This window comes from Euwallacea similis, chromosome 12 (genome assembly GCF_039881205.1).
Source record: "Euwallacea similis isolate ESF13 chromosome 12, ESF131.1, whole genome shotgun sequence".
Taxonomy (NCBI): Eukaryota; Metazoa; Arthropoda; class Insecta; order Coleoptera; family Curculionidae; genus Euwallacea; species Euwallacea similis.
This window is the reverse complement of record NC_089620.1, coordinates 1720202-1842097: the sequence shown is the minus strand read 5'-3', so window position 1 is coordinate 1842097 and position 121896 is coordinate 1720202. Positions and strand designations below refer to the sequence as shown.

The following is a 121896-nucleotide window of genomic DNA, read 5'->3' as shown; positions in this document are numbered from 1 at the left end:
TATAAATGTGTCTCTCTGTTTCTGATGGTATTTATTTGATATAGCGCAATTCCCATCCCAAAGGCTTTCAATTGTTTCTGACTACGCTATTTCCAAGGCACTCTTTGCGGAAACTTTTTCAAAAGAGCAAAAGTGTTTTTAAATTACAGTTTTAAAATAGAGTAAAACCCGTAACGCTGCCAGTTTCCGATATCCCTTCACTTACCGCAGGAAACAACTCACCCTGTGTTAACAAAACAATGCACTTTCCCTTTTCTTCTTCATTAATTTATTCCCATCAATATGTACAAAAAATAAAATGGTATGCACTTATCTTACTAATTTGTGATATGTTGAATCAGCTATAAATAGAATAGCGATTGAAAGGAAGTTTCTCATAGTCCATTTTAAAATAGCAGTTGGGTCGATTTTAAATAAATCAATGTTATGAATACCGATCCATTGAAAACTTCTCAAAAAGTTGATATGTTTTCAATGTACCAATACAAAAAAAGTTATATCACAGGTGTTTAGTGATTTTCCGTATACTGCCTGTTTTCATGGGCAGCATGATGGTGTCGGTCGTGTTCGTGGTGGCCGGTTTGGTGGTGATCTCTATTTTGTTGATGTTCGTGTCCATGTGCCCTATTTTCGTGAGCTGAGTGCACGTTCGAGGCATGTTTACCTTGTTCTAAAAGTATTTAAGTTATATCTCCATTTATTTAAAGAAAATTAAACATACGCACCGCTGAACCGTTGATTAAGGTGTTTTCCTTGGACTACATGGTGATGGGCAGAACGGGAACCTGACAATTATAAGAACATGTTTACCGCAAATTTACGTAAATGTGGGTTGGGGTATTTATACTCCAGCCCATGTTTGTACGTATTTATAGACGTACATATTTAAAATAACCACACAGATTTGAAGATGGGCAACGTTGCTGCTATTTTAATAACATTTAAGTAAAAATGAGCAGTCATGATCAAATTAAGTGAATAGAGCCTAAGTGCAGTTGTGTGTAATCTTATTTGTCCTCTTACTCTTGACGATTTTAATGGGGGAGTTTGACTTTACTAAGTTATTTGGATGGAAGTCGTATATCGAATATAGGAAAAGAAACATTTATGAATTGCAAAAAGTGCTGTGTAAGCAGGTAGTTGTGAAATTAAATCTAAATAAATTAAACAAACAACGTATAGGTACCTACTTAAGAGTTTCAATAAGAAATACGGATTTTATTTTTGTTCAAGAAACTTATGGTGAGAAACTGAGAAGGAAAAGTCTGTGATGGCAAAAAGACAACTGGTTTTTTCCAGATACCCTCTAGATATATTTTTATGTTTAAAGGGAAAATACTTACTGCTTGGTGGTCCTCCTGTATACTTTTGACCTCCTGACCAACAATAACATGGGCATTCAGGTCCTGTTCAATAAATATAACAATCAATATTTTTATTTTATAGCTCGGCTCATATTTTACACTGACTTCGATATACCAAAATAATGAACACCTACCTGATGGTTCAGTTGGACCAGGAGTATCTCCGGGGCCAGCTGGAGAGGGAGTAGGTGCAGAAGTATCTCCGGGACCAGCTGGAGAGGGAGTAGGTACAGGAGTATCTCCGGGGCCAGCTGGAGAGGGAGTAGGTGCAGGAGTATCTCCGGGGCCAGCTGGAGAGGGAGTAGGTGCAGGAGTATCTCCGGGGCCAGCTGGAGAGGGAGTAGGTGCAGGAGTATCTCCGGGACCAGCTGGAGAGGGAGTAGGTGCAGGAGTATCTCCGGGGCCAGCTGGAGAGGGAGTAGGTGCAGGAGTATCTCCGGGGCCAGCTGGAGAGGGAGTAGGTGCAGGAGTATCTCCGGGGCCAGATGGAGTAGGAGTAGATACGGTGTCAGGAATTGTAATTTCAGTACCAGGTCCTTCTGGGTTGGTCGATGGCGTGCTAGAAATGAAAAGATGTTTTCAGTTTTCAGGCTCTTTTTTAGTTAGCTATACCTGCAGGGTGATTCATTTTGAAAAACACCATTTGAATAACAAATGGTTTAATCAACGCGTTACGTTAATTGTTCACTATCTATTGCAAGTTTTTTTTAATGAACACTGGTTTATTAAGATCAGTTGGCCCTAAAAGGGTGAAATGAAGGGCTATCAAAATGAACCAGATTGGTAACTCTTTCAAAGCTACCGGAAGCAACGTTGATGCCGAGAGGAATCTAGGATGTAGGTAATGGAAATTGATTGGCATATGCATTGGTTTTTAATTATCGTTAAAACTGATATTTCAAAGGCCATGCAGTCTTTCAAACACCCGTAATGGTCAAATTACTCTACTGAACTCTAGTTCGATTAGTATCAAACTTGCTCAAAAAACTATACCTGCAAAGTAGGTGTGGTTGGGGAAGAGAAGGGTGACAGCAAAACTTGCAGAAGGTTTTGTGTCAATTTTGTTCTGTTGTGGGTACCAACGGGGAAATGATCATTACTTACCCGGTTGTTGGAGTTGGACTTGGGGTCCCAGTCGCTGGTGTGCCTAATGATATAATTAGATATGTAGTTATAATGATACACTTGTAAATGCATTCTTTTGCAAACAATCTTATGGCATTATTAAAACCACATTTCTAATAAAAGGGTACTTACATACAATACTGCAAGTGTCTCCCGCCGCCCTCGAACTTATGGTATTGTGGAGTTTCGCATCTAAAAGAAATTACCATTAGTGAAGTTATTAGGTATTCTTCAAAAATCTTTTTATTGCAATAAATAAAATTTTGAAAATGCGTGTCGGTTTGTTCCATGAAAGTTTCAGGGAGATATGAGCCCTGCGGCCCTGCGACAATTCATCGCACAGTACACAGCACAGAAAAAATAACATATTATGCTAGCCTTTCTCGCATAAGATCCTATCTATATCCTTTTTTTTAATTATTATTAAGAAGCTGTGGGAGGAAATTTTTACTTTAGCTGCGTTTTGCTGAGATGTGCGAAAGGCGGATGGTGCGGGCGAGGCGAACATTTCACGGAGCACCGCTTTGCAAATAAAAACTAAATAAATTGATTAAGACCAAAAGTCCAAATATTTATCATACTTACCAGAAATAGCAACAAGCACCAAAACACTAAAAATGGCAAGTTTGAACCCCATTTTAAATGATTTTTAGCTAACACCGGTATTGTTAGCTATTGGTGACACGACTGATCTACAATCCTCCATTTCACTTTTATAAGCGAAATTACAAACGAAGAATGCCACAAATATTTCAAGTTTACCATTGGCATCTCTAGAAACACGCCGTTTTTTGCGATAAATCTGGAATTCTCCATGGAAAACTGTAGATAAGAGGGTGTAATTAAAATTCATAAACTTTTGTAATGAATGCAAATAGCTGATACCCAAGCTACAGTGGATGAAGCGAAAAGCTCATGTGGAGGATAAGTTTTCGATTTATGCGTATTGACTGGATCGAGCCGTTAAATATTCGCTTAAAGGGCGTATTAGAAAGTAGATGAAAATTTCGACGAGTGTGAGAAAACTGGCGCCTAAGAAAAGTGCTATAGCGCTTCCAATTGAAACTGAAAGTAAAAAAAAGAAAATTAGTCAAGCCTTTGCGTATTTTTGAACTAATGCTTAAATATTTATTATTTTCTGTCGTTTCTAAGATAATCGTTTGTCAAACCTGAAGAGTATCTGGAGAGTACTCAATATCTAAAAAATAATCCAATTCATATGCACGCGTCATGTCATCCAAACCTAACAGGAAATAATAAGTCTGGGTATATGGGGAAAAAATATAAACGTGGCAACAATGCCTCCATTGCGATTGCTTAGCCAAGATACTCTCGACATCATGATTAACACATATCTACACATTTGATTAATCCTGAGTCTTACCTACAACATCCAGACCACCCTTAATTACAATCCTTTTGAATCTCTCTGTGGGCAGTCTTTCCAATGATATATCTACAATACTGGATGCGTTAGAAAGGCTGTAAAAGTTGGTCCAATTTGATATAACATTTAGGTGTCTGCGTGCACCAACTCACGGTTTCAGATCCTCATTTACAACATCCAACTGAATTTCATTGCAACTGACCAAGCAGTCGCACTCGAGACCCACCTTGGTGGATCCTGGGGGTTTCTGCACAGTGATTTGCCTGAAGTTTGTTTGAATACAGATCAGTCCAGTGATGTTACATTGGTCATCTTTGGCTTCAAAAAGAAATTCTTATTGGGGAATTGTAGCAGTAGAGTATCGCGAAAAAGAGCGCAATGTGCTGTAAGCATAAGTTTTTTGGGTCTAAAGAAGTGTAAGGACTGCAAATTATGGTTATATTTTTCAGGGCTTTAACTCTTAACTACTGACGTTCTTTTTCGGAACCTCATGCCGATGCGGCGTCTCTATTAGTCAGCCTAAATTAATGATAAATAACTGAACAAGTTTCTGAAATTGTCCAAAAAATTGCTTAGCTCTATTGTTGCTATAAGTGCAAGAGAAACTATAAAGAATTTTTGGATAGTTCGCATCAATTTTAATTAGTTTGAGTTGCATCAGCGTCGTTATACATTAGCATGCAGCATGTCTAAAAAGAGAATTTCATGAACTAGAAACTTGAAGAGTCCGGTTTCAAGATTGGAACATTTCGGTTTATTATAACATAAATTTGTAATCTATACCAGTGCAAATTATCACCATAATTCGCCAGTAAATGTTTCAGCTTAACAATGAGGTACGAGTACATTGTTGAGATGTCATATTCGACAAGTAAATTAAATTGTCGAAATTATTCAGATATCCCTCATCAACTGATCCACTTTTCCACCCTCTCAAGCCCCTCTACAGTTTTACATTTGCACCGGAACCTCCTGAAAGTGTCATAGATATCGTTTTAAAATAAAATAAATTAGGTATGTCTATTTCAATAAACTGTCTCTTTAATATGGTTGACGGTACATCGAGTCATCGACGCTGTAATCGATCGAATATGCAGTAAAATTAGGCGTTCATATGTGCCATTTGTGGAGCTCAAATTACTATTCTCACCTCTAAAATTTCAATATTTTAATTTTTTTTAAACAGAAGAAATCGTTCGGCTAGTAATTCCTGTGTTATCCGGTTATTATCCCACGGGCGAAAAGGCTTATTTGAAAAAAAAGATTTAAAAAAAATAGTAAATCCATTATTTTTGCACAAGTGACATGTTTTTTTTTTAAATATAAAATTCCTTGTATATCATTGAATATTACAAAAGAGCATATTTCTGATTCTTCCTATATACAAAGTGTCTCAGAAACACTGGTATAAATGAGTAAAAAATAAAGCCATTTTACTATATGTATATGTTTAACTGTACCTGTATTTGGCATGAGATGGTGTGCACAAGCGCACTTGCTTAACTGTGCGGTTTTGCGGCACTGCAACAGACATGCGCTGTAGCTATAGTAAGGGTAAACTTCCAAATAATTTTCTTCTGGGTAACGGCATTTTCTTTGTTGTATGCTCAAATCCCTTACCTGATATCAACAATTCATTACGTAAATCGTTTAAACGGTAGCTAAGCTGAAGTTTTAAGTATAATAAGGTAGATACAGAAATAGAGTAAGTTTTTATGTTTTCTTTAGACTGATTTCCGGAATTTTATTTCAAATAGTGTATTTGCATTCTAGAGAAGCATATTTTATTTAGTTGATTAATAATAGATTTAGTGATTCCATGTAAAGAAATCTATCGTTTGATGGGAAAAATCCAATATCCTGCATACACAAAAATAGGGAACAACTACCAGCTTATTTAAGATTAAAAACTCTCTAATGAGTGTTCTTATGTGGGCCACCCTGTACCTACCTGTATAGGCATAGTTTGCGTTTTAAAATTTATTGGGATGACTATCTTAAATTATGGTAAAAATATACTAACCTCCGGTTGATTTTCAATCTCTTTCACATTAAAGCTTCTCCTAATATGCATGCCATTCTCTACAACTATATAATCCTTCTTTGAGGTCACTGAAGCTGGAATTTCTAGTCTACCTAAGATATACACCTATAGGAACAGTTTTTTGGGAGGGCTTGTTGCATTTGACCTAAATTTCTTACACGAGTCTGGCCATTTAATTCTAAATGCAAAGACCCAGGCCCCGAGCCACTGTTTGATGTCATGGATAATTTAGTGGGGTGTCCTATTTGCGGTCTTAAAAATGTACAGTAAAATAACATTTACGTTAGCCTCTAACTTAAGATGGCTTATAACCTCACGTGATTTGCATGGTGTTTATCGCAAAACAAACTCCTAGATCAGATTGTATTGCCACGAATAAGTTGCAGCATTCAAATTCCTGGTTATTCCATTCGCATCGCCTAAAGAGCTCAGTACAAGTACTTCTGGCCTAAATAATTTTTTTTTTTTGGCTGGAATAAGTTCTTTCGATGTACACAGATCGCTATATCACCTGAGATATATTAGATAGATAGTTTATAGTGCAAAAGTCACTGTGTTTGCTTCCATTAGGGCCACAAGTTCTTAATGTGTAAAAATTGTGAAAAGTATAAAAAGCCATTTCCTTCACCATTTCGTCAAGATTGTAGTCGTGAGGAACTCTAAAAATCCTTAAATGCAAAAGTGCTATTATGATAAGCACATTAATTAGTAGTTTTTAAACGAGGTGGGTGTGAATATAATTACGCATTAATAGTGGAAAATAACGTCCCTAGATATGTCGAGTATCGCCTTTTTTTTACTAATAAGCGGTAGATAATTCGAAAACAGGAACTGCAAAAATATGGCAAGAAACGTAATTTTTGGATGGAGATTTTATTAACATCGATCGATCTCGTCAAGTTCTTATCCCCGTCAGCTCAAACAGGAACTGTATACCTTTATTACTAAGATTATTAATAAGATTGTTTTAAATCACGGTAAAAGTTACCTGTCGGACAAGGAGGCAACTTTATCTTCATTCTCAATTTCGCAAACATAAACTGCTGGAAATTCGGTATTCCATTCTCTGTAATTAGTGTCCACTACGAAACTGACTGCATGGTTCTGATAAGCCGTCCAAGTTGACGTTATTACCAGACTTGTGATCCACCAGCATACAGTACAGCATATGATCCAAAATAGTCTAAATTCAAAATTTATACACTATAAAGTAGGTGTACAGGGTGTTTTTTCATATTTAAGTTGCTTTGGGTGAGTTTATTATATGTATGTGTATAATTTTGTCCTTTTATTTAAGAATAGCCTGAGGCACATCAGCTCTCACACAAGGAGACTCTTTGGTGAATGTCTCGCTAGTGCTATTTTCTACACTCGTTGCACAACGAACTATTATTGCATACCTCTCAGTCCAGTGTCTTCCAACCTCAACCAAATATATTAAGCCATGAAGAGATGAATTTAAAATATATTTCATGAGGAGGGATTCTTTATTCACGGACATGCTTTGTACAGAAAACTAGTAGTCTAAGAAGTTCTAGTTTAGAGCTTATCAAATTTACGTTAGCCATGGGTATGAAAAATTCAAAACTTGCTGCTTTGTGTTCCTGTTGATTGAAATTCGGACTCAGATTTCACTGATTTGTACGGGAATTACTATTGTCCGTCAATCGGTAATAAATGACTACAATAAAAATGGAAAACTAATTTGCGCCCAAGTACGATTTGAATATTATCGTAGCAGGGACAATCTTATGAATATTCTATGAGTAGGCACTTGAAAATGTTTGTTTATCCTTTACCAAGTTTTTGTTCAAGTGAAAACGTTAGCATGCCTCAAATATTTTCGGATAAACTGTTTAGCCATTGTCACGACTTTGTAAGTTCCATTTGAAATTATAAAGTGCTTCAAGCCTGAGTAATACCGTAAAAATGGGTAATATCGAACGTTTAAAGAGATCCACATTGAGTTGTTGCTTCTTAGTTGCCGCTGTTGCTATTATTGCATCAGGTAGGTATTCCTTCAAAAGCAAATCAATTTTATTTGACTCGCAATGAATTCTAGGTTCACCTAAAAATAAGCACACAAAAAAGTTACAATCGCGACAAGGAGCAGAACAAAAATGCGATCTAATATGTCCAGGTCAACCTGTTTACCCTTTACCCCCCAATTTTATTCAAAATTGCACCTCTAACAATAACACCATTTCCAAGCCCCCCGTGGTGGTCACAACGTTAAAGCCTTCCACAACGACTGAAGATAGTGAAGAGATCATTGAAAATAATAGTACTATTTATCAGAATGAAACTGCAAGGGCAGCAAAACAGATACATAGTAAGTGTTGAGGTGTGGTCATCGGCCGACGCGAAATGCAGTTTAAATTAAAAAAAAAAAAAAGTTAAAAAGTTAGAAGAAATTAAAAAAAGTTAAAGTTAGAAAAAAATAATTAAGAAAAGTTCAGAGGATCGAAAAAAAAATAAAAATCTAGATTTTAATGCAGGAAAATTTCAAAATTAAGATTTACAATCGAGCTTGAGGAACAATTAGGTCATTAGACGAAGTTGCACCCACTTTCTTTGTTAGAAAGATAAATTTCCTGTGACCAATCAATAAGTTTCTCCACTCCTAGATTCGCAATTATCGCCTAATAGCATAATATTCAAATAGAAAAATCGGACCTAAGGCAAACTAGCCTTAGGCTCTGTTGTATACCTTGATTTTAAACACGAATTGCAGTTTTAGTTTTCAATTGGACGTATATTCCATTCTCTGTATGTCAAAATCTAGATTTCAACTGCAGGTGGATTTAGAAATTAAAATATACAGCTGGGCCTTAGATAGACACGCCCACCAAAAGGACACACGACAAAAAACCCAACTAAAAGAAAAAGCACATGAACACCGGAGACATGCATTAAGGAAGCAAACAATTATGCTAAAAAAGGGGGTCAAACCTCGTCTCTTCGGTCATCACACTGGTTTCAATGAAAGAATGAGGCTGGACGGGTGTTACGTCATTTGTGAGGAATCATCAGTAGCTGGTCCAGAAGTGGAACCAGAGGGTGGATCAGAATCTGAAGGTATAAACTATTTTTTAAAATATTTTGGAATAACAAATTACTTCAACTTATGCGAAGTTGTGGTTACTTTTTGTGTGTTATGAACGAAGGCATTGACAGAATTTCCACGAGAATTTTGCAAGTTTTTTGCAGGAGGGTGATTTTGAAACCTTGTTATTTTGGGACCTCCTCATAAATTGATTGTCTTTTCAGACCACAAAATAGTCTAAACGATATTTGATAGATTTTCTCACGTAGAATCCAGTGGGGTAATTGATATTTTCTGCCACATACGGTTTTACTGTGATTAACTGAACTTATGGTTTTTTTAATGTGATCCCTATACGTCATTAGATATTTTGAATTATTTCGTTCACAGCTTTGGAAACTTTTTTAAAAATATTTATCAATTTTTATTTATTTTCGTTTATTATTATTTTTTTACACCCCATCAAAACTATAAAAATTAAATGACTTAACGTGAATTAAATATAAATAAAATGTATGTCATAAAATCTTTTTACTTTTCTGAAAACTGAATAGAAAGCGTAAATCATCCTGTATGGCAAATGCGGAGATTAATGTGAAAAGTTTGTTTATACCATCACTTGCTTCACAAAAACAGTAACCGAACTCCGTAAAAACGGCATTCTTTTATTTCCATTAATAAGAGAAATACCTGGGAGAGGCATAGGAAATCTGGACACTTTGTAAGTAGGGACCCTATCAAGTTTCCAGATTTTTCTTTATTGCATATAAGTTTTCCATAAACGATCAATGCAATTTTGGAAGAACCGCACAGCATTTACGTATAGGTTCAGACGAAGAGACAGATGGCGACAATTACGTTGAAGGAGAAGATCAACCACTGGAAATAATTTACGTACCATCGCAGCGTGAGGAGTCTAGAAGACCCTATGATATTTATCAACAAAATTACCAAGAATTGCCGCAATTTCCTTTAGCATCTCAGTTTGAAGTAGAACCTGGACCAGAACTATGGGAAGGTAAGAATTTTATCGGTTCTCTTACCCTTCTACAAGGTGATCACTTTTATAATGAGGACCATTGGGATCTTGATAGTTTGGCAGTACCTAAGACTGTTAAATTAAGAAAAATGTGTACATTCAAATGCTCATTAAGAGCTCTCTTTGAAGATCAATTTATGTGTCATGTTTTCGGATATATAAAAAAAAGAGAAGACAACCCGAGATTTTTATTAAATTGGAATAATATGTAGGTACAGCGTGTTTTCTTATAGTATTCTTATAACGATTAAAGATGCTTTCAGCTTGGACTCCCATGGAGTATTAAAAATGTTCTATTTCCATATATATTTTTAGGGACCGGCCCTGCTTGGTTATAGACCTTCAAAGACTTTCAGATTCAGATGTTTTCAAAACAGTATACTGTACATCTAGTAGGAATAGAAATATATTTCTAGCCGATAATGTAAATTGATAGCCCAGGTTAACAAGCATCAGCAGTCGAGAATATGATCTTTCTGTACAAGATACACATACTATTTTTCTGCGGTTCAAGATTAAATTATGTACGTTAATTTGAAGTTAAACACTTACCCGGGATCCGCCAGTTATAGCGTTGGTTCCGGGGTGATGGATATTCTTAGTCACATTCATGAGAAACCTGGACCTACCTACAACAAAGACTTTTGCGACGTCAAAATAGACCAGAAACTTGTCACTTCTAGAGGTTGCAAAAAATGGTATATTGTGTATCTAGAAGGAAAAGTAATATATTCTGGGCTGAAGATGTAAATTATAATTGTTTGTCGCGTAAAACTGATGAAAAATGGACAACAAGTATAACGCTAAAAGTCCTTAGAACAAAAAGTTTTTTTTTCGGAAACATGAGTTATCATTGAGCGTAGCTCTTCTAGCTATGTCTCTTTATAACAGCTCATTTTAGGGCACTGCTATTCTCAAAGGCCAAGTTGAAAGATCTCACTGTGCTACCTCACCACTGACGTCCATCTCTCTATGTAACCTGATCCTCTTCAAAGCAATTTTCTCATAACAGAAACTTAGAAAGTGTATCGCCTTGTCATTCTCTTCACTTTCTAGTAGCTCTTATTGAAATTTTGTCAGGTCGTAGAGGGCTCTATAACCTTCCTTTTTTCAGACAAGAGTAAACGAATAAAGAAGAGAAAACAACACACGGCTGCAAAATCAAAAGAAGGCAACCTTCCTCTAAACCATCATACTTAGCCACAGTTGAGGGGAGGATAACTACAAAAGCATTGCACTTACATTATTTATTAGTGGGGATGGTAATAAAAGTCATTAGTACTACTATTGAATTAGATACATAGTATATTGTCTCTTATGAAACTAAGCACAATAATCATGTAAAAAACTTTACTCTTAATACTAGACACGGGTTTTCCAGCTTAGGACATCAAAAATATCTAAAAATTTCATGCCGATTATGGCACTTCTTTGCATTCATCGTTGGCGTCACTTATTTGCTGAATGTAATTTAAGGCATTCTCATATGCCTTTTTAACAGCCTTTCTGTCGGATTGTTTACGAGGTTCATTTGCCTGTGAAAATGGAAAATGCTTGACTTTTGAGGAAAAGAATATCAATTGCAGTCAAAAGCAGTCTAAATTGGCAGGTCCACCTTCAATATCAAATTTCTAACTTCAATTTCATTATTATGGCTAATTACTGTGTAGTTCTGGTTAGTTAAATTTGAACATGCCAGATAAGACTACTTTCGACTATAGGTACTCTAATATAAATATTAAATATAAAATTAAGGGGAATGAGAATACAAAACTTACTTTTGCTTCATCTTTTTCTGTGTTAATACCCATTAATTCCAATTTTTCGGCGGGAAGCCACTGCCAGGTTCTTTTGGCATCAAAAAATAGAACCAGGTAAACGTGTTCGGTTGCTTTAGCAGATAAATCTAATACTTCGCGGGGAGGAGTTGGGAGCGGAACGCCTTTGTAAACAAAGTCTGAAGACCAACAAAATTATTATTTCAGGCTTTTTTCTTTCAGTATTTTCTATACTTTTTGCGTAAGTAAAATCTTATTTTTAACCATATTTTAACCTACAATAACGAAACATGTGGTATCAGTGTTTAAAACTTTTTAGTATTTACTCGTATCAAAATATCTTTAAGATTAGGTAAAATTTGGCCCATTTCGGGCACCCAGTCGCCATTTTGAAACTAACTTTTGTCAAAACTTAGTTATTTTATGCCTTATAATATACCCTTAATTTTAAATCGATATTACAATTTGTACCGAAATTCCAAGGGCGGAGACGTACTTTAGACGCGCACTGTGTATTTTACAATGTCCAAATTTTGTATAAAGCCCATTTACTTTTTATTTGCAACTCAGTAAGCCATTGATTTTTTTAGTTGACTGTCATTTATCTTAAAACAAAGATATATCAAAAATTATTAACAGCTTTTGACATGTTCTTTTTTAAAAAATATCAACGCCACACATGCGGAAAAACAGGCGAGTACAGGAGTTTCAATTAAGGCTTAACTTACGATCTTATAAATAATAGCGTAAACCACAACCATTGCAAATTACAAAATAATGTGATAATCTCACCTTCAACGATAATTAAATTTCAAATTAGTCGAAGCCGTCAAATTTTACAAGGGATCGTAAAACACAAAAATGATAATGTTTGTGATAACTAGTGACGAAATTTTTGTTTCACTCAATCATTATTGATAAGACAATCCCATTGTCTTCCTAGTAATAAGGAGTAAAATATTGCAAATAGGATTGCAGTGAGTTTATATAGTACTAGTGCGACTTAATGTAGTTTTACTAACGGCAAGTTTTATCATCGTGAAATCTCGAATTTCTGAAAATATTATTTACTACTAATTTTCGATATCTAAGTCAAGCAGTTGCTTGTAGATAAGTCTTCAAAATGATTGAAGGGCGTGTAGAAAATATCCTATCCGCAAGACAAATAGAACTGATAAAATATGAAGTGGAGAAACAGACCTGCAGGATCTTTAAGAGACTCCCAACGTCAAACTACTCCTTGAAAGATTGTGAAACGAAATCACGTAAGTTAACATTTAGTTAACAAGAATTTTTTCAGAAAAAGTAAACATTTCTGCGTACTTTACAAAACCACTTTTTTTCATTCAGGTGTTTAAATAGTCCAGAAAAAATGCTATAAATTGCACATACAATCACAAAAATAAATCAGAAAAACCCGTTACTCCTTATCCCCACTGTTTTCATGTTGTATGCTCACCTATCTAAATGAATAAACGTGATTTTACTTTCCTAGAAAATCAATCGTTAACAAAGGATCTCGATGGGCTGTGCATTCATAACATTGAAGAAGCTACAGTTTTTTTAAAAGAAAATTGTGGACAGTATGAGTTTGGAGATATCAGTCCTTTAGTAAGTAGAACCATTTCCATGGAAGACACCTCTCTCCACAAACCTAAGAAAAACGCTATCCTCTCCACGTCTTTGAATGACGATAACAAATGTGAGCAATATACTTGGTACGTAATTTATTTCGGAATTGTAATCGGAGCTTTTTGGTTCGCAATTTTCTATGTTTGGTTACCGATGATTAAAGCTATTATGGCTTAGAAGCTTTAAGACTATTTAGCCGACAGCAGTGGTTAAAATTCACTATACTATAATAGCAGTTATTAATTTGATTATATTGGAAGTTCGTACTTCACAACATAAATTTTTAATAATTTTTTTTCTAGTAAATACCATTTCTGTATTGAGATTATTTAGACAGAGCATAGGCTCACCTTTGGGTATTTCTGGATCGATAATGAGTGCGGGATACCACGGGTATCCACGACATTTAGCCCAAACTAACTGTAGAGGTTGCAGGACTTTTTCTATTCCGCTCTCTACTGCTGTGTCGCTGTCCTCGTCACTCGAGATCTCGCTTGGGTCGTGCGAGTAGCAGGTGGATAAGGAGTTGTCGCTGTCACTTCTTTCGTCGTCAGTGGTTTGCTTTCCCGCCCTGTAAATCTGGATATGGGATTTAGAGAAATGTTACTTAAACATTGATGCTTTTGTCAGCATTTATGTAACAGTAATCCAACTAACATTATGACTGTTATTTAATTTTGATTGTTTGGATAATAACGCTTCACACGCCAGGAGGGATAAACTTCAGCCCCCTTCTCCTTTTGCGCTTCCATGTATTTTTAAATGTATTAGCTTACCTAAGATTGTTAACTTTGCTTCTTTAAATCAACACCAGCATCCTGAACTTTTTATTTTATAAAAATACCACTATATAGTAGAAAAATGCAATGACCCGATTACAAGAAACAACCCGTATACACCGTTTAGTTTTACCGTACTGATCCTCTAAATAGCACAATTATTCAATAAGCAGTTTACCTTAAAACTATCGGGGATTTCTGAATCTTTGGTCAAGTTAGTAAGATCCATTGTTGTATGAACTGTTCCAGCAGTACGAGAGCGTTTTCCTGCCTTGCTCTTCTTTCTATAATCAACAATTGATAGTTTTTTGTATAATATACACATACAAATATATATGTAATAAATCAAATGAACAGTTTTTTTCTACACAAAAGAGTCGCATCGCCAATATCTAATACGGTGACGGTAATTTTAACTAGTTGATTTGTATTCTTAGACAACTAGCTTTGAAATTATCGTCAATGACTTACCTATAGGGCGACGTTCCTGCAGAAATTTCAGAATCGATTTTTTCTTTGCCTTCTTCTTTCACAGCTGAAACCTGACTTTTCTTGGCAAAGAGGAATGTTGATCTTCTACTTACGCCGGCTGGTGCTTCAGCTAGCCAATGGATATAATGACATAATCACAACTTATCAATAACTAAGTATTTTGTTTTTAATTTTAAATTTTTTTCTAAAAAGACTTTAAAATAAAATACTATTCACATAATTTTTACAATGATCACAACTGGGATCTTCGAAAGGTCGGTTAAATTCGGAAGAAGTTAGGCATTTCCTGTTTCGTTTAAATAAAGTCAGGAAAAAACATACAGCTTTCACGAAAATTTAATTTTTTAATAAATTCGTAACTTACGATTTAAACTAGAAAGAGTTGTATTCCCATCAGGGTCCTCTGCTTCACTGTTTGTCTGTGATAATGCATCAGTAGTATGCTCCACTTCTGATTCTTGGCTTTCAGTTGGTTGGGATTCCGTTTCGGTCTTATCTTGAAGCACCAATAAATCGTAAAACATGACAAGTGACTTGTAGAAAAAGTAATTATTCTTAGCTTAACATGACAAATGATTATACCTTGACCAACGTCAGGAGACGATTTGGCATTTCTCTTGGCTTTATTAAGTTCGCTGCGCACCGCTTTGACACGTTTGGCACGGGCAAGACCATGTTTTAACGATTGACTTCTCACTAACAAATCCTCCAGTTTAGCTATTACTTCCGATCCGGATTTCCCCTAAAATATTAAATTTATTTTTTTAATGTAACATATCTTTTATATATTTAACTATTACTACTTGTAAATTTTCCAGCTCTTTGTCAATATCTGAAACTAGAGCTTCTTCTGATCCGACAAGTTGAGGTTTTTTCGCCTCCTTTTCAACTTTCAATAATCCGGCCGATTCCAGTTCTTTTTTGGCTTGCCGAAAAATAGTCCCGCACTGGTCACGCATCTAATTATCGACAAATTATAAAAATGCTTTATTTTATTTCATTATTAAATTAATTTTACCTTAATGCCGGCTTTGTAGAACACTGTATCTTTGTTATTATATGCTAAACAATTAGTGATCATGAGATTGAAATCTTTCTCCATCGATGCTAAGTCTGGATATAATCCATCGGTTAGTTTTTGTCTCATTGTGCTCAAGTCCATAGGATCGGTAACTACTGTGGTATAATCTGGTACCTGAATTTAATGACTATGAAATTTGATTTTCTCTTTAATTGTTTAAGGGTCCTTGCCTCTTCTAAGTCAACGGGTTCTGTAAAAATTTCGTTGGTATCTTTGGCTCCTATCAAATCGAGAACTTTCCTTAAACTAGCTTCTAATGGTTTTAGTTTAACGAGAAGTATCTTTTCACATACTCTGGTATATTCGAGTTTCATTTTTTCACGTTTTCTCACCAACTCACACAATAACCTATAAGATGTTGCGAGTTAAGTTTTCTTGCTTACAGGTTAATAATGATTTTTATTATGGCTTATTATTTATCTAATGAGCTAATGAAAATGGTTGATGGAGAAATGAATGTCAAATGAAACATCATGTTGATATTATGGTTTAAGACGCTGTGCACCTTTGGGTTTCTCATATAATTTATTCTTAATTTTGGCAAATTTATTATAATCTCAGCAAATCTAATAGTGGAAAAATAGTATATATACTCCAGTGTGAAATGCTTATAACCCTCACATCTTAGATCCTTCGGCGTTGCACGCTTCGTAATTTAAACTGGACGTTCGAGTCATAAGGATGCATTTCACAACCTTGGTGTGCAGCATGCTATTATTACTTAAATTTTGTTATTTACCTAGCTCTTTCCAAATCCTGTCGTAAACATTGCCAATATTTCAATTGCCTACACAGCTCAATTGTGTCGACGTTACTGGTGTTGGAATCTCGAGTACCACCCTGAACAAAATATGTATTAATGATAACGTGTAAATGACGTCTATAGTTGAAATCTGTACACCAACATTGATAACATATGAAAAATCTGTGGTGACAGTCATTTTTTTGCGAAAATGGGCTTATATTATGTATTACATTAAAAATAAATTTTGATTGAGAAAAACTGACTATTTCTTATTTGGTTTGATCTAAACTAATTTTATGCTGGCCTATATTTTAATTCAACGCTTTATGACATAAGTACTTTTACCCTGTTACCACAGAAATATTGTACATAAGCGTACGATTGTATTTCGTATCATAGTTCGAAAATACCTGAGCACTCTGCAATCGTCGAAGCAAAGGTACCCCATTTCGAAACTGTCGCTTCAATGTCCAGTATGCTATAAGCCGCTGAATAAATTGCGATTTTTTGGTAATGGTTACCAAGGAGGCAATTTCTTGTATTCTTTCAGGGGGAATCGTAGGAATCAATATAATTGGAGCCGACGTTCGCTTTTTGGCTAAAACTTTCCTAGCTTGAATCATTTTTTTCCTAGCGTCTTCTTTTTTCTGGTCGCCTTTTTCAGTATGAGACTCGCTCGGGGCATGAACATCGCAAAACGCTATTTTCTGGATTAACACTGGTTGCCCCGCGACCTCGCCTCCCTACACAAAATTCATAAACCAATAAGAATAGAGCAACAGTTATTTATATATACGAAAAAGTTTTAGAAATAAAAAAAAAAAATTATCTTTTTGATTATAGTTAAAAAATAGCTATTAGAAACAATAATATATTTCGCAATTTCAGTCTTTTCTGACGATTTGATAAATGACAATTTTAGCTATATTAAACAGTGATACCATCTATTAACTTGTGCAAAATTTAGCAGGATTTTGTAGGAATTTTTTGACAAACTGACGAATAATTTCTTTCCGACAAGTTCTGACAAGTTACAAGCCGTTTTTAAATTTAAATATGTTTTGATTCAAATATTACGAGCTCTGGCTGACTGAGAACTTATAAAGCTAGACTTTTCTTCCCTGTAATAACGTAAATGAAATTCACCTTAACCGCATCCATTCTCATATATAATCCAGCTTGCTGCGCACATGTAACGTGAAATGCTGCATAACATGAATTCCTGTGACATTGGATGCAAGCACCAACAGCCTTTTGTTTGCAGACGTAGCATGTAAGGCGCCAACGGGCCGCAGGAATTGTTTCAATAGAATCTAGCGAATGATGAATGTGAAATCGTGATGGCTTTGATACTAGACGAGTTTACCTATGGGCTCTAAAAATACAGTATTGGCAAAACGCACTTCAGGTATCCATAGGGCGCATACTACGTGAGCCCATGTTCCTCTGTCAGTTTGTTTAAAAGCTCCGCCTTGGTTGGGACATAAAACACAATCTACTGATCTGCTGGGAGATTGCAAGCATCTAGAAAATAAATGTGATATGATGATAAATAATGCAAAAATCCTTCAACTGTGTCTTCTTTAGTCAATTATATATATCCTTGCAATTATATACATAGAACTAAAAAATATATATAAATATATAGAACTAAAATAGGATTTTAATTATTGACAAATGATGGTAGATGAGAGTAGAAAATACTGAAAATATATACTGTGATAAAAAAAAACTATAATTTCAAATGTTTGTTTTTGACTATAATGGGTATTTTACTTGAAACATTAAAAACATCGTACCTTCTACATAGCCATTGTCCTTCGGGTATGTACGGTACTCCATAACAGTCCTGGTGAACAGCCAAATTACACATATCACAGAATAAAATTACGTTAGTGTTTTGGCATTCACCGTCCATGCAAATACAACAAACTGCATCTTCATCAACAACTGCTCCACTAGAATGACCATTTACAGCCGCCTGTAAAACATGAAACAAAAAATTAAAAAATATCTGTTATATTTATTATTAATAATAATCAGTTATAACCTTACTTGAAAATATGATTCTTTCTCCAATCGATCCATAAGCAGTTCCAAGGAATCTACGCTTACAGGTGCTAAACCCTGGGTCTCCCTATAAAGAAAAGATTATTTTTACTGGATAAATTCGACGAGGGTTGCAAAATCTTGGATAACCGAAGGAAAATTGGTTCCTGGCTTATATGGTGATTCTCAATAATGTAAAATTTTTTAATCAGATTTATCTTGAATCAAACCATACCTCCTATCATTCATTATAGCCAACCAAGCAGTATCTTCTTCATCAACATCATACTCAACCTCTCCATCCAACTCCTCGGTGCTCTTCTCAATGAATCGTATATAGGCATTGGGCCTTGGTGGTGCATCACATATGTTGTAATCCTCAAGCTCTTTATAATTTGCTTTTGGTAATTCAACTACTGGTTCAAGAGGTTGAAGTGTTGATTCGTCTACTTTGATCTTACTTTCATCTTCACCAAAAAAAAAACATTTTGTATTTTTAAAGGAAAACAGGTTTGGTAATACAAACCTTCAGTTTTTGATACTTCAGGAGTCTTTTCTTTCGAAGTTACCTCTAAAAGTTCGTTGATGCTCCACCTAAATCAATATATATGTATAAATAGAGGTATTTAATCGTAAAGGATGATATATTATATGAATATTCTAAGAATTAGAAGAAAAGATCTATAAAAAATTATTTGTGTTTCAGTAGAATAGTAATTTGAAACATAAAAAGATACAGACAAGAAGCTAAATTCATTTTTTCAAATCTTTAACTGGTTAGTAAGCTCATTTAAATTATTTGGGCGAATTTAGCAGCGTCGAGTTAACAATTGCCAAGATGTACAGTTTTAACTCTAGTAAAATAAAGTGTTTTTTTCCTGATAGCTGTATTATTATTTATTCTAGTCTTGCAACTCTTGGAAATTGCCCTTCAAGATGCATTCTTGCACCCTCAATAAGGCTGAACAAATCTATGGATAAGACTGGACAATGGAAGTGAGAAAAATCCCAGACAATTTTCTTAAAAACCCTCAGAATCATAGTTTGAAATATTGTGGTCTGAAATCAAGTTTGGTATTAAGCTCTAAGAATTCAGAACTAACTTTTGTCTTCCTTGTTATTAGCATTTTTGGCACGTGGTTGTGCTGCTTTTCAGAATGCTTGGAATGCATATACTAAACTAAGTATGTACAGTCAAAAACTCACCTACAAACAACACCATTGACCTCAAACTGAACCATTTTCTGTGCTTCTTCAAATGTCAGTGGTTCGGGGTCTTGTGCTATGGCAGGTGTAGCTAGAGACTTTGGATTCTTGCGTCCCTTTTTAGTTTTTGGAGTCACGGGAGTGGACGGGGTTTGCGGTGTGGGATTGTCATGGTTGTAGCTCTATTTATGCATAACAGTTTTGTAACGTGGAAGCTCTGCAGATTACTCTAAACATCACCTTCAAATGATACTGAAGTCCACAAACAGTTTTATAGCTTCTATCACATTTATCAAGGGGGCATCTATATGGGGGTCCATGGTCAGTCCTCGCTTTCTTACAATGTTCCAGAATGTCGAAACCAACACCCATTTCGTTGGTTATCGGCTATGATTGTATTGTTATTATTATTTTGTTATCGTATTTTGCGTTTGGGGGCATTGAAATTTATCTTCAAAACCAAACAAAACAAAACCCATGGCGTTTTCCTCTGGCAAGGTTACGACTGACAGATGACTAATTAAGGCAATATGGCCGACTTTTTACCTATCCTTGTTTTATTACGAGGTTTGATAACATGTTAGACAGACGCAGACAGCCTTCGCTGGCCATATTGCTGCTTTAGTGTAGGCCGACAGACTCGCCATCTGTCAGCAGTAATCAAAACCAAGATACAAGAATAATATTTTGGACAAGGTTGATCCCTACCAGGTAATTTTCAAGGAACCCGCCTGGCTATCATCAGGATTCAATTAGATTGATCACTGATAAAAAAATTAACAGAGATCATTTTGATCCATATCACTGTTGTCTATTCAATCCGGCAATCAACTGGCATCCTCAAACCTCAAGCAGGGATGGGATGGTGATTGCAGCGGGCACAACGTGCCTAATTTTGCTTATGAAACCACGCGTACACCTGAACGTGATACTGTGGTGCGCATTGTTGTATTAGTTAAAAGCACGCTACTTAATTGCTTTTTTGTTAATCTCTTGTAAAAATTTACGGTTCTACCTACAACTTTTGTATCTTGAGTAAGTAATAAAATGGCTACTTTGCCGCACTGCTAGCAGTTTGATTATGGGTATTTTTTCATGGTTATATTGGCTACGATTGATATGGTCGCAATGCTCTCAACTTGACAAATAATTATGTTCATCGTATACATCAAAATTTTTCTAATAGAAAGTTAATTCTGCTAGAAAGTAGAGTAATTTACAACACAAGACAGATATTCACGGACAAAACCGAAAAGAGAATTTAATGTGGAACCGCTCCTTCGGCCACTTGCACGCATCTGATTATACAACATACATATATTATATTATCTCCCAATAGCACTCATTAACTTATGATACAACAGGGTTACAGGCACTAAATAAACATCACCAACAAAATGAAAGCAAAGAAGTACCCCACGCTTTCGTATACGATGCGTATTCAGTACGACCGCAGCTGTCGCTTAAAGCGCAGTTAAGTAAAAGAACTTTATCGCGTTTTCGGGTTTTATCGTCTCATTACTGGTGGACAATTTCCGAGCAACAATACATTCCCTGAATCATTTTCGTTTAAGTGGCAAAATTTCTTTATCGGAAGAAAAAAAGTGACTTTTAAGTAACGTCTTAAACATTACTTAAGTCGTTTAGGCCATTGATCTCCAAAACCGGTGCGCATTGTTGACGGGTAGGCGCAAGCATGGCGCTTTCGATTTTTCGAAATGGTGTAAAGTTAGGAAAGAACCTTCAAAAACTGAGCGTTTTGAGATGCTCAGTCGAAAATTTGAGGAGCGATACTGGGAAGAACGCTGCTTCGGTAAGTGTATTTACTTACCCTCATATGGGCTTAAATATTTTGATGATTTTTTGTCCATCTCTCTTTTGCATATGTTTAGAAGGCAGATCAAAAATATTGAAGTCAGATGTCCAAGGTTAATGAGCGTTTCAGTTTCTGAGATATCGAGTGCTAAAGTTTAATTTCTTTTGTCGTTTTTCTGCCAGTTTCCGAGTTATCAGTTACCGACTTGAGGTATTAGGTGTAGAATTCGGATTAGTGGCAAGTTTTAAAGATCAGGTCTAAACCGAAGATTACGACATCTTAAGGAAATCAATTAATTGAAGATCCTTTTTTGAAGATTCGTCAGTTTTGCCCGCAGACCCCTTTTACCGGGAATTAATAAACTGGCCATAAGTAGGTCAACTGATTGTCAATTTAACCCTTACGGCGTGAAACAATTAATAAAACGTTTTTGTCCAAATAATCAGCGTTAAATCAGTACCAATTAGTACTCATCAGCATTAAAGTAAGTACATATCTCGGAAACTGAAATAAAGAGACCAACCTGTTCGGCCCGGCGTGAAAGTCGTCGAGGCGATTAACACAGTTTTTAATGAATTGGTTCTTCGGGTTTCGACCAGTCAAAGATCAGCGCTTACAATTTGAAAAGCGGTTTAAATTGGGCACTTCCCGCTCCTCACGAAATTTTCAGGAACATTTTTAACCTTTCGGGGGGAGGTTCATTGCTCTAATCGACAGATGTGGGTCCTAGGCCGATCCTAGGTATTTCCATTGAGGCTCTCAAATTTAATTTGAAGAACCTTCACATCGAGAGACTTTCGAAATCGCGAAAATCAGTATAAAAGTCAGTCCATGTATTTTGAGAGCTAGATGAGATAGAGCAACGCGGCCAGAACAGGATGATAGAGCTCGTCGAGGCGATCATTCTGATCTGTATTCTGAATACAGTTGCTCCTTGGAGTCTCAAAATCTCAGCGCTTAAAATCTGAAAACTGGTTAAGAGTACCTCCACTCTTTTGGGTACTTTTAGGGAAATTTCTAATTTTTTGAGGCACCATTTTTCGCCCCAATCGCCGGATATGGACCCTATATTGACTCTGGATACCTCTGGAGTTGAGGCTCTGGATCCTTAAGCATTCAATTTGACGCACTCTCTGAGTGTTTCCAGAACATAACAACGATCCTTTTCGCGTTAAAATAAACATATATCAGAAGATATCGGAAACGATAATACCAAATTAAATAATAACATAAAGAGATGGGTGCATAGGTGCAAGTCCTTAATGTGCCTAATAGATTAAAAATATGATAAAGAAGAGTCGAATAAATATTGATTTATATTCTTAGGCTTCGAAGAAAAATTTATGAGCACGTACAACCACCTAAATGGCTCACTAAGTGGTTCACGTAAACTAGAAAGATAAGAACCTAATTCGTAGCTAACGGAACAAATCGGGTTCTTATTGTTTCATATCAAGGGGCAACAGGTAGATATTAAGAGTCAGTACTCCCAGTGCTGTGCTCTGGGTCACGTAAACAAGAATGTTTTGCAACCTTAAGGCCCGCATATGAATAACACCGAACAGAACATCGAGGCATCTGAAAGTTCAAATAAGCGTAAATAATAAATTATGTAGGTTATCGCGTAAACAAACAAACAAATAAACCTCTAAATTATTCATATTATTTAGATCTACGTGATGTACCCCTTGTTCACACGAAGATATTATGTCTCTCCATTCACGTAGACCCAGTAGGTGCAGCAGTTAATAGATACAGAGAGAAGTACTTAGTCGGTCAATTGACCCAATTGCTTTGTTGCGTGGATAGTAAATTATCGTGCGAGACGATAATGAAATTCATTTTTGATATTTTCAGATGTTATTTACCATTTTTAATAAAATTAATACGGATTCTCGTTGGAAAAAAAAACTCAATGCCGGAACGAAGTGATTTGCAAATGAATTTAATGCGATTTGAAAGTATGTCATGCATTTTTGTAATTTTCCATTTCAGGGTCAATAAACCCTACTTATTAATTCTGCTTCAAGGTTCAATATTATTGATAAACAATGTTGTTTACAGGGTGTTTCTGAATAGATGGTATACATTTTAATGGGTGAATCCTGAGCTAAATTTAAGACCAAAAGTTCATATAAAGATATGTCCTGCGTCTTCGATCTACACAAAAGTGTTAAAAAACACTTTATTTTTTTAGTTTTTTTTAATTACTTGTTTACTTTTTTTATCGCAATTTGCTGAAAATGTTTATATATCATACGCCGAGTGTTTCCTACAAACGGAAATTTTTTGACTTAGATGTCATATACGGGGTGATGCGGAATGATGGGTCTTGAGCTCTCATTTATCACATTTTATTTTCTGTTAATATTTTGATTCTTTTAGACAAATTTCTGAAATCCGCATTGAGTTTTCTCACTTTTCAGTCTCTTGCAACATTTCGCAAAATCTCATGGTTTGAGCTAGTTCAGGTTAGTTCGGGTTAACATAATTGGACATAGGATTTTATGATAGGATCTGTTTTACTAGAGTTGAAGGTGAAAGTTGGCGCATAGTAATGTAAAATTAGTAAATTCAGGCTAATAAATCAATTGAGTGAAAATCTCACTAAACATCTTAAAAAACCCATTTTCCTTCAAGTTTCTGTATCTTTAAACGCCTTATATTCAAATGTTCACGAATTTTACATGCCACTTAAAGCTGTCGTATCAATTTTCGACCTCCGAACGGCGCAAAAAGACGCAAATTTCTAAAAGATAAATGCATTTTTAAAAAATTCAAGCTTTTTTTAACTTGATTGATGTTTAGTTCTGCCAAATTATAATAACATTTGTTAAATCTCACAGATTTAATTCTAGTAGAACAGAGGCTGACATGGAATTAAAATTTCAACAAATGAAGTCCTATATTTTACGTTGAAAAAACAAATAATCCGAAAATGGGCCCCGGAGCTACAGGTCTCGGAAAGGAATTTTGGTGGTCCTGGTCAGAAAGGGGATCCTCAGTTCTATTTAACACGACTTCGACTCAATTCAACACAACTCGACTCGACTCGACTTGACATAAGTTTGACTTGACTCAACTCGACACGACTCGCTTTAGGCACCTACATGATTCCAAGAAATACTCCTTTTACAGGCTCTGACATGCACTCAGTATTCCTGTCTGTTAGCTCCCAAACTTCCCAATAATTACATCGCTTCAAGAGGGTTTAGTAGCAGACATCCTAAGAGGAACCTAGAGCGAAAGTACCAATCCTGCTCAGAGTCTGACAGTGATTTGGAAGAATGGCTAGGAAGAAGGGTAAGCTTACGCATAATATACAGGGTGTTAGAACATTCTTGGCTGCTACTTCAGGACTAAATTGTACAAGTTAAATTAAGGTAGTTTTTATGCATAAAGCACTGCCGTTTTGCTGGAAGATAAGCACGCGCTCCTTCCACCCAAATTCACGTCACTGGTTATTTGAAAGTTTCTTTTCAGCACAATTATGCCTGATCTAATTTTGCTGTCGCTTACCAAAATTCTTAAGTTTTTGACTTCGAACGATATAGAAAAAGAAATCTGAAACTTTATTTGAGATTAACATGTAGAATACGTTCCTGAAGTAACGCCATGGACTTCAGTAGCGTCACGGATCTATGTAGCATTACGGACTTTTTAACGCCCTGTATATTTTATTGCAGGGAAATTCCGATTTTTGGCGAAGAAAAATGCGAACTTTCCACGCTATCCTGGATTTGAATAAGGACGGAGTGATCTCGTTTGAAGACTTTAAATTGTTGGCTGATGGATTTGTCGATTTGGGGCACCTCAGTGACAAGCATACTAATGAATTCTACCAAGTAATTCAGGTAACATGTTATTGATGTTTCCATTTTCATGTGATATTTTTGGACGAAAATTATTCTTTCCTAGGATTTGTGGGAAAAGCAGTTTGGAGAAGTTTCGGCTTACAATTTGGTGCCGGTTGAAAAGTTCTTAGACAATATGCATCATGTACTTAACGATAAAATGTTGGTGAGACGGGCTCACTCTTTTCTACCTTATTTATTCAAGGCGAGTACCTGTTGTGTTCTTAAGCACGTCAAAACATAGTTCGTATTTATACAGGGTCCCGAAATGGCGGGCAAATATGTTGTGGCATACAGGGGACGTAAAACATTGCCATTGCTTCATATAATTTTTTTTTAACTCTAGAGAAGTAGCGAAGATAATCCGGACGTATTTTTTAGGCGGTAGACAAAGACAAATCCGGAGAAATAACCGTGCAGGAGTTCAAGATATTTTTTAACATTTTGGGACTGAAAGAAGAGGATGCCATATTGGCTTTCAGAGCTATAGATTCCAATGGAGATGGCAAGATTAGCAGCAAAGAATTTGTCAAACACGGTCGGGACTTCTTCTTGACAGAAGACCAGGATAAGATTTCCAAGTACTTTTGGGGACCCCTTGTGGATCACTAAGTAGGCTAAAAAAGCTAAGATATTACTGAACATTATTTGCTAGCGATTTAAGCGATATTACTTATGCATTTAACTAGGTATTCCAATAAGTATATTAATTTCCAAATTTGCGAATAAACTCATAGGAGTATTTAATACTAAGTTGTATTTGAATCATTGAATGATCAACAAACTTACCTGTAAGCACCGTGGCCGTCAGATATCACTGCTCGATTTATCCTAGGTACTGCAGTCTCGTTGTGGTCATTCTATAACATTTAAAAAGAAATCTGTTATTTGAACTATAATGATCAAATTAATCACTGGAGGAAGTGATTTCTTCGGACGAGGCGCTAGTATAATTCTGATGATTCGTTTGATCATTCAATTTTACTACATGCTTTTCCCTATAGAGATCACTGCTCGATTTACAGTAGGTACACTTTGAAACTAGTGAAATTCAAAACATTGTTAAAATAAAGGACATGCAGAAGAATACAGGGGATAAATCAGAAGAGTATATTGTAAATTAAACTGTACTAATTCCTATTCTTTTTCGGGGAATGGTGCAAAACTCGTGCTATACTAGTTTTCCCAATAGAAAACATACTAAGTTTAAGAGTTTAAACCTAACAGGAATGAATTTTTAGGTCCTGTTTTATGTTAAGACAAGTTGTGTTACAGTAATTTTGCTACTAATTTTTAAATATGCAAAATACTTAGCTCTTTAAGCGTAAAAGTTGAACACTGAAAAATTGTTTATATCTAAACGATTTTAGTGGTGATACTAAGGCAGTAGGATATAGTATTATACATAGATATTAATTTTTAATAAAAATTAATATTTACATATATCGAGTGTCTGAACATAGCACAGACTTTTTGGGAATTCCCAAAGGTTTATTCTAAACCCGAGGTACCATCAGAAAGTGGTATATAACAGTTGTTGGCAATACCGTTTGCTGTCGGTAAAATAAAAACCACACCGTCGAAATTTCCCAAGAAGCCATACATCCGTGCAACACTGGATTCAAAGGACCAGAGTTTAAAGACAACATCTGGTGATTTCAAAAGGCAGAAAACTAGAGGCCGACAAAGGCCAATTCCCAGAGTGCGGAGATCCTCCAATCTCACTAATTGTAGCTTTACGGTCACTAGAAGGATAACAGAAAGGGGATTGAGAATGGAGAATTGAGGTTTCCACTCGGTTTGTCAAGTCAGTTTACTCTTGAAATCATCAGCGACTAGGTACTCTCATAGAAAGAACCTTAGATTAAGCATATTTGTAAAATACATACTTAAAGGAGTGAAAACGAAACGAGTTTCAATTCAGTTTCTCTTGTCTGATAAAAACGAAAGTGGTCCTTCGATATCGCAACCCCAGAACCAGCCACGGAAGCAATCCACTAAATTTGCATCAGTGACCAGGGGAAAGAAATATAAATTCCCCCAAACATCGAGTGTTAATTTACTCAGGTACACGTAAACCTTACTGTTCGTAAGGTCTCATAAATAAAAATCGAGAGGTGCCAAATAGGGGGACCTAGGAGGCCATGGCATAGGGCCACCATGACTAATCTATAGATTTTCCAAAGCGCGTTACGTAAAAACCATTTTGGTTTTGATGTTTTTATTAAGATTACATATTAGAGCGGACGATTGTTAACTTGTTTTGATTTTTTTATCCACCTAATGCCATAACTTTGTAGATTAATTTAGCGGTGACTTTTGAGGAAAAATGCTCTTTTAGAAATTTACTACAATTATGATAATATATTCATGGAAACGTCATAAAAAAACTCCCGAAGTTGAGTTATTAAAAGTGAAAGTTAAAACCTCACCACAGTTGGAAATTGGTGTTTTGTTGTTTTTGACGGGGTCTATCTAACCTCGTATGAGTCTCCTCTGGATGCTTTCTAACAAAAATGGGTGATTGAACTTATTTGCTCCAAATGTAGGCAGACAATTCGCTAAATGTACCCTATTCAGTGTTTTGTAAAAAATTATCGAAGATGTAACGTAATAACTTTATTCAAGTAAAGGATGATATTCGTAACAAAAAAGAAATATCATAATTGGTTTCAAAGGTTTCATATTCTCAAATTATTACAAATACACAATTTTTATGGGAAAAAAGTTGGTAGGTGCTAGTTTTTTATTAATCTAAATTTAGCAGAGCTTTATATTCATTCACTTGCTTCACCATATCGTTGATTTTTTGGGTCCTACAAATTAATTGATTAAGCAGATAACGTAACAACTCGGAATATAAAAATACTTACGATTCCCTAAGACTGTCCTTTATGGTCTTAGATTGCATTTCTCCTATGACTGGCAACTTTTTTATTTCGTGAGCTTTCCAGTTTTGAATCTGAAAATAAAAGCCAGAAACACCCTGTATTGCCAAAACGGCATCGACGACAGACACCAAAATACGGTTTTCACCATTAAATTTGTCATAAAAATTGCGCTTCAGGCACCGTTATTATTATTTTTTTGTTATCTCAATTGGAGTATCTCTTTAAAAGAGTATACAATTTGGACGGCTCTGTATAAATTAGAATAATAAAGTAATTGAAGAAAATTCTTACCTGAACCTGCTGGTACTTAATTTTGTTCTTCACTTTCTCGATCGAATTTTGGAAAGTCGCGCACTGTTCACTAAACCCCTGTAAATCCTTCATGAATTTTTTTTCGGCATCTGAAGGTTCTGGCTTTTTCCTAGCTACCAACATTAACAACATTTCGCATCTAAAATCAACGTTGAAAACGTCGATCGAATGAAATTATTCAATGTTACTTTAAAAACTGAACCTCTTTAACAGTTCGTCCTGCTTGTCCTTCATATCTTCGTATTTTTCTGCCAGACATTCGGCTTTCAGCCTCAGTTCTTTGGAATCGCTCATCTGATCAATATATTTCTTTTGGGTTTGTTTGAGCAGATTCAGTGTGTGCGCTCTCTTTTCCAATTCTTCCCTAGCTTTGGTGTAATTTTTGAAATCTTCTTCTCTAAACGTTTCAGCAGTTAAACGAATTAGCTGAAACATAAGAGAAAAGGGTAATCGAGAACCAACGAATCACTAATAACAAGAAAAAGAAATTGGAACACATTTTTTAATTTCATAGGTACCTCGTAGCATTCCTCAGGGGTTTTATTTGCAGTAGAGGACAGCTTGAGCAGAGGATGGCTAATGCCTTTCTTCAAAATTTTCTGTATATATTGATCGAAGGGCTCATTCAGCATCTAAAACCAATCCAACGAGTTAATCAACGGTTTTCATAGGTTTGAAATGTGCAAAATTTAACCTTTTTTAGGGGCGACTGGTTGTCTCCAAGTACCTTGTCCTCCCCCGTTAAAAGCTCTTCTTTCTTAGGTGGAAGGGCCGCTGTTAGTATTCCAAGGGTAACTACACGAGCATCACTTAAAAGCGTAATTATGGACGTGGGTTCGTAATATAATGAGAACCCAATAACGGAGTTCGATTTGCTGCTTGATGATGTTTTTGTACAAACTAGGTACTCCGCTGAACTGGGAGCGTGGAAGATGTCAAATGTGGGGTCTTCATCTGACAAAAAAAACGGTTTCCGTAAGTTGTACAGAGGCGCCTCTTAAGCTGCATAAAGTTTTTCATTAAAAATCTCCAAAATACAAATTGCGGATATAAAATTGGTATTTATAGACTCTTGGATAGTGGGCGTTCACCAGTAAAATCTTAAACAGGACAGGTATAAAAAGTACCCTTTTTCCAAGAGGTTATAGATAGCAATCTCAACATACGCATCCGAATTTTATTTGTTATTGTCACGCTATTAGAGGTGGGAATATTTCAATTCGTCAAGTCTGTAATATCGGGAACATCGCCATTTCTCTTAAGTTAATATAAAATCTGTTTAAATTCCGAATTGAGCAATTAAGAAAATATTAATCAAGTCCAGTAAGGTGTTTTTTGGTTTTTTATCAACTTTTCAATTTTTACATCATTAAATTATTCAGAAAAAGGTTCTTTTGATCTACTTACCGTCTGGTCCAAATACGTAGGCATGCAATTCTTCAGTGCAATTTATGTTAATCGTGTGAATCCCAGCGCTGTGAGTGGCAAAGTATCTGGACACCTTAGAGTCGTCCTTATGTAGGAACACTGGACACTTGTATTTGATCTCCTCAACTTCACTTAAGTCGTCTGGGAGCGCGAGACCTAATTCTAATTCCACAATCTCGAAAACCAGCAATTCTCTTTTGCATTTATTTTCTGAAGATATGTTCAAAACGTCATCTTTAGGGTCTTCAGTGTTTATCAAAATGCTGTGGGTTATAATCCCTGTGGAGCTGGCAATGCATACGATTTGTGGTGTTGTTTTGAGGCAAATTATGGAACATGCATCATTTTCCACGGTTTCGGACTGTTCAGAAAAGCGACAAGGGCCTCTAAGAATAGCTTTGGAACTAAACAAACTTAAATTTAAGTAAAACAAAAATAGTTTTCAGTGAAGTGAATTACCGTCTGTTTAAATCGATACAAATAGTGAACACTGCGAAGTCACCTCTTAATATGTAAATGGGCCACACTAGCTCGTCGATTTGGTGCTGGTTCTTCAAATTCTGGAATTTCTCCAGACGTTTCGGAACAATATTAACGGATTTAGAATTCACCAATTGTTTCTCTACAAAAGGTCAACAACTGCTTTGCTTGGAAGACCATTGGCGCTTACCAACCTTTTTTTGCTTCCACAAGTTTAAGACCTTTCTGAATAGACTCAGTTTTGTTTTCTAGAATTTCCGGAAGCCCGAAATCGAAATCCACCGCAGCTTCCCCGTATATGTCCAGGAAAGTCGTTTTGGTGCCCGGGAACATGCCCCCCGGTTTCTCGCCGATTTGATATGTGCCCACATTTAAAGCCTCGTTATTGTGGATTTGGTAGAGCCTAGAAAATGGCTAATTTAATAATCAGAGCACGGATTTCGCGGTATTTTTTTGGGCACATATTTCTGGGTCACTCTGTATAGTCGTGGCCAAGGTGCCTTGGTCACCTATATCTGTTCCCTTTTTTCCCTTCCATCCTTTCCATCAGAGGATCAGAATTCTGCGAATTCTTTGCTACGTACCTCAAAACATTGTCTGAAGTCAGAACTAAAATATGTGAATCGCTGACACTTCCTGGGTGAAACTTCGCCTTCCTGACTTGAATGTTCTCGCTGCAGGACAAAAATCTTTCGTCCAGACTGTAGCTCCTGCAATAAAAATCTCTATTCAGCAAAACTTTAATTGGTATTAAAACAAACGTTCATTTAAGCTCCCATTTATAACAATTTCGGTGTAGAAACGGACAAGAATAAATAACAGTTAATAATTCAAAAACCTCGGCGAAAACTGTATATTTATGTATTGCACACGGCCTCTTTTTGCAACAATATTTCTTAATTTCGAGTCCTCTTTTACCCTTTTACCCCATTACCGTCTCCGCAATGCGATTTTCGGTCGTGCGACACATCCTCGCGCTAAATAACAATTTCGGTGACGTCTTGCTTTTTAGCGCTCTTTACTGTAATTAGGCTGAATATGACTTAAATGGGTTGATTGAGATCTACGATGCGGTGGAGCCCCAAGTGCGTCGAAAGAAATTATTATTATTATTAAAGAAAAAATACGTTAGTTTTAATTAGTTAAGATCCCCCTAGAGTAGTCAGTTAGCAATGATAAAGTAGGGTTTCTGGTTCATTTCGACACACAAAAATAATAAAATTTTTCGACTTGGTCATTAAAGTGCTGACGAACAGAAATGTCCCCACAATCAAGGGCTCACGAGGAGCTTATCAATCTAACACAATAATCAGTCCCCTCAGTGAATGGCGCTCATGGACACGAATCGTTCCAACCTAGCAATCAGTCCCCACAACCGACGGTGCACATGGATATTGATGAATCAAACACACCAATCGTAATAACACTTAAAAATTGAAGGTATTTTTAAATCTTCATAGAAATTTTTAGGCTGGTTTTCAGATTGAGGCTACGATATCGATTCGCAGGTCTCCAATTATGTAGAAATCTTGGCATCCCCAGTAAAGGGCTTCTTAACTATAATTAAGAAAGCATAGGTTAAGCAGTAATCTCATACTCGCTAAGATTTGGCGGCCGCGAGTCAATTTGCATAAAAAAACAATAAAATTAGTGCCGGATTAGCGAAATGCGTGAACGAGGCTTAAAGTAGCAGAAAGTCCCGGGTTAAGGTATTTAAAGGCTGCTCTAATAGGGGCCATCTTTGGTAAAGCTTCAGGTTGTATGTCGAAAGCAAATTTTGAGATAAAGTTTAATAATTTGCTAATTTATCGTGGAACACTAAATGCATCTTAGCAAATTAATTTTGGTTTTATTATGAAGTTAGCGATGGTCCTCACTTACGCTACGCATATAGCTGTCATGCTACGCATTCTTAATACATTTTTCATAGTATTGAGAATAGTAGGTATTTTTTAACGGTTAGTAGTGTGTAATTTTTTTACGATCTCATTATGGATTAGAAAAAGAAAGAGAAAGGCTTTGAATTAATTCAAATGTGAGAAAAATCGAAATGCATGCCGTTCACGTTTGTCAAGTCTTGTTACACTCCTCAAACTTTGTGAGACTTAACAAACTTCACTTAAACACAAATGCAACAATTAGTAACACGCGAATTACTTAAACAACGCTTTGAACTACTTATAACAACGCTTTTACTTGCACCTATTAAATCTTTTTACTACAGCGCTTACTACTTAGTAACTAACTTAGAGCGCAACGTTTACTTATATGTATATCTGTCGGCTGGAACTGCGACATTAGCGAGATAGTTCCAGAACGATGTCGAACTATTTTGAAGATGTTAGTTCTTCGTGAAAGCCTGGGAATGTTCTCGTAAGCTTATACTGGGGCGTCTTACATTAGCTGGAACTTGTGGGTTTGCTTGATTAGGATGTAAGTTTGCCACAGTTATCACGATATTATATATATATACATATATGTGTATGTGTGTGTATATAGATGATATTGTCCCACAGTATGGCTCAAACGACATTAATTTAAATTTTCACCTGAAAACTGTAACAGGAGAACTGTAATTTTCGAAAATTAAATAATTCCCAAAGTTTTTAACGAGCAAGTGTCCTTCCGTGCAAAACACCCATATAAAACTTCACACTTAAAACAAAAACGTTGTCCACTGTTAAAAGGGGTTTATTATTCGGACTTCAGACTTAATTTAGCGTACTTTTCATCATTTTTTGGTCTCTTGGCTCATATTACAGAATAAAGCCTCGGCGATTATTAAAAGAGTAGATATAAGCGGGTTTGTGCAACAGCTAAGAAGATTCAAAATGCTTCTTCCGCCGTTTACTCAAGACAATTGCAATTATTGTTGCAAATGAGTATTTCGAATCCAATATCCGGACAGCGTTCCCTGTACTGCCTTCTCTTTACTAAATTATGTCGGGTTTCTACTAAATTGACGGTATTTTGATGTAGCCGTAAAAAATCGTTATTTTTCTTTTAATTGACAAAAAGGTGACTTTTAAATGACACAAAGCAGGCTGTAAAGTCACTTTTGAGTAAAATAACACGTTTACTGCCTAGGCATTAAAACTAATACTTTACATCTTGATGATTTATGTCATTATCACACAATCACATATTTTATATTGGAGGAAAAGAGACCAATCGGCTTCGTAGTACTTTAACTCGCTTAACTTTAAGCCAACACCATGGAAAAGTTTCATGCCACACGTAGATGAAAACACTTAGTTAAGTAGGGAATGAATTTAGCAATGTCGCATACTTTGATATTTTGCCCCATTTTTCTAGTTCTTCATTGCAAATATTGCGTAAATTACTGTTTGGAAATGCAAATAATTGGGACGACGAGGAAAAAACTAAACCTCAATTATACGTGCCGAAATTAGGAACATTTCGCTCTCTTGATTAAGTGTGGTTCAGTGTAACGAAGAAATTCAATACATTATCCCCAAATAAATAATCCATGCTGTATACTTTTTTAACTATGCCGTATACTTATCTCCAATTGTTTTTGAGATAATCTAGCATATAATTTTATTATTTTTTATTTTTGAAAGGTTCGCAACTCAGAAGTTGTTCGAGACAGAGTAAGACGATTAGGGCTTTTTTATCTGGTATCTTAGTTAAATGTGCTTACGCACTCGTGGAAACAGACAACATCGCGCTTAGCAAGCCACTTGTAACACTTATTGCTGCTACACGTTAAGTAGTTGCACAAGTGTGTTTAGTAATCCAAATTGGCTTTGACTTTATCTCAGCAGTGTATAATTGACTGCTAATTTTTACATATTTTTTTGCTGATTAAGTCTCTCGATAATAATGTTGCCCCACACGGAATTCTTAACGAAGCAAACCCATTTAATATTAATTCTTCCCGGTTCGCCCTCTAACAATATTACAAATACGGTATATAAAGCAAAACCGTGTATCCGGGCCCCATCCCCATTTCGGGCGACCCATCCCCCACACATATCGGCAATTAAAAAAGCGCTCACGTGCACACACATTAGTATACAAATTAAACGTGATAAATTCAGGCATTTTTCAAAGGGCCGGTCCGGGCAGTGGCTCAGCTTTCCCTATTTTCTTAATTATCCCTTGGAAACCTTTTTTTGCATGTATGCTCGAAACGCAGAAATGGACTTGAATTTCAATTTTAGGAGACTCCACCGTAAGATTGATTATTCTTTTTCAGCCGTTTTAATTGGTTGAAATCTAACAAACGGTTACCTTTTTTTAACGTAGTCGGGCAACGATATTTGAAATATCGCCATTCCTTAGTTGGGATTAGATTTTTCGTTTAAAATAATAATTCTTGATAAACCGGGAAATATAATATTATGCATGTATGGAGGTATATTTAAAATTCTTGCACATATTTCTCCCGGCGGCAACCGCAAAAATAAAAACCAATTTGCATTCAAAGGCACAGAGGACAAAGGGATGGGGTTTCCAACCCTTTTACGATTCTGCACGGAGGAAAAATATCATAAAACACCGGCGGTCAGTAAAAATTAGAATGCGAGACCGCTGTCATTTTTAATGTTCAAGAATCCGACCCACACATTCTCCCCCCCCTTAACCCCTTCGTCATCTCATGGCCATGCTGTAGGCGCAAAGCCGAGCTTAAAGAGAATTTTATATTTGTAGATTTAACCACTTTTAAATTCCTACTACGTTCAAGGCATACAATGCTCGCGGTTTTTGTGAAACCCTTCTTTTTATTTTTTATCAACCCCAGTATGTATCTGAAATTTGCATTGGTGGTAAAAATGGAATTTATTCCACCAATGCCTATTTTGCTTAATTTCTAATATATAAAAACAATAGATTTCAAATGAGAATACCACCTAGTACCCTTTTTAATTTATTTTTTCTCCCACTGACAAAAGAGGGACCTTTTCATGACACTGAACAAGGGGTAAAATAATAATTTTTGTACCCAGGTATTAAAAACGTTTATGACCATTGTCAATTTGATAGCAAAATGACAGTGAAAGGTTTTTACTACCTAGGCAGTAAAAGTACTAACCTTCAAATACACAGTGTCCCGAAAAAGGAGGACGGTTCGCTAACCATCCCCTCTTTACGTGATTCACTACAATTCTCATCCACTTCTTAGTGGAAAAAATCGTAGATAGGGTTAATTAAATTCACTGCTCATCATAAGGGTTTCCAAAACCATATGAGATAAGAAGTTAGTTGAATCGGGGGAAACTTGAGCATTTTTACTGTTAGGATTTATACAGATAGGCACACAATATCCAAGTCGATGTTACAGTATGGCCATCCGTCCTAGAATGTTTTTCTTGTTATATTTTTGTTAATGTCTATGTTTAAGTTTAAGTATGAGAGTAGTTGTTCTTTACTCAGTTTGTCTCCCCATGCATGTAAAATACTCACTTTTTTCAATATTGGTTTACACCAAGTATATTATTAATCGATACCAATAAATCTTAGCTATAGTTAGAAAGGTTGCTTTTCTTTGTACGAAACAATGTCTCTGAGACTGCGAACTCGGGATGGCTCCAACGTGATATCCAGGCCGTAATTAGTTTCGCGGGCCATTTTATAAATCCCTGAATCCCGATAACCTTTTCGAAATATATAATTTTTTTGGTAACTTTTAGCAGGAAACACATCGTTTACTACTTTCCCTTCGGAAATCATGGAGAAAAAATGATATTTTTTCAATTTATATTTATTTATTTAAAAATAAAAATTAAAGCAGAAAATTAAAAACCACACTTTTTTTAGTTTTTTTCCGGGAGTATTGGGAATTTTTTTTATTTTATTTTAACAAATTATTCAGCATTAAAATACGCAACTTTGCATCAATTTAACCAACACTCTACCTCAGATAATTACGAAGATAGCAATGCTAATGCATAAAATTTGTAACACTTTGTATAGACAACAATTTTCCAGCATAAAATCCCGATTGCATGGCCGGCCATTTTCATGAATACTGTGCATAGGCGGGTTAAACAAAACTCACATTGTGACTATGAAAATAATCAATGAAACGCACGTGGCTCTCTCCCTCTATCCAAAAAACAGAATCTAAACTATTAATTAGAGAGTAAGACAGAACTTCCCTTGTATTATAATATTATTTACAATAGGCGTTGAGCCAAAATTACGCAAGTAACCACTAAAAGAAAATCCCTTGATTAAGTTGTTGGTTTTATAACATCTCATTGGCACCACAAATGAATTTCTTTAGGACACCTTCATTTTGCCCGTGGTTTACGTTATACAGGTCATTTATTTCACAAAACTTCTTTACTTTTATGAATGTGGTCTGTCAATTCGGCTTTTAGTGGTGACATATTCGCAGTAACTTTGTCAATTTTCTTTATTTCGCATTAAATCACTCAATGTACAGGGCGAACACAACAAAACAGTGGTAAAAAAGTAAATACAGTATTTTTTGTCGAGTTTTAGAGGGGAAGTTCCATATAAATTTTTCATTAGGGCGCCTCGTTCATCAAATATAGGGCGATTAATTTAAAAATTCATATATTTTTAACAAATTAAAAACCAAAAAGTGAAATAATTTGAGTACATGTCATGTTGATTCACCTAAACATATTCACTTTTTGCAAAAGGTCGAGCGTGGGGCTTCTGAGTGCACCCATCTGCACCCTACTATACAGGGTGTTTTTTTTTGGTGTGCCTACCATTGCTATCTCCGAAACGGTGAGAGTTACAACTTCGATTAAATTAGACTAAATTGGCCCCTTGTGGAGCTGATTAAGGAAACCGCTGCAAGGTTGCCACATTTTCAGTAGTTTCCTAGATATTTGAAAAAGTATGAAAATGGTCCAAAACTTCAATCCCTCGTATTTCGTATACTATTTGTGGCAGAAAAGAAGTTTAAATTACATAATTTCACAACTTTTTACTCTCTACAAAACGACATATCCAACGTCATTGTACAGCTTTTAGTAACTAAGTAATCGGTATCAACTTCATTATTTTAAATACGGACCTGGAATTTTTATTTCATATTTCGAAAGCGCTTTTTATTCCTGACAGACCCATGTATAATATGTTTTCATTTATTAACATTTCAACCCGCAAAATTCATCATAAGACTATTTTTTATTTACCTTTTTAAACTACACTACGTACTAGGTCACTATGGAAACGATTTTCTAACAAGTTTGACATTTATTTGTCAAATAAAGTTATTTTTAGATTTATTTAAACCTAACTGCTGGATAGGAAATAACGGCCCAATATTATGGCCACCTCGTTCTCCCGATATGACTCCAATGAATTTTTCTATTTGGAGAATAATTAAAGACAAAGTTTATAAAACCCCACCAGAAAATATTGACGACTTAAAAAATAAAATTATCTTTGTGTGTCAAAGCATTACACCCAGAACACTTAGAAGCATCCAGAAAAAACGAATAAATATTGAACGGTTATGTCTAAGTGAGAATAGGAGACACTTTGAACATTTAGGATAATTATAGGTTAATAAGTAAGAGTATGTAGTGTAGTTTAAAAAGGTAAATAAAAAATAGTCTGATGATAAATTATGCGGGTTGAAACGTTAATAAATGTAAACATATTATACATGGGTCTGTCAGGAATAAAAAGCGCTTTCGAAATACGAAATAAAAATTCCAGGTCCGTATTTAAAATAATGAAGTTGATACCGATTATTTAATTACTAACAGTTGTACAATGACGTTGGATATGTCGTTTTGTAGAGAGTAAAAAGTTGTGAAATTTTGTAATTTAAACTTCTTTTCTGCCACAAATAGTATACGAAATACGAGGGATTGAAGTTTTGGACCATTTTCATACTTTTTCAAATATCTAGGAAACTACTGAAAATGTGGCAACCTTGCAGCGGTTTCCTTAATCAGCTCCACAAGGGGCCAATTTAGTCTAATTTAATCGAAGTTGTAACTCTCACCGTTTCGGAGATAGCAATGGTAGGCACACCAAAAAAAACACCCTGTATGTATAAGTAGGGTGCTAAGAAGTTTTATTGTTGTATCTGGCAAATCAATAGAATTTACTACCAAGCAACTTAATTTAAATTTTCAAAACTAAAACAAATTTCAAATCTTGCATGAACATAGATTTTGTACTTAAAAATCTGAGTCATGAAATAGAGAATACCACCCCAGGGTTCTCGGGTCGGATTTGGATGGCTAAGCACTCCCCGATCATATGGGAAGAGACTCCAGTTGTACTTCGACGGTCGAGGTCAACCAAGTGACCTTTGTTGTTGTAATTTAACTAAACTTATCAAATTAATATTTTTTAAATTCTAATCATAAATATAAATCGTTACCAAAAATATACAGGGAGGCAAAATGTTAAAATTACATAGATCAATTTGATACAAAAAACCGACTTCAATTCCATGCTTGATGGCAACACTTTCCTTGAATCGGAGAAAGAATGTAAAGTAAAGTTTTAGGTCGGTTGTGAATCACCTCGTATAAGACAGAGTCGCCGTCTTGGTCCAAAGGGAAACTCAATTGCAGGAAGCAATCTAAGGATTATTTATTTGATCAATGCTACCACAGAATTGAAAAATGGTAAATTTGGTTGTGATTTTAGGCTTAAATATTTAATGCATGCTTTGGATTTTGGCATTATTTTCTGATTTGAAATAGTTTTCGTTGCTTTACACATATTGAGTAACTTTAATTTGGACTAGTCGAAGGATTTGTGGTACTCCTGTTTAAGACCTTTTAGGAAGTAGATATTCGCGCTAATTTTCCATTTAATAATCGTAATTATTCCATTTCCGGAAAACGCCACATCCTGACTAATGCATGGCTTCCACCTGCCTCCCAAACTACACAACAAGAGCCATTACCTCAGTCATAACAGCGCCTTTTAAAATGATATACTTGCGAAATTCTCCTCCAAACTCTAACATAACTCTTTAGTGTGACTGGAGCGTAATTATTTATTTTGGAGCGCGCTGGGTGCATATTTCAATTATCTCGTCGTATTATCCTTGGTCGTCTTGGTTCCTGCTTCCTACTCCGTTTTCCTATTTGCTGGTTTAGCTTTGATGGGAGTTTGCTCTTAAATGTGATGCCTTCTGGCTAAAATTTTAGCAAATCCCCGGATGTGTACTTTAATACGAGTTTTGACATAAGATCGTTGTTGACCGTCTTTACATGTACCAGAATTTTCCTTAAGATCAGTTGCCGATCAACATGTGGGTTTTTGTCGTAGAAATAAGTTACAATCACTATAACAAATAACGCTTTAAAAAAATTCCTTCTGCGAGGACTATTTGACGGATTTTTTTTTAGTTGGCCTCCAAGTTCTTTTGATATGGTTCCCAAGGACTTTTTTATTTGGAGAACTAGGGAACTATCAAAAGGGTAAGTTTACAAAATGATGAAATATAGTGTTAAGTCCTTATGGAGGAGCTCCCAAAAAGGACCTCGTATGTATTGTTTTATACCGTGTTTTTTTTATATCTATATTACCAGTAGTTCTTCACACTACTGAAACTATTTGAATAAAAAATAATATATATTAAATTAATTATTATATTAATATATTACTGAGGTCGCGCAACGAATTTGAGAAAATGAATTTTTTTTTACCAGATCCTTGAATAGGATACTTGGTCTAATCTTGAATTTAAATAATCCGAAAAAATTAGGGGGGCGAAGGTGCCTTGCAGAAACTCCTGGACAAAATTAGTACGGGGATTTTCTAACCTGTTTACATTATACGGAGTGTTATATTGCATAAGTTTAGAATACATTACGTTGACGTTATTTAAACTTTGCTTGGGTATAGAAATATGCCGTAATTTATCGCAGCGAAACCCGTTGTACCTAATTGCACTTTGAAACTTTCTGATATCAGGCAAGGTGTCGTCCGCCATATCTTTCGGCAACCTGTTTACAGGTAATGCTCCATCTAATATCTTCCTAAAATTATAATCGCGAAGGAAATTTTTGCCGAAAGTAAATAAGCTTTACCGCAGGCAACATCCGAATTGAACCCTCTTGAAAACGCGAACAAAAAACTCACCCTTTCGAATTAGCCGTCATTTCTCCATCCTCCTCCCCATTAAATCATCGATACGCTACCGGCAAAAACAAAAGAAAGCCTTTGCGGCCGCAACCCTCATCCCCCGGCCGTTTCCGGAGTCGTAAAAAACCGCCCCCTAATTCTAAAAACAACCCTTTTGTTTTCCGATGTAGCTGACCGCTACCTCCGTCGATAAATCTTACTTTTCGGGCGGTAGTTGTTTAAAGGGATGAATATTTTATTCGATTCTCGCTCGATAAGATGCGGCTCTAAAACATATATTTTGTTTCCCAGGGGAGATGAACTCGTTCGTAACAATGCCACGTACATATGCCCATCTGAAAACATGATTATTCACTAAAACTATTCCGCAGTAATAGGTTCAAAGTCGCATTTCATCCCCCGGGAAACGTCATATACGTACCTGAACGATATACCTGTCCTATAGCGTAAGTCTTAACTTTCTTCTTCAATATCTTACGATAGTTGATGCCTGAAATGTCAGGCGAGTGGATGATGCATGCTGCTTTGGGACAGGGCAGGATTATAGGATTTTTGAGATTTGCTGATGTTTGTAAAAAAGATGAACTACATCAGCGGAAATTAGTGGACGAGAGATTTCTTGAAACACCACGGTTATAGGAAAAAACGTTGAGTATGAACAGAGCAAAGCATGAGCGTGTCAAGTAATTGCTAGGTGATGCTCCTAGTAAGACATTCTCTTCTGGCATAGAACTTGACTCTTGTCAAGGTTGGCTTAAGTTCGAACACCATATATCTCTTTACCCCACTCCCCTCTACCACCACCACCACCACCAATTCAGTTACCAAACACAGATGGAAGACCCGTTGATAAGTTTGATCACTCATCCCCAAACAGGTATCTGCCAAAAGAATACCTTTGACGCGCACGCGTGATATTGATTTAAAACTCGCACACACATTTTAACTGAATTAGGAACACTGCTAATTGAGACAGAATCCGTTTTTTCTGCCTTACTAATTAAGTCAACTCGAGTCCAAAAATTTAGTTAGTGCATTCATTCAGGTACTCCCACAAATCGTAAAAACATTAGCCACTGCCACACCTATGACTCGTATTAAAGCAGATTCTATCAATATCATTTTCTCTATGCCAATGAGACCTAAAGGTTTTTCTAAATATATACTTAAAAATAGCTGCCACAATTGTATTTCGAATCACATAACGGAGGTATTCGGGCCCTCGACGCGCCTCGAATCCGATTCGCTACATGAATCATGAACACGTCGAAGCGCAATTGGGTAAACTGGCAATTGTGGTAGCGCATCGAAGCGTAAAAAAATTTACAGCTAGATGCGACCTGTTTTAGAGAGTGGTAGAAAATCGCAAAATAAGACGACTTCGTGAATAAACATTATTTGAAAAACGTACATTCACCGTGATATAGGACGTTAAAATGTCAGGTGTTTTCAGTTTTTTTACAGCTCTTCCAATTTTTGAGATATTTAGTTGCAATTTGGTAAGCACGTTTGCTAAGATTCCAACATCAACTACCTAAAGCCGGTCAAAATCTACGGAGTGATATTTTTTTAACCTCCCCTAACTTTTTTGTGGTACACCACTGAAATTCAATAACCAAAGTTTTCAATTTCTTCAATTTAGATACTCAGTTCGCTTTTCAATTTTTTCATCCTGTTTTCCAGCAATTTGCAATAGTATCAGAAAAAAAGTCCAATTGTTACCATAATAAATTCTTCAGTAGGTATTCGAAACACACCAACACAGAACTCCAAGAACATCGGAATTTGGGTCCCTTGATAGGTTGGAACTAAATGTTAAATTATTAAGTTTTTCATGCCACCCGGGGCAGAGTTACGGATGTTAATTAAGACAAAGAGGGTTCTATAAATTTCGTAATAACAACGCGAAAATCATGGTAAAAATGGGGCGTTTCTCTGGACATTTCTGCAAATTGCTGGAAAACAGGTAACAAATATGAAATTGAACGTGGAATTTAAATTTTTTGATGAGGCAATATCGGTGGTGAATAATCAAAAAGTTTGGGGAGGTAAAGTGGGACCTTGCCCCCCAAAAATATCACCCTGAAGATTTTCGGATTGGCGTTAGGAACTAGTTGCTCTGGACTCTTATGAAAAACGTGAATTCCAAATTTTAACTAAATATTTCAAAAAGTGCAATAACTGCAAGGCGAAAAGGAAAAACCAATACATGAAACTTTAAAACCCTGTATATATTATGAGCTAGCTTAAATTACTTTATTTACAAAGCTGCACCATTTTTTAATTGTCTATTACGCTTTGAAAGAACGCAAGTAAATACTGAAACGTCCTATATAAAGCATAACCATAAAAAAAAAAATAAGTTGTGATTTTTATAATTTCTGAGTTTCATTTCTTTCTTGTCTCTTTGTCCTCATTCCTTTCTTCTCTTAATTTTGGTATTAATTTTTTTTCTTGAGCTTCAATAATAATATCGCTACAGGTATAGACTAGTCAAAACGAAAGGAACAACTCCGTACTTATCAAAAAGTTGCATACAGTCCGGTCTCCTTTAATTGACATATCGATGGAAATTTGGTGTAGATTTGATACATTTTTTTATGGCAACTCTGTATTATTTCGCGGTAATTTTGCGATATACATTACATAATTTACTACTCTAAAAGTATAGCTGAATGTAGGGATAGTGGAAGCTCATTTTTTAACTCTAAACTCTGTAATAATGATAAAAAATGTGTGTAATAAACCAAATCATTTTCTCATTTATTGGATAAACAAAATCTTAATTTTACTCGTACTGAACCAACCGCAACACGTAAATTGGTAAAACGGATCGAACATTAGAGGTGCGAAATGGAGGGTGAACCGAGGTAATACGGGGCTTGTATAGATAGATTAATTAATGAATAAATAATCAGGTGTTGATTATAAGATACACAGTCGGGGAGGTTTTCCGTGTTTTCCCTCGTTTCGGGTTGGGTTTATTATAAATAAGCCTCGAGAATTGACAGGTTGCTTTAGGACTTTATCGCGAACTTGATTAACAGAGGTATTAGCAACTTTAAAGTTCTTCGTATGGATCTACAATATGAATTATATGAGGGGAAATCTTGTCATCTAAGAAACGTTCCTATTATTTATGAAAATCTGTTTACAAACAAGCGAGACCGAGTAGGGCCATTAAGACAAGACATAACTTGGTTCCGTGGATGTAAAGCCCCCATCTAAATCCGACGGCAAATACCCGTGGTCGCGATTCTTTTCGCCCATTAAAACAATATAATAATCCTAATAATGGCTCTTTAGTTAAGCCCCGTACCGAACTTGAACAGTTTCGACTCCCAGGATCCCGCTATGCATATTCAAAGGGATAAGTTTGTTGTCGCTGTGGTGTTGGCATTAACTTATATTTATTTTTTTAAATCGACCATTTAACATTTGCTCATAATTCCGTTGTACACGACAGGCCTTTGCTTTAATAAATGTTTCTGCCTTCCGTGTTAAATAAGATTCTGTTATCGGAATGGGAATAACTTAGGAAATATTAAAGGGATATTTTTGGATGGTCTTATTAATTTTAACTGTATGTATACAGAGGGACTCATTCTCAACACAGAATTTGTTAGCATCTGTTACAGATATTTTTGGAATCGAAGTCATGTTCGAAAGGACAGCTGAATTAATAAAATGAGACACTCTGTACATTAACGCATATTTGCCTTCAGGTGCGAGTTTTAAATACACAGGGTGCACCAGAAAACCATGGACAAAAGGACACCACTACTTCCCGAATATAATCTTATGTGCGACATTACTTCACTTTCATGACAGAGGACTTCAAAGTTGATTAAAAAAATAAATTCGCTTTTCTTATACGCATGCGAAAATCACTTAAAGTGTTATTTTCACTACTATTTGTACAATGTGTTATATTTCTTTTACTGGTCTTTTGAATTTGGAAGTTCTGAAACGTCGATTCGATTTCGATTGTCATTTTATCAAATTGAATTATCACATTGAGCCATTAACTTTTTGCGAGATGCGGAAGGACGTTTCGAGATGCTTTAGAGACTTTATAACAAAGATCTTTGTAAAGATCTCAAAATTTCTTTGCCGAATCCCCATTTAAAAATAACTGATTTAAACTTAATAAGATGACAGCCCAAATCGATTCGAGATTTCAAGAATCGGGCTGCTAATTCTATAATGTATGACAGGCATTTGTTTAAACGACACATCCTTTCTTCGAAAATGTTGGTATCGTGGCTTTTGTCGTCCCTGAAATATTTAACCGGGTGCCATCGAGTTGGAGATCGTAAAACAAATGGATATCGCGAACGGGCCCGCGACATGCAAGTGTTTTCTAGGCGCAATGCATTACGTATACGAAACAGGGACGGAATTAATTTTTTTTCCGTCGAAAATATTTTCAACTAATGGCAAAATAGCGAACGAATTCAGTACTTCTAGGCGGTCATCGGCAGACTGTTCTTCGTTGGCACTGCATCTTTTGAACACCTGTCCAGTGCCAGCAATAGTACGTTAAGATACACGTTTCATAACTTACTGTCGTCCCAGTAGGAATTTGCTAAACTCGTTGCTTACTGTAGTTTGTTGCAAAATAAGGAGACAAGCAACGAGTTGTATAAATTTCAGTCCAAGCTTGCAAAACTTGTCACTTTGCTCCTTGTTTTGCAACGAACTGCGAACAGTACATAAGGCATTATCACACGAGTGCAACAAGTTGCTCCTTGTTTTGCAAACTTGGGCTCGTGCAATAATGTCTTATACAGCTCTAATGGCGAGCTAGTGGCCATAATGCGTTATCTACTCCTGCGATAAAGCCTTACTTATATACCTATATAAAGTATTTTAATACTATTTAATTCTGCTGCTAAATGAGTAACATTTACTTAGGCAGTTGTATTGTTATGTATTGCCAATACCATAGACCAAAAATGCAAAAAACGGTATCGACAGGAGCTTTACTTCGATACTCTTTTGATGGCGAGACGATTTTTTCAATTACCGATTTTAACCTGCACGACAGACAGAAAATATAAATTCTCAAGTTTCGGACAAATTCAAAGCAGTTCAGAATTGTTATGGCGACCTGCGCTGACGGCGGCAAGACAAATCATGACTTCACGATATCAATAATCCCGTTTTTGTGAAGGGTGCCCTGGAAACAACATCCACACATTTGTTTAATGAAGAAATTTTTGACTGAATGTCGCTTACCGTACAGCTACAAAATTAGTACCATTTTATGAATAAAATGCCCTTTTCAAATGAGGAAAAACATCCTAAACAACTAAAATTATTTTCTATATCCTCATAGAAATTTAGCTATCATAAGAAGAGTAAATGTATTTAACAGAACTCCAGTGTAAAGTTGCTGGAAATTGGCATATAAGTGGACAATTCAACATTAGTAAGACGAATATTAAACTGAAAATAAACTGGAAAGAAGCGTGAATCCACAAAAAAGGTTTTTATTGTGGACGCTAGTGGAGTAAACCTGAATAAATGTTCTGGTGTTAAATTTGAATCAAATATCTGAAAAATTGCTAGAGCCAGTGGAAAAATTGGAAGAAATAATTAAAACACCTTGTATATCGAAAACTGTTATCTTTTTTATAAGCTAACTTGCAAGAATATGCGGATGACATTTGGCTTACTAGGCGGGGACAACCCTGTATATTGCCTAGATGCTATTTCCTTTGCTTGAAAACCATTACGCAAGTAGTGTCAATATGAACTTAAGAACTACGTTTAGATGCACAAGAAAGAGAAAAACCTGTAAATTTGTTTAAAAAATTTAATGGCAAAGTTTTGCTGCAAAAACTTAGTTTCGAGTTCAGTGTCAAGAGAGAGACAGGCAACGGACTAACACCTTGATTTAATCCCTTTTTAATTAAATCACTCTTAATATTCCTTAAAAGATACCGGAGTGGTTTTCAAAGAGAATCATTTCTTAATTACTTTTATTCAATTAATAGACTGATTTTCGGGCTTTGAGAAGTGCAAACATGAACTTCACACTATAGGATTTTGTAAAATGATGAGACAACAAAAAACGAGGCCCACCCAAAGGGTAAGCGGACACAAAAGCGTACAGGCATACAAATTTAAAATTAATGGCGGCTTTCCGTAATATCAGAGCGAACCCGACGCATTTTCCATAACCATTAGACGAAGAACAAATACAATAAATATCAGAAAAAACGCGATAAAATTCCGATTTTCGACTCGCTATACAAACACGGAGGTGGCTAATTTTTAATTTAAAAGGGTTGCTGAATTTTTATCGGCAAAGACCAAACGGGCCCGACTGATGGGATATATGTTATGTACTATTTATGTAAATACTGCTGATTTTTGATGTTCGTAATTTGACATATAGCACTGTGAAGATCTCATGGGGAAAAGACGGAACGTTGCAAAGTATAATTTATGAGACAACCTGATTTTAATGTTTGGAACTTTAAAATCTAACTCTAATGGAGTTTTTTATTGTTAAAACTAGCGCGATTTGTGCAAAATTTGTGTTCTATTTAAACGTCACATGCAGACTTTTGTGGTTTGTTGAAAAACGAATTCAATAAATTACTGATCTAGTGCGATTTTTTGGCTCGAAGTCATTGTACAATAATTTGGAGTTCATGCATTTTGCGTTATTAATTTTTTTTTATTGCATTTTCCGCCAATCCATGCCTGTCCATATATAAATGACGTTTGAAATCTACAAATATTTTTTTACATAGTTATATTAAGTTATTTGATATTTAATTTCATTTTAATATATTTAAATTTAATAAAAGATCCATAAATTTATTTTTTAAATTATCCTAGACTACCAAATCCACTCTTTCCCAGTATTGAGTGCAAATTTGGACAAAACTAGTTTTCACAATAAAATACACATTGCACAATGTGCATTAAAAAGGACCCGTGGATCTTTCTCGATTTTACGAGTTACGGATGACGCTTCTTCGGATTTGACTTCAGAAGATTTGCTTATAATAAAATATAGAAGATTTTCTGTTAGATGACGCCTTTAACTCAAGTTTAGACATTCTCGAATTACTTAAACCGGGTTTAATTACCTGCAATATACAAGATCCTTGTTTCCATCAAACGCTCCATATGGGGGACATCTAGGCGGTAGTTGCAGAACCAACACGCCATTGGAGCCAGCTACAGCCAAAAGGCTTCCGGAATCATTAGCTACCAAAAATTCTGGAGAAAAGAGTGGAGGATGGAGCGGCAGTAGTCTCTGAAAATAGAAGTCTATTGAGAAGAAGTCTGTTAAAGAAAATCTATTGAGAACCACAGAAAATAAGGACGTTTTTATTTTAAACTATCCTCTTGACTGGCCTAAGTTTGTCGCCCTTCAGGAGAGCGACCCCTTCATAAATCGGGGTTAGTTTCGGAAGGGTTGAGGTCACGTGCTCCCCGGGGCGTGAATGACCAACGGCTCGGAGGGGGTGAGTGGCAACAGGTAATATTAAGGCGCGTGCCGGATTTGACCCTCTTGAGTGTTGGCCAAGATTAGAGTGGTACATTTGGGTTGAAGTCAAATTCCTTTTTTTGCATAATAATAATAAAAGTGGAGCATACTTAACGGTCGAAAATTTGAAACTATATGTATAACAGTTAAATAATTAGGTTAAATTAAGTTCAGTGGTATTTGTAACACGCCGATATATGAGGCATATAATAAAACGCCACGTCGTAAAATTCTCGTTATTTTGGTATTTTTGCATCGCTGAATACGCTGGTATTTCCAACTCAGACCGCAATACTAATATTTATCAGAGGTGAATGATTCCCGAAAAGGCCCTGTTCTGTAAGCAATAACGTAAATTTTTTAGATTCCGTTGATATTTGCATGGGTGCAAATGGATTTTTTTAAATTTCGTTTATGTATATAGTGGCGATGGAATCAGTTGAGAGCATACGATGGTAACATTACAAAAAGCACCTGTTCTTTAAGACATAAATATACATTCAAATTCTATACATTTTTTTGAGGTTACATATGATACGAAATAGTATAACATATGAGTTTCACGATACAACTCATTGTCGCACTAGTCCAGTAAGTTCAGGGTAGCAAATTATTACTTATAGTTATGCAATGGAGATGTGCGTCTTATCAACCATGTATTTTACAATATTTTTTCTCTTGCACAAGAATTTTCATATTTATAATAAAAATAAACAATGATTTACTGGGTGTAGTTCTAAAATATTGGAAGGTTAATCCACCTAAAGAACAAATTGTTTATTTCGCTGATGTGGTTCTTCAGAATTTTTGAAAATCATACTATCAATTAAGATATCACCGTTAGGGTGTTCTTAAATGGTTAGGACAGAGCTCTTACATTGATTTCTGAGGTCGAAATAGCAATGCATTCGCAGGACGTCAAAGATCCATTTTTAAATAATTTTTTTTTTAACCAAGGGGTTCTTTAAAGGAGCTCAACTTTTTAACTGTACAAAACTCTGCTCTAGTTAGATTTCTATTCTACAACATTTTTTATGTAAAAGAGGGTTGAATTTTGAGTGAGATTTAAAAAAAATAGATTTTATCACCTTTTTGGCAGGTTGGATTAATAGTTAGAGTTCTGTATTTAGGTACGTGGGAGCGTTAGGAAAGTGTTTGCGCTGTGAATGATCAGACATGTATGGAAAATGTTGACGGCATTTCCGCAAAATTTCATGGGTGTTAACATAGGAACGAAAGAGAGGATGTTGGACAACCCGCCGACACGTGTTTCTACTTATTGGCTTCATAAGGCATGTATGTTTGTACACACTCATCATGGGTTGCCCAACATCCTCTTTTCTTTCCGCATTTGAACGCTCATGAAATTTCGCGGAAATGCCCTGAACACTGGTGTGCTCATTTGGCACAAAGTTGGGAAATAGGTGTTGGCGTATGTTAGTTTTGCTAGTTTGTTCCAATTTAACGAACTTTACATTAATAAGGTATTTTGACGTAGGTACGAATATTTGCACGAGGATACTTACAATAAATGACAAAATTGGGGTGGTGGGAAAAAAGTTCCGGTAATAACAGTATCTCCGATCTGCAATTACCGAAATGGGTTCTACTTTAATCTGGTGGGCGGTTTTTTAAATGCGAAAAATTGCCTCTGGCGCGATCAGTTAAATTTTCTCGGAAGGATTTTTTAATATAATAATTTCGATAATTTATACCCGGTTTCCTCGGTCGTGAGTCGGATCCTTCGATTTAAATTAGCAATTTTTCGCTATAAAGGGGATTAAATCGCTATTTTTTATGCACCGATATTAAAAGGAGCGGCGTTTTTCCCTTAATTGGGATATTTATCAATTTTTGCTATAAATATGTTCGGTTTTTCTTAGATTTTTTCCTCTCCCGCAATGCGAACGTTTAAGTCCTCCGTCTGTGATTAATATCGGTGGAAATAATTACTCCGGCTTAATGCCTCCTTTTTTTTAAATAATAGGCCAATAAATCTCTAAAAGTAGGCCACTTTTCAAATTCAACTACATGCCACTCGTAGAGTGCTCAAACTCACAAAACCGACCCGCATATACTTGCACACGTTTGAATGCTTTCCTTATACCACTCGCAGCCTTCTAATGACGTAATTGACAGTTCTTGATAATAACACCAGCCCTTGAGCGGCTACAAAGGTCGCGATCTCAATTTTTCTCTTGTGCAAGTACAGTCACGGTTCTTCATCAACCTGTGTTGAGAGAGCGAGAGGATCAACTCCAATATAATTACAGTCAAATGAGGCCTCAAACAACTTTAGAACAATACGTGAAATTCAAAAGGGAAATCAAATACGCCGGTAATACCGCAAATAACAATACATGTCTATAGCTAAACATTGCGACAAAAAAGGGGTAAACTGTGAATAAACCTTCTAGAATCTAGATTAAGCCGAGTTTCCACTTTATAGTCACCATCTCTTCCAATCTATTCTTTCACCTGTTTCAATTTTCCGGCGCCATTTTAATTAAAGAAACGCCATCGCGGGATTATTGTTGATTTTCATTTGTTTACGTCTGATTGCGCCACGACGTTTCGTTTTGTAGTTACGCGATTGTTTCTTAGCGATTCGCAGTTGTTCCTCGACGATTTCCAATTGTTTCGTTAATGATTTGGTTTTGAGTTCAAGTGTTTCGATTCAAGAAACACACTCGATTTGCTTGGTCGTCGTATAGTCGTGAATGATTGCTTTCAATTGTCCCGCTTTGAACTGCTGAGGAGCTTGAATATTTGGGTTTGTTTTAGGTCTTTAGGGAAACATTTTGACTAATAAATTGATTCCTCTATCTAATAAAATGATTTAATAACAGTCAGTGGCGATATAAAAAAGTTTGAAAGGGAAATTCGAGGCATTATCCCCCTATTCAAGACATATTAAGAATTTTTCCGCAGTTCCTCTGGCAGCCGATTAATATTCGACCCAAATGGCTCATAAAAACGGTGATTTACGAGTGCCGATGTTGCCGATACTTTGCATTAAATACATTAAAATTAGCTCCACTCCGCAACGATTCCAGTGACGTATTTTGTACGGTTTGGAGTTCTGCATTTATTTTCACGTTTCATGACGCGAAAACTTTGGAACTTTTAACAGATGATAAAGATCGCATGAGTAACATCGGAGTCATTCGTTGGATCTCAGTTCTTGTTGAAGTTCTACCAATGATGTGTTTCATACTGCGTACTGTCATATTACTATACTTCTTATTATCAGTGCGCATGCCTTAACATACTATGAGATCATTTGAATTTCATATCTAGCCAGCTGTGGGATTTTACACAAGAGAAATAGAAGATAAAAAGTAGGTCGTAGCTTGATCACATACGGCAAAATGATGTTAAAATTAATTTTTATTAAAGGAGCCGAGTGAGGTTATGTTGCTTTATTTACCTTTATCGACGTACGTTCTTTTGTTCAACCAACTTCACAGCCGACTAGATATGAAATTTAAATAATCTCCCTGTATATGTATTGAAAATAATTGTTCGTTATTACGATTTTATTAAATCGCGCGAATGCGTCCCTGTAAAATAAGACGTCTCAGTTTGTAGTTTTTATAGGCGAAATGGTCGTTCGACCGGAAAATTGAATGATTTTCCAAATTGGCTTGTTCAAATCCAGATTTCGAAACGCGGAACAGTTTTCCTTATTCTGAATTAATGGGGGATTTTCCCGTGGTTTGTATAATGCCTCCTCAATTTCCGTTATTGTTTCAATTAGGTATAGGAAAACGAATACTGTTCGAAAAGATATAGCATTTTTATCACATTAATCATACCATTATTAAATCCGTTACTTTGTTTAAATATTTAAAAAAATAAATAAACATGGAATGTAAACGTTTAGTTATTGACTTAGGCTCGGTTCTGCTACTTGACCTTCGTATATTAATGTGTGCCCATAAGGAATTTGTTTATTTCATTGTTACAGTAATATCTTTCTTATGGACGGTAAAATGTAGGAATGTAGGTGAACCAAGCCTAAGCCATGATTTAGCAATTCGTCCTAAATGACTACACCCCCACAACCACACAGCCCAGTACTACAAATGTATTTACAGAGTTTGTTTAACATGGGATCAGTTGGCATGTTTTTTAGCTGTAGAGTTGGAGCAAGAAGTTAAATCTGTAGGTAAGTTGTAGAAAGAAGTGTTGGTACATTTCCAAATGATTAAAAAAATCGGTCAGCAACCATATATAGATTGTTCAGAGGATTGTATTCCATCTATTCTATAGATATTTTTTTAATTTGAAAGTCAAAGCTTGGAGTAAGTACCTACTAATCATAAGAATATGCTTCATATAACATCTCAGTTGGAGCTGATATTCTACAGGGCGTTTCTGGGTTAGACCTCCATTTATTTCTTCCATCATATTAAGCAGCAAAGCTACCAATCTGTAGGCATTCAGCTCCAGCTGAGGTGCCTTGTCGTGTATATTTTCAAAAGTAGTTAAGGCCCCAAATTTGAAACTAAATATTTTTTAAATTCTATAGGAGTTGTAAAGAAAAGAATGAGGAACATCCCGTATTTTTGTAACGAAGCATGTCTAGCTCTAGGTTTATAGCAGATTTTAAAAATATTTTCTGATGTAGAATGTTTCGTAGAATTCTCTGAACAATGTCTTGCATTACCTTGTATAGATACACAGAAAACCATTCTTGTTACTGGTGTCACATTATAACTATAACGAAACGAAATATGCTTATTTGTCGTGACCAGTTACAAAATAAAATGCGTTTAGTCATGAAATCGGGGAAGCCATTAAGAAAATTATCACTATTTATCAAAATTAGGACACTTTTTTGAAGATCTAAAATTATGCTAAACAATAGATTTTGTGATGTGTTTAGATAGGCATTAGTTCAATTCAAAGTATTGGAAATATCCCACCTTACTGTACCAAACTAATATCGTAAACCCGGAATCACTTTAATAAAATAGTAAAAAAGTTACATTGGAGTACACGATTTTGTTGTTATTTCATAGGAAATACCAATTTTTACCAATTTGTAAATAGTATATTTTATATTTATCACGATCCATCAATAATAAATTTGATCATAACTTTGTTCTCTATGACACACACTTACCTATTGTGTGGGTGCTCTATAACACAAGGCTTGTTCGACTTAAGATTCTATCAAGAGACTAATAAATTGTTGGTTTCAGTAGTTTGATGAACTTATTTCTCTCCTAATTGAAAAAAAAAAGAAACAAAGAACCAAAATTTTGAAAATTTTCAGTGGAAAAAACATGAAAAGTTGTTAAAGATATTTCCTGATTACTGAATATAAAAAAAATAGCAGTAACATTGCGACCCCCGACAATCTGAAGTAGTTGATTTACAGTGCAAAGGGGGAAAGAATTTTAGAGCGCAAGAAATTTACATGTGAATAGGACGCTTTCCATGGGACAATGAACGGGAAAATTTGCTCCTACTTGCCACCACAAAACTGTATATAACTTTGTACAAGCCATTTGTAAGGCAATAAGGAAAATTTGATAAGAAAATTGCACATACAAATAGAGGTCTGCGGCTTATGGTACTAATCTTTAAGCACTTTTTATGATTTATGAGATGGCGGCTAATTTCCAACCTTAATTACATATATTTCTCACCCATACGAGGATCCGTTGTTCGACCATACAGGCATTCAAGTCCCGTATTCTCCCATCTTTACAAACAGCCCCAATATTTTATTAAACCTAAACGAAATTCCTTATATCGCCGTCACGTGATAATTTGCCTCGTCTACAATAGATGACGTATGATGTCATTAGACCGATGTCACATCGGCAATTGTCGCGTCCGCGATTTATGTCCGAACCTTTTTATTGTGAACGAGGCCTTATTGTATGTTCAGCACGGATGGCCATCAAATAGGTGGTAATTTTTGGTAGCGGGGACACCACAATAGCCACGATGATTTAAGGGGGTGTTATGTGTGGAATTCGCGAAATATGTCTTGGGATTTCGGGGCTATTTGAGTTTTATTAATAGCACGAGAAACCTTTGCAGTGACGTCAACATGTAAGTCAAATGGTAACAGAAGTTAACGTCCTCCTCATTTGGGGGATTCCAACAAAATTCAACAAAGCATGCTCAGATTGAAGAAAGACTTGAAGGATTGAGGACTACTTTAAAGTTGAGACAGAAGTGCAGTCCCTCAATTTTTTTATTGCGCATACTTCTAAGCTTTTATACCAATTAAATAACCGATCAAACTATCGACTCAAAAAAAGTCTGTAGCTGCGGCCTTTAATTAATGCAAATTCTGTGGTTCTATTGCTTCAATCACAGCAACCCTCCAAAGTCTTTTAGATCTTTCTTTTTTTTATGGTGACAATCATTACAAAATATTCCAAGCGAACTTCGCAAAATCTCTGTTCAAGCGCATCACTCAGAATCAGCCGGTCACTTTTATTAATCAAAGTTAGAATAGCATTTTATTGGAGCATATAATGACGGCCATCATCCACGATGGAAGAATCTATGTTACAAATGACGTATCTTATCTCTTACTGTAACTTGGGAAACAAATTCGGAATTCGAAAATACGTCATTTTTATTATGTTGAACACAGTACATAGATTAAATATCACCTTTAGAGTTCACCAAATTATTCATAACATGATAAACAATAATTAATACTTGGAATAACGTAGATTATTTAGTTTTTTGAAAATAACGTTTGATCCATGACGGGGGGCAATATCATTGGTCTCTTACAAATTCTAATTTTCCAATGATTAATGCTCATAGGGCAGGAATCATTAGGGAATAATGTAGTAGTGGGCCGTCAAACGAGCTCGATCGCGTGACCCATGTAACAATCGAATACTAATATTTCCCCGTCAATTAAAAGAGGACAAAGGTCAATTTGACATGCCTGCCTAATATTTTTCATTAGGTATAAATATGTATAATCATCACTACTCCGATTTTCGAGGGGATTGACTTATACTATTTTTACTGTTAATTTTATGGGAGAAATACTTGAGATCAAGGAAATTCCCCTAATTCCAATGATTATCACAAGAGATCACACTCTCATGTTGAGAGACGTTCTACATTACATCATGGGAGGACATGGAATTTCAAGCTAGGCCGTTACCAGTTTCGTACTTTTTAGCATTCATCAGAAGATTGCAGGTGAATAATCTTGTATAAGATGTAGTTGAGAAGAAGAAAAATAAAAACAACTACTTCGATGAGATTGAATTGAAAAAGCGTTTTTTTTTTGTAAGAATTGGTAGTTTATAGCATAAGGAGAGGTTTTACCGCCCGAGTAATTGTTACTTCTAAGTCTCTGAATTATCTTCTAGAACAGAAAATTGCTAAACATTTTTTTTAGGTTATTGAATAGATATTGTGAAACTAAGACAGTTATGTGCAAATCGTTATTCTCTATTTCAAATTGTTGGTAATTTACCCCTTGATTTAAATTAATGTTAAAGGAGATAGATAAAAATGTAGAACATGCTTAATAAGAATTACGCAGAGCTATTCACAGACGACAAATACATAAACATAATTAAGAACATACATTTTTAAGACGCCTCTGTAATTTCTAAATATGCAGACCACTGTTTCTTTACGACTGTCGTATTTAGCTTTTTTTGTTCTAATCTTAATGCTAAAAGAGATATTGTCTCTTGCTCACTATTGATTCACCTTGCATATAATTTGCTCTAGTAACAACTTGAATATTATCTACCCTCTTCCCCAACTTAAATAACTTAAGAAATCTAAACAACGTTATATCAAAAATCTGTAATTTTTTATTACCAAAATCTCTCCATGATACAGTTTATAACTTTTGGCGAATTGATTGGTGTCCGCAAACGAAAACCGAGCGTACTTTTATTAATAATAACACTAAAGGGATAAATGATAGGGATTGAAAATTAGAATTTAAGATTTCTGTCAATATTTGAATCCAATTTTCCTAATGGAACATTAACTCTGATTACTTTATTATCTGATGGATTTAATCCCTGGACTAATAATAGGAACGGGTTTCCATTCGAAGTTCTCGATGAAGACGGCGCAATCTTTGGGCAAATTACGTCTTTTAGTGTAACTGAACTGATTTTAAATTCATATTTTCCACCCGTATGCTGTATTTGCGGTGAAACATAAGAATGAATGATATATTTTTCTTTGGCTTTAAACCAGACGAAAAACGGAAATAATGCAAAAAAAGACAAATCTTATTAAATTTGTAACGAGGGGGCAAACAAACACCCCGACATCCTTTAACCCTTTATCTCGGCCGTTTGAAAGAAATATGACAGGGGGGTAAAAACCGGCGTGGCGAGAAAAAAGCACGAGCCAAAGACAAATGAATGACGATCGCCGATTAAGAAAAACAAACGACGGACGGGGCGATTAGAAAAAGGCGAAGGATGTAACCCTTTTTGGGATTACAGTGACGTTCGTCTAACTAATTAATTCTTGCGTATGTCGTTCCTCACTCATCTAACTGGTCACTCAACTAATAAACAATAACTCATACTTTCCGAAATCCTACGATAACGTTTGGGATGTGAATGAATTTTTATCTAAATATCAAGTGTTGGGAGGTCATTGGAAAAAATGCGAGTATTCGACGTCACTGTTTTGAAGGTTTTAATGCGGAGATGAATAGATGAAAATGTCGGGGATGGATGAGGGCATTAAGGGCTGCTGATTAAATTCACTCGGTATCGGTGTTCAGCCATTTTTGCCATTTTTTACTTTGATAACGCCTAATGGCCTTCCTTCGCAGGAAGGGGTTGTTTTCAAGGGGACAATAGATCTTATTAGTGGTTTCATTGAGGTGAGGACAGTCTCCTTCTAATTAATATGCGATATTGATACATTCATAAAATTAGGAATTGGTTTTGGAATGTGTCAAATACTATACAGTGTGGCCCATTCGCAACGCAGCATTTGACAGCATTCAATGTATAGTGATTAAGAATTTTTTACTTTAGGATTCCAAAGAACCTCCGATTAAATTTAAGTTTCATCAACTTAAGATCTTTCGTTAAAGGGCCTATACATTATGAAATAAATTGCGCAACACTGTTGTACAATTTCCATTATACGGTAATGTGTGCACAATGAAACGCAATCCGCAGAAATACCGCAACTTTCTTGTCGCATAACACATTTCAAATATTTTTGAAACCAAAATATTACATGGGCGAATTATTGCGTAATGACACGTGCGCAATTTATTTGATAATATTGGCTTGTTTCGGATTGGGCACTTTTTTCAAATTACAATAAAAGTGCATCCGAGCTGTTTCTGGACAGCAAACCCTCATGCATGATTTTCAGCACATTAAATCTTATGTTTTTTAAAGCAGCAGGTGGCACGTCTATTGAAATGACAATATACAGGGTGTTCCATTTAAGAAAAAATCGCTATACATTTTTCCAACACCCTGTGTAATATTCATTATTTTTAATGTATAATCTCAGTAATCCGCCATGACATCATTTGTATTGCAAATAAACGTCTGTAACAGTTTGGACGCTATCGAACACAGTGTTAACAGTGGACCATCCTGTATCCTATTTGGGACGACTCGTGAAAAATCGGTAATATTTGAAGGGCTGTATGGTGTATCGCCAAATAAAGAAACCTTAACCATAATATATTTTACTTGGATTAAGCCAGCCACAGAGGACTTACGCTATTTCGGTCATTTACAATAGATCAAACCAATGAGTTAGGTGCCTCAGAGAATAGCGTAATTGAAATCTCACCATATAAAGATTTGAATAATTTGTATATCAATGGGACTTGTTACTTAACCGCACCCTTATAGGAAAATAATATTGAATATTTTCGCATACTTCTCTTCGGTTAGGGAAAAATATGGAATTTTGTTTTGTCATCTCTAAAACTAGAAACTCGTATTATTGTCTTCCCAATAAAGTCCAGCTCAAATATAAATTGGCCACATCTATAACCCTGGTATTTATTTATTTTGGCTGTTAATCCATGTTGTCGGAGACATATCGTCAGTCTTTTGGGTCTTAATTAAAGAATCGGTATGAAGCGGGGGCAATTTGACATTGTCTCTTTGCAATTATCAGCTATGCTGCGTCGCAAAATTATGACTTTTCTATTAGGATTAAAGTAAGACAGACTGACGAAATTAATCGGCTCCAAGCATCCAACCACATAATTATTTATATCTACCAACGCAAGAATGAAGACATATTGAAGTAAAGGTGGAGACCTAACCGAATAATACAGAAAAATTGAACGAATTGCGTTGGAAGCCTCGGAGGTCATTTTTTAGATTTTCCTTTGAGGATGCTCGAGATGGATGTGATGGCGTGCAGGAACCTGGATGGATTGATATTGGACGTAATGGAAATCGAGGTTATTTCTCATGAGTGGTGATACGCACGATTCAAATTCTTCAACAGAACGAAATATTCTTGAATTTTTTAGCAGCTCAAATCTAAAAGAACAAGTGACATATTTGCATAGCAACATGAATGGCAGCCTTTATATGATGGCACGCAGGAAGTTGGATGGATAGATATTGGACGTAATGGAAATCGGGGTTATTTCTCACGAGGAAGAAGTAGTTATACGCATAATTGACATTCTTCAACAGGGCCAAATATTTTTGGCATGTCTCAGCAGTTAAATCTATTTTAACAGAACAACTAACATTTGCATAACGTTCGAAATGGCAGGCTTCCTTTTCCATGCAGGAACATAAATAACACACATCCGAATTTGTCTTGATCAGCGTTACGGAGTTATTTTCAACTTGAAAAATCGTCAATTTATGCCCGCGCAAATGCGATGCCATTTTTCTGATTTATGATTTATTTGCATTAAGATGATAGGGCATATGAGGACAAGTGACAGCACCGTAATGCAGATATTAATGCTCATATCATCGTCACATTTACTTTTGAGCTGTTAAAGGCTTTCGGACCAAAGTGTTTCCGCAATCGTAATTCACTGAATAATGAAGAGGAACAGGGACTACCCCCGAAGAACACAATGGAAAACAGTAAAATTATCCACAACTCCGCTTAGTGGGACGCCCCACAATAATCTTGAAGATATTCTTGAATGGAATAACTTGCAGATAACCATCCTAACGCGAAAATTCGAATAGAACCGCGGTAATAATTGCTTCCTGCATGTCACCTCAAGATTTCAACAAAAGACGGCAAGGCGATATTTCATTTCCACTGAAAACCAGAGCAGACTAGAACGGAGTTCGCAGATCCGCATCCTGCCTTCGAGGAAGTCCTGCTTCGAGCTAATTTCTGAAGTTATACTTCACGGATCGCGAAGTATAAGTTCCATTTATCACTACTCGAAGTGGTGCTAAAATTTGTAAAAAAAAAAAAAATCAATTTGTAGCAGTCCAAGGATTAGTGAAGAAACATGATAAAAGCTGCTAAGCTAAGTCCTCCTTCGAACTAATTTCTGAAATTATACTTCACGGATCGCGAAGAACAAATTCGATTTATCTCGACTCAAAATGGTGCTAAAATTTACACAAAAATTGAATTTATATCGGTTGAGATATCAGTGAAAACATGATAAAAACTACTAAGTTCCATAAGGCTATTGCTTTTAGTTTCAAAAATAAACATGTCTGTTAAAGTAAATACTAAAAGAGTTAAAATGTTTAAATTTTAAAGGTTTTTAAGTTATATACGTTTATGTAATGATTTAATGTTATATACTTTAAATTGTGGGAATAGGAAAAATCAATAAGAAAACATTATTCAAATTTTAAACCCTTAGGAAGTTAAAAAATAAAAAAAAAAATTTCTTAAACTTTAACAGCCTGTATCTTGAAACTAAAGGCCAATTGGACATTTGTTTATATAATCTTTATACCTTATTTCGATCACAGAAACCTGCAGTAAGCAGTTGGCAGAACGGCCTGTATAGGGAAAAGTCTTTATTTTCGACCGCACTGTATTTTGAAAGATTTTAAAATATCACTAAAAAAATTATATTTCTCTCAGTTCTATGACACTCTGGTTTCACTTCCACAGAAAGAAAGGGGTAGAATGATGAATAATTCAGTTGAAATTCACATTGTTCCAAGATTTAAAGAACCGAATGAAAATTGGAAACATGAGTCGACACTAAAGGCATGTAAAGATCAAAATTAGCGGAGGCATTTCAAACTTCTTAAGGCCCTGCCATGTATCGTAAAACACCTTTTCGTTTAATATTCGTCAAAGCGAGGCAGTTAAATAAGCACACAGCCTCGTAAAGAAAAAAATGCTGCATTCACGAAATCCGTGCACTTTCGTCACCTGCGTTCTATAGCCCAGATTTGTAAGCAAATTGACTTAATCTATGGAAAATTTGCTGCGAATTTTCCTTTAAATAAGGCAAATTTTACCGGATTTTCTTCAGCAACATTTTCCTAGAAATTTATTAGTCTGCACCTGACGAGCGAGGGAGGGCGGCGTGACGGCTTTCGCTTCGCAATCAAAAAGCGAAAAAAGGCGTAAATTTAGCGTTCTCAAAGGTTCGGATTGCATTAAAATGCAGAAAAAGCCTTCTTTTTCCATTAGGGATCGTACAGTGCAGCCGTCCAGTAATGATTTCTCGTCCTCCTCTTCATAATTTATTGCTTAATATGCTCCCCACGATAGTGGCGATACGGAATACGCGACTTATCCCTATTCAAAAAAACAAAAGATCCCGTTAAAAAAACGAAAAAGCACCCTTTTGTCTCGGAGGCCACTTGGATGTTAATTAACTCTATAAATTCCGCGGCCGCCCGCGTTTCCGATTTTCGATCGGGGCGGCAAAAACAAAAGATTAACGCCAACGAAACAAAAGACGGCAGCGCTACGAAGGCGAACAACAATTGAAAGAATCGCAACAATGGCGATTTGCATGCGGACAATTGAGAATCGGAATTCATTAAAGATTTTTATATCTTCATTTCCGGGATTCGGGTGTTTACGCCGTTGTTGGCCACGAGGGTGGATGAGGCTCTCGGTTTATTTTCTCTTTCTTTTTAGGTTATCTGTCATTTAGGTACTGTCATTTAATTCGAGACATTACACGTTTTTAATATCATCTTTGGAGGTTGTGCGTAAACTCCTCATTTACACCAATAAACATATACATCGGATTAAGAGCGCCTCTTAACAAGATAATAGGATTTCCTCCGAAAAGCAATTTTCATCGGTTTTGCCGACGTATACGATAAAAATCTTCGAAAAAAGAGCGCCGGAAAAGCCGCGTCGCTTCGCTTGTTTTTATTGAAAAATTATTCAATTATAAAGTTTTTAAACAGATTGGAAATCACATGCTTCGATGAACGCTCAAATTTCCCTCGTTTTCTTGATGTGAACGACTTCCGGGAGTTACTTTTTAGCTTTGATCATATATGAAGAAGGTCGAAAAAAATATAGTTGAATTGTCAGCAGTGAAATTGTAAGGTTTTTATTTGGGACATACCGTTATGAACAAATCATTTTCCATGGCGGCACAGTAAATTTTCGCCTTCCGCATGATTTGTGTGAAAATGAATAACTTTTCTCTACCTCGCTGAAACGTTTATGTTAGAGATCATGGCTGGGAAATACCAACAGAACAATATATTTATTATACATATATTCTCATTGAAAGTTTCTTTGACCTTTCTAACCTTTTGTCTATGCTCTAAAATTTTTGTTTATATTTTATAATGAAAGATGTTTTTAAACAGTTATTTTTCCTACATTTTAAGTAATATTTCATTTTTAATCGGTTTTTAAAATAAATATTTAATAGTTATTTATATAATTAATACGTACGTGCGTTAGCCACTACGTTCACCAGATTTAATGCTTCCGGATTTTCTCTTTTGGGGGCATACGAAGGGCAAATTATACAAGAAATGATACCATGGTATTTCAACACTTAAAACCGTTCTAGTGTAGAAAAGTAACTAAAATATAGGTTGCTGATAACAAAAAACATCTCGATAAAATTTAATTGAACTAAACTAGGGAAAGAAATGTTCTTTATAGCCGATGTTTTTGTAACGATGCCAATGCCTAAGGTTACGTTCCTCTAGCACAGAATAATAGGAAAAGCAAGCAAATATAAAAAGATTCCATTCACGTGACGTATGTCCTTAAATTAAGCAAACATATGGACTCAATAAGTCGCCTCTCGGATACCCCGAAGCCATTCCCGAATCAGCCAAGAAGAAAACTAGAAACACTGGCAATAAGCTATATCGGGAGATCCCCGAGGAATGCAGAAAAATGACCAGGACTCTCGTGGGATAACACAAATATACGGTGATAGTTTGCCCGGAAAATAATCAGTTTTATGTGGCTAGTTCTTTTGCTAATGCTAAAGTTGTGACAGAACCTTATTGATGCACTATTATTGGGTGTTTTCGAGCGTATGTAGATGTTGCTAATGTGAAAGTTGTGAAAGAACCTTATTGATGCTCTATTATTGCGTTTTTTCGCGCGTATGCAGATGTTTTCCCCTTTTTTCCATGGGGAGGAATTTCTTAAATTTGTCACATATCACCCTCTTCTCGTCGCCCTGGGTGCACTTACGCGTTATTTATAGTCGGATAATGTCGATTTTTCTACGCTTTCGAATAGTCTCGGAATGTCGTGGGAACAGTAAAATACTGCGTTATGTTTTTTAGAAATAATTCATAACGTCGTATTTTATTCAATTCTATGTATATTTCCTCTGTTCATCGCTGCTGTTTAAACATGTTTTACCTTGGAACTTCAATTAAAAAATAAAAATAAGCCGAGCATAATAAAAATGATATTCCATCATAAACAATTTGGATAATCACCTTGAAGCAAATTAACTACAAAAAATAACAAAAAGGGGCATAGATCTCACTAATCTTCCCCCTTAAATTTCACCCCCATTCACCCCGTAAAAACGTCGGCGAGCATATTAATTGAATGGCCGTACATTTTTCTGTAAGACGACAGGCGAGCCGACGTGTTTTAATGTTAATCCACCGTTCCACCCCCCTCGAGCACGCCTCTTGGGATTTATATATTTTCCGCTGTTTTTTCTTCATTGATTTAATTTCTAATGAGGTTCTCTCATTTATTTGCACTAAATAAAAGGTGGAATTGAACACACTTGTCGTGAAAAACAAATATACCATCTTCGTACTTCATAAGTGGATTGATACGTCGCCGCAGCCACTCTCGTAAATTCAGCCTTATGGCATATTCTTCTACTACGACACGGCAATATTTGGATCAAAACATTGGAATTGAAATTAATGAAAATAAAATGATTAATAAAAAGAAGATAAATTAATAAAAATAAAATAAATTACTGGAAACAATCAATAAGGGGAAGGAACTTTCCTAGCAAGTTAATTTTCATGGAAATGACGAAATTGGAGCATTAAAAATTATTTTCATTTCGTTGAAAACAATCTTGCTAGAAAATTTAATAGGAAAAACCGGGTAGTAAAGACACATATTTGTCCGCCTGATGCCTTTTAAGCTAGAGGACACACGGATAATAGGCAAAGGCTTCAAATTTTGAGCGTTCAAATGTATCAAGTACGCCCCTCGTTACCACACGACCCCTTAAATATCAGTTTCATAATTTCTCTTACGTGCTCATTACAAGAACAATACCGAAACGCGACCATCTTACAAGATGTTCGGAAAATTAATCGGCGACCCTTGCGGGCCACCCTCTAAACCCCAAAATGTCCTCCTCTATTACATTTTAGGACAGATTATTATAATTCCATGATAGGCTAAATATTCCAAAATGTAATGTGAATGGTTTACACACGTTAATAAAAAGTAAGCTCGTATCATTCCCCCCCAACACGCATATCAGAATATTAGCGCCCCACCCCTAAATCAAACCCAATGAATTTTCTTTTCGGTTCATGTCATCTAAGTAATTAGACATGTTTATGCATGTGCTGCCGTGCTAGCATGGCCATCACTAAAAATTAAATATGGCAACAGATTAGTAATTCCTATTAATGGCAAATGGACACTCCCTCGATTAATTTTACATACCTTTGTGACAAATTTCCCTCGGCATGTTTATTCATTATTTCCATATGGATATCCATTAAGTATGTTATTGAACGGGCCTCAGCGGCGGAGGATAACGATAAAAAATATTTAATTAGTTTATGGCCACGCATCAGTTATAGGATTAATTATTGCTTGAGTGATGCGTTTTGGCGCACCTTTTTTCGATGTCATTATACCGGGCGTTAGTTCGGTTAATGGAAATTAGCAGTAACATTTGCTGTCGCATTTCAGCATGTCGGTTAATCGCTAGAGAACTTATTCTTAGAAGGAATGTCGGAATTCCTTCAGGTCTTATTAACTACTGCTCACTCCCCAAGTCCTTTGTCCTGCAATAACAGTTAACGTAACAGTTAACAACGGTGGGCTATTCCCGCCATTGTCTTACGTAAATTTCATAGCACTATTTGGCGATTTACCGTTGATCCCTGATTCTTTCCTGCTTAATACACCCTTTGCTTATTAAAAATATTTACGGGGAATCTCATTCAGGTGTCTTCAAAAAATCAATGTGGCAGATGCCTTATGTGCGTTTACATGAGGCGAACGTGTCTAAACTTGTATAAATTTAGAAACATACACACAATTTTGTATCGCATTCAACACACACATACATACGCTGATTTTTGAAAATACGGACCCGACTTAGAACGGAAAATAAAATTAAAAACTTATTAAATAGATTTACGGAATAGTATACTAATATACCAGGTTCATAATTTCTCTCTTATACCGGTGCAAAGTTGTCTTCAATAGGTATGATTTTCGAAACGAACATGCATATAAAATTTACAAGCGCCTTACCCAAAAACTGCCTTTTTCAATTGTTATCTCTATCTTTAGCTCTTATTGAGCCTTCTATGTACTCCTGCCTGCAAATCAACTTCCACTTTAGGGATTAAAAGAGGGCAAAAATGCATGTTCGAAAGGTGAATGATGATAAAAATGGCCCACATTTTTTCTCTCCACTCTTCTTAACTCGGGCTATAATTATTCAGTTTTCCCATGGGGATTTATCCCATTGGGGGATACTTACTAATCTTACTTAAAATAAACGGAAGTGGTTGCAATGTTTTTGGTATCGAAGAGGGCAATTGATTTTAACAAAATAAAGCTGCGCTTGTTAAAATGTCGCTTATATTCACAACGTAAATATAATCAAGTTCGATGAGCTTTTAGAGGAAACTAAAATTCGCTTTGAGAAGGGGTTGAAAGACATGAGGCGTCGTCTCCCTATTTCCCAATTCCTTCATGAATATTCATGCCGAAAGTGTCATTTTAGGGCGGCACTCGTACTATTTAAAATATCCATAATCTGAAATCATATTCGGAGCGGATTTTGAATTTCTTGGGATCCGTCTCAGTGGGGTAGCAAACGAATATTTGCATAATTGAATAATTGATACCTAACTTGGAGAAAATGAAAATTAAAAGAAATTTGTCGAAGAGGTTTTTGAGAGAAAACGATGGTTGAACATCGAAAAGGTTTTAGGAAGCTTCAAGATGTCAAAAACTTAATACATATTGGAATTATAAATTTGATGATTCAATGCCTTAATTATGACATCAAAAAGGCTCAGAAAAGAACTGAAAGGGAAAGGACTCAGGAGGGAATAGAGAGTGTTCATTTAAGGAGATTCTCAAAATTTCAATACGTTTTTCCAAAATTTTAATTTGTTTCGAATATCTCCAAAAGCCAGCGAAATTCTTCAAATGTTGCGACAGCATATTTTTACACTCCAATATGCGCAACTTTACCCAAGTTTAATCAATTTCGTATTTTTTATGGTTACCTAGATCCTCATGGTTGAGCTCCAGAAAGGGACACCTTGTATACAAAAAGTTAAGATAGGAAGGTACACGAATCAAATCTACGTAAAGTATTCCCGAAAAGAAAAAAGTAGTTCTTTAGCTGATCTACAGCAAACGATTGGGATCTCTTAATGGAAAACGTACAAGAACTACAAAGTTATGTAAATGAAAATTAAATTCTTGGCCCTCATTCCAAAACTAAGTGAATTTGGGAATTTTTGTCGCCCTAAACCCGTTAATCACCGATGGGGTATGTTTGGAAATTTACTGTGTCGTTAATTTACAACGCAACATGCCCGGCGTATTCAAACTATCCCGTTTTAGGCATTATTTTCCCTGCATCGCATGGACTGTGTGTGTGCTTGTTAATTTTCAGGTCTGTACTCAGGAATAACCAACGATTTCCATGAGAATATATGATTTTTCTTCCGTCGCTTCCCACATTTCTTCGCCATTTTTTCTTGTATTTGTATTCAGCTTCAGTTCTGGCAAGCGAGCGAACTCAAGTTTGATCGGCAGGTTGCTACCAACAACGTACAACTCATTTGGATAAAAATCCTTAATTTAGCCCTGTCCTTTCCACTTTCCAACAATCGCCATAAATTTTGTCACAAGACACTTTCGCTCCGCATCCAGCAAAGATAGTTTAACATTAAAGCGTCATTACATCCCATCTTTCTCTGGCTTGTTGGTGCAACCATAAACGAGAGCGAATAGGATCCTTCGGTGACGTGGGGGAGGCCCAAATTTATAGAATCCACCAGCAATATAGACTATATGTTATCGTGTGTTGGTATTTTGTAATACTCCACTGTGTGGTGTTAATTACGACGGCCTTATTAAATACTATATTATGTTTTGGGGCCCACCTTGGCCAAAAATCGCGTAATTTATCGTCGCCTGGGCCCAAATTAATGTATCAGGGGGTTGTAAATTTGAGCAAAGGGGTATCGGTTGACTTAAGATGCCTGTTTTTGCTGGGGGTGGAGCGCAGTGGAAATACGTTGGAGAAGGAAAGTAGGTATCCAGCGTGTTTCATCCTGCGAGCATGTAGGAAGAGATAAAATATGAAACATACATTAGTTTCAGTCTTTTGGCACTTGTATAAATAAACTGCTCGTCATCCCAACCGGGTCAAGGCATTATTTGGTTAATTTTTGAAGTCTCTTAACTTCAAAAAGGATCAACGAATGTAACTTGCGTCGTTTTGAAGCCCGTCAAGGCTTTGCTAAATTAAGTTTTAACTTTAGTGTTTTCCAGTTGTGTTATACAGGACGGAAAAAAAGTCGTGCAAAACAAATGGAGATTTCCAGTGGCAATACAGCAAGATAAGGATGCCCAGTGTGGGGATCTCGTAAACGGTAACAAAGACAGATTTTTTATTAAATGGGCAGAAAGTTGCACGTTCAAGGGAGTAGTTTGACACAGTTCTACAAAACTATTTTTGACTTTTTAATGTTTGTTGTAATAATATCATGTGAAATAGGATATTCCTTAGAGAATGACGTTTACGCTACCATGGCCCATTTGTTCCGTTATGAATTAAGTTAGGTTTTCCAAGCCTGACCCTCATATACTTTAATATTCATATGAAATACATAGGTGTCAATAACAATGGATTTCATATGTGGAACAGGAGAATACACGAGGGTCGGGCTTACCAAAGTATAACACAATTCATAATGGAACAAATGGGCGTAAGTGCCACAATAATTAAAAACATAGCCTAAAAATTTCGTTTTCAGGAAAAAACTATTTCTATCGCACATAGATTCAATGGAAATTAATTTCGTTTCCTAATAGTGATTTGATAAATATTTTAACTTCCTCCAAATGCATAATTCATTCACATCAACTAGGCTATTTTCAGATTTTCACTTTAAACTAACCAAAACACACAACGGATCTTCATACATTCCCAAAAGGCGTGGCCAATTTTTGTACCAACGTATATAAAAAATACCGCACCCTGACACATCCTAATAAATCCAGCTACAAATTAGACAAGTCATTACCAAAAAAAATCGTGGAAATTCGTGGCATTAGTGGCGTTTTACCATTTAACTAATTAAAAGCAATGTTAAGTGCAAGAATGACGAATCACACACACTCATTCAGATGATTATCTCAGAGATTAATGACAATAGTTAACGATTGAATTTAGAGTGCGATAATATTATTAAATTAGATCTGCTATACTTTTCATTTAATGCCGAAAGCAGGCAGGGGTTGCAGCGGCTGTTTATTGCTAACCTGAACTGATATTTGCAGGAATCAGCCCTGGAAGACTTAAGTTATAAGCCAACAAGACACGAAGGGCATCTACCATGTCCACTTAAACGTTGTTTAAGACTATTCGTTTCGGGGCTTTGGGCTGATCGTAAACTCATTTGGGAGGGAATTTATTAGTATTGCTAATGTGTGGTCCAGATTTTATTGTTAGAATAGACTTTTGTTTATTTTTATTAGGTTTGTTAATTACAAGTGTAATGCAGGCATTGAAAAATACGATATGGCCTTGCTTTGATGCATCGGCAACAATCCCCGAGGGGAATTCGGTAAATTACGGCCCAACAGCGAAGCGCACGCATAAAATCAAATTGATAAAAAAGGGGTGTGAAGCGGCTCCTGACAACTATATAGTAATTAGTTAGCATTTATTTGAATACATAAATTACTCTGGTGTATCTGAGGCTATATCTTGGATGGCTTAAGCCCCTTGGGATTGGCCACTCCATATTTCCACCAATACATTATGCCCCATTGTCATAAAAAAACATTTGTTCAGGAATACTGAATTATACGTCCAGATAAGAACCAAAGAAATCAAAGAAAACTTTCAACCATGAACTGAAAAAAGTGATATAATGATGTCAACTCATGAAATTTTTTCGGCGAAAATCATTTAAAAAAAAAATGGAAAAAAAAATTCAACGAAATTCATTTATATCACATTTCATATTGAACGTTTATTTTACGACATATTTTTTTATGTTCAAGAAACTGTCATTTCAAATGTAACTTTTGAGACTTATAGTTTTCTGAAAAATTTATCACAACAGTTTTTTTCAAAATAAGTCCAAAATTGGCGGCTGTTAACAAAGAGGCAAATAGTTATTTTTATTTTTCGTTCACTGTCTACGTTGCCAAGAGCAACGGGTGTTATTGGAATTTTATAGCCCCTTGGCGTAAGCTACGGGCCGTAAAAATATAACAACGCCTGCTGGTCATAAACTTATCGTCATAGTATTTGAGATGTAAACAAATAAGTTCGATCCATTTGTGCATAAAGTACTTAAAATAAATACGTACTAAAGAAATTGACCAGTTCAAACCCTAGTTTACATGATTTCTGTGGCGTTTATTTACCTGATAAATTTCCCAGGACATTAAAAATTTGGCCCTTATTGAACGAATGTCTTATTAAGTCTAGGCGGTAGGAAAGAAATTTAATTTGAAACAAAAATTGAAAAACGAGATTTTTAATTCATCAAGCAGAACAAAAGGGAAACTGGATGGCAAATATTATTTCCATCAGCCAGTTAAAAAAGAAAAACAAATAATTTCTCCGTTGGAAAAACTTCGTCGTCTCTGTAACGAAGTTATCCGGAGTGGGCCTTGGGCTACAATTTACCTCCACGGGATCATACCTCCATGTCAATAACGAAATTACTCAACTTTTCTTATTATTATCTTCTGATATTACAATTTTTTCGGGAAAATTGCCTCGAAAAATTACTCGCGTGCCTCGATCTCGAGGATCTCTCTACTGGAATCAATTAAAACTTTATAAAATGGAAAATAGACTGCAAAAATTAGAAAATTTCGCAATGTCGGAAATAAACGCTAAAGTTAACGTTTTACGAAGAGCTTTAATGGCCTATTATCGAAGGACCCATTACAGCGAACTTCACGAATTTTTATACTCGATATACTAGGAAATAGTTATTGATCATAACGTCATAGATTTTCATCTCTATTAACCTGTTAAATCAAATGGATGTCAAGTAAAATGCAATGTGTCATTTCATTGTCAATTCTTATTTACTAAATGGCACAGGGTAGGCCACCATAATTGCATAAATTGCTTTTTTCGTTAGTTAATAACGGACGTATAAAAAAAGTTTAAATCAGAGAAGTTTTCGCACATTACCAGAATTAATTAGAACATAATATACAAAGTGTCTCATAAAAAGAAACCAATCTGTTTTTATTTTCCGTTGTTCCTGTCATTTCTTTCATGAGAGATTCTGACAGCTCAGGTACTTGTTTTTTTTTAAATTGGACACCTAGTATGGAAAATTGTTTGTAAAAAGTAGTGCATTAATAACCAATAAGTAACCAATAATTTTTAAGATACCTGTTACATAATCGAAGAACTAATGACAAGATGAAACAGATGAGAAGAACTTTAAACATTCTGGTGAATGAAGAGCTAAATTTAATTTGCTACAAACTGTATTTTGACTAAAATCTGGTGGAAAATACCAGAAGAATGTCAATTTTCATATTATTTATCATTACCATATACCATATACCAATACCCGCGTTACATTGATTGAAATAAGATTCTTCTACATTATATTATAATATCTATATGAAGTATTCACGTTATAACATTGCGATATTAAAGTATTGCACCGAGATTCCGCTTAATAGTTGCAATTGAAAAGCATTTGCCATCGTGCGAAAACTCGCTATGTTCCTTTAAAGACGTGAGGTCATTGCGGGCCTGCAGCCGATGTCGTGCTGCGTGCTTAATACCTCCGTTAAATACGGTTTACAAAAGAAATATTTGAACACGATTTAAGGAGTGTAAATAGTATATTATTTACCTTTTATAATATTTATGAACTGAAAAATGTAAAACATGCAGAGCGTTTTTCTGCTTCATTTTCACACGTTTTTAGACATTCGCGAATAACAAAAATCAAAATACGTATTCAGTTTTTCTCGGATATCTCAAGAAGTATTTGAAATTTTCTGATTTTGAAAAAGAGTTGATTAGAGAAATGTAATCAACCTCATATGTCTTATGGTTTTCAAGATGCCCTTCTCGCGCTCAAATTTGCAGCATTGCAGCACAGATATCATATAGATCTGCACTTTGTATAAAAATTTTAATTGGATTTAACATTTAACAACTCATGTAAGTAGTTTGGAATGAATTGAGATTGAGGATCTAGGGCTGCTGCGTTGGCCTGCATTGGGTGAGCCACAATAAGTCCAGCCACAAACCATACAATTCAATACCATTCAACACCCAATACCCTAATGTAATTCAACACTATATTTAAATGTACAGGGTTGGTCCGTATATTTAGATAGCGCCTACAGCTTTTATTATAAAAAAAAAGAAAAACTTTAAATACTAAAGTTGTAGGGTTTATCCTAAATTACCAGACAATGTTACATAACACAACAGATGAATATTGCAAAGTAAAAAAGGACACAAAGATGGTAAATTTATAATGGAACACCCTGTATATTTTATAAAAATTGAATAGACCTTTATTTTCTGATTTAAAAAATATATAACATGTTGACATTTGGATTAGCCGTTTTCGCGGTATTTACATTTAAAAATCGGAATTAATTGTTTTTTCCAAATTGCAGTTGTGTCCTTTTTTTAACTTTGTATTATTCATCTGTTGTGTTATGTAACATTTTCTGGCGATTTTGGATAAACCCTACAAATTTAATATTTAAAGTTTTTCTTTTTTTTTTATAATAGAAGCAGTAGGCGCTATTTAAATATACGGACCAACCCTGTACATAGTTTAGAAAGCATCAATTTAAATTAAGAAACCATCGCTTGGATTTCAGAAACTGTATCTTTGATTTCAGAAAAGATCATTTGAATTCCAAAATAATTATTTCAAGTCCAATTGAATATTCTAAAATTCCAATGATCCTTTTTTAAATCCAAGTAACAGTTTTTAAATTTCAAATGATACTTTTTAAAGTAATTCTGAAAATGGGGGAGATTGGAAAAAATTGGATTGATAGGCATGTAGCTGATTTAACCAAATACTTTAATTATTGTATGTTTTCAGAATTAAAAATAAGCGATTGGTATCAAATAAACTAACTCTTAAACACTGAGTAAAATATGGACAAATATCACAGTTAAAGGTATTTGTGTGGAGCTATTGTGAAAACATGCTTTGTGGCTACTTTAAAAGCATTGTCCTGCACTGCAACCTTTTCTTATTCTATGCTGAAAGTTACCAGTGCCAGTGAGTACAAGATAAACGGTCTGGCAAAAGTCCATAAACGAATTTCTCTCATTTATAAAAAAAAATATCAAACAATACATTTTGCTCAGTTAATGAGGTATTAAGTTTTCCAATTATATTCTGCAATTACTCTCCATTACTGGCAAGTAATTACTACTTGTATTTTTATCATTATTTTGTAAAATAATATTTCTCACCATAAAGTTGTAATAAAATATTTTGTATTCTCGACTAGATTCTTTACTCTCGACTCTAAGTGTTTACTCTACCTTTATTCTATGAGTACCTACTTAGAGTTGGCAATTGCATTGCCACTTGTTTCCTTATACCCCTACAGATGTGTATTTGGAAATAAATGATATATACTGCTAGTGAAATAAATGCCTTCGGAAATGCTAAATTGTGAGGTTATATTTGCCAAGCAAAATGTACATATAAGTTACACTTACCTGATGTATAACATTATCACCTCCTTTGCCTCTGGCAGCCTTTATATTAAGAGAAAGAACACAATTATTAGAAAAATCCCAAGTAAACAACACTGAATCACGGACAGCCACTAAATTTAGCGGTATATTCATTAATTTAGGAAGGACAGCGCAAGCTTCTTTGAAAATTTTATGCTCGCAAATGCCTAAATAATCCGTTGAAGCCATTTGACACCACAACGTAAGACAAATTATACTTTAATATAAAAATAAAATTGAAAATATTACAAATTTCAAATAAAATTCAAAACCAAACAAACAAAAATAATTGTAGAATGAAGTGACATCTGACAGTGAAGTGAAACAGCGCCATTGACAGTTGCCGGTTAAATGTATTGTAATATTTCTGATCAGTCTGAATCGTTCGAGCGCTTCTAGGTTTTAATTATTTCTTCAACATTTTGTAGAGTAAAATTGGAATTTAGATTTTTTAAGGATGGAGGAGGGAGGAATTAATGTAAAATTTCTAGAAAAATGTTGTTTTTTTGGGAAATTTTCCTAGATAGATTTCTGGAAATTTGATATTTCATCCACTTATCCGTAAATTACCTATCATTTGGCATAGTGAAAGTTATCATAAAAATTGCTCTGGCTTTTGAAAGCTAATGAAAACTTGTATGCCAGTTGACATCTGTAAAATAACTATCATGTGTCAATTCCATTTTTGTCACATGATATCAAAACTTTATTAAAAACTAAAGACTAGTAAAACGTTTTGACATCTGGTAAATTTTTGAAATTTGTCAACAAATGGAGATTTTTTGATGTCAGTCATCTTCACATGTTTAACATTTTAAAATATTCTTATTCAACATTAATATGTGACACATCATGGGAATAAGAAAAAAGCTCAATTCCGAAAAAATATTAAAATCAAGATGACGTCCGTAAAAAAAAACAAAGTCGATGATGATGGCCAAAAATCGAAACATCGAATTTCAAATATGATTTCAGCAGATTGTAGAGAAGATATTGCAGTTATAAAAGAAAGACTATTTTGGATTATCTCGCCAACTACGGTCAGGAAAAGTAAAATTTTTTGTAAAATTAAAGTTTTTTTTTTAATAAGGATGAATATGGGGGGGGGGGGGGGGTAATTTTTTGAACCTAGAGAAGTAATCAGAATTTTTGAAAATGTATATTCTTCAACTCCAAGTTGCGCAACTTTGTCCCAACTAAAACGACCTCAAATTTTTTATGGTTACGGAAATCCTCAGGATTGAGCTCCAGAAACAGATATCCGCTATACGTCGATAATTTTGTAATATCCATTGGTAGATTGTAATAATTAATGCCTCCCTCAAAAAGATATTGCAAATGCCTAGCATCGAATTAATATTTTTATGGAAAACTTGTAGAGTGTATATATTTTGCCACATATTTAACAGTCCGTTACAAGTTTGGCTACATATCATCAACGCACTATTATAAATACCTTTCATGGGTGGGGCCGGTACATTCGTGTTGGTTCATTAGTAAACAGTTGATATTCTGATTTATTTTTAACAATATAAATTCAAAGGTACCTACGCGCCAATATAAACATAAGTTAGGTACACCCTTGAAATTGCTTTCCGGGAAGTAAAATTTTGAATTAATTCGGGTAGTTCGTAGAGATTTATGCTTTAGGTAGATATATTCTGAACAATATCTGCCTATATACCCACGAAAAGTCATAAAGCAAGAATCTCGCTAAGAATCTAGAATCCCTTTTCTTGCAAATCCCCAAAGGGCCTTAAATTAACCGTACATCTTTCATTAGAACGTGTGTAATGGCGTCGAAAGGGTGGAATCGACCCCGTTTCTGGGGGATGTGTCTTTAATTATGGAACCGACACCACTCACGATTTATTGGCGGCGGGCGAATCTTAGTGATTCCTTATTGTTTTGTTTTGTTGCCCCTTTTGCTTGGTGGGAATAAACAGGCAAATTCCCCCGCTCGGTTTTAAAATTTTCTGGATTTCATCAAGGGGTAGAATTATTGTTATTATTATTGTCGTTACAAGTACGTACCATACCTAAGAAATTAAAGCTTCCTTATGAATACATATTACTTTATTTACCACTGTCACCATAAAATTCGCCTGCGGTAATATCTTTCTAGAAGATAAGGGCTAAGAAGTTATTATTATTCTGGCACCTTATAATCTTTAATGTCTAAAGTTTCTGTATCTGCAATGTGACACCGGCTGCCTTGAATTACCCCAAATCAAAACTAACAACCACAGGAAGAAAAAGTTTTACAATCATAATAATAATTGCTCTATCTATCAAAGGTGCGCCCACTGATTATTTAGGCTATAAACGGTCCATGGAAGACAATTCCTTATATAATGAATAGCGTTAGAAGTGTCTAAAACATTAAAATGTTATAATTACAATCACCAATTTGTTCTCTTCTAAAGAAGTATAAGAGAAGAACTCGACGTACAAGATGTTTTAACGTCGATGCTCACCATCGTAATCTCGAAACCGATAAGGGATACGATGTCGTTCAAATGCGGGTAAAGCTGCATATTTGGTTAGTTATCAAATTTCAGTTTTCAAAAATTCTAAAATTTCGAGTACTAGTGGAAGTATTCAGAAAAAAATGATTAATTTCGCTTTTCGTAGTTCGTATGTGTGACGGTTTCCAAGATCACAATGGTGGGGCTCGACTTTGGAATATCTTGCATTTCGTACCAAAAGGAACTTAGAGAACCGCAATAATTTGCTTTTCGCCTTTATACGTAACTGAATATTCTATCCAATTTTTTCGAAAATAAAAAAAAGATATAAAAATGATGTCAAATTACATTACAAATAGGAATGAAATTCAAAAAGAGGACTAGTTATTTGGAATGTAACGAAAGTATGGTAAATTTTCCCCATAGATATTTGAGTGAGCGAGTTATCATGAGAATTGCGAGCTTTTACAATGAATTATAAGGTGGTATTAGTACTAAGTAATAAAGAAGGGCTGCCTAAATTAGGAGGGTGCTTGGTTAAGATGTGTGCGAATACTCGTGGGAAAATGGATTCTTAGTTTTACACTTTATGCTCATTATATTTCAGCCTATACCCCACATCCTAGAAATAGGTATTAAGGGTATGCAGATTTAAGTAAATAAACTTCAGTGTCGTATTCGACACAAAAACAAGAGTTATTAATCTGAAATTGACTGTCGTACTGAAATTAATCGTGGTACCGAAATTGGCCCTAATATTAATTTAGAACTGCAACTAAAAATATACTAAATATAAGCAGTAAAAAGATTAATGAAAGAAACTCTAGTAACAAATTAAAAAAAAAACAAAATTAATTTGTTTATGCATGCGCCAAATATTATCTTTTCTCGTCTCCTTTAAGATGGTCTCAAAAATTAAGTTAACCAATTTAGACCCCCTATGTTATTTAATTTAAAGAAAAGGTGTGAATTATTTTAAATTATAGTTAATGTTTTTCATTTAAACGAATTGTAGTGGAAAATTCGTTCGGAATGTATTTAGATTGAATCTATCCAGAGAATTCAGGGGGCATTTCACTCTCTGTAAGTATGCTTCTGACAGATTCCAACGACGAATATGATGTACATTTTATTTACCTTATGCTTTTATCAAGCTTTAAAATGAAAATTTAAAGAAGTACTGAGTTATAATGGTTTTTTAAAAATATTTTGTTTCTTTTTCTTGTAGTTTTGCTCTTTCGGTGAGCTTTCAGTACGTGAGGGGTTGTGCATTTTTTTAGAAGTTCTTTTTTTCAATTTTTTCGTCGTTCTCTGTATAAGGATTGCTACTTATAGGGTGATCTAGAAATAATGGTACAAATGCGTATTAGATGCGAGAACGTAAAAAAATGGAGCGATTCAGCTAAACTTGCCTCACATAAAAGCTACTTCATTTCATTTTACAGAATATCAAAGTAATTTTTTTAATTTCCCAAATTGAGAAGAAAGCTCACAGTTTTTAGGTATGTTAAATTTATTTAAAATATCCGTGTCAAATCAAAAATGTGAAAACTACAAAAAATCGATCTAATATTTTTATCAGTATCACTAACTTGAATATTACGGGCTAAGGACTGAGATAAACACTATTCATTGATATTTCATTTAATTTACTGGTCAGATGCGCTAAAAATCTATCGAAACAGGAGATAAATAAATTAATGGTCCATTTTTGAAATCAAGGAAAAGAAATGTTTTCATTTCTATAAAAAGATACAGTGTGATCTATTTAAAAAATAAAACTGGGGGAATTTTGCCAGATTTGCGCTGGTCACTTGTTCAGTTTGTTAGTAGATTTTAATGGCATAGAAAAAATCTGAAATTTTACTAATTTGAAGGTTTTTATGCGACCACCAATAACGGAAATATCCAATTGATCAAATATTGTGAATCATTTAGTAATTTGCAACTCGCAAAACTTACTTGATAATAATGTCCGTTCTCGTTCCGCAGTTCTGCAAGCAAAAAGCACAAGTCTCAACACAGATTTCAGTTTCATCAGCTAGTACTATCGGTCGCACCATTTGTCTGTGCTGATGGTGAAATACCTCATCTGATATTAAATTAATATTCAATAGTCAAAACTTATCAATGCGGTATAACTGTCTGAAACTAATAAGATTGCCAATAAATACGTGAGCTGTCATTGGCTGGTTTTCGTATTTCACGGGTTAGATATGAACCAACTTATCATGTGAGACGAAATGAAAATCAGTTTACCTAACCGGAATCACGTGCAAAAATTATGTGTATTTGCACCATTTTTATGAATTTGGTAAAGTAGAAGAAGGAGAAAATCATTCTTTTGGCCCCACCACTGGATTTGAAATATTCACGCACGTCCTTCTTTCCACATTTGCTTATGATAATCTCGACAATGATTTCTGACAATCAAAGTGCCCATCGTAGCTCGACTCCCCGTAAACTTTAGACTTTTGAACGAGTCCCATGACGATTCTCAAGAAACGCACCCTACAAATTAGAAAAGGAGGCGGCGAGGGGTGGCGTTGAGACCGTTACAAGGATCTTTGATTAAATTTAAGGCCTAATGTAAGAAGTTTGGGGTATCTTATTGAGTTGCGCATTAAGAGCGCATCTCATCGGGTCCAGCATTTTTATGACCCATTATTTTCCATTTATTTATGCAATTAATATCCACGTATGTCAGCCACACCCTATCGGATGAGTTCTGATGGGCTTCCGCCCTTAATGACTTTCATTTCATTCCAAACAAATAATGAAAATAAATTCGTGTCATATGTCGAAGACGTCATTAATCTGCCTGTCAAGAAGCCTCTGGTCATATTTGTTTTTGATGTAAATTGTAATGTATGGGTGGGGCTGCGATAGGGACCGACCGACATAAATTGGTAATTATAGATATTATATAGTACAGTAGTTAAGGTGAGGCCGCCCTCGATTTTATTTGCTTCGATCTTCCCAGTTATCGCAGAGGAATTCTTTAAACAAACCGCAAAGATTTGAGAGCAAATATTTGACGGAGGATTTAAATCGCTCCCGAACGACAGGAAATCGGGTGTTTTAGAGTGGAAAATCATATTTTATAAGCAAACCCCATGGCGTTCGGCGGGGTTCGACAATAGCGAGAAAGGAAATATTTGCCGTTCAATAAAAACTCTGCAACGATGGTTTAACTCGAGGACGAAGCATGCATAAAGCATGTACAAGCAGCAGAAGCGGCACTTTTTATTTTTACTTTTAATAAAATAAATAGAACCTCCCATCGCCGCCCACCAAATTAAACCCTTGACAGCGACAGAAAAAGCAAAAACATGGCTGCATACGGGGCTAAATCACTGCCGGGGCGGCGTGATTATAAAAATGATGGCTCCTCAGAGATATGTCGCGGTCTTGCTTTAATGTCATTACGTGAGCTAATTTTGTATTAAAATTAAAAAAGCCGCTTATTGTTGTCATCGCCACTAGATGCGATTACCGGTATACAAGCATAACTAGAAGGGAATGCAATTAGGTTAAACCAGTAGTAACGGAAGCATTCTTTTCTGTGCATTTTACAGTTTTTTTACACTGAATGCGGCCACGGTAACAGGGTAGACCGCATAACTTTAAAACTACTCAAAATATTAAAACAAAGTTCTTAATTTGATGATAATATGAATTTTCTGTGACTTCTGGTTTAGCCCGTCGGATCTAGTGTGACCCCACAGGTTAAACCAGGGGCATCGTGTCCCAGACGCATTGGTACAAATCAGTATTGCAGTGTAGCGTCACTTGTCAAACGGCTCAAAATAAATGTTTGAAATTAATTTATCGGACTCAAAAACCGCCTTATGGGCAATTTCAAGTTTGTAAATCAATAGATTTATTCCCAATTTATAGAATTAAAAAATTACTTTGACACCCTGTGGAATGGAAAAAGCAACTATTGTATGGGGCAAGTTTAGCTGAATCGCTTTATTTTATTACCCTATAGCACTCAATATCCATTTGCACCATTGTTTCTGGGACGTCCGGTTTAAATAATATATGTATAGTGTGTCCTGATTACCTGCGATACTTGCGCAATTCTTAAAAAAAAGTGTCCCCTATTTTGGCAGCTAACTGGAAGGAACAGTAATTTTTTATACCCACCACACACTTTAAACTTATCGAATGCGAGAAATTCGTGGTACGTTTCTTTTACGAAAAATGCGAAAGTTGCAGTTACTTTTAAATAAAGAAAAATTCTTACCTGTCACCCATTGGCCGAGTTTAACGGAGTCAACAGTTGTGCAACATTTGGAAATTTTGCGGAATGACAGGCGAACAGTTATGTAAAACTATGGGGTTGAACCGGACAGCTCATGTCCCCTTTAACAAATTATTGCCCTATATGAGAATTTAAAAAAAAGTAACTTCAGATTAATACAAAGGGGTTCCTTTTAATTGAATGCACTGTATAAAATAAAATGAAAGAATAGGACTAACCATTTGCATTAAAACTATTGCGTTCAATACCGATTAAATGAGAGATTGTAGAAATTTCTTGAATAGCATTGTTGTCCGTCACATTATTGTTCGGGTTAGTTCAGGTTAGGCTCTACTGGTCATCGCTGGCATCCTTCTAGTCGATCTTGCAGGGCGAGAAAGAATCAAAAGTTATAGAGAAAGCAGGTAATGCAAAACGAGGACAAGGGAGAAACTCTTAGAGGAATGGTATAGAAGATGGAAACGTTTGTCCCTGACATCGGGAGGTGGGTCGAACGAAAGTTCGAGGAGGTGGAGCATTTCGTGACACAGCTCGAACAGGTTATGATATGTTCGGTGTCTATCTAAATCGGCTTGATAAGAGAGTGTTCAAAATTTGAAGGTTTTGATCGGACAGAGATATAGCACACCATATAGTATTCAAATGTGTTAATTTCAAAAATATCAGATCTAAGGCAAGTATTATGTGAAAAAGGGCTATAACAATAAAAAAAAACATTCAAAAGTCAATTGCTGTTCGAAAGAGAAACGTACTTCAGTGCCTTGATAAGCATGCTGAGAAGGATCATGAGGGTAAAATAAGAAGATGTCAGGAGAAACAGGCAGAGACGAACATAGATGGTAGTGGAACATAATCTACGTAATGTTTTGGGGCAGTTCCGGGACACCCAAGGTATTTGGATAGATAGGTATTCGGAGAAATTTTGACCTATGTCGCCTTGGGCCAACATAAGACCGGATGCGACGAAGGAAAGAGTGCCTGCGGTAATCTCACACTATCCGATCACCAGAATACCAGATTAAGAGATGTTACCTCGTGATAAAAAAAAGTTTAGGTTTAGTTTAGAAATTTAGGTTATTTTCAAATTTCACTTACATATTTTGAGTAGATAGGTACCTTCAAACATATAGCGAGCACCTTACTTGCGTAACTATCCGGCATATACAAGGTGGTCTTCTGCGAACTACATCAATCGATTATAATCAAAATCTACATGTGTCAAAAATCAGTAAATTTGGTAATAGATAACCATAGTCAATAAAGGCACTTTACTCGAAATATTTTCAAGATAGAGGCTCTTCCGGTCAACTTACTTATTTCATCTTTACTTCACATTCACTACACCCACTTCTAAACGTTAAAAATTTCCAAGTTAAACTGTTCCTCGTAAAAAATAAATCAAACACCTAGTATATTTTTGTGGTATGCTATGAGAGCCAACTGGTGGATAAAAATGATGAAAACCCAGATATGTGTCTTGAAATATATTCATATAATATCTATCCTGGCAGTTATACCTTTTCCATGCCCCTATTGAAATATTTCTTCACAACGACACTCGAAAGCGATTCGCAAAAGTACGATCTGCATACCTTGGTCTCCCCTTATTGTGTAATAAAATTCTTTTGATCGTAATTTGCCATTATCCGTCGATGTATCCGCTCTCATTTCGGCTCACTTCAATGTTATTGTGCAATATTAAAGATATAATTTAAAATTTTATTGAATTCCGAGACGTAATGCGCTTTTTCCCTTCGAAATTCGGCCTCACCTTATTGGTATTTTCGCATATTTATAAATTGACAAGGGGTGAGGATTTTTTGCGCGGGTGCGGACGGAAAGCACGAATAAACGGAAAAAGTCGGATTTGGAAATGACAATAATTGTTTTGAATTGTATATAATGATATTTTGTACATGTGTATAATGAGGCTGTAAGTTTATTACTTCAAAAAAATCACACTAAATTGTGATCCGTAAACGTAAGGCATTAATGAAACCATTTGCTGGTACCATCAAACTTCTAACTGAAAACTGACAAAGGACGAATTATTTAAGGTTTTTTGGATTTAAACAAATTTTACGGCAATTTTAGACTTAAAACTACAACAAATAAAAAATTACCAAAATATGAAATTTACTTTTGCTATAGCCAGGGTGTAGCTTAATTGTAAATAATAAAATTCAGATATATTCTACAAAGGAAAAGGATAGGAAATTTTAAAACGTGCTAAAACATCGTGAACAATTTTTTCAATTCCACTGCTTCAGCAATTATTAATGACAAGTTTTAATCCTCCATATACAGATGTTTAGGCGGCCAATTAGCGCTTCGTTCCGCGTGTGTTTGCTTGTAAATGCCACTAATTTGTACTTGTAATTGTCGTCAACGTCGACAATGAGTATGACGAATTTCTTCTGGGGATGTTGGATGTATTGCCATTAGTTCCATGAGGGCTGAGATCGACAATTTGTATCAGTAAAATAAATGTCTTTTAGGTTTTTTCGTGGTCTCCTTTACTAGCCGCGCCTTGCAACAAATATTTTATTAGGTGCATACCATCGAGATATTGTGTAAGGAAAATTTCCTTGGCGAAATTCCTTCGGCATCTGAAGCTTATAATAATCATGAAAATTAATAACGAACCTCACGTACCTTTATTATCCATATCTTAGACGAGCAGACAATATCAAAATTCAAGGTTTTTGCCCAACGGTCGCCCCTAACTTAATAAATCCCAAAGACAACATTATGACGCCTTGACGCGGTGATAAAGTAGACTTTAACGTCCTTTCTTAGCCTCCTCAAGTAGTAACCTTGTTCCTTTTCTTGAATTTATAAGGGGAGAACGAAAATTACTTTTAATCTTTTTTCATTCCCTTTTGAGTCTATACAATGAGATAAAACATTAAATCAACCCACCTACTTTCCTTTTTACCTCGTAAGGGTGATTATTGAGATAGCACAGTGAGCTGGTAAGATACGCATGCTTGGAATAAATTCATCTGTTATCTATTGCCAATATCTGTCAATGTCAAGGCTGTCAAGTGTTACTGCGAAGTTTTTTTAGTGACAATTTAATAAGTGATAAATTAATATAGTGACAAATTATAATTTATTGTCAACGTCTGTTAGTGCCACTGCTATCAAGTGTCATTAATATTAAGTGTTACTGATATTAAATGGCACTGCGAGTTTTTTTAATTGTCACTCGTTATGTTCCATATTGCCAGAAATTAGTTTCTAATGTCATGCAGGAAATAATTTGAGCCTTAATTTTGTGTTCCGTGAAATAAATCACATTTATTGATTCACCCTCGTATGCATGTTTCTTGACCCCGCAAATCAACAAAGTCTTAAATTCTGTAACCAAGAAGGTCCAAAAGACGGTCGGGGGAAGGGTTTGAACGGGGTTTGAGGGATATTTATGCATGTAAGATCGGAGAAAGCTGTTAATCTCGAGTCACACACAAGTTTGTAAGGCCCCACATACAATGAGGTCCGTAAATTTGACGGTCTTTTGTGAGACAATACATAGCCCAACTAAAAACGGGGATATTATAGTTTATGGAAGTTTTGAGTTTAGTCAAGGAATCGTTATTGCCGTTAAGGATTATAATTTCCTTGGTTAACGTCTTATCGTATTAAAGCGTTATTAACCAAGTTGGTTAAAAACTCTTTCCTTATGCTTCTCCTCAGATATTAATTTAGAGTACTTACTTAGTGGCAAATGGGAAATAATGCCCTTTAGGTTGGCAAATGGCACCTGCCCTGTTTTTGATTGCATCAGCAGCAAAAAAATCACTTTAATCCAGTGCAAATAATGAAAAATTCCCAGTGATAGATGCGATTGTCACCGTTATTAATGATGTAGTGCCATCTCCTAAAAATTCTCTGCACGTTCAATTTGGGGACACGTTGTCTATATTTTCCCAGGATAGTTTGTCATTTATTTCCAACGTATGAAATGGCTAAAATGTCATGGAAGAGAACCGTCCATATGGAGCAAAATGATTCAACTTATTCCATTTTCAAATTTTCCCTTATTCGATCAGCGAATACATTTGCAATATGAAATTGTTATTTTCGAAAATTTCGTAATTCTTAATCTCAAATACAAAGTGAATTAAAGCAAAGGTGATCTAAGGGCGTCCATAAGACGAACGTCGTAAGTCGGGGGCGGTTTTATAGAGTAATGGTGGCGGTTTTCAAGATTTGTGTTTGCTTGGGAGATAGGTTTGTCCATTTTAGAAACCAAGCAATTCTAAGGAGATGGATGTGAAGGTGAGAGAATTTCTCACAGTTTCCATTTCCGAATTTCCAATATTTGAAACAATATCCCTTGAGCCTCCTTTATCTTTCGACAACCCTGTTTATTATAGAGTTTTTCCCAGAGCCTACGTGACACGCGAGAGGCTCAATTCGTTCGTTTAATATTTAAAAGACCGATTGAGCACCGATATCAGCCCAAATTTGCTCTTTTATAATGCATGTTGTTGCCGGTATTCAATTTTCGGTGTACCTACGTAATAAAGGTCGGAGACTGTTTGCACGGACGGCGCATACCAACGGCGGGTGGTCCGATAATGGAGTAAGATAAAACTTTTCTAGCTCCAACTTCATATAATAAAGCAGAAATGGGAAAACAAACATCATTAAAGCAGCACGACAAAACGAAAGTTTTCTCTGGGAAAGTTTCGCGATTATGTGCTTATAATATTTATTTATGATCTAGTGCGACAATCGATTATTGCCAACTTTTGTTGGGGATATAAAAGTTTGATGACGAAGTTGTTTTATTTATTAGTTTCTCTGTGACTCTAGTTCTATTAGGTTGTTTAAACCTTCCAACAGTTGAAGCGAGCAACTGTGCAGCGAAATAGTTATTTAATCAATAAATATGTTGATAAATGCGATTAATAATTGAAACGGTTTAACTCGTGAGCGAAGAGAGCACATTAATATATTTATATATAGATTATTAATCGTCCATTAATACGCTAGTTAGTTACAATATCGTTTAGTCTGCTACAGGTACTAGTACCACTACCAGTAGCCCCGGTATTCATGGAAAAATTTGTGTTTGCAGACTTTGTGTACACATGGCTGCCTATAACACAATCGTGCATTAAAATATATTGAAAAATTGAGCGATAAAGTGCGTGATAAATGATCTATTTTGTATATATTAAATCAAAGTGTTACTGTTACTTATTTGGTACTTTTGATGCTTTCAAAGCTTATTAACAAATTAATAAAATTCTGATTTGTTTAAAATGGAGAGTCCTTCGTAAATGATAAACTCTTAGTTATGTTTAAGTTGCTTTATCAACTTAAATAAACTTGTTTAATGTATGCAAAATGAATCGTTAATGAGCGACTCTAAGTCTCAATTGTTCAATTGTTTTAATTTATATTTATATACATATCATTTATTATATGCAGTCAACCATATCGTGATACTTGACACTTCAACAGACAGAAACATGTTATAGAACATTTAGTCTTTGTTATCTGTGTCTGTCATGATTGTCTTATGTCTGTCAATATCATAATGTCATGATTCTGCCACTACCCTCGGGTTTACATTTTTGTAATAGGCAACCCGCATTCTTCCAGCAGTAATTCCATGAATAGCGGGCTGCGTTCCCACTTCATTGTCCAATGAATTATCTTAATTGTGTTAAATACAAAATTAAATTTTTTTCAGCGGAAAAATATTATAACTATCTCGTATGTTTGTAGACAATCAATATGCTTTTTAGTTAAATAAACGATACTTGCAATTGGCAGGATATATTGTAACTAACTCTATATTTATGCGCGATTAATAATCTGATTTCTTCGAAAAATAAAGGGGGTTTACTGTTTAAAATTTTTAAAAATCGACACAGTTATCGCCGAAATGGTCATCAGGCTGTTAATGTTTTTTTTTTCTTGTTTCGTTGCTATAGATACTAGCACTATGCCGTGGGAAATAATCTTATTTTCTTATCTTTGCGCGCAAACCGTAAGACATATGACAGGTGACGAATTGAGGCATGCGCAATTAAAATGTAAATTACAATCTTTCTCGAATTTTCTTTGCTACAAGTATTGCGAACTAAGGAGTGACATATGGTTAAAACCATCAAATTTCAAATTGAGATTTAATTTCATAGGATGATTAAATATCAAAATATGAGAGTGGGAAAATACTCAACATACTATTGAGATGATTAGGCGTGTGTAATGGCTTTCTAATATTAAAATATTACTTTTTGGCCTTGTTACGTATTGCGCTACATCAATCCAGTTCCTATCAGTCCATCAAGCCAACGCTCAACGTGTCATTCAAATTTTGCTTCGAACTAACAAGAAATATAAGAAAGACCTTTTCTGTAAATGCTTACTGGACCGAAATTCCGAACTTGTCCAAAACTAAAATCCGCACAATAAAGAATCAGTTTCCAGTTTGACGGGCGATTTAAAATTCTGGAGTTCGTTTGTATATGCTGATGTACCGTTACGTCACTCGTACGCGGGATTATTGTTCCGTATATCAGAGTTAGGGAGAGACAGACGGGCGTATTATCAAATACTGCTTATTTTAAAGTTTTATGACAGCCGGCTTCAAGAAAAAACTATAATGAACTCATATTATATCCGTGAAAATTTCAATAATCGGAAAGTGAAAGGAATGGTGGCGCTCACCCGTATACAACAGTTATCTGACTGTGTACGATACTTATATAACCGTACGCGATACTTATGCATATGACTTGAAAAACAGAAAACTCCAACAACTCCCTAAGTATTGTTATTTAAACTTACATTCGAATATTAAAGGTCATAAATTCAAAGTTGTTCCTAAAGTTTTGATGGGCAATAATAACGCATCGAAAAAATGAAACTTGTAAGGAAAGGGGCGACGCTATATGAGTTAATATGCGCTCTGGAAGTTACACAACGCCCCTCGGAAACCTGTCAAAAAGCGCCGGCGAAATCGTCGAATTCGTTTACTTAAATTCCGAATTTCGATGTAAATAAAATGTAATACAGTGAGCCAGCCGAATGCTAATTTTACTGTTATTATTTTCTCCCCGCCATTTCTTTGTCCCTCGCGCATCATCTTAACCCTAATCCTTATCGAGGCTCTAAAATTTTACTTCTAATGTATTCAGCGAATGTTCAGTTCCATTCCGAATTCAACCGTTTCATATTCTTCTGAATCCTAATATGGCTTAGGTTTTGGCACTTGATAATTTTGAATAAGAAATCACTTTTGGTTCAGTGGAAGCTGAAGCAAATAACAAAATTAAATAATTCCTCTCTATCATTAGGATGCAAATTTTCTTTAATTCGTCTCCCATCTCTCCCCTCTCTTCCATCCCGGTTCAGGAATAATATTCGGGATTAATTCGGAATATCTGCGAGCAGATCAGCGGTGTTCAACCCTTTTAAATTTCGACACACTCGAATTTGCATTATTTTTAAGCTTAATAGGGAAGGGGCGAGGGGTTACTTATTTAATTAAATTTCAGCTTATAGGAAAGATAAAACGTGTTTTCAAGACTGCCTTATATAAACATAGGATTTATATGATAAAAAGTTGTTATTTGGGGGTGTGTTTTTAGAAATTATATTTTTATTACTTATAATCCTGAGGGAAAGAGAAGAGAATTTCTAAAGATATCGGAGAGAGGAAATTTTCAAAATTTTAGTTGAAATTCATCATTCCCCAAGTTTTCTTTATTTAAAAAAACTGCTCTTAGCAAATTCTTGAATAAAAACGAGAGAATAGCAGAACATCAAAGTAACCTGACGATTTTGCATTTTGATGTAGAGGCCTAGATGCCAATTCTAAATAATTTTTCTTCTTAACTTTTTGTAACATCCTGTATCTGAAAAATTACAGATTTAGTTTAACTTTAGTTTTATTTATTTTTTTAGTATTATCAAACGGAGGGAAGTTTGATCCCACCGTACCACAAAAAACGCAGATGAAAAGAGATTAACAATTCGGTGGTGGATAAATAAGGTCTATGTAAAGAGATTCTCAAACGTTTGGGGATGGCCGAACACAATCGGTTTAATGTCTTTAATTAACAAAGACAAAGGACAGCTCGAACGAACCCGTATCGTCAATGATTAGGTATCGTTTATATACAAATAGAAGTATTCGTTGCTTTTCCGAGCTTGCCAGCTCTCCAGGGCAATTATTTAAAGGCAGACCTAGATGGAATGAATTACGAGGAAATGTTAATTAGGAGACCTTTCTGATGAACTGAAGGGCATCGAAATTCCCAAATCAAATTAATTTCCTAGAAGTATTAAAATTAGTGGTCTAAGGTAACACAAAAAAAGGCAAAGTACTGGAATTATTAAACGGTAACCTAGCATATCAAATAGGGTAGTTAATGCCGTGCTTTAGAGCGCCTCACGTTGTAAATATTACCCAAGTTCTAGATAAACTGATGGAAAAATGAAATGCAACAAGGGAATTTAGCACCAGAGGGCTTTCATCAACTGAAATTATTTTTTACTGACACTACGTTGACTATTAGATGATGTGTTCACTAATTTTTTCTTAATTTAATATTTTTTGCTTGCCACCTACTCCATCGTCTACTAACCTGCTTCGTTAGTAAGTGAAGCCAAGTAAAGTAAATTTTCGTAATGTAAAATGTCTACACCAATCCGTTTTCCAATTTTTCAAGTCTTAAGCCAAAAATTTTGTCGTACTTTGGACAAGATTTGGTTATTGTTCTTAATTGTATTTATATCTTCTTGAATATTATCCCGTATGTCTTCTCTACCGTTAGATACGAAGTTGTATACCAGTGCCTTCAGAAAATTAAAAAATAGAAATTTCGGGGTTTTAAGTCGAACTGTTTTATAGCCATAGATGTTCAAAACCTCAACCAATTTATTGATGAAAAAATTCCGTTACATGTATGCAATCTTGCATGAACCAAGAATATTGTCTTAAAGTTAGATGAACATCTTCGGAAACTAGAGAGATATTAGAAATTAAAAAAAAATGATTTGATTTTTTCTTACGAGAATCCTGGAACGAGAAAGTTTGAGCAAAACTACAAAATTTTTGACGACATTGGGCATCTGAAAACTCTTCAAAACGTTACCTGTTCTTGTATGTTATTGGAAATTGTCTCACTTAAGAATATTTATTTTATTTTACTGTTATAGTAACAAATTTTGGGTTAAAATTCAATTAGCACGTTTCCTCTGCTCACCAGTTTATTAGTGCCAACCAATAACAGGCGCCCCTATGTCCTTTGTACAAATTCTTAAAATTCGCTAAACCCTTTTCCTATACACATTTCGAAAGAGACTAAGGCCCGAAAACCTCTGCTCTCTGTTTATTTTCATGTCATGTGAAAGTTCAGCATTTCTAATTTACTTCAAAGAGTTTAATGCAAATGTAAAAAAATCTCCATAATTTGAATATAAACGGTGTGTGGAAGTAAATTCCTGCGCCTCCGTTAGCTTTTCTTATAGCTCTTATTCTTAGAAAACGCTTCTAAAATCGCTAAAGAGTTCTAAGCAAAATCCGTAAATAATATGGGGAAAAGCGAATTAAGCCGAACTATCTTTAATTCTCTTTCCATGATTAAATTTACAAGAATGTCATGTCAGTCGACACTCTAAAGATTAGAGCGAGCGGAGCCGTCTCAAAGTTATTAGACGCAAATTAACTTGAAGCATTGACTTCCAATCCAACTGCCAACTCAAGTTATCGCAAAGTATGTGTAAGGCGAGGTGCTGATGCCATTGTCTGTTAATTAAATTTATCCAATGTTCTACACCCTATACCTATCCCCTTATTCATCACAGCATCTGTCTCGTTACGTTGCTTCGTATCATAGTTGGATATTTTGAGCGTGATTGAGCATTGTGCTAAGCCTGCCAAGAATGTAAACTTTTAAAAACAATTATTGTGAATACGTATAATATTTGAGTTTTTTGTAACATGTACATACAGATGTACAGAGGTCTGTTGCTAGAGGGCAACTATGGGGATCTCGATAACATTAAAGGAAGTGAGGTTGGTTAAATACGGAACAAAGTTGCGCAATTTGCAGTTCAGGAATATGCCGTTTTCAAATTTGAAAAGTTACTATGATTTTCGGAGATATTCGAAAAAAATTTAAATTTTCCAAAAATGTTTTTATTTTTTTCTTAGCTTATTTGGCGTGGTAATTCAAAATTATTGATGCTTCACGTGTCACTGCGTCACTGCGACTTTTGTTTTTCTACAGCGTCGCGATGTTACATTTGAAATCTGACGTTTTAATTTTCGACAACCATCATGAATTTTGTTTTTTCTGATGCACGTAATTTTGGATTTTCACGTTTTTTGAATTAAGTTTTTTTGCCTGATGCATTTGTTGCCTTAACTTATGATGTATCATAAGTTAAGGTTTGTTCTGGTAGTGTGGTGGAAATATCGAAGATCCTGTTTTTGGAGGTGGCTTGGAAATGATATCATCACATTATGACATATCAATTTATAAACAAAATGCCCTTTTCAAGTGAGGAAAGACCCTCCAGAAGGACAACAACCAACTCAAAATTATTATCTATTCTTTCACAGAGATTTAACCAATGTAAAAATCATTTAGTTAGCGTAAGTCCGGTGCAAAGTTGCGGGAAATGGGCATGTGAGTGGGCCACTCCACACCATTAAGATGAATATTAAAGGAAAAACAAATTAGAAAGGAAAACAAATAGGCATTCACAAAAAAGTGACAAATAACTCACCCTTGAAGCACTTCATTAGAAAGTCCATTTCAGAACAATTCGTGTAGGCACCAGGAACGCAAGGTTAGTTCAGGTTAGTTGAAGGTTAACGTAACCACCGCTCGTGATCACGTAACGGCACTTTCCACGAAAAAAATGTTCAGCTTGGCCCAGATATGTTTGATATGATTCACAATTGTTTTATGACGTCATGGCGTGACGCATTACGGCGTTCCACAGCCATCTTCGCCAAAAAATATGTAGTAGTTATTGGTGAAATATGACGGTTTAGGTATAGGAATATGATACATTAATTTAAAGGAGATTTAATAGTCTTCCAGCTCATTTACTAAAGCGTTTCATGGCCGTCTTCGGGAAAAACGTGTACACAAAACATTTGCTAATATACAGGGCAACTGAGAATAGTATGCAATTTCACTCCTACTTTTGGGTAAAGTCTTAATTTCATTAGCATAACAATCCTGGTTAACACATTTGTTTTATATTATCATAATACTTAATTTTTTACTTGTGGCACCGACCTAGATTCGAGCTACAGTACTTTTGTACTTAACTACAAGACGGAACCGTAACATATGATGAATCGTCGCAATCAGAAAAAAACTAAATTCAAAATTGTTAAAGTTCAATGTGGTGCCCATAGGAAAACTAAAGTTGATGATGATCGCCGAATATCGAAACGTCCGATCTCAAATATGTCATCGCCATGTTGGAGAAAAGGAAAAGTTGCATTTATGAGGTGTTAATCATTTTGAATTAGTTTGCCGAATAAGCTGAGGAAAAAATAAAAACGTTTTCTAAAAATTTCAGCTTTTTTTTCATTCCTTCAAAAATCTAACATGCGGTATAACATAAATATACCACAAGTTAGAGCTTATAAACCAGGTACCGAATCTTACTATTCCGTATTAATAAGAAATGTCTTACTTTAGGCAAATGACTTGACCGAAATAGTTATTAGATGTGCGTGTTTTTTCTTTTCAATCCGTGTTGATGAGAAGTTTCACGCAAACTACATGGTAATATGGTAATAATTATATCGTACAGAAGAGGCAAAGGAAAATACTTAACGCGTGTTAAAAAAGTAGATTCACTATTATTGCTATAATTACTAAAAAGACTGCAAGAGCTTTAGCTCGAGTGATCTTTTATATAATTGCAATAGAAAATTTTCAAAAGAGTTTTTTTTAATGAAAATTGCCTTTTTGAATGACTTGGGGATATCACCATGATGTTTTCTAGCTAGGGAACGAACGCTATAGCAACGTGGTTTTTTCGTTTTCATTTTTGTCTCTTCTATTTCGTTTGTTGTTTTTTTTTTCGAAAACAGCCACATTGCACAGATCGGTTGCTAAAATGCCTAAAATTTCAACTGATCCCTTAAGAGTAAGGGAAATTGTCGTTGGAATTAACTTCGTTTACGATAAAATCCCGTTTAAATTTTCAACCACCGTTGCGTAGGTCCCATGTCTCACTCCTTAGCTCATTGAATGTGTTGCTTATATCTTTTGGTTTTTTTTCACGATATAGAAAAACACTCAAAATTCAAATGAAACGATTCAACGATAAGAAAAAACCACAAAAGATCGCGTTATTAGCAACTAAATTATGATTGATGGTACATTATAGTATAAGTGTTGGCGACACATGAAGCTAATTTTAATTGAGATGTTTTAATTAACAAATCAAAAACTGAATAAATCGGAAATAATTGGCGAAGTTGGGGAATTTGCTACCTGAGATCCGTTCATGAACAAACGCTACGGGTTACCCAGTTTTCTCCCTTGTTAATTAAATAACTATTATATGCGACAATTATAATAAACATGGTATACAGGGTATCTCTAAAAGGTCTGTACAAAATTTTATTATAGATCTCTGAGGCGAAAACATGACGATTTAACTCAATTTACCTTAGTCCAAAAATGGACGGTTTTCAAAATACGGGATGTTAAAGTGAAAATTAAAAAGAGGAAAAAAAATACTTCGGATATGATATTACTAACTCAACAAAATGTCACATCGCGGAGTTTTTAGGGACGAGAAATCAAAATCCGTTTACATTTTCGATACACACTGTAGAGGGTGCTGTCAGCGCTAGGTGAACTTGTTTTAACTGAGCATAACTTTTTTATCACCCTGTATAAAATTAATTTATGACTAAATTTGTGTTTTCCTACATGTTTTATGAATAACAGGTATCTTGGTATAAGTCCCTATGGGCATCCCTTCTTGAGATATTTGAAGTTCAAAGTTCACTTAATGTCTCGAAAATTAACAGTATATATCTATTCGTACAGTTGAAATTAAACAAATCAAAACAGCCAATTAATCCTTAATTCTTGTCACTTTTTTTTTAAATTTAATGTTTTTATTTGGTTTTATCAATTTTTTATTATTTATTTTGCTGTACTATACAAATAAGTATATAGTTTAAAGTTATTTTGCACTTAGCGCTAACAGCGCACTTTACAATGTGCATCGAAAATGTAAACGGATTTTGATTTTTCGTTCCTAAAAATCCCTTTAGATAACATTTTGTTCAGATAGTAATGTTACAAACGAAGTAATTCATTTTTTTGCCTTTTTTAATCTTCACTTTGACATCCTGTATTTTGGACATCGTTCACTTTTGTATTACACTAAATTGGAGTAAGTCGTCATGTTTTCGCTTCAAAAATCTATGGTAGATTTTGTATAGATCTTTTAGACGCACCCTGTATACCAAGTTTAGTTTTTGTAACATTTTGATGCAATAATTGCTGGAAAAAAAATCAGTAAAGAATGTTTGATTTTATCGATCAGGACACTGTCAGACTACAATCAGGTCAGATCTAGTCACGATCATGTCGCAATCAGGTCAAATACTGTAACATTCATATTATACTGCTTATTCAAATTGGTTCGCACAGTCAATTACTTTTATCCATCCAATTTTAATATAATAACACATAAAATACAAAAGAAGCAAAAGAGGAGTTTAAAACATTTTTATATTTATCAATTACTGATCTTTATTAAGTACTAAGAAATTAAAATTGAATTTTCAATGAGAAAGTATAATGCTTTATTTGTAGCTCCATGTTATATTTTATGAGTGATCCGAATAAATTATATTGGTTTAGGCTTCGAGAGGGAGTCTTTATCAACATATCTACAGGATTTCTCCAAAGACATTAGAAGTTCATATCGGAGTGTATTAAGAGGGCCCATAATCCCGAAGGGCCCGTCGTTATTGATGAAATATCACCACAATTTACTTACGAGGTGCAATAAATGGTCCGATAACGAGTTTGGAAATCTGGAAATCCAGGGACGTCCGTCAAACATTATATGAGGGTTTTTTAAAATTAAGAGGAAAGCCAGGTTTTATACCGTGTGATTATTTAGATGAAAATTACTATTTTACCGGATCCTAGATATAGACAGCGAGGTAGCTTCAAACAAATCTATTTGTGTTTAAAACCATAATGTATATTAGTTAACACATGTGTTACTGAGTTTGAATTTTTTTGCCTGTACCCAGAAGAAGGTATGAACAAAATGAAGTATCCTGATAATTGATACTGATAATGAACCTAGATACAGTGACAGCAGCTCAGACAAATTATTTTCATCCAGTGAAGCTTCCAGAGTTTTTCCATGGATCGTTTTCTCTAAACAGCAAATACATTCCACTTTCGTAAGAAATTCTTTGCTGCGCCGCCACTGATTCCACGATATCAACCCCGTTAATGCAAACGGCTCATCGAGCTCAACAATGGGCTCATTGATGAGTGCCGATAAATCAGGGATCTATGCAAAATCCACCCCAATAAAGGGCGCCATTCCTCTAATGAACATCCGCAGAAGCGTGTGCGAACATTGTCGATAATATGAAAGCACTTTTGACGAATGTTTGCCCCTTCTGTATTCCCCGAAAGGAGCCTAAAATAAATCCAAAGAACTTTGATCCCACTTAGCACGAATCTCACATTCGTGCCCATTAGTACAGCATCTGAGTGACAATTGTGAGCATTTAGAATATCCTTATTCTTAATTAAAGTTTCCCTTAGGAACTAGTGTTTCCTGCCTTTTCTAAAATTATCACAATTCGCTAATGAGGGTGTCATACCTTAGCGGAACATAGACGACTCGTCGTGTTATCCCCTGGTGCTTTTTGCCTTTCATCCCCCCTCAGGGTGTGTGATGCATTTTTTAAATCTTCAACATAAAGGGCTTTTGGCAATTTAGCAATACTTTAAAGTGGTGCAAATGTGATTAATCGCAGGTAAGTCGACTGGTAAACAACCGGCTCCTGCGTCTACACCCCTGAAGTACTATATGAAAATTTATCCTATCCCATCCTATCTTAGCTCTAAGAGTAATTTGAACAACGCACTGCGACACTTTTAACACACTTAACATTCCGTTAATGGTGACTTAGGAATTCTTAAAGGGAATGGCTAAACTTAGGCCTTTCGCAACTTCACAGCTTACGTGTGCCTTACTAATGGATAATAATATGGAGATTTCTCCATTCGAAGACTTTACTCCTTTGTCGCGAGGACGTGTTTGTGATTTTACTACCTAATGTTTAATGCTTTCTGTGTTACCTTACCTTCACCTGAAGACGCAGATATATAGTTTTATTGTTAGTTTGTCCTGAATTATTCTCTTTTCCGAGGGAGCGTGTATGGGCGACTTCTCCGGATGAATGCTCAAACTGGGGCAAATTCGAAACACCCCGCTTGTTGGTTGCAAAACTAAATTCATTGAAGCAAACCGAGTATAGGCGAATATCTAAGTCTTTGAATTATCTTTGTTAATTCGGAAACTTGAAGTTTAGGCAGGGAAGCGACAAAACAATTTAGAATGTGCTGCAGCTTGCGGCATGGTCTGTGTGTGTGTACTGCCTATTGACTAACAACTAACTACAGTATAGGTGGAGATTTTAGCAGATAGAAAAACCTTAATAAGTCTGAGTAAAGGCGCCTCAGATGAGCTTTACTAAATCTTGTAAAACCAAGACAAGACAGTGCAAACTGCGTTTTCAATCTCAACTAGTTTACAAGTTAGAGTTCGCTACAGTATGATAAATGGGAACAATTACAAGACTGGTGCGTCTAAGGTGTACAAATAGTTCACATTTCGCAGAAAGCGAGAAAAATCACCTGCATACATAGAACACGACGAGTTAATGATACTGAGGCTGTCTCGTAAAAAAAAATAATTTTGGAACGGAGTCCTTTTTTGGAACAACTTGTATATTTTTTTATAATTTAAGATATGTGGAGGGTCTCGCATTTTCTGGGTATTTATGATGCCTAGGCTAAAAGCTAACTGATAGATGAAAATCTGATGTCGGCTATCAGCTATCAAATCTTATTGAGGGTTCGCGAATTCAATCCAAGTAAAATTTTATGGTGAACTTGTTTCGTTTTCAGTCTTTGAAAAAACTTGTTTTTTTTACGGGAAAAATACGTGAAAGTTCCTAAAAAAAATATTTTTTAGAAACTATTGGAGGCAATTTTATTATTGGAATCAGCTAAAAGAGACCTATCGAATGAACCAGGGGTATATAGGGAGTTCCGTTTAAAAAACAAAACTTTATTAAAATTTAAAAACCTCTATTGATAGAAAAATGTCGAGCACGTTACCGAATTATAACGTAAAATCTCTAATTTATTTGAACCCTTGCTCTCTCGTCCATAATAGCCGAAATATAGTGCCATCATCAAAGTTAAGATTTTTCGAAAACGCCCAGAGTATTGCAAATGCAGCAAGTTAGCCCTGGGAGAATCACATCATAAAATTTTACTTGGAATTCGGATCTGAGAATGAAAAGTTAGATTTCACGTTTCTATTACCATTTTGCCCAGACCCCAGAAATTCGTCTAAAAGGGGTCACCCTGTATTCCGTATACAACTCTCGTGTTTAACTTTAAGCTCGAAGTCTCATTCTAAAAGAGATATCGACATATTGTTGGTACACCCAATATACAGGGTGACCCTTTAGGAGCTGACCAGGTCGATTCTGAAGAAACTGCAGATGTTAAAAATCTGAAAATTTTCGACCTGAAATAAAATGTCCACAAAAATGGTCGAACGGCTCATTTTTCGCTCAGTTTTGAGCGCTCATATTTCGGAAAGGGCTTGGCTAATTGTTATGAATGAAAACGATTCTGGAAGCCCGTTTCAGTGAATGGGAGAAAAGCGGATCAATTGGCACGTATGAGAAGAAAAACTTAAGTATTTTACTCGGCAAAAAGGTAAATTTACTGCTTCAGCTCGGCTATCAAGATCAGATTTACCGCGCTGCGGCAGTAAATTTTGGTACTTTTACGTCTTATGAAATAAATAACTTTTTTTGTTGTTTTAAATAGTGGTCGTGCCAAAAATACATTGCGAGGCTCGGATGAATTGTCCATATCGGTCTAGGATGCAACTGAGCATTTCGCCTTTGGCGTAGTGCTAAGATGGTCATTCCGCTCTAGGACGGACGGAATGGCCATCCTATCTTTCCCTGTTGTACAATATCCTAAATGAACTCATGCATTAATAGGCGATTGCTACACTTATTTGTTAAATAACTATTAATAACCAAAGTTGTCTGTGGTCTATACGTTAGGAAATCACTGGCTTACATACTCCATATACACATGCAGACATAAATTCGGTGTTAATGGAATTTAATAGATCCGAAATCGCGTCTAAACAGTTTGGGAAACTATTGTGCCGATTTGGTTCTACGCCAATTGTTTGTAAGTACATGCCCAAACTTAAATCGCTATTCATTCGATTAATTAAATATTGTGTTTGCCGAATTTCGAGGAAATTTCTAGGCTGTCGCCGGGAGATAAGTCCCAAATGCTTTCTCCTTAAATACACTTTACAACTTACGTATAACTAAAAACCATTAGTTGAAGGGGCTAGACTTTAGTCGCATTTATTGTACATACTATGCATCCAAAAAATTAACGGGTTAAATCATTATCTTATAAATTAACGAAGTAAAAGAGCGCAAACAAAATTACGTCGTGGAACGGAGAAAAAGAACTATTAATATCAACGGGCGCATTCAAGGAATTTGCAGCGGCCGAGCGCTCCAGCAGATGAATGTTGAAATTCGCTGACTGCTCTTTGTCTGATACTTTGACTTGACAGGCAGCTGTTAATTTGATCTCGTGAATATTGAAGATTTAAAATTCCAGCTTTCCAGCTTAATACGCTTTACTGCTTTAAGTCAGCGCTCCAGCGAAGAACAGCTGCTGCAAGAAAGCGCTGCAGCGCTGCTGTTCCATGAATGCGCCCACCAAATTAAATTTTAGTCAAGCTTTAGTATAACTTGTAAGACTCAAATTAGTGATTCGGCAAATTTCAGAAATACTATAATAACGAATGCTAAAAAAAAATAAATGCTAGAAATACTATAATAATAATGAAAATTCATATCACTCAATATAATAGCACTTGTTTAAAAATGTTCTAAATTTCTTACTACCTCATTCCAAATTGTATACTTCGGGTAACCAAATACCCTGTATAGTGTTAAATAGTTTATGATATGGTCTTACCTTAAGAATTATACCATGACACACAGTCGTGCTTGAAATGGGGACCTGGGTCACGCAGGTCTAACAAGGGGGTTCCGACCATTCACGTTTGAAAGAGGAATCATGACCTAGTGCGCAATGGGGGAACAAGTCTGGTGACTCGAAAATTCTAGATCATTCTTCAACCAATGAAGATATCAGAGGGAGTGAAAAAAGGTCCCGAGATAACATTCCCGTCTTCGATATTCTGATACTCAATTTGGAAATGTTTCACCTCCTCGCTGGTAATATCTGCTGATTTCTACAGAAGGGATGACTAATTTTTAGTTTTCGCTTTTCTCTATAGATTTGGCTTGTTCCCTATTTTTTTTCTTTTTCTGTCTTATTCTTCTTCTGGTTTTACTCATATCCAGCTTGCGTTTATGTGGATATTCGACCATAATCCTAAAGAAAGTTCATATTTTCGAAAAAACGATATTTCTGTAGAGTTAGACATGATATTGCCAATCAGCCAAACATACTCCGAACTATCAAGTTCCTCTGCATACTGCTGCAGGGACGAATGGCCTGAGCATTTTAATGTACTGTTGTGGAGTAACCACAGCACCTCTAGGCTTTGGTCGGTTAAAGTAGCCATACTGACTGATCTATCTGAGTTTACTCCGTCGCGGCAGTGAAAAAATGACAAATGACAATGAAGGAAATGTCAACCGGAAATGACAATTGCTTTAACTGAGCGGGAAAAATTTGCTGCCTACTCGGTAATAGTATAAGCTAAGGATCCTCTTGACGCATTTAACGACGCGATTAAGTAAATTAGATTCAAAACTCAGTCCGATTGAAGCTTTAATTTTTGACATTGCCGTCCCCTGAATAATAAAGGACGCAATAACCAGCCAAGGACAAATAAACAAGGACGGCGCTTCATTTGCACCTCATTTTGCTTCAGTTCGACGAAACGACTCGAGAGGGAGTCATTGATACGCCCATATAAATATATATTAATACAAATGGAGGCCATCATCAGGAATTTTACCGAGACGGGATGAAGCCTAATTTTGATGCGCCTTCATTAATGTAGATGGTGCGAAAGTTTCGAGTCTCTCGAGGTGTCGTTAAAATGCGAATGAAAAGTTACGACCCCAGATGAATGGGCCATTGTTGAAATCAAAAGTTTTAAGCTTATTATGGTTCCTTAGTTAAATATTAAGTTCGAGTTAAACACCCTCGACGTTTTTCAAAACAATCTTCACTTAAACGTCGCTGCTTTGTTAATTACACAGGAAACAACGTAGCTGGTTTGAAACAGTCGAATATAAACAATTGAGCATCGCACTTAGCAAGGCAAATAATTGAACATCGACATTGTAGCCGCTTTGATTTCGGTAACGTGGCAAACACGGAACGAGGGTTTGGTCCGACACGAGTTTAGAATTGCTTGATTGCTCAAAGGCGATTTGATTTTAACGGCAAGTGGGAAACATATGCTCCAACATCAATTACTGCTTTGCGCAAACAGAAGATTGACCCTACAGAGGGCGAGAAAGGACCCATTTCCTGGTTCACCTTGCACCTTGGCATGTTTTTTCCCATAAATTTTTATTCTGGGAGTCACATTCAGCGGCGTCTAATTTAAAAGTTAGTTTTGATAAAAATTAATTCAGCGCGATGGCGCTTCCACCGTTCGCCAGTCCGTTTGCGCCGGAATTAAAAATTATTAGCGTTTTAATTGAAATGGGTGGAAATGTCGCCGCCTTCAGTTGGCTCCGGTTTTTTACCTTTTAGTTTTCATGGAGGGGACATTATCCAGGGCCCGAGCAAATTTAACAGGCATTGGAAACATTCTTATTCCGAACGGAAGCAGTTCGATATAAGCCCTAAGTCTCCATCCACTGCGACATAAGTTGACATATATGATTTGTGACCAGAAATATTTCTTTTTCCCCTTTCCACCCCCGGCAAAATGGGGTGAGTTTATACAGGCCGTCACCCCTCACTATTGTGACATTAGCCAGTGGCGTATCTAACGGCGTTTCTCGGTGGTCAAAGTTGGGTTAAACTGATCTGAGCCTGCGATGACTTACTTTTTGGCTGTTGCATCTATTTACATCATCCATTTCAGGGTTATTACATGTGAGACTGACTGATTTTCGAAATCAGAACGATTTTTATCAGCGAAAGTCTGGGATGACAATGGCACCCCCCCATTGTCTCCCCTACTGAATTCACTTACTGAGGTCCAGTCTTGCAATTTGGTGGAAATGCCAAAAGTCCTGTTTCTTCAGAGAGTGCCTTGGAAATAACAAAACAAGTAAATGAAGAAAACTCTAAGAGGTGCTCGAATGGTTCACCCTTCACTTCCAAGCGTAGCTCTATTTATCTTCTCAAATCCTGTATTGATCTCACAACGTCTCTTCTTCTAATTTTAGTCCTCAAAGTTGAGATGATCTTCCTTCGCAACTCATTAACATCAGTGGATAGAGGTTCATAAATGAGGTTTTTTATAGTTCGCCATAAATAATAATCTAATGGGGAAAGATCTGGTGAGTGTGCCGGCCAACGTATGTCTCCACTATTTGTAATCACTCTGCCGGAAAATTTTGAGACAAGTAATCAGCCAGAATCCTGGCATTATGAGGCGGAATTATTATGACCGGAATTTGGCGAAGAAAATTAGGCAGCAACTAGGTACTGCGATAAGAGATTATTCTAATTTTGGGCCAGAACTCCATAAGAATATAATAATTTTGTATTAAAAAGGAAAGTTGGTTTGGATGCTCCATCTTACAGTAGATGAAGCTTGTGGCTTTGACTGTGAGTTCTCCAAAGGCTCATTTGGTTGCTGATATTTTCTAGGATGTAACGTTTATAAATAGTATAATTATATGAAATCCTAAATGGGAAAAACATTAAGAATTTTCTCTAATTAAGGGACTTTTTCGGAATATTTACGAGGAGAAGATAAGAAACGTCGCCGGTTCGCGGTAAAAATGCGGACACTTTTTTGATATCTGTTTAATAATTTTTGCAATAAGGAAATTAGAATTCTTAATTAGATCGCCGTTAATGGCTCCTGCTTCGCGTCGCGGTTTAATTGAAAATTTACGCCCGTTTCGTTTCCTAATGGAAAAATGGAAAATGGGACAGACGTCCGGCTGATAATCGAAAAATCTCCTTGCGTTAGGCGATAAGTGATAACAGTTACAAATAAATGGATTTTGATGTCTAAACAGATAAATATCCGTCAGTCTAGAAATAGCTGAAATCAATTTAAGCAATTTCCTAACAAAAAAACTGCCCTGAAATAATAATAGGTTTTCCTTCTGGGATTTTGAGCCTCAAAACATATTGCTTGATGTCAGAGGGTGCATATGTCTCGATTTTTCTCGATGAGAAAATTATCGTTCTCGATGATTAATGAATTTCCTGTCATCTATTACTGTATTGGTATACGTGCCTTGAAATATACTTCTCTTATTTATGGTTATGACCACTTTATTATATTAGGTGTACAACTTTGCTTCCGCCGTTTTTTTTCCGAATTTCGCGATTTTATTGTAAAAAACTAATTATACCTTTAGGATCCAAAGTATTGTCCATCGCTGGCCACTACTTTCTCCCATCTTTCGGGCAGCATACGAATCCCGTGTTGAAAAAATTGGACATCTTTTGAAGCGATCCACGATTCTATCCAATTTCTTACTTCTTCATAAGACCGGAAGTGTTGGTCAGCTAGCCCATGTGCCATGGATCGAAACAAGTGATAATCAGAAGGAGCTAGGTCAGGAGAATATGGCGGGTGGGGTAGGACTTCCCATTTCAATGTTTCCAAGTATTTCTTGACCACTTGCGCAACATGGGGTCGAGCATTATCGTGCTGCAAAATCACTTTATCATGTCTCTCGTTGTATTGCAGCCGTTTCTTTTTCAATGCTCGGCTCAAACGCATTAATTGGGTTCGATAAAGAGCACCTGTGATTGTTTCAGTTGGTTGTAACAGCTCATAATATATTACGCCGAGTTGATCCCACCAAATACAGAGCATGATTTTGGAACCATGAATAGACGGTTTGGCCGTCGACGTGGAAGCATGGCCGGGATATCCCCAAGTCTTTTTGCGTTTGGGATTATCGTAATGAACCCATTTCTCGTCCCCAGTCACAATACGATGCAGAAATCCCTTCCGTCTTTGCCTTGCAAGCAACTGTTCACAAGCGAACAGACGCCTGTCAATATCTCTTGGTTTCAACTCGTACGGCACCCAATATCGTTGCTTCTGAATCATTCCCATGTCTTTGAGGCGTTTTGAGATTGTTTGTTGAGTCACTCCCAATGATTGTGCCAATTCTTGTTGACTTTGACACGAGTCTTCGTCAAGTAATGCTTCCAAGTTCGCATCTTGGAAAACCTTCTTTCTTCCACCGCTATGTTGGTCTTCGACGTGAAAATCACCGTTCTTGAAGCGCTGAAACCACTCACGACATGTCCTTTCACTAATAGTGGCTTCCCCATAAGTATCTGAGAGCATTCGATGAGCCTCAGCAGCAGATTTCTTCATATTGAAGCAGAAAAGTAAAACCTCCCGCAAATGACGAGAATTTGGCTCGTACACTGACATTTTCAATTGCGAATAACTTTATGATGAAGACACAAATAGACTAATATTTTTATGAGGTTATGTTAACAGGTGCCCAAGGCTCCTGCATGCCCACATGGGGTTATTTATTTCGATCATTACTTACCCCTACATACATCTATTCAAAAACGGCGGAAGCAAAGTTGTACACCTAATATGATTATATTGAATAGCGTTTCGCAATGATTTTTTAATCTTAAAATTCCTAAATTCCTAAAATACATATTTACATATTAGAGCGAACACCTGTTAATTCGCCTTGATTTAGCCACTTAACGCGTGACTTTTTTATATGTGAAAATTTGCATGGGAAGTGGCTGTTTCACACACTTTTGTTTTAAGGACACGGAGGTCTCTTTAAATTTTGGTTTTTGTGTCGAAGTGCCATCAGTATGAATCACTAAAATACTGTTTTTCTTTTACCTTTTTGAGTGCTCTTGGGTGGTTTCATCAAAGCAGTATTTCATACGTACATGATACGAAAATAACTGTTTTCTACGACCGTATGAAAAGTAATTAGCAAAGTTTTGTAGCCACATGGAAATGTGCCGATTTGGCACACTGTTGTTTCCAAATCAAGAGTAATTTCGCTCACAAGAAAATTTAGAAATTTTTGAGGTGCACTTTAATGAAGTGTTATCGTGGCTGTATTGATTTTGGATCCCTCAGTTGAGCTTCTGTAGCTTTGAAGAACCATTTTTAGGGGCATTCATTTTACAACACTCTCAATATCGCGAAAAGAGGCACGAACGTCAGCGCTATTAACGCAACCTCGTATTTCAGAAACTGAAAGAGATGTTGCCACTCCGTTTGTGTAGGCTTATAAGGGCTTCGAGACGATTAATTTGATTTATCTTTTTAGGGCAGTTGCCCCATGGATTCCCGAGATATCGTTAAATGATAATTTTGAAAATTGGCAAAACGTAGGTGGAGTCCCTGTTTTGGAGATTTTCAGAAAAATTCCCATGTGCATAAAAAATTTGCACGACCCTGTGCTTTCAACTGTAAAATAATACAGGTCGCCCACTCCAGCGGACTTTTCTTGTAGAAAATTCAATCGGGATTAGAGCTTGGCTTGGCCAGATTAAAGCTCTGAAGTTCGTATATAATTTTTATGTCGCTTCAAATTTCTAATTTGTTAACGCTTTAGCATTTGAATTCCCGTTCTCAGGCCCCTACTTGACATTAAAAAAATTTTGGATTTCAAAAATACTCTCCTTAACGGCATATATTGGATTTATTGAGAGCCACTAAGTAGACTAATGAAGCGACTACTTTACCTGGAAGATCATTTCGGTGGAAACTGACCAATACTGTTTCTCTATTTTAACATTTTCATGCATATTATCGTTGTGGTAAAATTACCAGGACTTTGATTTTTCAGCATTTGTAAGTATGAATAGATCAAAATTTCTGATAACTCTTCCAAGAGGATAATTTTCAGAAAAATTACGTAATGAGAAAGACTATCAGCGATATTGTTTTCCTTATTTAGAGTTGCTTATCTCTCCATCTGATGACACAAGTTGTTTTATGTAGGTTTCATACATACCACAAATTTTTACACACCATCAACACCAAGTAGGTTCAGCTTGTTTAAGAATTATTTTCTATCAGATCATTCATCAGCGTGGGACTGTTCCTAAGTCTTTATTTCGTCATATGATTGGATGACCAAAATTCCTGATTTTTTTTTTGCATAGAGTTGGTCTGTATATTTTGACGACGCCTACTACTTTTATTATTAAAAACAAATTAATTCAAAAGTTATAGGGTTCATCCTAATTCGGCAAAAAATATTACGTAACACACCAGATGAAGATTGAAAAGTTAAAAAAGGACACAAAGACGGTAAATTTATAATGGAAAACCCAGTAAATTTTATATAAATTGAATAGGCCTTTATTTTCTAATTTCAAAAATACATAACATGTTGACATTTGGTTTAATCGTTTCTGCGATATTTACATTTAAAAATCGTGGTTATATTGTTTTTCAAATCGCAGTTGCCATAAATAAATAAATTAACTGAACGTCATTAGTAATTATTATTTATTTGACTGTCACATTTTCTTTATTTCATCTGTCAAATGGGTTAAACAGAAGAAGAAAAGTTAGAAATAATGAAATCTATAAAGAAATAAGTGAAAATTTGGAGGATTTAAAGAAAAGAATTCAAAAAAATATAAATCCATTTAATTAATATACTAAGTTTATTCACATGTGTTGAAGGTAGATGAAGGTTACAGAAAATGTGTTGAAAATAACGGCGGATACATTTAGCACTTGTGAATTTTGAATTTTCGTAAATTATATATTTAAAAAAATATTTATCTTGATTCCATGGTATTAAAATGCAATTCGTTTATGTTAGTTTTAATTTAATTTATTATTTCCAAAATGAAAATAATAAATTAATAAATAATAATTACTAATGGAATTTCGTCCGATTGTTTATTCATGGCAACTGCGATTTGGAAAAACAATATAATTCCGATTTTGAAATGTAAATACTGCGAAAACGGCTAAACCAAATGTCAACATGTTATATATTTTTGAAATCAGAAAATAAAGGCCTATTCAATTTATATAAAATTTACAGGGTGTTCCATTATAAATTTACCGTCTTTGTGTCCTTTTTTAACTTTGCAACCTTCATCTGTTGTGTTACGTAATATTTTCTGCCGATTTAGGATAAACCCTATAACATTTGAATTAGTTTGTTTTTAATAATAAAAGTAGTATACTCAATCTAAATATACGGACTAACCCTATACACCCCAACTCGTATCTCAACAATCAAAACTGGAATGATTATTGACAACATTGACGCAAATTCTGAGCATTTTTAAGCTCTGCAGCAGATCGCACGCGTTTTCATGGACCAAAACTCGTCTCAGTACAGTGTGAATGACTAAAATTCCCGAAAAAAAAAATTTTTTTTGGCCGATTACTCAAAAACGAAAACTGAAATTTTTATTCAGAACACTGACGCAAATTATGAATATTTTTATGGCCTCTAGTAGACGGCATGCGCTCGCATACGAAACTAGACCAAAACTCGCCTTAGCACAGGGCCTTCGCTACACCCACCTAACTTCCCAATTGTAGATAAGATTCCGTATCCATTCCACACACCATCACAGGACGCATTTAAGTGGAGAGATTTCTCCAGGCAGAGGATGGAGAAACCACTCCAACTCAATGGGGTGTTAATAACAATCGAATATAGTTTCAAACTATTCGATCGGAAACTATGTGCCAGAAGTGGCCAGGCAAAGTTGGGGTGAAATTTAAGTAGTCGTTTGGAGGGTTTATTAGGCATTTTGGCGAGCGGAATAGAACTTAAATGTGTCTCGTGCGTTAACACACAACTTATATTCTATAGGCGTGTCTTTAGAATTTGGAGGGATTGTCCCGGTGGAGGCATAATTACAAAAAATTACATACTCTACGTTATATTAAATCTGACCATCCCAATCCGTGGGGATTGGAGTGGCGTTGGAAAATCATTACAGGGCATATTAACGGATAAGTTATGTTTGAAGTAACGAAAGGCATGAAAAATAGGCCGGGCCCACACGATATTTAGTTATTTTTTTCGTGTGTCACTTTTAGCGGAAATGATTTATTAAGGGTCAGCCGCACGAAGAGCCGCTTCGAGAGGTCCACTGTCTAATTGGAAAAGGCAAATAACGAAAATAAATTAATTCGATTCACTGATTTTAGTGGTCCTGGAGCAGTTAGGGTAACAGGAAAATCAACCCTCAGAACGGGAAATTAAACAGGACAGTATTTTACAAGAAGGGAATGCGGGTCAGTCTAAGATACTGACCGAAACGACATTGTTTCGGAATGAAACGATCGCTGCTCTAGCCTAATGATCCGATATTTAACTTTCTCAAAAGTTCATTGTGCTCCTGACAGTGGTATTGTAATATGGTGTACCGTTTTTTACTGGAATGACAATTTATATATAATTCATTTCAGACTAACGAACAAAAGGCTGAGATAATAATTAAAAAACCTGCCCGTACAGAATTTTAATGGCGGTCGCTTTTTATCACATCGAATTTGGAAATTATCTTCTGTTTTCTTAGCCATTAATTTTTAAAACGGAAAGTTTTAATTTTTAATCTAGGGCTCGCGAAGAAATTAATTTTTGATGTATTTTAATGGTCCTCTGATAATTTTCGCCGCCGCGTTCTGTGAAAAATCACCCCGGGAGGTTTCCGGCATTTTTTTACTCTTGCCGTAATTTATAGAGGTGTTTGGCATTGAATTTAAATAAGAGAAGGACAACAGTCTTAGTTTTCAGTGCGGCATTAAAGTTTTCGCCCTTGTAACGTTGCCGTACCATAGATGACCAGGGGCAATATGATCAGTCCGTGGAGAATTATCGATAATTTTCGGGAAATTTGCACGAAAGCAAATCAAATTGAGTTTATTGCGACTGTGCCTGCATGCAGTGCACTAGTGGCTCTTTGAAATTAGCTGATAACATAAAAAGTGCAACGAAAATTATCGATAATTTTTGGGAAGTTTGCATGAAGGCGAATTAGGTAAAAGAGCATGAGTGCACGCGGTGAACAAGTGACTTTTCCAGTTTATTTGAGTTGCTGAAATGCTTAAATTGAATTGAATTGCGTAAGTTGAATGCGCCACACGTTGAACTCCAACTTCCTTGCAGTTTTTCTTTCTTATTGATGCTCTCAGCGGTACTATAGAAAACTGATTTCAAAAATAGGAAGTATTACTGCACATTTTACGTTCCATTTTTTTTTTGCAAATCCAGCTCGAGAAAGGGCGTTGATTAAGTAGGCACACTTAAACACCTCTAGGAGGTAATTTTTCAATCACCCTGTTCAAAAATGGGTAAGTTTTTTCTTGCTGATGTTGACTTTGATTCACATTTCAAATCTAAATTTTATAGTTTTTGCTTCATTTAATTTTGTCGCTCACAGTTTTGATGGTTCTGAAAGGTCAGTCAAAAGCAATCGTAGCTAAAAAAATGTTTCGTTTCAATTTGTTTAGAGCAGGGCACTGATGAAGAAAGAGCACTTGCGCATGCGCTGAAAATTGTTTTGCGGTTACTGCCCAAAAACGGCAAGATATTTGTCCATATATTGCGCATGTTGACTTAGATTCATATTTTAAAGCAAATATCATTGTTTTTGCTTAATTTAATTTCTTTCATTCACACTTCTGACAGTTCTGAAAGATAAATGGAAATCAACAGTGGTTAAAATGTTTCCATTCAAATTTAGTTAGGGAAGGGCACCGATGAAGCATTGCGCATGCACTGAAAGTCGTTTGGCAGTCACTGTCCAGAAATGGATAAGTCGTTTGTCAATTTATTGAGCTTGTTGGCTTTCATGCACATTTTGAAACCAATCTCATTCTTTCTGCTTCTGGTTCAAGTCGTTCTGCCCACACTGCTTTAATTGTTAATTAATGCACGCTAAATTGAAAAAAAAACACGAGATCTAAGTACCCATACCATTAACTAAACTTTTAAGTTCAAATTGAGCATTCCTGCTAAAAGCAGCAATTAAAGTGCCTCTATCTAAACCGGTTTTTACAAAATTGAAATTCGAAAAAGGTAACATAACACGTGCATTACATCGGTATCAGCGGATTAAAAATTCACCTTGTGGAATCTGGAACCGGGTTGATCCAGACGGGATCGGGCGATTTGATATTGATGGTCAATATCTATGCATGATGTCATTTCGGTTAGGAAATGGGTCGCAATCAGCAATATCCATCGAGGGACAATGGTAATACCTTATTTGAATTTTTATTGTCGTTAATTTATCCCACTCATCACTAACCTACACGGCCCATTCTCAGTCGCTCTAGAGCTAGACTTTTAATTAAGTTAATTTGCCGTTTTGAAAAAATTTAGCTGGCTCTCTAACCCAATTAAACGTCTCATTTTTCACTTGAAACAACTATAAATAATTGAAATCTCTCGATGAAATCGCCCCTTGATAACAATGGGACTTTTCCTTGAGATGCCAGAGGGACCACGGTGTAATTAAATTTTTCACCCCTCTTGCTCAAGATAGAAAATGCTTGTTAATGAATGAGAAGATGGCCCATTTTTATGGCGGTTTATTTTTTATGGGGTGTTAAATAGACCGTCGGTTAATGGTGTTTTAAGTGCGCAAAACCCAAACAGTAGCAATAATGAGTCTGTTCCTTTTTAAGCCTCCATAGTTTTGAAACTGGATTAAGCCCAGTAAGGACTATAGTTCTATCATCCAAATTATAGAAATACCCTCAGTTGTGTCTAAGGCTTGGACAGTTAATAGCACATAATCCTATTATTCCGTGAGGATGTTTTGTGCACCTGGAAATATTATTTAACGAACTAATGAACGCAGGCTTTGCCTTGACAAGTCCATAGTCTGGATTCGCCGAAACCGAAGGGCAGATTATAGTTTCTATATTCCCATTTCCTGGCGTAGGTTCACTAACGGAAGACAAAAAGGATTTCCTTATTCTGCATAAGGAAAATTATCATTTCCAAACGGGGGTATATTTTTCCATTCCAAAGATTAGGCAATATTTTACTGGAAATATAACCCAGCTCGATCCGAGGATTTGCATATCCAATTCGGCAGATCCATAATAAAGAAAGATAAAGCCCACGGAAAGATAATCTTTCAATTTTGGTAAAATGTTTTTTGTTTAATATTTTCAGGGAAATATATTCAGATGAAAAGGGAATAGGCGGTGATAAATATAAGGATTTATTATGTTAAAGCCACAAAATTGCAGCCATGTTCAGTCCAGTTCAGGAGCAACGTGGAAACGGAATCCAACGCTTTTTCGCATTTTTCCATATGCGCGGTCTTATAAATTCTTCTTCGCAACTAAAAAATAATGAATCCAAAATTAACTCATACAAAAGCAGAGATGCGGCTCGTTAAAAAGGAAAAAACCAATACGGACCTATTTGTCATGACGTCAAATTTATTTATTAACAAGCCTGACCGCTGTTACCACATTCCCTAATTGAGAGTTATAACCTTTATTACTTCCAAGGGAAAAAGAACACGATGTTCGGTGTCCTGCAATTTTTTTTCAAACTGTATTTTTCTGTGGGGACGAATCCTGTTAATATTCATTTGGATTTACATTAGTGCCACTGGCAAGGGGTAAGAAAAATGTGCGTTATTTTTGCTATATGTGATTTCGGTCCGCTGTGGCAAAATTCAGTTGTTAAAATTATTTTGACTATGGGCGATTTCCTACAAGAACTTGGCCTATTCAGCCCATCCACTGGTGATTACGTTAAAATAGTATTTCAAAAAAGCTTCAGAAAACATCCACAATACAAACGGACCCATTTTGCGCTCTTCGCAATATTTTTATTCGTTTTTAACCTGCGTCAAGCAATTATTAATCGACTAAAGGAATGATGGCCATTATATGCCAGTAGAATCCTATTTTGCCCCGGAAAGCGGAAGATTAATCGAATCCGAATGCCTCGTACAAATCCTCATTCAGAAATAATATTGGTCTGCCTGAAAATAATCCTAAGTGAGTGGTATGTGTGCCTTTCCCCTATGGCAAATAAGCTTCGACGTCTATTCTTTACATTTGTCATTTTTCATGCAAATCGAGATGCACTCAACGTGATCCGAAGGCAATATTAATATCGACCAGCTCATGTCCTTTCGAGTCACATTCTTCAGATATAAAGAATGAAATTGATATATCGTCCGTTTGTGGGTAGGAAAATTTATTTATATTCGGCTTGATCATAAAGGGTTCTTGGTGATACTGTTTTGCGGCCATAAAGTGATTCATTGTGGTCATGGTACAACGAAGCAGGTGAATTTGTAATTTTATTAAAATAAATCAGGTAACATACTTGTCTTTCCAGCGGAACTGACAATTACTGAGTCGTGACTGGCGAATATAAATTTATTTTAATAAGAGATTAAGCTATTTCGAAGGTATTTTAATTTTGACTTAAAAGCACAATTAAAATCAAATGCAAATTATGAACAAATACATGGAATTGGGTATAAAACGCAATATGTAACGTTTACGTAATGATATCTTAGTCGACTCCTCTATTTACGAACTCGCTCGGTCATAATCTGATTTATTTCATAAAACCGCAGATTATGTACTTATTATCTACACTGTGTGTTTCTAAATTGTACCCCCCCCCCCCCCCCTATTTTTAACCAGTTATTAGTTTTTAAAAAATTTTAAAAAAGCATTAAACAGGGCAAAAAATATAATCTTTTGACATTTGTTTTTTAAATGCTACTTACGTTATCGGTAACACAAAATGGCCGATTTTAAAACATTTAAACGTGGGTCAAGTGGCACCTCAAATTAAAGGACTTTCAAAACTACATTTAGTAGTGTATTGCGATTTGAAATCTATTGATTAACTTTTGAGAAAGACACCTATAAATTTGGCAAAAAATGCAACACAAATTTAATTAAATAGTACGTATACAATGAAAAAACTTGTTTGTTGATAAAACATTGTTTTTTTTTATTTTGCGTTTATAAACAGTTTTTGGTAAAAATAAATAAATAAATAAATAAATCAAAATAACCAAAGACCCACCAAGAACTAACATTTAAAAAACTGAACAAAGGTCAAAAGAGAGCATTTTTTGTCCTATTTAATGTTGCTTTTAAGTTTTTATCAAATAATAATAACTTAAAAAGTTAAGGGGGGTTTACAAATTAGAACCGCACAGTACAGCCTTTCAAGGTACTAAGCACCATTTACCAGTGGACTCGTCGATTTATAGGCTCATTTCCAAGCTCACTTGGCCATAACCCGATTCGTCTCATAAAACCTTAGACTACGTACTTATTACGTAAATACAACTATCTCGAATTCTCAGTATTTTATAAATTTGATGTATGGCAGCCAATACGGTATTCATAAAAATCCCAAGACGACCATCTTGCCCTATCAAACAGACGCGTTCAAAATTACCTTGGGGCATAGATTCCTCGACCGTGAAAGATTGATGTTATATTAAGTTACATGTTTGAATAAATATTATTCTGATATAAAAACCACAGGGTGATATACTTTATTTTAGACATCACTGAATACAGAATACTTTGGGGTTTTAGTTATCCCTACAGTGTTGCGTTATTTGTTGTTTTCGCTCTAATATGTATTATTATATGAATGTACGTATAATGCTTTTAAGTGCAAGCATGGAATGCTCATGTTTTTGGGCACATTTTATTCCACACGGAAGATAGTAATGTTGGACAAGTGACCGAGTAGCGAAAGCAAAAAAGGTCCGAAAAGAATTTCTTGAAAAATCGCTCTGAAATCATTAAGGCCCCGAATTAAAAAAAAATTGAAACACAATAACTCAAAGTCTAGTGAGTGTTGGAATATGCACATATGGGTTCAATTTACGCCTTATCTCATGCCCTATTACCTCCCCCAAGGAATTCGACGAATTACCATTAACCCTCTATAGTACAACGATCTGCAGGCACGCGCAATATCGAACTACTTTTCCTGATGCGAAATGTGCACCTTCCCTAGCTCACCCTGTATTTTTATTAATAAAGAATGTTGTATTACAGTTTATGTCACAAACTAGGGTTACTTCCGGGCATAAAATATGTAATTTAAGACTGCGCTTGAAAACCTGAAACACCCTGTAGAGGCCATGTTGTTAATGAGGATTATGTTAAAGTTGATTCGGAGAAAATTAAGGCCAAGGGGAATTGAATATTTCCTATAAACAACAAAATTTATCAGGGTCGCCCTTAGCTAAACCAAGCTTAAGTCATGACTCAAAAACTCGGCCTTACAGTATCGAACCAAACAAACCCCTCCCTCAGCAGGTAGCCCCTTACGACTAACAGTTGGCCGATAGTAAGAATTCAGGAAAGTTCGAAAAGCAGGCGAATCCTGATTTATCTGGCAAGAACATTTAAAGCATAACCCGATCATCAGCATCGTCTTCCCTGCGATAATGGGGTTGGATTAGGTTGATTTCGTTTTAACCAAGCCATGCATAAACTATAAAATGAATCTGTAAACGTACAAAACACCGAAATATACGGAATTAATTCGCTGTAAGCAGTGACATCCGCACACGTCAAGATGATAGCAAGCGGAAACCGGACCGATCTGGCGCAAACAGGGCCGAATAAAGTTGCTGAGCGCTCCGGCATCGCTGGATAGCGCTGCCACTGCTGCTGCTGGCTCTGTCACCGATCTTCCGCTACATTTACTATGCACACGGCTTTTAGAAATCGCACCCGACGTTTTATTTTTGGAATATGCATGGATGTCTTCTTTGTTTCCTGCGATTAATTTTGCTATTTTATAATTTTATTCTGCCAAAAATACGTACGTACCTGCCTGCAGCGTCCCGGGCCCCATATTTCTCCAAATGTAAGGAGGCGCGTAAGAATCTTAATTGCGTGACGTACAGGGGGCTCCAGAAACAACGGTGCAAACGAATATTAAGCATATTCAGCTAAATTTGCGTCGATTTCAGAAACACCGTAAAATTTGGCGTTTTACTGTTGTAAGGTGCTCATTTAGGTCCTTCCGCCTCCTTGAAATAAATTTTATGTTTTTTACATGTGCTCTTGTCTTTTAATGTTTCTGTGGGGTCTTTATTTATTTTAGTGTATTTTCCATCATTTAAAGGCGCTCAATGTTTTGCTCATAGGCAACCCAGCCCGTTATGACTGAAGCTTTACCTTTTTCTGCTGGAAGGAATTTAATATTGTTATCTTTAGGCCAAGAATCGAGGCCCTTTAGTCTAAGCGGGTTAAACGTTATTTAATTTTAATGTGTTTATTTAAAATTAGTTTTGACCCAATTTTAAACTCCTTTTGGTGTTCCTGTGATCAGGTGTGAGCTGCGCCTCCTATGGCTAACGTAAAGTCAAGCTAAGAAACTGTTGGGGGCGGCAGACTAATTTAAGCGTTTGTAAAGAACTAGAGTTTCAGTCTCAGGAAGGTTTTTATGGGGAAGATTTATTACTGTCTTCGCAGCTACGTTGTTACCATTATCATTCAATGGTCGTCAGACCCCTTACTAAGGGATTAATGTGATTCTTATTTAGTGTTAACTGTGAATAGTGCGCAATTCTATCTTTACCGGCGTGTGAGACCTTTCCCTTAAATAAAATAAAAGAAAAAGAGCAGATTGTTGGATAACAATGTTGATTTGATAATATCGTCATAAAAGTTAATTTGTTATCTGCGCTACTCGCTTAAACTCGAGCCATTTTAGTTTTCTCACCGAAATTGGAAATTGCAACGATGTCTGATATACTGCTTTGAAACCATGTAAACGCGCATTTGTTTTCGACCATCATCGCGTTCCAGAGCCACCTTCGGCAAAAATGCGAAAATAATTCGACGTTATTTCCGGACACTCTGTATAGTGTGTTCTATTTAAAATTATTATTAAAAAACACGCACTTTACCCAAGGATAATGTATCACTTTAAAAGCATTAATTTCCACTTTTTCTACATGGGATAAATTCGTGGACCTCTGCTAAACAATTGCCAAACTTTCTGCTTTTTGTAAATTGAAATCGCGTTATAATAAAAGTGTCTTTAAAGTCTTATTTTGAATAAAAAACTAAGATCAGTAATTAATATATCGAAAACAGCTAGAGATAGATTTAGGACTTATTAAACAATTGCAATAATAGCGAATCTGCAAATGGAATAGTATACAAGGTGTCTCTAACGGCGTAATTTACTGCAAATTAATTTTTTTTATAATTCGTACATACAAAATAGTATCTCGTACGACGACAAATAATGACAAATCGTTTTATTACTTGCATAAAGCTTCCCTCTTAAAATTCAGACATGCAGATCTTGAATTTTCAAGTTTTTGCAAACACAATTCAATAACAGAAATGCTTATTTCATACGACTCAATAATCCACAAGAAACCGGGCTATAGGGGATATAGTAATCGGCCATATTTTCCACAGCGGGGTATTTAACGCAACATTAAATATAGTTCCTCCTTCGGCTTTATTCCCGCGAAATCTTTCCATAGGCCGTTTTCCATTAAGCAAATGACGCGAGACGTGGAAAAACTATGAATAATGATCCACGAATTTATATATGTTTTTAATGACAATAAAGACGGCTTTTCAATCTTTTTAAAATTTAGTCAGGACCCTCACCCATTGCTGTCGAGTTAACACGGGATAGTGACACTTTCCGTTTCGCCATTCAGTCAAGAGCCAAGTCGAACTAAGTACCGACCTAGTACTATATACCTGCATCAGCCTAATGATTAGCATTTCTATATATAAATATGTATATGTACATATATTACATTCCAAATATTGAAGTACGCCAAAGACCGAAATTACTATTGGATTTGAAAAATTTGCTGTATCTGAAAAACCCCTTGAGAATCCCTTGAGAATTAAGATGGAAAAGGTAGCAAATTTCCTTCACCATTCAGTCGAGAAATAGTCGTTAATCCCTTTGAATGCGTTGTTGTATGAAGCATCCCTAGTCCATATTTAAGACTACCAATTTTTCTTAGTCTCTTATGTCAAAGCAGTATTAAATGAGCCTATAAGGAGATGGTCTTATTCGGTTGATATAAATGAGTCGTCATTTGTATTCTATTTTAATAAGCTTTTCGCATAATAGATTAGGTATAGTTTCGCTTTTCGCATTCTTACTCCAACCCCTGTTTTGGTTGCCCTTCTTTTTTATTTATTAAGGTGCCCAAGTTCCCGAACTGTTGTTTTTTTCTGAAATCCCTGCAAATTAACGAGAGTGACATGAAAATGCATGCTTGCGTTCACAATATTCAGTGAAACTTAACAGTAACGACACATCGCTGTAGCAACATTGCTGGCTTGCATCGGGATAAGTTAGATCCAACTGAGTGGATAAAGGCCCTTAAGGAATACACCGAATTTCCCTATCGCGTATTAGCTGGGTCCCATAATGATAGGTAATTTTTTATTATTAAGATTTCGGGATTCGAAACGGCGTAAGCGCGGTTTTCGCAACTTATTAATTTTGAATTTTGATGGGACGACATTTGTACCAGTCAAAGATAATAATGGGGCTGGGAGGGGAGGTTGGGGGAAATATGGAGTAATATAGATATAAATGAGGGACCATAAAGAAGGCGAATATTTCGTTCGGGTTTTGGGATTTGGGACTGTGTATGGAGCGGTTTTCGATGTAACGTTCCCGGCAACTACTTCTTATGCGATTTATTAAAATCGTTAGGAAATCGTTGATTTGCTTTCAAAATATCTTGGATTTCTTTGACTACAGGCCGAAAGAATCCCGCAAACAGAAAGGAGTCGACTTGATTACCGAGGAACAATTATTTAAATTGATCCACTTGAGCGCGGGTTACCCAACCAGGGACACATAAGACAGTCGGATACGCCTCTCTCGATAATTTATCGGTGAATTTCGAAATTACGCGAATAGCTTTATTCTGATTTATGTAGTAGTTCTTCTGTCAGAACTTCATATATGGATATAGGAAACGAGGTCCGCAGGTGGAGGCGTTAATATCACATATTTGAGCCCAATGGTACCACCGCGGTTCAAGCTAGTCTCAGTTGACCTGAAACTGGTAGGTACCTACCTGAACTATTCCATCAGAACTAAAAACGGAGTTACTGACAATTTCATTTCATTTGTCCACGACCGCTTAAACCCGCATGGGTCGCGCGTGATCTTACAAATATATGGCTGTTTTACTTAGTAATTATTTCTGGGAATCCCCGGTTAGTGCGACATGCGTAGAGCTGTATCTTTATTTGGTTTCTATTTCATTCAATAAAAGTACCTTTGTGTTGTTTACGTTCATTATAAGAAGCGCAAAAAATCACTTGGCATTACTCTTTATGTCTGTGAAAAGCCGCGCAAGTGATGCGGGGCTGATAATGAGCCAATATTCAGCTTTTTGACTGAATTTAAATGGGGGTCGCGTAAAGCGAGAGGGAATAATGAGGACTCGGGGGAGATAATGAGTGCGATGTAAAGCCTTTTTTCCCGTTGCCGATTTAAGTTACACATGGCAACCTGCTCGCCCAGCTGATAGCGTGGTAGTAACTCTACAAGGCAAACCCATTCATGGGTGATAAAATAATGTCATTGCCCAGTAGGCAAAATTCTGCATTTTCTAGCTAGTTATGCAAGTAACTATTTGACATATATAGCGAGAGATTTCTTAATCGAAACTGGTGGCCAAACCGGTTTCATTTCATAACTAGTTGTCAAATGAGAGCAGGTACCTTAATTGTGCAACTCGATTGATAAATGGGGCCAGTCTGTTGCAGTTTTGCTAACACAAGGTGCTAGCTGAATGAGTTCGAATTTCTGGGCAAAAACGAGTTTCGGATTTAAATTATTTATATAATTCTCAAGGTGCCCGAGATGTTGCACTGTTGCCAGGCTTAGCGGTGATGAGCACATGTGGATTTTTGGTGGCTGAGGATACCCCAGTTTGACTCTCGCAGCTGCCTTTCTGATGAACCTATTTATTCCATACTAATATGTGTAATCATAGTCGGTTTTGACAAGGCCAGGAAAAAGCGGCTGCTTTCCCTTTTGAAGCGAGTAACTAAATCACAAGCTAATTGGACCTTACCAGGTACCGGTAATCAGTGCCTCCAAAGCCAAATTAAGCAGTAAATATTCCCATCACTGTCATGATATATTGTGAAATCGTCATACGAGTGACGTATGCAGGACATGATCTCCGAGCAGGACATGATTCCTGCTATCACCTGGTAGCTGGACAATAAGCCATGAATATCCTGCGATGTGTAGGATGCGATCTAATTGCCTTCCTGCAGCCCTGCGGGCTCATAATTTAGGGGCAGATGATTTGTGTCTTTTGGTTACGGGATTCGGCCTCTTCCCTGGATAGATACTGGCTTTATTACTCGGGTTAATAAACAATTAGATCAATTCGAGAGAGCGACATTTAACATTGGCTCTCTATTTGTGGGGTTCGGGCTATTTTTAGGTCTCGTTTTCCCTAATTAAAAGTTAAAAACTAATAAAGCCAGTCCCTCCAGCCAATAAACAAGTTTTTATGGGGTTTCTTATGCGAGTTTTAAAATAATTACCGTTTTTTACTACTGTTTGATAGAATCTTCCAGCAGTCTTATTGGCATATTTATGGCGCTTCATTCAGCTTATGAATTTCGACACATTTAATGGTATCACTACTCATTAATGACATTTCGCCATCACTCATTGAGCCATAAGACGAAATCCCTCATTAACGGGAACTAAGGTGGAAGTCAGTGAAAAGCTACTTTCAAAATACCGTTATTCTTATTCTTCAAAGAGCCTCACTATACTCGTAGATAGAGAAATACATTCAATTAGGAGTTGTCTTCCATCTTTGAAGTTTCGAAGCTGATTTTCCAAATGAATGTGTTTCTTAAGCTCCACATGTATTAGGTACTTACAAGAAAATCGAGTTATGTAAAGGGTGTATAAAAGGGAGCGCACGATATATCGGAGTAGTCTTTACAAACTTCCTAGCAATTTCGGAAGTGGGGCAGGATTAAAAGTGAGGGATTAGGCAGAATTTAATTCCCTATAAATTATTCAAGCTACATTCGATTATGTGATTATCAAAGGCTTTTAGTTCACTGCCAGCAAACTTGCCAGGTTTAAATTGAAGCATGAGCGCCTCCAACTCAGGGAAATTTTTTCGAACGTTCTCAATAAATAAATGCGGATTCCAGCTTCTAAGGGCGACAATTCTCCTAAAACCCTTAAGACCTTGTCGAATGAGCCGTAGAGCGCACTAAATCATTCCAAATGTCGTATTGGAAGAGATATATTGGTCGAGGATTGAGAAAGGAAAGGGGATGAGACATGTTTGAGTCTATAGGAGATATTTTACGCATAATAAAACATGCTAAAGAGCGACGTCGTTATGATGCTTTTTTCCTCCCGCGAGAGCTCGATCAATCCGATGAGAGCTGTGAGGAACTATTTTTATATCAGTGAAATCGGTATAACTTCAACTTAAAGTTCTTCAGCCACACAAAGCGCATAGTAGATTTATACACTCGTGCTTTTTATATTTCTTTCACACATCTCGCATTTCTTTGCGTTTCCTACATAAATCAAATTCGAGTTCTTCGCGGAGGCTTTCACGGCGGTGTCGAATAAGTGTATCCAGATATATGCGGGGCCGATTGTCAAATAGGGAATGAGAGACTGCAGCACGAGTTTCTAGGCTTGGAGATACCGAAATCGACGTAACGCAAATCGATAAGCGAAGCTTGAAACCGGAGCTGGTGATGAAGGTGAAAAGTGCTACGCAATGAGTTATCGAGGAAAAAACGTAACGCAAATGTCCCCGGATGGCGGACACATCTAGTAAGTATATGCATAGTGAAGGCCTAAAGCTTGGACTCAATAAAACCTGTACAGCACGCAGAGAAGGAACGCTCGGACAGAAGAGGTCTTATGACCTCATTGCTGACGTAAACATGACGTCATCGCGCCATACGAAAAATGTTTGATGACCCCATTGTCGATGTATACGGGGCGTCCCTAACAAAGTGAGTACCACGGGGATTATGGAAACGGTAAGAGATACAAGTAATTGAATAGGCAATAAGAAAAACCATTATGGTGAAATGATGCTTTTTTCTATTTTTCCCACTTCGGTAGACGCAAAGGCACCTTTGGTTAAAAGCACATAGTTAAAAGCTTTTTGTACTGTCTAATCAACGCCAGTAAAATCTAATATGGCGACCATAAGAAATAATAAAGTTCGATATAATTATTCGAAATCTAGAAGGCCTGGAAAATATTTGGAATAGTCCATATATAACGTTATTTTCTCTCCTTTTAATAGAAACTCCAATTTCTAATAGCGCCCGTTGAATCAGTACGTTATGCTTCATAACGAACGATGAACTTTCAAATCAGTAATGTAACAAGATTTTCTAGAAAAACCACTGCGTGTCTGATTTGATTGTAAAGAGCTGTTAGAGCAGAGGCCATATGTGCTTGCCATTGAACTGATAATGACTTGACTGACAAATATAAATTTCTTTTATTCAATTTTGCCTATTTATCAGGAGTCAACTCTAAACAACCTTTTTCTAATTTTGACAAATAAAACGACAATTTTCTTATCATAAATTGGTGACTAAACGAGTTTCATTTCGTAACTAGTTACACAATCAAACAGACCCTTTCGTGCCATGGCTCAGACCAGCAGCAACAATGGTGCAGTTCTACAGATATGTGGCTTAACTTAAATGTGTTCAAAAGTAGCTCGGATACGCCATTTTCTTATGATTTCCTTTTCATACTGCAAAATTAGAAAGAAACTCATTGGGAAATAATATTTTACTGTATGTGCCATGTCCCGTAAAATTTCACTCGTTACATAAAATTATGCATTTCCTAATTGGTTGGCTGAACAGCCATTTAATCACTAGTGATGAAAGAAAAATTAATCCGCTGACATAACTAATTTAAAAAAAAATGCTTTTTTAAGGGGGTTTTACTCTTTCGACATCTTGTTGGATAAGGGGGCTCCCAAATCGATTTTTTTAAACACCTTGTATATCAATTCTGCAGTTGTTCTTCTTTATCGTGATTTGCGTTTAAAAAGAATTGCCGGCCAAGGATATTCGAAGTCCTATTGAAACCACAAATAACGATTTTTCACGCAGATGTAGACGTTTCAATTCGGCACCAGTACGTTTTTGCGTGCTGCTTTTAGAATACAGATCAATTGACAAAAAAAAAATTGCTCAACAACATGAAAGACACCGATCTTGTAAGAACAATTTAAATTCTATGCAGTTCGTCCTGTCGCTTTAATCATGTACTTTTTGGAATTCTTCTCAATGCAGCTTACCTACTCACCGAAAAGGATTTTAATCAGAAATGAAGATATTTACTTTTGTTTTCCAGCTAATTGTAAAAATAGTGTTCTTTATACAGGTGGTACCTAATTAATTAAATACTAATGTTTTCTTATTTAGTTTTCTTTATCTTGAAAAATTGAGAGTTATAATCTGTTTATTTTTTATTTGCAGCACAGGGCGCTATGGAAATTTGACATATTGCCCTAGTATATTATAACAAATGTTAACGAAGGTACTGAAACTGTAGTGTTTTTAATGTAATCATGAAACTGAAAAAACTCTATAAAGTCTACATTCTCAGTCTGACTGGGGTACGCATAGCCCCTTTTTTTACATTTGAGAAGAGGTTATATGCAAAATTATTTAAAATTTAAGTTTTTTCTCTGTCTGTTATATATCCAGAAGTTCATAACTTTGACAACTCGATATCTTGAGAACGCTTAGATTCAAACATGTGGTGTGTTTTAAAACTTTTGCTTAGAATTTCACGGAGATTCAGTTAGTCACCAAAATATATGGCATTCCATTAGAGCAAATAAATTTCCTTTGCCGTGAATTTTTTGACTGATCCTGTATATCAATTTTTTTTAAGGAAATAGATGCAAAAGCGCCAAAAAACGTTTGACTTGTAGGTTTTTTGAGCTAGATTATTTAGAAAAATAATCCACCGTTTTCGTATACGGCCCCTGCATATTGGCCACAATACACTTTAGGTTGCGGTAAAACATTTCCAGAACATCCTAAAAGAGTAGAAGAAGAAAGTAAAAAGATCTTTGATATATTCTTAAATGGCCACAAAGTGTGCAAACCTCACTGTTATAGCGTGGATGCCAAAAAACTGTAATGTAAAACGTGCATTATGAGTAATGGACAAAGTTTTACGGTTCCAAAGAATACTTTAAAATTAAAAAAAAAAAAACAAAATTCGTAATTAAAGGAATCTCGGAACGTAATTCAACATCAGAAGCGTCTCGCGCCATATTGTGTCATACTTGTGACTTCGCGCATGAGCGCATTAGTGCAAGAGCAATCATTCTCATCAGTACTACCGTATCATTCATGCACAGTCGTTAATTTACTATTGAAACAGCTTAAATTTAAAGAATTCCCCCTGTGTTCCTCCCTTATATTTGCCATATCCTTAGCTCAGGTCTCTAGCATCACATCTATTGCATATCTCTGCCTCCTTGAGGGTTGGATCAATTTTGCAACAGCTCTCCCGTAGTCAAATAGGCCAGGAAATGAAAGCCCCCTTATAATATCGATTTTCCGAAGTAAGTAACGCAGTTTGAAAAGTCCAGTTTACCAGTTGCATCCAGACATTCAATAACACCGTCTTTGAATGACCATTGTCCCGCTGAAACAACATTATTCCTAACTTCATTTCACATATATCCCGAAACTGACCAGTGGCCATTCTGTGCAACTTATCTGAAGCCGAAGCTTTCGAATGGTTTTCTTTATCATTCGCAGGACAATAAGCTATATGTTCTATGTCTGCTGCTTGCCGGAATTAGTCTCCCTCGCTCTGTCAGTTAACGCATAAAAGCTCAAGGTTTAATAGCAATAATAAT

The 121896-nt window shown here is 35.7% G+C and overlaps 6 protein-coding genes across 6 annotated transcripts; 2 read left to right on the top strand and 4 right to left on the bottom strand.

The window, feature by feature from the left end:
* Positions 1-251: 251 nt before the first annotated feature.
* LOC136412670 (uncharacterized) lies at positions 252-3216 on the bottom strand. Its single transcript, XM_066395810.1, has 7 exons — positions 3075-3216; positions 2622-2681; positions 2469-2511; positions 1499-1923; positions 1344-1406; positions 726-785; positions 252-670 (listed from the first exon to the last, which is right to left on the bottom strand). Exons 1-7 carry the CDS (start codon positions 3124-3126, stop codon positions 510-512), a joined length of 864 nt encoding a protein of 287 aa, XP_066251907.1. The 5' UTR covers positions 3127-3216; the 3' UTR covers positions 252-509.
* A 210-nt stretch (positions 3217-3426) lies between these two features.
* LOC136412728 (sodium channel protein Nach) lies at positions 3427-7421 on the bottom strand. The gene is given in 10 exon segments (XM_066395897.1): positions 3427-3554; positions 3874-3971; positions 4029-4194; positions 5337-5496; positions 5900-6025; positions 6079-6172; positions 6238-6368; positions 6417-6588; positions 6909-7103; positions 7321-7421. Coding segments are annotated over 10 exon segments (1371 nt in total).
* Positions 7422-7625: 204 nt separating this feature from the next.
* Positions 7626-11549, top strand: LOC136412668 (uncharacterized). The gene is made up of 5 exons (XM_066395809.1): positions 7626-7928; positions 7983-8252; positions 8756-8998; positions 9793-9984; positions 11120-11549. The coding sequence occupies exons 1-5, from the start codon at positions 7850-7852 to the stop codon at positions 11203-11205; spliced, it is 870 nt and encodes a 289-aa protein (XP_066251906.1). The 5' UTR covers positions 7626-7849; the 3' UTR covers positions 11206-11549.
* Br140 (bromodomain-containing protein 140) lies at positions 11403-20273 on the bottom strand. Its single transcript, XM_066395808.1, has 20 exons — positions 20008-20273; positions 19768-19949; positions 19088-19155; positions 18797-19028; positions 18568-18649; positions 18312-18493; positions 17879-18036; positions 17659-17825; positions 16923-17255; positions 16507-16607; positions 15938-16115; positions 15705-15881; positions 15490-15645; positions 15269-15428; positions 15051-15182; positions 14666-14795; positions 14373-14478; positions 13766-13994; positions 11784-11962; positions 11403-11540 (listed from the first exon to the last, which is right to left on the bottom strand). Exons 1-20 carry the CDS (start codon positions 20137-20139, stop codon positions 11424-11426), a joined length of 3201 nt encoding a protein of 1066 aa, XP_066251905.1. The 5' UTR covers positions 20140-20273; the 3' UTR covers positions 11403-11423.
* Positions 20274-21364: 1091 nt separating this feature from the next.
* CBP (sarcoplasmic calcium-binding protein) lies at positions 21365-26135 on the top strand. The gene is made up of 5 exons (XM_066395423.1): positions 21365-21580; positions 24722-24886; positions 25270-25437; positions 25502-25642; positions 25819-26135. The coding sequence occupies exons 1-5, from the start codon at positions 21464-21466 to the stop codon at positions 26047-26049; spliced, it is 822 nt and encodes a 273-aa protein (XP_066251520.1). The 5' UTR covers positions 21365-21463; the 3' UTR covers positions 26050-26135.
* Positions 26136-28094: 1959 nt separating this feature from the next.
* mbo (Nuclear pore complex protein Nup88) lies at positions 28095-73037 on the bottom strand. The gene is made up of 12 exons (XM_066395657.1): positions 72725-73037; positions 47726-47895; positions 31133-31258; positions 30743-30951; positions 30528-30690; positions 30048-30472; positions 29335-29594; positions 29159-29272; positions 28843-29066; positions 28620-28779; positions 28311-28399; positions 28095-28253 (listed from the first exon to the last, which is right to left on the bottom strand). The coding sequence occupies exons 1-12, from the start codon at positions 72929-72931 to the stop codon at positions 28187-28189; spliced, it is 2214 nt and encodes a 737-aa protein (XP_066251754.1). The 5' UTR covers positions 72932-73037; the 3' UTR covers positions 28095-28186.
* Positions 73038-121896: the final 48859 nt, after the last annotated feature.

Excerpts from the sequence above, each read along its gene's own strand:
- LOC136412670 (XM_066395810.1), bottom strand. The coding sequence starts at position 3,126 with ATGGGGTTCAAACTTGCCATTTTTAGTGTTTTGGTGCTTGTTGCTATT. Across the intron at positions 2,512-2,621 it reads AGACACTTGCAGTATTGTAT|GCACACCAGCGACTGGGACC; the intron begins GTAAGTACCCTT and ends TTATATCATTAG. Across the intron at positions 671-725 it reads CCTTAATCAACGGTTCAGCG|AACAAGGTAAACATGCCTCG; the intron begins GTGCGTATGTTT and ends AAATACTTTTAG.
- LOC136412668 (XM_066395809.1), top strand. The coding sequence starts at position 7,850 with ATGGGTAATATCGAACGTTTAAAGAGATCCACATTGAGTTGTTGCTTC. Across the intron at positions 8,253-8,755 it reads GGCAGCAAAACAGATACATA|ATAGACACGCCCACCAAAAG; the intron begins GTAAGTGTTGAG and ends GCTGGGCCTTAG. Across the intron at positions 8,999-9,792 it reads GGGTGGATCAGAATCTGAAG|GTTCAGACGAAGAGACAGAT; the intron begins GTATAAACTATT and ends ATTTACGTATAG.
- Br140 (XM_066395808.1), bottom strand. The coding sequence starts at position 20,139 with ATGGGTGTTGGTTTCGACATTCTGGAACATTGTAAGAAAGCGAGGACT. Across the intron at positions 19,029-19,087 it reads TGAAGTATCAAAAACTGAAG|ATGAAAGTAAGATCAAAGTA; the intron begins GTTTGTATTACC and ends TTTTTGGTGAAG. Across the intron at positions 18,650-18,796 it reads GCTATAATGAATGATAGGAG|GGAGACCCAGGGTTTAGCAC; the intron begins GTATGGTTTGAT and ends TTTTCTTTATAG.
- CBP (XM_066395423.1), top strand. The coding sequence starts at position 21,464 with ATGGCGCTTTCGATTTTTCGAAATGGTGTAAAGTTAGGAAAGAACCTT. Across the intron at positions 24,887-25,269 it reads AAGAATGGCTAGGAAGAAGG|GGAAATTCCGATTTTTGGCG; the intron begins GTAAGCTTACGC and ends ATTTTATTGCAG. Across the intron at positions 25,643-25,818 it reads TTCTACCTTATTTATTCAAG|GCGGTAGACAAAGACAAATC; the intron begins GCGAGTACCTGT and ends CGTATTTTTTAG.
- mbo (XM_066395657.1), bottom strand. The coding sequence starts at position 72,931 with ATGGCTTCAACGGATTATTTAGGCATTTGCGAGCATAAAATTTTCAAA. Across the intron at positions 47,896-72,724 it reads GTGATAATGTTATACATCAG|AGACTACTGCCGCTCCATCC; the intron begins GTAAGTGTAACT and ends TTCTATTTTCAG. Across the intron at positions 29,595-30,047 it reads CTACGTATTTGGACCAGACG|ATGAAGACCCCACATTTGAC; the intron begins GTAAGTAGATCA and ends TTTTTTTGTCAG.